The sequence below is a fragment of the Pleurodeles waltl genome, chromosome 11 (genome assembly GCF_031143425.1).
Source record: "Pleurodeles waltl isolate 20211129_DDA chromosome 11, aPleWal1.hap1.20221129, whole genome shotgun sequence".
Classification (NCBI taxonomy): Eukaryota; Metazoa; Chordata; class Amphibia; order Caudata; family Salamandridae; genus Pleurodeles; species Pleurodeles waltl.
Genome location: NC_090450.1, coordinates 342,064,544 through 342,207,926, shown reverse-complemented (window position 1 = coordinate 342,207,926; position 143,383 = coordinate 342,064,544).

Genomic DNA, 143,383 nt, shown 5'->3' with positions numbered 1-143,383 from the left:
ACTTACAGCACTGCCAGTTATCCAACCATCTAGTGTTTTGATTGAGTAGTCAACAAAATCAACCCAGGTCTGGCTCAAGGATTTGTGAGCCCCCCTCAACCTAATCCTGTACTCCTCAGTTGAGAATCCAAAGCCCTCAATCAGGGTAGCCTTCATGAGGTCATAGGATTCTGCATCCTTACCAGGGAGTGTGAGGAGTCTATCCCTACACTTTCCAGTGAACATTTCCCAGAAGAGAGCTCCCAAGTGAAATCTGCTTACTTTTCTGGTTGCACAAGCCCTCTCCAAAGCTGTGAACCATTTGGTGATGTCATCACCTTCTTCATATTTAGTTAAATCCCTTTGGGGATTTTTAGGATGTCAGCATTCTCCCTGACCCTATTTAAATTGCTGCCACCATTTATGGGAGTTAAACCCATTTCTTTCCTTTCCCTTCTATGGCTAGGAGCTGCTTCTTCAAAGCCAATCTCTTTGCCATCCTTGCTAAAAGGATGTCCTCTTCATTGAGGCTGCCCTCAAAGCTTACAGAGGTACTGTTCTCCCCTGTGGAAGAACCAGGTTATCTGACTATGATTTGAAGAGACAGGGTTCTAGGAGCCCTGTTCTCCCTAATTAGGGCAGGAGGGGTAAGTTAATCCTCCTGTTCACTAATTTGCCCATCTGAGGGAGGATCCTCCATATCATAAGGGTGGTCCCTTGTAAACTCTGCCAAGAGATCCTGGAGCTTTGCCTTCGTAGGGTTGGACCCAATTTTTATCTGTTTTATTTTACAGAGAGACCTCAACTCTGACATCCCTAGATGCAGGGAAGGGATGAGTTTGAGTTCCATCACCATCTCATCTGTTTGACTCGTTATGACTCTAAAAGTTGTGATTACTTTTTAAGAAACTAAAAACTACTTCTAGTACTTAATCCTAACTTTTACAAACTTTTAAACTCAAAAGGAAATGCTAACAGGGACTTACAATTGACCCAAGCAGGACCTTTAAAAATTTAGCAAAATAGTAAAAAATTCAAAAATCAGTTTCCAATGACAATTTATGGAATTATGTCGTGTGATCAGGTATTGGCTGAGTAGTCCAGCAAATGCAAAGTCTTAGACCCTACTGCTGATCCACCATTGCAGGAAGCTGGCTCCGTATATACTATCTCAAAGTGCGAGATAGTGTGCACAGAGTCCAAGGATTCCCCTTAGAGGTTGATAGTGGCAAAAATAGATAATACTAATGCTCTGTTTTGTGGTAGTGTGGTCAGGCAGTAGGCTTATCAGAGGGTAGTGTTAAACCTTTGTTGTATACACACAGGCAATAAATGAGAACACACACTGAAAGACTTAACTCCAGGCCAATAGGTTTTTATATAGAAAAATATTATTTTCTTAATTTATTTTAGAACCACAAGATTCAGAATTCAAGTAAGTACATAAATTGTAAGGTACTTGGCATAGGTAAATATGGAACTCTGAATTAAAATGGTAATGTACACAGTTTTGTCAAAAATCGCATTAAGCTATTTTAAAAGTGGACACTGCAAAAATCAACAGTTCCTGTGGGAGGTAAGTAATGGTTAGTTTTTCAGGTAAGTAAACCACTTACAAGTTCAGTCTCTGGGGCATAGGCAGACCGCCGTTGGGGGTTCAAGTTGACCTCAAACACCCAGCACCAGCAACACAGGGCCGGTCAGGTGCAGTGGTCAAATTAGGACCCAAATAACATACGCACCTATAGAGATTAGAGGTGCTCCGGTTCCAGTCTACTAGCAGGTACGTACCTGCGTCCTCAGGGAGCAGACCAGGAGAGTTTTGTAGAGCACTGGGGGATCACAAACAGGCACACAAAATACACCCTCAGTGGCACAGGAGCGGCCGGGTATAGTGTGTGAAATAGGTGTCGGATTTTAGGTAGAAATCAATGGAGAGACCAGGGGGTCACTCTGGCGATGCAGGCACGGCACATGGGGGGCTTCTCGGGCCAACCAGCGACTGGGCAAGGATGAGGACTACCTGTTGGTCACTCCAGCACCGGTAGTTGGTTTCTATCAGGCCTGGGGGCTGCGGGTGCAGTGCTTCTTCCAGGCGTCGGGATCTTTGTTACCGGGCAGTCGCGGTCAGGGGGTGCCTCTGGATTCTCTCTGCAAGCGTTGCTGTGGGGTGCAGGGAGGTCGTCTCAGGGTGTCCACATTGTGGGAGTCACCTGGGGGTCCCCTCTGCAGTGTTGATTCTTCTGGACTCGAGCCGGGAGCGTCGGGTGCAGAGTGTTAGGGAGTCACGCTTCTGGAGTGAGGCTGGTCCCTTTAAAGATTATTTATTTGTTGTTGTTAGGACAGAGCCGCTGTCCACGGGAGTTTCTTGGTCCTTTGGTTGCAGGGCAGTCTTCTGAGTCCTCAGAGGTCACAGGTTCTGCTGGAGGCGTCGCTGTGCAGGTTCTTTGAGTCTGGAGACAGGCCGGTAGGGCCGGGGCCAAGTCAGTTATCGGTTCTGTTGCCTCTGCGGGGCTTTGAGGTCATCAGTCCTTCTTTTTGTGGGTCATCCAGAATCTGATTTCCTTGGTTCAGGGTCACCCCTAAATACTCAATTTAGGGGGGTGTTTAGGTCTGGGGGGCAGTAGGCAATGGCTACTCTCCTTGAGGATGGTTACACCCTCTTTGTGCCTCCTCCCTGTGGGGAGGGGGAGCACATCCCTAATCCTATTGGGGGTAATCCTCCAAAGCAAAATGGGGGATTTCCTAAGGCATGTGTCACCTCAGCTCAGGACACCTTAGGGGCTGTCCTGGCTGGAGGGTGATTCCTAGTTGTTTTTCTCATTATCTCCTCCGGACTTGCTGTCAAAAGTGGGGGCTGTGTCCGGGCGGTGGGCATCTCTACTAGCTGGAGTACCCTAGGGCGCTGTAACACCAGGCTTGAGCCTTTGAGGCTCACCGCCAGGTGGTACAGTTTCAGCCTAGTACTAGTAGTTGGACTGGTATACAGGGGGCATCTCTAAGATGCCCTCTGTGTGCATTTCTCAATAAACCCCACACTGGCATCAGTGTGGATTTATTGTGCTGAGAAATTTGATACCAAACTTCTCAGTATTCAGTGTAGTCATTATGGAACTGTGGAGTTCGTGTTTATGAACCCTGCCTTAGGGCTGTAAGGCCAGCTAGAGGGGTGACTTACCTATGCCACAGGCAGTGGGTTGTGGGCATGGCACTCTGAGGGGAGTGCCATGTTGACTTAGTCTTTTTCTCCCCACCAGCACACACAAGCTGTGAGGCAGTGTGCATGTGCTGAGTGAGGGGTCCCCAGGGTGCATAATACATGCTGCAGCCCTTAGAGACCATCCTTGGCCATAGGGCCCTTGGTACCAGGGGTACCAATTACAAGGGACCTATCTGTGTGCTACGGCTGTGCCAATTGTGGAGACAAATGTACAGTTTAGGGAAAGAACACTGGTGCTGGGGCCTGGTTAGCAGGGTCCCAGAACACTTTCAATCATAACTAGAATCGACAAAAGGCAAAAAGTTAGGGGGTAACCGTGCCAACAGAGTCATTTTCCTACAGCAACCAACTATTAATTTATCCCAAAACCATTTATAAGTGTGTGAGTGTATTATACTTCCTATCATTCTTCCCCATTAGTCCAACATCCTGGCCCAAAAAATATAATAAAAAAACTGTATAATTAGATGCTATAAAATAAATATTACAGGTCAAAGTAGGTGTGATAAATGTGTACAGAATAAATAAACCAAAAAATATAGAAATACGCTGAGAACAGAAAAAAAGTATATATATAGCATTACCTAAGCAATAAATATTACTTACATCAATAAGTTCTTCTAAGTAAAGAAAAAATATGTTTTTACCTACTATACTAAGTTCAATAATATTCTTGAGATCATGATATTTCTTCCATGATATTATCAACCTATGATTTGAGTCATCATGAAGTTAGAATACCAGTTCAACTACTCTCCAGATATGTCTCTCCTCTGTTCTTTTCGTAGCTTTCCTCCAGTGTGAAATTAAGCTTTTGAGGGCAGTCTCATCCAGGTCTACATATTTGAGTCACTCAGAGCTGGCTTTGGTAATTTTTCTTCAAATTGTGTTTTTATGTGGTCTTGTTTGAGGATAGTTTCTAAAACAGTATCCATGGGTCACTACAGTCAATCACAATGCATTGTACTGCAAGTGCACGTCATTGTCACCATTTGTCTGCTCGTTTGGACATGATGATAATTCACTTTCTTTCATTACCATGCTGTACACCGACAATTGTCTTCAAATGTTGGAAGTGTTTGAGTCGTGGTAATATCTTTTGAGTACCATTGTAAGGAAGGTCTCAAAATCTTAAGTAGTACCGTACTCAACTCAATGCAAGCCCCCTATCTCCAGTACTACCCTCATTCTCCTTGCAGAAGTTTGTGAGTCCGAGGCAGGTCCAAGTGGTAGGCAGTAGATAATGCATTCCTTTATTCCACACCTGGCAATGATTCCATCCTAAAAACAGCCTATCACTTGTTCAAATATTCTTACTGGATCAGCCTTTATGGTGCTACTTCTTTAAGATATAGGCCCTCATTATGAGATCTGACCACCGGGCGGCCGCCAATGCGGCCGCACTCCCGCCGCAGTCATTATGAGATTCCCGCTGGGCCACAACACAGGAGCCGGCAACCACAGTTGCACCCGTCGCGCTTTTCACTGTCTGCTATGCAGACAGTAAAAAGCTGCATGGGGCCCTGTCTGGGGGCCCCGCGACTCCCCGTACCGCCAGCCTTTTCCTGGCGGTTCAAACCACCAGGAAAAGGCTGGCGGTCAGGGACTCGTAATCCCCTGGGCAGCGCTGCAAGCAGCGCTGCACAGGCGGATTATCACCACTGGGGCAAATGTGGCGGGAAACTTCTGCTGCGGTCATAGTTCCCTGGATTACACCGCCAGCCTGTTGGCGGTGCAATCGCCACAACAGCCATGGCGCCAGGGTTGTAGTGACCCCCATAATGCCACTTTCCTCCAAATCTGATGTACCAGATCAGATCCTTCTCACAGAACAAAGAGAGTGGTTTGAAATATCTTTAGTACTCTTCCATTGTGTTTCTATACTCTAACCAGAGATTAATGTTTCCTGATCTTTCATAGATTTTGCATGCTTTCTACTCATGCTGGGACTTCCACATCAAATCTTATGTAGAGCAGTATTAAATATTTCAGTACCGTTTTTACTTCTGTGCTTAGATTTGCATACGTGCAATTGAGGTGGATACTCTGTAATTGAACCCACACTCCAAAAGAGGCCACCATGTGTGACGTAATATCTCATGAGCGAGCTTCAGAATTTTGTGACTTTTCAAGCATTTTGGTATGTCAATAGCTGGTATTTTTTGTGTTGCAGAAGATATTTGTGTCTCCCTTGTAGAACTTCCCAAATTGTTGTGGACTGGAAGGCATGTCATAGGCTGAGTTGCAGTGGTAGCGATAGCCTTTGCAGGAAAAACTACCGTAAAAAGGAGGTCTCTGAGTCAATGTCTGGTAATGTCTGGTTTGGTGTGTACAAACACTATAGCATTAAGTGGGTCATTAGGAGTTTTTCTGATGGAAACATCCGTCCGTCAAACTCCAGACGAGGAGACCACCATGGTGCTGGCGGTCTCCCCATGGCCCCATTACAACTTTCCCACTAGGCTGATCGACAGAAATCAAGATATCCGCTGGTCAGCCCAGTGGGAAAGGTGTAGCAGCATTGTTCCTGGCTCATAATTGAGCTGGCGGCAATGCTGCCACACACAGCGTGCACCAGCACCCTGGAAATGCACATTGTCTGCACAGCATTTTAAGGGTGCTGGGCAGGGAGACCCATGCACTGCGAATGCCATTAGGATGGGCCCACCTGGGGCCCCGTGTACTTGTTCTCCACCAGCCTTTTCATGGTAGTCAGACTACCATGAAAAGACTGGCAGAAAACAAGGTTGTAATCAGCACAGCGGCGCTGACTTCAGCACCACCATGGCTGATTGCAACCACAACCGCTGTCATCCCGTCAGGATCACTGATCCTGGTGGAGACAGTGGTCTTTTGACGGTCCAACCGCCAAACTCTTAACTTGATGGTCAGACCGCTAACGCCGTGGCAGTCCGGACTGCCACCGTGAGTCTGGTGGTCTAGTGACTGCCAGACTCGTAATCAAGCCCTAAATGTATGTGTTAGGTAACTATATAACATTTTACTGGGTGGTCTGTTTGACTAAACTATGTGACTCTACAGAAGGTCAGTGCAGGGCAATTGTGAAAATCTGTATAGAGTTTAAATTATTGTTCGCTCCTGATCTTGTTCTACTAATGAAAACCCTCTATGTGAGTTGTTTGTCAGCATAGCCTCTAACCATAGTCTGTTTTTATTGATAGCCTATATCCCCAGCCCAATATCATGCAGGCATGATGTCACATAACATCCCTGCCAGAGAGACTTTTGGTAGAAGTTATTCACCTTGCCCATACAAACAAACATCATGTGTACAAGTTCCTACCAACATTTTTCAAACTGAAGAAGAGGTTCGTTGATTGGCTTAACAATGTATTCATGAATAATAAATGGGGTGTTTATTGTTTGTTATTTGTCATTTGAAGGATGCTGTCCCTTGTATATGTGTAGAGGTTTATTATCCAAACTCTGTAAGTAAGATCAGCTTGAACATGCCTGCTCCATCCACAGCCAAGTGTGTGTGTTCCTTGGTTTAGCATTCTTTCCAAAATTTATAGACCGTGACACCAATCCTCATCCATCTGAAATGTTACTTAGCTTTCTTTATTGGGCCAGTGTGTCTTTTCTTTTCACTTGGGGATTTCTGACCCAGTGACCACACAGGTACCAGTTCAGTAGGGTAATAAAACCTTTTCGGAGGCCCCCTACAAGAAATGGAGAGGGGGGGCCCATAAAGCCCACATTTTCTCAGTCCCAAACCACTCTGTAAAAGTACTTCATCTTTGCTGCCTGCCTCCGCATGACATCAGCAGTAGTTTCCATGATACATTTAGCGGCAAAGAGAAATAAGCATTGGCAAAGCCAATAGGTCTCGTCAATACGAGAGCTATTTGCTTTACGAACGTGTTTTAGCCATGTTGTAAACCAGCGTGGCATCTGTTCAACATGGCTAAAAGTTAGTGGCATAGAGGAGACTGGCATGGCATAGAGTGGCGTGTCATAGAGTGGCACAGTGTGTTGTAGTGTGGCGTAGAGTAGAGTGGAATGCTGTAGAGTGGAGTGGCATAGTGTGTCATGGAGGGAGTGAAGTGGAGTAGTATGGGAGGGTGTAGAATGTCAGAGTGGAGTAGTGTAGAGTAGAGAGGAGAAGTGTTTTGCAGAGTGGAGTAATGTGTTGTAGAGTGGTGTGGCAAAGAATGTTGAAGGTAGAGTGGAGTAGTGTAAAAGGAGTTGCGTACAATGGAAAATAGTGTTGTGACGTGGAGTTGAGTAGAGTGGATTGTCATGGAGTGGTATTGAGTGGCGTAGAGCAAAGTATCGTGGAGTGGAGTGGGATAGTGTTGTAGAGTGGAGTGGCATAGTGTTATTGAGTGGAGGGGCGTAGAGAGATGTGTCATGGAGGGAGTAGAGTGTCCTGGAGGGGCATGTTTTAGAGTGGAATGTTATAGAGTGTTGTAGACCTGAGTGGAGTGGCATAGACTGGAGTAAAGTGACATGGACTGGTGTAGAGGGATTTGCATAGATTGGAGTACAGTGTTGTGGAGTAGATTGGCAAAGACTGGAATAGATTGTCATTGAGTGAAGTGTTGTAGAGTGAAGTGTTGTTGAGTGGACTAGAGTAGATTGTTGTAGAGTGCAGTGGGGTAGAGTGTCATAGAGTGGAGTGGCATAGAGTGTCATGGAGTGGTAAAGAGTGTTGTGAAGTGCCGTGGAGTTGAGTAGAGTGAAGTGTCATGGAGTGGCATAGAGTGGCGTACAGCAAAGTGTCATGGAGTGGGATAGTGTTGGAGAGTGAAGTGACAGAGGAGGTCATTATGACCCCAGCAGTCGGTGATAATGTGGCGGTAGTACTGCCAACAGACTGGCTGTACATGCAGCCACATTATGACATAGGCGGGTTGGCTGCAGCCAACCCACCAATTTACCACTCTGACCACCATGGTGGTAGCAGCCGTCGGGCCGGAGATAACAATCTCCAGCCCGACGGCCGCTAGTGTTCTGCCTGTGGTATTTTGACCCTGCCTACCACCATGGTTTGGTAGGCCCTACAAGTGACATGGAATTCCCTCCCTGTCACTGGTAGGAGGCTCACCCCCCTAAACACTCCCCAGATGCCCCCAACCTCCCCTCCATCCACGCTCTCCCCTTCAAATCCCCCACCCCCATTCACACACACTCACAGACAAGCACCACACATACACACACTCACACAGGCATATATTCACTCATGCATCCATTCACTCTCGCACGCATCCGTACACACATTCACACTGACACGCAGACATGCATTCACATTTCCATTCATGCACACATACACCAATGCACACAACACTACACACACATTCGCATTCACGCACACACTCACACATTCATGCACACACCCTCACACACAAAACCCCCCACCCGCCACCTGTTTGAAACCCGACTTACCTGCATCCAGTGGGTTTTCGGCGGGAACGGGACAGGGCGCCGCTACCGCCAGTAGCACCTGCCAGCAGACACCGCAAGGGCCATATTATTTGTCATAATACAACTGGCGGCGGTCTACTGGCATGGCGCTGCTGGTGGTAGCAGCGCCACCTTAACACCATCCACCAGTATGGCCACAGCTGGATTTCCACCCTTCTTGTGGTGGAAATCCAGCTGTGGTCATAATTAGGCAGACAGATGTTAGCCTTTTGGCGGCCATCGCCGTGGCGCTAGGCGACATTTACCGCCATTCTTATAAAGAAGGCCATAGTGTTATAGAGTGGAGGGGCGTAGAGTGGAGTGTCATGGAGGGAGTAGAGTGGAGCGCAGTGGAACTGCATAGAGTGGAGTAGATTTTCGTGGAGGGGCATGGCATAGAGAGGAGTGGAGTGTCATAGAGTGTAGTAGAGCTGAGTGGAGTGGCATAGAGTGGGTAAAGTGGCATGGACTGGTGTAGAGGGAGTTGCATAGAGTGGAGTACAGTGTTGTGGAGTAGAGTGGCGAAGAGTGGAGTAGATTGTCATTAAGTGAAGTGTTGTATAGTGAAGTGTCATTGAGTGGAGTGTTGTAGAGTTGAGTAGATTGTTGTAGAGTGCAGTGGGGTTATAGAGTGGAGTGGCACAGAGTGTCGTAGATTGGAGTGGCGTAGGGTGGAGTGGTGTAGTGGAATAGAGTGGAGTAGTCTGTCTTAGAGTAGAGTGGAGTGGCATAGAGGGTGTTGCATAGAATGTCATATAGTGGAATGAGTGTCGTAGAGCAGAATAGAGTGTTGTGGTGTAGAGGGGAGGGGTAGAGTGTACATGGGAGTAGCGTGTGGTAGAGTGGAATGGCATATATTGGAGTAAAGTGTTGTAAAGTGGAGTAGAGTTGAGTGTCATAGTTTAGAATGGGGTAAAGTGTCATGGAGTGGAGTGGCATAGAGTGGGTGCTTAAGGGCTTAAACCTGAGGGGCCCAGGTCGAAGTAAATGGGTGATGGTTTCCTTGTCACCCAGGGGAGGGCCTTGAGGCACCTTTGGTGAGCTGAGGAGGTCACACCCATAGGAGCTGTGACCTCCTCAGCCCAGCAAAGTTGAGCTCAGGCAGCCAGGAGTATGCGCAAATCACGCATGTCTGCTCCTGGCTGCCTGACCTGAACATGAAGAGTGTCTGTCAGGCTGACCTTTGTTTAGCCTGACAGACACTCTTCATGAGGGGCAAAAGGAGGGGGGGGTTGGCCCCTCCGCCCTAAAGGACGGGCCGCGCCTGATATATATATATATATATATATATATATATATATATATATAGACATACAAAGCCACATTTAAACATTCTAAGCAAATATGTACGTGGGTATATCTAGAAAGATAGATAGACATGCACAGATACTTGTATTTTATTGTCCCAGCAAAACAAAAAATAGAAAGCCATATATTTTTCCCCTTATCAGAACATACTTTAATACAGTTAATGTAAGAATAAAACACTTTGAAATGTGCACAAGAGCTGCCTTAATGACTCAATTGATAATTTAATAAAAAAACAGAGGTCATATTAAAATAAATACAGACAATTTCAGATACTAACGCTCTTTGTATATTTTCCGTATTACTGCAAGGACTCTATATCTTTATGAAAACAGAGTTCGCAGCATGACTAACCCCACAATGCCTAGAGGTGATGCGGGAATGGCTAAATTCCTGAAGGTACTGAAGGCACTTTTAATCCTGGCATTCCTGTCTCCCTTGGCGTCTGCTTTGAGATGTACATTCTGGTTGGATGACACTGTATGTAGGACTCTGCCTTGGTGTCTACCGCTGCCCTGATGGAGTGAACCATACTCATGTGATCAGGCAGTCTATGGTGTGGACTCACATCCCTCTCACTGGGCTGATGCAGGGCCACGAAAGCAGAGTCTAGTAAGGGTGTGCCAAGACATAGACTTGGCATAGAGCAAGTGGACCTCTCCACCAACCCATATGCCCTGCCTCGCAGTACACCCCGGACAGAGACATCTGATTTAGTCCCACCTCAATGTTTGGACCTTAGAAAGAGACCCTGTTTGTGAGCCTGCAGATTCCTGTGGCAATGACAGACTCTGGCCTGCCCATACCTGACTTATTACTTGGGCCATTGCAAACACTGCAAGAATGCAGTCATCAGTCTTGGCTGATTAAATCCGAGGTGGGAGGGCTGCACTGACAGCATGGGGCAAAGACTGCCACAGATGACAACATGACACATTGGTGGGCACCTATGATGAACCCCACATACCCTCACTGCAGCAGCACAAGTGATCAAGTGGTGTGCTTCTGCTATCCTATATATCAGTGGTATTCAAACTTTTTAATGTCATGCCCCTCCCAGAGGAAAAAAAAAATTTTGCCCCTCCGAATTTTTCACTATTGTTCTATTAAATTGTGAATGTTTAAATATAGCTACACTTATTTTTAAACATTGCAGTTAAGTTCTGCTGCTGTTTTAAAAATGCAATGAAATACATAATGCCAAACACAATTCTGGTCAGGCACATGCCCCCAGCTTGGATGTAAATGACAAAATAGGTTAGTGATGGTGGTTTACTGCTGCTCAGTTTTTTTCTTTCACTTTAAAACAAAGTCCTTTTATTAGCATAATGCTGCTTTTGGCCAGAGCCTGCCTCCCCTACCCCGGATCACTTGAGGCCCCCCAGTTTGAAGACCCCTGCTATATATTCTCAACGGTTCTGATATCTTGCAGTTGCATGAAGAAAATAACGCAAGAACGTTTTAATGCTTCACTAAACATCAAATCTATTCACAGTGGCTGCGCCATTTGGAAAAACACTTGCTAAAGACATTTGAGTAGGAAGCTAGACACAAAAATCATACTTTTGATTCAAGTGCAACAGATCTTTCAGGTCTGGTGCCTAATTAGGCAGTTTAAAACATGTTTATTCTTTGCATTCAGGGAGTCCTAGTCCTAAATTTAGAATAAGATAACCAGAACCACATGTCCCAGAATGCAACTAAACTAGGTAATGGAATTAGAGACTCCCACATGGAACTAGGAAACCAGAGCTCAAATGTCACTCATAGGCAAACTAGAAAGCCATAAATATCACTCATATTTATTCTTTGACCTTGACAGCTATGTACACAGTTTTACTTAAATATTATGTTGGGGCCTTTTCAGAACATTAAAACGTGTACAGACAGCAGCTGTTCTTCTCTGGGAAAGGTGACAACCTTTATTACCTCTGCATTAGTCTGTTCTGTGCTGCCTCTTCCCCTCTCAGAGGAGCAGCGCCCTGTGGAGGACGCTCTCTGTGAGGAGGCCCAACCTCCCCTTGTAAAGTGCCTGCTATGCTGGGATTGAAAAGAAACAAATACATTGCTATTTTGTTTCCCTTCATGTCAGGGTCAGTGCGAGTCAGCTCTGAGCATGCTGCACACAACAGCTGCCTTAGAGAGACACACAGCACTGCATAAACAAGCTGAGTGGACCACCCTTCATTTACAGAAGACTGGGGGCTCCCCCGCATCATAGGGGCTACGGAGGTGTCCAGTACGGCCCTGCTGCCGACATCTCTTGCTACGCTACTTTTTTAAGTTGCATTTTTCAAATTTGTATTATTTAAATTATTTGCAACTGGTCTGCCGGAGCTGTGGAGTTAGGGAGCTCCCATGCACTGCAGAGGCCTCCATTATACTCCTGTTGTAGAGACCTGTTTACAAGCAAAATACACCAAAGAGACTGGAAGCGGAGTCTTTAAGCTTCTACTATGACTATTACATTGCTATACATGAAAGCTCAACTTGAGTCATTTATTCATATTAATGCACTCAACGCATACTTCAGAAAGATTTGGCATTAAACAGACACACGAAACTGGTGATAAGTAAATGTAATATGTAATAGATTACGTCCTATTTACAGCATGAATCACCTGAATTCTCCTGAATGCAATGGTTACTTCACTCATTTTTCCAGTCACACTGACAGTCGTTTGATCTTACCTTAGCAGTTTTCATTATGGCAGCTTGTCAAGTCACCAATTAATGTAAACCTAAATCTTACATTCTAATGGATAAGCATCAACTTTTCACTCAGCCTGCTTAATATTATGGAATGGGCTTCATTATTTATTTTTAATTTTTATTCCTCATATTGATGCCACCATTAAGCTCCAACTACTTGTGAGCTCATGAAAGACACGTACCTCTAGGTCATGGGATGGAATAGATTCCCAGCCTAGCTAGTCAGGGGCGACTAATCATCGGACCAGAAAGCACTTTGAACACATAAAAACTTCAGAAGGTCCCAGAATCCTTTATCATTCCGCTTTACTTCTCTTTTGTATACTTCTCTAAAGAAAAGGACAATATCTTTTCCATGCATGCGAACTAGGTGCATTGGCTTGAACCCAACTTCTACAAATTTCTCTCCTTGCAAGTAATATCAGGTAAAACACCCGGCCTCTATGGTGTGGATTGGGGGGGGGCAACCAATTTTCTGAGGCAAAATCCCAAACATAATTAAACGGGGGCTCACCTCAATTATACGGTCCAAGGAATCAGAGATTGTCTTACCCACCACAATCCAAAATCCCTCTAGTTTCAGACAAGAGGCGAACATATGAATGTGGTCCACCTCGCTGCTACCACACCTCTTACATTGGGAGATTGCACTTCCTCTTATCTTTGCCAATTTTAGAGGCCTCCAATACGCTCTACTGAGGGTTAAAAAATAATTTCTTCTTAAGGTGGCAGATTTAACCACTAAATATAATATAGCAAAGAATACTTGTCATAACTGCTCCAGCTCCTCATCAGGCAGGTATCCACTCCACCTGGAATAGAGTGGTTGCATTGAGTTCACCACTGCTGTTAAAAGATACTGGTTCCATGTGCGACTTCCTTCTTTATGGCCCAGAGTGTCTGTAGATCTAGCTTCATTTGAGTTTGTTCAGGGCCCAGAACCCCCTGGCTCCTAAGCCATCCATTGACCTGGAAAATCCTAAACGTAGATATAGGCGGTCATTATGAACATGGCGGGAAAGACCGCCAACAGGCGTGTCGGCGGAGACCAGAATCCCGCCGTTGGCGGCGACTGGAAACCCGCCATATAATGATTGAAAAACCCAACCCTGCCAAAAATTCCCAGACCACCACTGTAGGAAGTTGGCTCTGTATGTACTATTTCAAAGTAAGAAATAGCATGCACAGAGTCCAAGGGTTCCCCTTAGAGATAAGATAGTGGCAAAAAGAGAAATGTTAAGCATTTGTTGTACACTCACAGGCAATAAATGAGGAACACACACTCAGAGACAATTCCAGGCCCATAGGTTTTTGTATAGAAAAATATATTTTCTTAGTTTATTTTAAGAACCACAGGTTCAAGATTTACAAGTAATACTTCAAATGAAAGGTATTTCAGGTAGGTACTTTAGGAACTTTGAATTACCAAATAGCATATACAGTTTTCACATAAATGACATTTAGCTATTTTAAAACTAGACACAGTGCAATTTTCAACAGTTCCTGGGGGAGGTAAGTATTTGTTAGTTTTTGCAGGTAAGTAAACCACCTACGGGGTTAAAGTTTGGGTCCAAGGTAGTCCACCGTTGGGGGTTCAGAGCAATCCCAAAGTTACCACACCAGCCGCTCAGGGCCGGTCAGGTGCAGAGGTCAAAATGGTGCCCAAAACGCATAGGCTTCAATGGAGAAGGGGGTGCCCCGGTTCCAGTCTGCCAGCAGCTAAGTACCCGCCTCTTCAGAGGGCAGGTTTTGTAGGGCACCGGGGGGGACACAAGTCCACACAGAAAGTACACCCTCAGCGGCACGGGGTCTTTGAAGCAGGCCGTCGCGGTCAGGGGGAGCCTCAGGGGGGTCAACTCTGGCTACTCACGGTCTCGCAGTCGCCGGGGAGTCCTCCCTGAAGTGATTATTCTCCACAAGTCGAGCCGGGGGCGTCGGGTGCAGAGTGCCAAGTCTCACTCTTCCGGTGGGAAACGCGTCTTGTTTCAAAGTTGCTTCTTTGTTGCAAAGTTGCAGTCTTTGGTGAACAGAGCCGCTGTCCTCGGGAGTTCTTGGTCCTTCTAGATGCAGGGCAGTCCTCTGAGGCTTCAGAGGTCGCTGGTCCCTGTGGAAAGCGTCGCTGGAGCAGTGTCTTTAGAAGTGGGAAGACAGGCCGGTAGAGCTGGGGCCAAAGCAGTTGGTGTCTCCGTCTTCTCTGCAGGTTTTTTTCAGCTCAGCAGTCCTCTTCTCCTTAGGTTGCAGGATTCTGAGTTCCTATGTTCTGGGGAGGCCCTAAAAACTGAATTTAGGGGTGTGTTTAGGTCTGGGTGGTTAGTAGCCAATGGATACTAGCCCTGAGGGTGGCTACACCCTCTTTGTGCCTCCTCCCTGAGGGGAGGGGGCACATCCCTAATCCTATTGGGGGAATCCTCCATCTGCAAGATGGAGGATTTCTAAAAGTTAGAGTCACCTCAGCTCAGGACACCTTAGGGGCTGTCCTGACTGGCCAGTGACTCCTCCTTGTTTTTCTCATTATCTCCTCCGGCCTTGCTGCCAAAAATGGGGCTGTGGCTGGAGCGGGCGGGCAACTCCACTAGCTGGAGTGCCCTGGGGTGCTGTAACAAAGGGGGTGAGCCTTTGAGGCTCACCGCCAGGTGTTACCGTTCCTGCAGGGGGAGGTGTGAAGCACCTCCACCCAGTACAGGCTTTGTTACTAGCCACAGAGTGACAAAGGCACTCTCCCCATGTGGCCAGCAACATGTCCGGTGTGTGGCAGGCTGCTAAAACCAGTCAGCCTACATGGGTAGTCGGTTAAGGTTTCAGGGGCACCTCGAAGGTGCCCTCTGGGGTGTATGTTACAATAAAATGTACACTGTCATCAGTGTGCATTTATTGTGCTGAGAAGTTTGGTATCAAACTTCACAGTTTTCAGTGTAGCCATTATGGTGCTGTGGAGTTCGTGTATGACAGACTCCCAGACCATATACTCTTATGGCTACCCTGCACTTACAATGTCTAAGGTTTTGCTTAGACACTGTAGGGGCATAGTGCTCATGCACCTATGCCCTCACCTATGGTATAGTGCACCCTGCCTTAGGGCTGTAAGACCTGCTAGAGGGGTGACTTATCTATACTCTATAGGCAGTGTGAGGTTGGCATGGCACCCTGAGGGGAGTGCCATGTCGACTTAGTCATTTTATCCCCACTAGCACACACAAGCAGGCAAGCAGTGTGTCTGTGCTGAGTGAGAGGTCCCCAGGGTGGCATAAGATAAGCTGCAGCCCTAGAGACCTTCCCTGGCATCAGGGCCCTTGGTACCAGGGGTACCAGTTACAAGGGACTTACCTGGATGCCAGGGTGTGCCAATTGTGGAAACAAAAGTACAGGTTAGGGAAAGAACACTGGTGCTGGGGCCAGGTTAGCAGGCCTCAGCACACTTTCAAATCAAAACTTAGCATCAGCAAAGGCAAAAAGTCAGGGGGTTACCATGCCATGGAGGCATTTCCTTACAACCACTCCCTGCCAGGACTCTGTCGGCGGGAATCCCGGCCCACCCCACCCCGCCACCGCCAAGCACACCCACATCCTGCCCTCCAAATAATGATGCACAAATCACCTCGGTGGACAGTGGAGGCCAGACGAACATTGCCGGCTGCGACCGCCACGGGCGGCAAGTGGACACAACAGCAGAAAGTGCACACATTGGATAGGCGTATCACCCACACATTCAGAACCCCATAAAACACCCCCAGACACATCCCACAATCCCTTGCAATGAAACCAGGACCAGAAGATGGAGAGCACCAGAGCCAGACAGCGAACACCATTATACAGAAGACGCATATCGACCCACACAGGAGCACCCATACCCCGTCCCCAGTCCAGACGCCACCCACCACACTCACCATGTCCCCCCCCGAAAAAAAAATCCACGCTTCACCGAAAGGGAGCTAAGGACCATGGTGGACGAGATCCTGAAGGTTGAGCTACAAATATTCAGCTCCGAGATGCAGCACACACCCATCGCGAGGAAATTGGAGCTGTGGCAGACCATTGTCAACAGGGTGAATGCAGTGGGACACCATCCACGCACCAGGGACGACATCTGAAAGAGATGGAACGACCCGCGGGGGAAGGTCAGAGCCATGGCATCTAGGCACCATCTCGCAGTGCAGAAGACTGGGGGAGGACTGCCACCAAGACCACCCAACTACCCTGACTGGGAGGAGAAGGTACTCGCCATCCTGCACCCAGAGGGACTCACTGGACTCTCTGGAGGAATGGACTCGGGTAAGTCATCTACAATTACCCCATATACAACACATCTGCAATGCATGCACCACCACACCCCACCCACACCCACCTGGACCTACACCCCACCCAGCCATTACTCACCACATCCACCACCTGGCATCACCTACAACCCACTAACAGGCCCACATCACTTCCGGTGTGCACATCCACCCACCCCTGCACGTACCCACAATGGAATAATACCCCCCACCACAATGCAACCCCACCACTGCCACTAAATGCAATGTCTACCTCACAAAGGCACCCTGGGAGGCCACTGAAAGTAACACCAGCCCAAAATAGCCCAGTTCTGTACACCTCAAACCTTCAGGCATATGTAACAGACATGTCTATGTCCCCCAACAGGCATCACCACCCATGCAACCCTAATGGAGGGGACAAGGAGTGCCACAGCCCTCCAGGGAGACAGAGGCACATCACAAGACCTTGGCAAAGGATCCCTGGACACTGATGAGCAGGCAGGCCCCTCACACAGTCCTGGATTCTCACCATGCAGCAGCCCCACCCAGGAAACCACTGTCACCCCTAACACCCAGTCAAGACCAGCAGGCCAGGTGAGGCGTACCCACACCAGTGTACCCAGGGCACAGACTGGTGGAACACAGCTACAGGGGCCACAGTATCCCTCTCCCAACATGCAGGAAGGCGAGGGCCCCAGTAGAAGTGGCATGTCCAGACCTGTGCAGGGGACACAGGCACAGGGGGCTAGGGCAAGTTCAAGTGTCCCAGTGGGTCAGGGGGTAGGGCACCGGATGGATGCAGCAGCCCAGGACGTTATTGAAGAGGTATTGGGGGCCTACCAACATACCCAAGACAGGTTGGCACAGGTTGTGTCTACCCTGGAGCAAAGTCAGAGGATGTAGCTGGAACAACACCAACAGGCCATGGAGCAGTGGAAAGAGCACAATGCCACAATGGCCACCATTGCTGGGGCACTGCTGCAGTTGGTAAAAAAACAGTCTGACACCCACACTGGACAAGAGGCCCCCACAACAGCCCAGGACAACCAGCAACAGATGACCTAAGCAGCAGAAACAGCACAGGAAATTCCCTCCCAGGAAACACAAGAGCCAAACATGCCACCACAAGTAGCTCTACAGCAGGCACCCAAACGTAGTCTTAGGCCAAGATATGAGCCCCCTTCCAACAATTGACTTTGCTACTAATGCAAAGCAACCATCCCACCCATTCACCAACAACACTTAGCTGAGGGCAAATTGAAGTACTGTTCTAAAAAATTGACCCATCTAAGACATCCAACAGGGCTGCCACCAAGTAGGTTTTGAGCACACCCAACCCGTATGACTCCCATCATTGTATATAGCACAATTCACTCTATTCTACCAATAAAACACATTTCACACCTGTAACACTGTCCCCTGTCTTCAATGTTGAACAAAGTGGAGTATGGATGCAACTGGCAGAGAACAACTTTATTATCAATTTGTGCTTGATGGTGGTACTGTGTGTTTAAAATTAGGCAAGGAGGGAATGCATATATTTTAGTCAGTACCATGCAGAAGGGGTCCAAGTATCGACTATCATGACCAATCCCCCCTATGTGACAGAGCACACTGACAGTATTAGTCACTAACCCAATGACAGGCTTAAGTCCCACACAGTTATTGGAAGTAGAGTTGTATCAGTTGGTTCCTGGAATGGACATCTTCCCTTCCTCATCCTCACCATCACTCTCCTCACCTCTCTGAGGTAGCTGATCAGGACCTATAGCACCCTCCAACTCCAAAAGGGGAATAGAATGTCTCACTGCCACCTTGTGCAGAATGCAGCAAGCCACCACTATTCTACACACCTTATCAGGCCCATAGGCCAGGGAACCCCCAGAGATATGTAGACACCGGAATCTAGCCTTCAGGAGACCTATAGTACACTCTATGACCCTCCTAGTACGTCCATGGGCCTCATTGTATTTCCTCTCTGCATCCGTCCTGGGATTCCTATTGGGGTCAGGAGCCAACGCAAGTTTGGATAGCCAGAATCACCTAGAAAATGGTTCAATACAGAGTCGTCATTGTAATGTTCCTTAGTCAGACCGGCTGGTTTTCTGCAATTTGTCAGTTAGTGACAGGCAAACTTGCCTATGATCCACCCTCTGTCCTCTTGTAGTTGTTCCATCTTCTGTGGCACACTACTGTTCCTCAACACAAATGAATCATGGACTGAACCCGGAAACATGGCATTCACATGGGAAATGTACTGGTCTGCAGTACACACCAATTGGTTGTTCATGGAGTGAAAGTTCTTCCTGTTTCTGTACACCTGTTCACTCACTCTTAGGGGGATGATGGGTATGTGTGTACCATCGATGGCACCTATGACATGGGGAATGTTTGCAAAGGCTAGAAGTCAGACTTGATGGCAGGAAGGTCAGTACTTTGGGGAAGTCGCACATAGGATTGCAGATGTTGTACAAATGCATTCAGAAATCTTGTCAGTACCTGGCTGAACATTGGCTTTGGGAAACCAGCACCCATGCCCACTGTCACTTGAAAAGAGCCTGTGGCCAGGAAATGGAGTGCGGAGAACACCTGCACCTCAGTTGGAATGGCATGCTGATTATGAATTCCCGGAGTTAGTGAAGGATCCAGTAATGCACAAGTGGTCTGTACACCGATGGTGCCCTTCCTCGCCACAAGGGTCGGTACCTACAAGGGGTTACAAAAATGAGTGATGTGCACACATACATAGGCAAAATTTGCAAAATTCATGCACTGCATTGTTCATAGTAGTGTCTGTACAATAACTGCTACCTGACAGATGTACATGTACATCACTAGAAGGGAACAGAGTAATTCATGTGTTCTACTATACGGAATGGATAGAGGCCTAGGTGCTACATGTGGCTAGTAGGCATTGGATTGTGAGTAGTAGGAATTTCAAGATGCGTAGGGGATGGCAAAATGTCTGCCCACTGTAGATCTGCCCCTTCGTTCTGGAAGTGACCTCATACCGCTAGTGGCTGACGTCACAGCGTACAGCAGTGTTGACCGCTGTTCGCACCCTCAATGGCTAACATGGATGCCAATGGGTAATCCTGGCGTATCATGATCGCCGCCGGCAGTGATGGTGCATACTGCCACGGAACGTACACAAGTTCATCATCGTTTGATCACTTGACTCCCTGATCTCTTGCGGACAGGTACTCCACTCTGTGTACTGCTGTGGCCTGCCTCTGGCTATGGATGTTCCACGTGGTGCAGGGGAAGGGGCCCCGGCATTCACCCAGGAAGAACTGGAGAAGCTAGTGGAATGGGTCCTGCCCCTGTACGGCAGACTCTACAGACGGCCCGAGGTACAGGTGAGTATGGGTTTGGGGGCACTGTGTGAGCAATGGATGGTGTGGATTGCACATATGTGTGCTCCTCTGAGCCTGGATGGGCCATGGTGCATGGAATGCTGCGTGTCACTGTCCTGTATGTCTGAGAGTACTGTCAGTCCTATGTTGGAAAATGTGCCAGCTGTTCCTATCGTGCAAGTGCCTGACCTATGTGTTCCATTTCTGTGTCACCCTTCGAGGTAAGCACCCACCAGAAGAGGGCACATTGGCATGCAATCACTAAGGAGGTGTGGACCCTGGGGGTCTACAACCGGCAGAGCACCCACAGTCGAAAGAGTTGGGAGGACCTGCGGCGCTGGGCACAAAAGATCATTGAGGCCCAGCTGGGGAGGTCCTCCCAACGTGGAAGGGGTGCCCGTCGGGCACTGACCCCCTCATGCGACGGATCCTGGCGGTGGTGTTAATCTGTTTCTGTGATTTAAATTGTACTTAAAAACTGTCTCCCTGTTTTTTTTTGCCTTTAAAAAAGCCCGATTTCAGAGTGCATGCCCAGCAGTATTCCAGTGTTTGTTTCTTAAACAATCTCTCTCTTACTTGGAAAGTAGACTCTGCTAGCTTGGAAGTGTGGATTCAGCCTGTCTGTATCCAAAGAGATTCTGAATAGAGCAGCAGTTGCCTTTCCCCCTGACCACAGGGACTGGACTTAGCTCATTGGCTCCCTGAGTCCCTGTTGCACCTGAGGCCCGCCCTCCCACACGTGCTCTGGCCCCTTAAGTTTGTGGAGGGAAGCCCAAGAAAGCCACCTCCATTTTGTGAGCCTCTGCATCTCCCCTGTGTCCTGATACAGCCCTGTGTTCAAGGATTGCAAAAAGACCTAGGTAAGGAGCCCTGAGACTTTTCTGGGTAAATAGTATTATTTGTTCAAAAGTGTTTATTTCAGCTACCTGTGTCTGTTTCATTGTGGACGCTCTGTGTTTCAGGCATTATGGCCTCTTTGAAAGTGGTGTTTAAAAAAAAAAAATGTTTTTGCCGTGACTGTGTGAATTGCCTTGCTAGTTTGTGGCACATAACCCCTCCCTTTTTTTCTCCTCTAAGTAAAAATGCTACATACATCATGCAGAGTGTGTTTTTAGGTGAATATTTTAATCTGTTTCTGTGATTTAAATTGTGCTTAAAAACTGTCTGCCCCCCTGTTTTTTTGCCTTTAAAAATGCCAGATTTCAAAGTGCGCGTCCAGCACTATTCCAGTGTTTGTTTCTTAAACAATCTCTCCCTTACATGGAAAGTAGACTCTGCTATCTTGGAAGTGTGGATTCAGCCTGTCTGTATCCAAAGAGATTCTGAATAGAGCAGCAGTTGCCTTTCCCCCTGACCACAGGGACTGGACTTAGCTGGTTGGCTCATTGAGACCCTGTTGCAGCTGAGGCCCACCTCCCCACACCTGCTCTGGCCCCTTAAGTTTGTGGAGGGAAGCCCAAGACAGCTACCTCCATTTTGTGAGCCTCTACATCTCCCCTGTGTCCTGATACAGCCCAGTGTTCAAGGATTACAAAATGACCTAGGTAAGGAGCCCTGAGATTTTACTGGGTAAATAGTATTATTTGTTCAAAAGTGTTTATTTCAGCTACCTGTGTCTGTTTCACTGTGGACGCTCTATGTTTCAGGCAGCCTGGCCTCTTTTAAAGTGGTGTTTTTTTTTTTAATCGTTTTTGCCGTGACTGTGTGAATTGCCTTGCTTGTTTGTGGCACATAAGCCTCCCCTTTTTTTCTCCTCTAAGTAAAAAGGCTACATACATCTTGCAGAGCGTGTTTTTAGGAGACTGTTTTAATCTGTTTCAGTGATTTAAATTGTACTTAAAAACTGCCTCCCTGTTTTTTTGCCTTTAAAAAATCCCGATTTCAGAGTGCGAGCCCAGCAGTATTCCAGTGTTTGTTTCTTAAACAATCTCTCCCTTACCTGGAAAGTAGACTCTGCTAGCTTGGAAGTGTGGATTCAGCCTGTCTGTGTCCAAAGAGATTCTGAATAGAGGAGCAGTTGCCTTTCCCCCTGACCACAGGGACTGGACTTAGCTCATTGGCTCCCTGAGTCCCTGTTGCACCTGAGGCCCGACCTCCCACACGTGCTCTGACCCCTTAAGTTTGTGGAGGGAAGCCCAAGAAAGCCACCTCCATTTTGTGAGCCTCTGCATCTCCCCTGTGTCCTGATACAGCCCTGTGTTCAAGGATTGCAAAAAGACCTAGATAAGGAGCCCTGAGACTTTTCTAGGTAAATAGTATTATTTGTTCAAAAGTGTTTATTTCAGCTACCTGTGTCTGTTTCACTGTGGACGCTCTGTGTTTCAGGCAGCCTGGCCTCTTTTAAAGTGGTGTTTTAAAAAAAAAATCATTTTTGCAGTGACTGTGTGAACTGCCTTATTAGTTTGTGGCACATAAGCCCCCCACCTTTTTTTTCTCCTCTATGTAAAAAGGCTACATACATCTTGCAGAGTGTGTTTTTAGGAGACTGTTTTAATCTGTTTCTGTGAATTAAATTGTGCTTAAAAACTGTCTGCCCTCCTGTTTTTTTGCCTTTAAAAAATCCCGATTTCAGAGTGCGCGCCCAGCAGTATTCCAGTGTTTGTTTCTTAAACCATCTTTCCCTTACCTGGAAAGTAGACTCTGCTAGCTTGGAAGTGTGGATTCAGCCTGTCTGTATCCAAAGAGATTCTGAATAGAGCAACATTTGCCTTTCCCCCTGACCACAGGGACTGGACTTAGCTCATTGGCTCCCTGAGTCCCTGTTGCACCCGAGGCCCGCCCTCCCACACGTGCTCTGGCCCCTTAAGTTTGTGGAGGGAAGCCCAAGAAAACCGCCTCCATTTTGTGAGACTCTGCATCTCCCCTGTGTCCTGATACATCCCAGTGTTCAAGGATTGCAAAAAGACCTAGATAAGGAGCCCTGAGACTTTTCTGGGTAAATAGTATTATTTGTTCAAAAGTGTTTATTTCAGCTACCTGTGTCTGTTTCATTGTGGACGCTCTGTGTTTCAGGCATTATGGCCTCTTTGAAAGCGGTGTTTTTAAAAAAAAAACGTTTTTGCCGTGACTGTGTGAATTGCCTTGCTAGTTTGTGGCACATAAGCCCCCCTTTTTTTCTCCTCTAAGTAAAAATGCTACATACATCATGCAGAGTGTGTTTTTAGGAGAATATTTTAATCTGTTTCTGTGATTTAAATTGTGCTTAAAAACTGTCTGCCCCCCTGTTTTTTTGCCTTTAAAAATGCCAGATTTCAAAGTGCGCGTCCAGCACTATTCCAGTGTTTGTTTCTTAAACAATCTCTCCCTTACATGGAAAGTAGACTCTGCTAGCTTGGAAGTGTGGATTCAGCCTGTCTGTATCCAAAGAGATTCTGAATAGAGCAGCAGTTGCCTGTCCCCCTGACCACATGGACTGGACTTAGCTGGTTGGCTCACTGAGACCCTGTTGCACCTGAGGCCCACCTCCCCACACCTGCTCTGGCCCCTTAAGTTTGTGGAGGGAAGCCCAAGACAGCTACCTCCATTTTGTGAGCCTCTACATCTCCCCTGTGTCCTGATACAGCCCAGTGTTCAAGGATTACAAAATGACCTAGGTAAGGAGCCCTGAGATTTTACTGGGTAAATAGTATTATTTGTTCAAAAGTGTTTATTTCAGCTACCTGTGTCTGTTTCACTGTGGACGCTCTGTGTTTCAGGCAGCCTGGCCTCTTTTAAAGTGGTGTTTTAAAAGTATTTTTTTTTTTGCCATGACTGTGTGAATTGCCTTGCTAGTTTGTAGCACATAAGCCTCCCCTTTTTTTCTCCTCTAAGTAAAAAGGCTACATACATCTTGCAGAGCGTGTTTTTAGGAGACTGGTTTAATCTGTTTCTGTGATTTAAATTGTACTTAAAAACCGCCTCCCTGTTTGTTTGCCTTTAAAAAAGCCAGATTTCAGAGTGCGCGCCCAGCAGTATTCCAGTGTTTGTTTCTTAAACAATCTCTCCCTTAACTGGAAAGTAGACTCTGCTAGCTTGGAAGTGTGGATTCAGCCTATCTGTATCCGAGTAGATTCTGAATAGAGCAGCAGTTGCCTTTCCCCCTGACCACAGGGACTGGACTTAGCTGATTGGCTCCCTGAGTACGTGTTGCACCTGAGGCCCGCCCCCCCACACCTGTTGTGGCCCCTTATGTTTGTGGAGGGGTGTCCAAGACAGCTACCTCCATTTTGTGAGCCTCTACATCTCCCCTTTGTCCTGATACAGCCCCGTGTTCAAGCATTGCAAAAAGACACAGGTAAGGAGCCCTGAGATTTTTCTGGGTAGATAGTATTATTTGTTCAAAAGTGTTTATTTCAGCTACCTGTGTCTGTTTTACTGTGGACTCTCTGTGTTTCAGGCATTATGGCCTCTTTGAAAGTGGTGTTTTTAAAAAAAAACTTTTTTGACGTGACTGTGTGAATTGCCTTGCTAGTTTGTGGCACATAAGCCCCCCCTTTTTTCCTCCTCTAAGTAAAAATGCTACATACATCATGCAGAGTGTGTTTTTAGGAGAATATTTTAATCTGTTTCTGTGATTTAAATTGTGCTTAAAAACTGTCTGCCCCCCTGTTTGTTTTGCCTTTAAAAATGCCAGATTTCAGAGTGCGCGTCCAGCACTATTCCAGTGTTTGTTTCTTAAACAATCTCTCCCTTACATGGAAAGTAGACTCTGCTAGCTTGGAAGTGTGGATTCAGCCTGTCTGTATCCAAAGAGATTCTGAATAGAGCAGCAGTTGCCTTTCCCCCTGACCACAGGGACTGGACTTAGCTGGTTGGCTCACTGAGACCCTGTTGCACCTGAGGCCCACCTCCCCACACCTGCTCTGGCCCCTTAAGTTTGTGGAGGGAAGCCCAAGACAGCTACCTCCATTTTGTGAGCCTCTACATCTCCCCTGTGTCCTGATACAGCCCAGTGTTCAAGGATTACAAAATGACCTAGGTAAGGAGCCCTGAGATTTTACTGGGTAAATAGTATTATTTGTTCAAAAGTGTTTATTTCAGCTACCTGTGTCTGTTTCACTGTGGACGCTCTGTGTTTCAGGCAGCCTGGCCTCTTTTAAAGTGGTGTTTTAAAAGTTTTTTTTTGTTTTTTTGCCATGACTCTGTGAATTGCCTTGCTAGTTTGTAGCACATAAGCCTCCCCTTTTTTTCTCCTCTAAGTAAAAAGGCTACATACATCTTGCAGAGCGTGTTTTTAGGAGACTGGTTTAATCTGTTTCTGTGATTTAAATTGTACTTAAAAACCGCCTCCCTGTTTGTTTGCCTTTAAAAAAGCCAGATTTCAGAGTGCGCGCCCAGCAGTATTCCAGTGTTTGTTTCTTAAACAATCTCTCCCTTAACTGGAAAGTAGACTCTGCTAGCTTGGAAGTGTGGATTCAGCCTATCTGTATCCGAGTAGATTCTGAATAGAGCAACAGTTGCCTTTCCCCCTGACCACAGGGACTGGACTTAGCTGATTGGCTCCCTGAGTACGTGTTGCACCTGAGGCCCGCCCCCCCCACACCTGCTGTGGCCCCTTATGTTTGTGGAGGGGTGTCCAAGACAGCTACCTCCATTTTGTGAGCCTCTACATCTCCCCTGTGTCCTGATACAGCCCCGTGTTCAAGCATTGCAAAAAGACACAGGTAAGGAGCCCTGAGATTTTTCTGGGTAGATAGTATTATTTGTTCAAAAGTGTTTATTTCAGCTACCTGTGTCTGTTTTACTGTGGACTCTCTGTGTTTCAGGCATTATGGCCTCTTTGAAAGTGGTGTTTTTAAAAAAAAACGTTTTTGACGTGACTGTGTGAATTGCCTTGCTAGTTTGTGGCACATAAGCCCCCCCTTTTTTCCTCCTCTAAGTAAAAATGCTACATACATCATGCAGAGTGTGTTTTTAGGAGAATATTTTAATCTGTTTCTGTGATTTAAATTGTGCTTAAAAACTGTCTGCCCCCCTGTTTTTTTTTGCCTTTAAAAATGCCAGATTTCAGAGTGCGCGTCCAGCACTATTCCAGTGTTTGTTTCTTAAACAATCTCTCCCTTTCATGGAAAGTAGACTCTGCTAGCTTGGAAGTGTGGATTCAGCCTGTCTGTATCCAAAGAGATTCTGAATAGAGCAGCAGTTGCCTTTCCCCCTGACCACAGGGACTGGACTTAGCTGGTTGGCTCACTGAGACCCTGTTGCAACTGAGGCCCACCTCCCCACACCTGCTCTGGCCCCTTAAGTTTGTGGAGGGAAGCCCAAGACAGCTACCTCCATTTTGTGAGCCTCTACATCTCCCCTGTGTCCTGATACAGCCCAGTGTTCAAGGATTACAAAATGACCTAGGTAAGGAGCCCTGAGATTTTACTGGGTAAATAGTATTATTTGTTCAAAAGTGTTTATTTCAGCTACCTGTGTCTGTTTCACTGTGGACGCTCTGTGTTTCAGGCAGCCTGGCCTCTTTTAAAGTGGTGTTTTTTTTTTTTAAACGTTTTTGCCGTGACTGTGTGAATTGCCTTGCTTGTTTGTGGCACATAAGCCTCCCCTTTTTTTCTCCTCTAAGTAAAAAGGCTACATACATCTTGCAGAGCGTGTTTTTAGGAGACTGTTTTAATCTGTTTCAGTGATTTAAATTGTACTTAAAAACTGCCCTCCTGTTTTTTTGCCTTTAAAAAATCCCGATTTCAGAGTGCGCGCCCAGCAGTATTCCAGTGTTTGTTTCTTAAACAATCTCTCCCTTACCTGGAAAGTAGACTCTGCTAGCTTGGAAGTGTGGATTCAGCCTGTCTGTATCCAAAGAGATTCTGAATAGAGCAACAGTTGCCTTTCCCCCTGACCACAGGGACTGGACTTAGCTCATTGGCTCCCTGAGTCCCTGTTGCACCCGAGGCCCGCCCTCCCACACGTGCTCTGGCCCCTTAAGTTTGTGGAGGGAAGCCCAAGAAAGCCGCCTCCATTTTGTGAGCCTCTGCATCTCCCCTGTGTCCTGATACATCCCAGTGTTCAAGGATTGCAAAAAGACCTAGGTAAGGAGCCCTGAGATTTTTCTGGGTAAATAGTATTATTTGTTTAAAAGTATTTATTTCAGCTACTTGTGTCTGTTTTACTGTGGACTCTCTGTGGTTCAGGCAGCCTGGCCTCTTTTAAAGTGTTGTTTTTTTAAAATCTGTTTTTGCCATGACTGTGTGAATTGCCTTGCTAGTTTGTGGCACATAACCCCCCCCCCCTTTCTTCTTCTAAGTAAAAAGGCTACATACATCTTGCAGAGTGTGTTTTTGTTTTTAGGAGACTGTTTTAATCTGTTTCTGTGATTTGAATTGTGTTTAAAACTGTTTTTGACCCCCTGTTTTTTGCCTTTAAAAATGCCCGATTTCAGAGTGTGCGTCCAGCAGTATTCCAGTGTTTGTTTTTTAAACAATCTCTCTCTTACCTAGAAGGTAGACTCTGCTACCTTGGAAGTGATGATTCAGCCTGTCTGTATCCAAGGAGATTCTGAATAGTGCAGCAGATGCCTTTCTCCTGCCCACAGGGACTGGACTTAGCTGATTGGCTCTCTGAGTCCCTGTTACACCTGAGCCCCGCCTCCAACACCTGCTCTGGCCCCTTAAGTTTGTGGAGGGAAGCCCAAGACAGCCAGTTCCATTTTGTGAGCCTCAGCATCTTCCCTGTGTCCTGATACAGCTCAGTGTTCAAGGATTGCAAAAAGACCTAGGTAAGGAGCCCTGAGATTTTTCTGGGTAAATAGTATTATTTGTTCTAAAGTGTTTATTTCAGCTACCTGTGTCTGTTTTACTGTGGAGTCTCTGTGTTTCAGGCAGCCTGGCCTCTTTTAAGGTGGTGTTTTTTTTTTAATTTGTTTTTGCAGTGACTGTGTGAATTGCCTTGCTAGTTTGTGGCACATGACCCACCCCCCTTTACTTCTAAGTAAAAAGGCTACATACATCTTGCAGAGTGTGTTTTTAGGAGACTGTTTTAATCTGTTTCTGTGATTTATATTGTGTTTAAAAGCTGTCTGCCCCCCTGTTTTTTGCCTTTAAAAAAGCCGGATTTCAGAGTGCGCGCCCAGCAGTATTCCAGTGGTTTTTTTTTTATAAACAATTTTTATTGTTTTTCAGACATCTATGGAAAAGGAAGGAAAAAACACAGGTTCCAGTACAAGGCAAGGCCGCATGGAATTTGTACATCTTATCATTATTTTAGTATTGTTGTTAGCCATCAACAATAATGGGTTGTGTTGCTATCAGCAGATCTAGGCATCGTAGTGTCCCCGTGAAACATTAAGTATCTTATTACGTATCTGGTTTATGTCATCAATTCTAGCCATCGTCCCCATATCTTTTCGAATTTGTGTGGGCACCCTCTAGACTCAAATACCAGTTTCTCCTGATTGGCACACCAGTCCACCCCCTTCCTCCATTTCTGGATCAATGGGCCTTCTGGGGACGTCCACGCTGCAGCAATATCTCTATTAGCGACTAATAATGTCGTAGCTGTCAGTGTTCATTTAGCACGTGTTCCTACCATTTCTTCCTTTACCCCCAATAGGATTAGCTTGGCTGATTTTTGTATTTCTTGACCCAGTGCCCTTCCTATATCTCGGATCACCCCTTCCCAATACTTTTGTATTTTCTGACAGGTCCATACCATGTGAAAGAAGTCTGCTGGTTCATTCGGGCATCTTGGGCATTTGGCAGAAGGGTGGGCTTCCATTTTGTGTAGTTTGGATGGTGTCAGATAGGCCCCATATAAATAATAGAATTGTATCATGCAGAATCTTGCGATATTGCCAATACCTTGGGCGCCATCAAGGCTTCCCTCCATTCTGTTTCTTCTAGGGGTCCGAGCCATGATTCCCACTTAGTCCTAAAAATGACTAAGTTATCAGGAGTGTTGTTGATTAGTGTTTTGTAAAGTTGAGAAAAGCCTTTCCCCTCCATATTTCCCATAAGTATTTTGGCTTCCAGTGGGTTAAAGTCCGGTATAGGGCTTGTGGTGGGCAGATGGGTTCGAAGTGCATGTCTTAGTTGAAGGTATCCAAAGAACTGTGTCTGGTTTAATTGAAATTCTGCTTGTAGGTCTTGGAACAATTTCATGGCCCTCCCTTTCCATATGTCCCCAACCAGGGAAATGCCTATTAGGTCCCATGTTGCGAATCCCTCCAGCGTGGCCGAGGCATACATCCATTTCCTTCTCCGTAGCAGAGTCTGGAGGGTGATAACAGTATTCCAGTGAGTGCGGCGTAACGCGGCTCGCCATGCCAGGAAGACCACTTTGGTTGTTTCCTCCATGTCACGTGGAAGCGATGGTCCATACAGCATGTCAAGAACCTGTGGAAACCCCAGGAGTGTCAATTCTGTCTTATATGCCGGGTCTTCCCAGCCCCCATTAAACCAGTCATGGACTACTATCAATTGGGTAGCCAGGTAATACAGATAGGGATCTGACGCACCCAAACCTCCATCATACATTCCTTTCCGACAATGTTGTATCGCTACTCGATGTCTATTACGGCTCCATAGCAATCTTCCGGTGATGCTTTCGAGATTTTTGAACCAGGAGTGGGGGATGAGGATGGGCACATTTTGGATATGTATAGGAGTCTTGACAAGATCATCATTTTGTATAGGGCCACCCGCCCCATCACATTCAAGGGGAGGGTTTGCCATCTCTGCATGTCCGTTTTGATTCTTGTTAGCAGAGGAGATAGATTTTTGGCCCATGTTAATTCAGGCAGAAAGGTTACCCAGATCCCTAGGAATTTAAAACTTAATTTGTGTATGGGTCATCTGCATATAGAGCTATCCTGTCTTCATGAGATGGACCCCATTTCTGTCCTCTGTATACTGAGCCCGTTCTGATCATCTGGGCTAATGGCTCAATGGCCAGAGTAAACAAAAGAGGGGATAGGGGACATCCCTCTCGAGTACCTCTGCAGATGTCGAACCTGTGGGATATGGTCCCATTAACCTGTACACAGGCCGAAGGGTTAGTGTATAATGCTTTAATTAAGTGCTAAAATTGTTTTTCTATGCCTGCCCGTCGGAGCACCAGTAGAAGGAATCCCCAGTCAACCGAATCAAAAGCCTTTTCAAAATCTATGAGCAAGAGGGCTAGGCTTTGGGGCAACCGGCGTCTCTCCGCCAAGGCTACGTGTAGCCGGCGGATACAGTGTTGTGTACTGCGGGTTGCCATAAACCACACATTGGTCAGGATGGATTAGCTGCGGCAGGACCCTTTTGATGCGAGTGGCAAGGATAGAGGCGAAAATCTTAATATCTGTGTTAATCGAGGATATTGGCCTGTAATCCGCGCAGTGAGGCGAAGGGGGCTGGGTTTTGGGGAGCACCACAATCATGGCTGTATCTAGTTGAGGAGGAAAGGATCCACCTTTTCCTATTTCTGCGAAAAGGCGTAGGAGACGTGGGGTCAGGTCTTCTCTAAACACCTTATAATATTCTGGGGGGAACCCATCGGGACCAGGCGTCTTGCCAGCGTTTAATGTCGAGATTGCCGCCCCAATTTCTTCCTCTCTAATGGGTTCCTTCCTCTAAAAGCTGTGCTTCTATCATAGGTAACTGTGGGAGGAGGATCTCGTCAAGTAGTTGACGTGTTTGATGTGAATCTATTTGTGTAGATGCTTGGTACAGTGTATGATAATAGTTGTCAAAAGCATTCACAATTTCGGTATGACCCGTAACCAGGGCCCCATCCCCGTCATAAATTTCAGGGACGATCTTGGAGGCCTGATTCCGGGAGATCAAGCAATACAGCATCTTCCCGGTCTTGTGCCCCCAGCCATAAATCCTTCCAGTGCTGGCCCTCCATAAATGTTTTGCGGCCTCCAGGGATTGACCCCATATCTCCTCTCAGATTAGGAGGAGTTGTCCCGTCAGTTTCTCGCTTGGGTTTATTATGTTGTCTCTTTCGAGGTTTATTACTCAGAGCTCTAGCTGTGTGATATGTAGCGTTTTGGTACGTTCCTGATGATGTATCAGATTTCTAGCTATACCTCTTAATACCGCCTTCCCTGCCGCCCATAGAGTGCCCTCTGAGGTTACCGAGCCTTCGTTTAGGTGGAAGTATTCTGCTTGTGTCTGAAGTAATTGTTCCTTAAAGTGTTCATCTTGGAGATACCATGCATTTAGCCGCCACATGGGGCGACGCCAGGGGCGGGCCAGGCCTAGTATGAGCCGGAGAGGGCATGGTCAGAGATTCCTCTGGCTAGAATCTTGATGTGTGAGAGGGTTGTCCAATCTGTGCTCGGAAGAAGAATCAGGTCTATTCTGGATTGGGAGCCATGGGTTGCTGAGGTGTGGGTGAATTTTCTCTGCCTCGGATGCCATATCTGCCAGGCGTCACATAGTCCCGTGGCAGATAACCACCCCTTAATTTTGGTTGTTAGTGTACGTCTATATGTGGTGAGTGGGCCTTCTACATCTAAGGTCGGGTCTGAGGTTGTGTTGAAGTCGCCACCTAGTATAGTCTGCCCAGGGGGTAGGTCATAGGGAAGTTTTGTGAGTTCCTGGAGGGTTGAGCTGACCAGGGAGGGAGGGGCGTAGATACTTATTATATTAAATGTGATTCCTTCTACCTTACCGGTAATGGCTACAAACCGCCCCTGTTGGTCTCTCCGTACTTGGGTGTGTCATAGGGAAGGTACGATGCAATAATATGGTTACTCCTTGTGACCCACGTGTGTATCCCGCATGGTACACTCTATCAAATCCTCGACGAGTCAGGAATGGGTATTTATCCCCCAAAAGGTGGGTTTCCTGCAACATGAGTATTTCTGGATGGTATCTATGTATGAAGGTGAATACTGCAGGATGTTTAATTTTGTCTAGGAGCCCGTTGATGTTCCATGACATAATTTGTACTTGATTCATGGGGGGTGTGTGATTGTAGGTGGAATTTTACAGTTGTTGAGCCAACCTTTAGCTACTAGTTTGTGCGACTCTGAAGGACTTATCTTTCTATCTTCCTGCTGCTGATTCTCAGACTCTATTATATCTGTTGAGTCATTAAGCATCCTGCACTGTGCCTCAATTAAAAAAAAATATGAATTTTGCCTTCGCATACAAATTCTAACATTGGAATTTAGAACGAGGCCGTAACCCCCTTGCCCCCCAACTCCCTCCCCACCCCATACTTCCCCCCAGAAGCATCTGTCACCCATATACATAGCCCCTCACTTCTAAAACTGGTGAGATGGCTTTCGAGTGGTAAGGCTGTGGTATTGATGGCGGTGGACCCCTCCCTAGTATCGGATCATGCATAAATGTATAATACTCGATGTGTGATAAAGTTAGGCATAACGCTTCTATTTCTGTGTTCATTGTCTTAAGTCTTTCCCAGAATAAGTTCCACCCATGCAGTCACAGGATTGGACTACTGGACAAGTCAGAGTCTTCTTGTGTCTCTAGCTGGATCTTGGTTGTGTCCTGTGATTTCAGGCTTGTCAGGGTGGCTCTGGAATTTTCTTTTGATTGTGGGTGTCTTGGTTCCGATCGATGAGCCCTGGGAGGGGAGTCCGAGCTGGATCTATGTCTTCCTCTTCGTTTCCGAGAGCGTGTGCTCTGACTGCGCATCAGTTGTTTCCCCCTTGGGTGAGCTGGTGTTGTCTTAAGTGGTGGCCGTGATCCTGTTCTGTACATATCTAGTGGGGTTTCTTCCGTTAGCCAGGTCCATGCCGCGGTCGGCTGCTCAAAGAACTAGGTTTTATTATTATAGATCACCCAGAGGCTTGCTGGAAACAGGAGATTATACTGGATGTCCATTGATCTAAGCTTTTGTTTCACTTCCATGAACGAGCGGCGTTGTTGTTGTACCTCTAATGTGTAATCCGGGAAAAGGAGTACTTTCGTTCCATTGCAGAGGAGGTCTCCCCTGGAGCGAGCCTCCCGCAGGACCAGGTCTCTGTCTTTGAAGTTGAAGAGGCAGATTATTACTGGCCTGGGTGAGGAGCTGGGTGGAGGCCTTGCGCACAGCAACCTATGGGCTTGTTCGTTTGTGAACGGTGGCGTGAGGTGGTCTGCCGGCAACCAGGACCAGAACCACTCCTCTAGGAATGTATCCAATGATGATTCTGCAGTGGCCTCGGGAAGACCCACTAGGCGAAGATTGTTACATCGAGATCTGTTTTCGGCGTCTTCAGCCCTCCTGTGTAGATCTGAGGTGCGTTTGGTCAGCATTGAGATTTGGATTTTTAGAGTTATTTCATCTTCTGCCATGGAGATTCTCGACTCGGCCTCTGTGATTCGGGATACTGCATTGCGGAGATCTTGCCAGTTCAGGGCGACATCTACTCCGACTTCCCCTATTTTTGATTCGACTGCTTTCTGGGAGGCCTGAATCACCTGAAAGATTGCCGCCAGGTCGCTGGACGATGTTTGTGGTTTATTACCACCATTTGTGGTTGGGCCTACCGACCGTGGGCCCACTGTACCTGTGGTGAATTGGTCCATACGAGTTTGTGCCGTTGTTTGTTTGATCGATTTGTCTTTGCCCATGATGTTGGGTGCAGTTCTAACCTCTCTAGGGTTGCAGTGATCGGTCATTTTCGTTCTGCCCTACTGTAGGGCCTGATGGGAGATCCCTGGGGATCTCATCTTATTCCCCCTGTGGTATCTCCTAATTTATGAATCTATTAGATAGTTCCAGGGGTATTGGGGGAACACGGTGTTGCAGAGTTTATTTCATCTTACTGTTTCGTTTTGTTATTGTCCTATCCCCTTCTATGTCCTCTACCACGGCGGCGTTTTTATTCACTCGATATGGTCCCGGGACTCCTCCCTTGTCCAGCCGGTAAGGATGCCTGGCGTCCAAAGGAGGGGCGGTCAGAGAATAAGGAAAGGGTGAAAAGGGAGGCACTACTTGTAATCCCTAACGTGTCACCTTTAGACTGCACCCCACCGTGGTCCGAAGGACGGAGATCGGGCCCCTCTCTGCTCACGGGGCCCAAAGGTCCAGATTCACCTCTCGGTATCCCAGTGTTTGTCCCAGCTCACGTTTGTGGTTGATGCTTGTTACTGTTACTTAATTTCTTCTTTCCCCTCTCCCGGGGAGACCAGTGGGGAGCGCGTCACCGCAACACGGTCCGTAGTTGGCCGCCCTCGAGGCGATGTAATGTCTAGGCCCCGGACTGCAGCCAGCCCTGGGCTCCAAAACCCTCTACCGGGCTCCAGTTGGGGGGCCCCTCGCTGCCACGGAGTCTTTTATCTTGGGGGAAGGGAGGGCAACGAGCCCGCCGGTTCGGTCCTCCGGCTGATCACACCCCTGGTAGGCTCTCCATCCCGGCCCTGCGTCCCGGCCTATAGCAGCATCAGTAGGGGTCTACGTGCCCCGGCGAGCACCCGTCCGCTCAGGCGGCCCTCCCAGCGGTCTGCAGGTCTTCCTCCTAATATCGGGCTCTGGGCCTGGCAGGGCCCCACACAATTCGCAGTCGAGCACCCCAGCGTCCGGCCCACGGAACGCCCACCTTCCCAGCCCTCGATCACAACTGGAATGGGGGGAAAAATCAGGGGGACCAGGGAATCGCGTTGCTGCCGGCCTGGGGCCTACCTTGATTTCTCCCAGTCACAGCGGCCCGGGCAGCGACCCGCAACTTCTCTTGCTCAGGGTCCGCAGGCCTGCCTCCAGGCCATCCGGGCTGCCGCCTCCTTTCCGCCGCAGCGGGCCGCGCCTCAGGTCCGTCCCTCAGCCGCCATCTTGATCAGGGGAAACAGTGGTCGAATGCTGGGCAGCCAAAACCTCGGTCTCAAGGGGCGTGAGGGCCGGGAACCCGCCACACGAGACGGGCACAATAAAGGAACCCCGATGAAGCGTTCACGGTGTTGATGTGTACGGATAGTGATTTTATGAGAGGCGGATGACGGAGTGGTCCTGAGCACTACAAAAGTGCGAGCGCCATCTTGATGCCCTTAACACGCCCCCTTCTAGTGTTTGTTTTTTAAACAATCTCTCCCTTATGTGGAGTGTGGATTCGGCCTGTCTATATCCAAGGACATTCTGAATAGAGCACCAGCTGCCTTTCCCCGTGCCCACAGGGACTGGACTTAGCTGATTGGCTCTTTGAGTCCCTGTTGCACCTGAGCCCCGCCGTCCCACACCTGCTCTGGCCCCTTAAGTTTGTGGAGAGAAGCCCAAGATAGCCACCTCCATTTTGTGAGCCTCAGCATCTTCCCTGTGTCCTGATACAGCCCAGTGTTCAAGGATTGCTAGAAGACCTAGGTAAGGAGCCCTGAGATTTGTCTGGGTAAATAGTATTATTAGTTGAAAAGTGTTTATTTCAGCTACCTGTGTCTGGTTTACTGTGCACTCTCTGTGTTTCAGGCAGCCTGGTCTCTTTTAAAGTGGTGTTTTTTTTAAATTTGTTTTTGCAGTGACTATGTGAATTGCCTTGCTAGTTTGTGGCACATACCCCCCTCTTTTTTCTTCTAAGAAAAAGGCTACATACATCTTGCAGGGTGTGTTTGTAGGAGACTGTTTCAATCTGTTTCTGTGATTTAAATTGTGTTTAAAAACTGTCCGCCCCCCTGTTTTTTGCCTTTAAAAAAAGACCGATTTCAGAGTGCGCGCTCAGCAGTATTCCAGTGTTTGTTTTTTAAACAATCTCTCCCTTACCTGGAAAGTAGACTCTGCTAGCTTGGAAGTGTGGATTCCGCCTGTCTGTATCGAAGGAGATTCTGAATAGAGCAGCAGGTGCCTTTCCCCCTGCCCACAGGGACTGGACTTAGCTAATTGGCTCTCTGAGTCCCTGTTGCACCTGAGCCCCTCCCTTCACACCTGCTCTGGCCCCTTAAGTTTGTGGAGGGAAGTCCATGACAGCCACCTCCATTTTGTGAGCCTCAGCATCTTTCCTGTGTCCTTATACAGCCCAGTGTTCAAGGATTGCAGAAAGACCTAGGTAAGGAGCCCTGAGATTTTTCTGGGTGAATATTATTATTTGTTCAAAAGTGTTTATTTAATCTACCTGTGTCTGTTTAACTGTGGACTCTCTGTGTTTCAGGCATCCTGGTCTCTTTTAAAATGGTGTTTTTTTTTTTATTTGTTTTTGCCGTGACTGTGTGAATTGCCTTGCTACTTTTTGGCACCTAACCCCCCCATTTTTTCTTCTAAGTAAAAGTGTGTTTTTAGGAGACTGTTTAAATCTGTTTCTGTGATTTAAATTGTGTTTAAAAACTGTCTGCCCCCCTGTTTTCTACATTTAAAAAAGCTAGATTTCAGAGTGCGCGCCCAGCAGTATTCCATTGTTTGTTTTTTAAAGAATCTCTCCCTTACCTGGAAAGTAGACTCTGCTAGCTTGGAAGTGTGGATTCAGCCTGTCTGAATCCAAGGAGATTCTGAATAGAGCAGCAGATTCCTTTCCCCCTGCCCAGGACTGGACGTAGCTGATTGGCTCTCTGAGTCCCTATTGTGCCTGAGCCCCGCCCCCCACACCTGCTCTGGCCCCTTAAGTTTGTGGAGGGAAGCCCATGACAGCCACCTCCATTTTGTGAGCCTCAGCATCTTCCCTGTGTCCTGATACTGCCCAGTGTTCAAGGATTGCAAAAAGACCTAGGTAAGGAGCCCTGAGATTTTACTGGGTAAATAGTATTATTTGTTCAAAAGTGTTCATTTCAGCTACCTGTGTCTGTTTTACGGTGGAGTCTCTGTGTTTCAGGCAACTTGGGCTCTTTTAAAGTGGTGTTTGTTTTAATTTGTTTTTGTCGTGACTGTGTGAATTGCCTTGCTAGTTTGTGGCACATAACACCCCCCTTTTTTCTTGTAAGTAAAAAGGATACATGCATCTTGCAGAGTGTGTTTTTAGGAGACTGTTTTGATCTGATTTTGTGATTTAAATTGTGTTTAAAAACTGTCTGCCCCCCTGTTTTCTGCCATTAACAAAGCCCGATTTCAGAGTGCACGCCCAGCAGTATTCCAGGGTTTGTTTTTTAAACAATCTCTCCCTTACCTGGAAAGTAGACTCTGCTAGCTTGGAAGTGTGGATTCAGCTTGTCTGTATCCAAGGAGATTCTGAATAGAGCAGCAGCTGTCTTTCCCCCTGCCCACAGGGACTGGACTTAGCTGATTGGCTCTCTGAGTCCCTGCTGCACCTGGGCCCCGCCCGCACCCACACCTGCTCTGGCCCCTTAAGTTTGTGGAGGGATTCCAAAGACAGCCACCTCCATTTTGTGAGCCTCAGCATCTTCCCTGTGTCCTGATACAGCCCAGTGTTCAAGGATTGCAAAAAGACCTAGGTAAGGAGGCCTGAGATTTTTCTGAGTAAATAGTATTATATGTTCAAAAGTGTTTCTTTTAGTTACCTGTGTCTGTTTAACTGTGGACTCTCTGTGTTTCAGGCAGCCTGGCCTCTTTTAAAGTTGTGTTTGTTTTAATTTGTTTTTGTCGTGACTGTGTGAATTGCCTTGCTAGTTTGTGGCACATAACACCCCCCTTTTTTTCTTGTAAGTAAAAAGGATACATACACCTTGCAGAGTGTGTTTTTAGGAGACTGTTTTAATCTGTTTCTGTGATTTAAATTGTGTTTAAAAACTGTCTGCCCCCCTATTTTCTGCCTTTAACAAAGCCCGATTTCAGAGTGCACGCCCAGCAGTATTCCAGTGTTTGTTTTTTAAACAATCTCTCCCTTACCTGGAAGGTAGACTCTGCTATTTTGGAAGTGTGGATTCAGCCTGTCTGTATCCAATGAGATTCTGAATAGAGCAGCAGCTGCCTTTCCACCTGCCCACAGGGACTGGACTTAGCTGATTGGCTCTCTGAGTCCCTGTTGCACCTGAGCCCCGCCCCAACACCTCCTCTGGCCCCTTAAGTTTGTGGAGGGAAGCCCAAGACAGCTACCTCCATTTTGGGAGCCTCATCATTTTTCCTGTGTCCTGATAGAGCCCAGTGTTCAGGGATTGCAAAAAGACCTAGGTAAGGAGCCCTGAGATTTTTCTTGGTAAATAATATTATTTGTTCAAACGTGTTTATTTCAGCTACCTGTGTCTGTTTTACTGTGGACTCTCTGTGTTTCAGGCAGCCTGGCCTCTTTTGAAGTGGTGTTTTTTTTTTTATTTTTTTTTGCCGTGACTGTGTGAATTGCCTTGCTAGTTTGTGGCACATAACCCCCCCATTTTTTCTTCTAAGTAAAAAGGCTACATACACTTTGCAGAGTGTGTTTTTAGGAGACAGTTTTAATCTATTTCTGTGATTTAAATTGTGTTTAAAATCTGTCTGCCCCCCTGTTTTTTGCCTTTAAAAAAGCCCAATTTCAGAGTGCGCGCCCAGCAGTATTCCAGTGTTTTTTTTTATAAACAAATGTTTATTGTTTTTCAGACATATATGGAATAGGAAGGAAAAAACACAGGTTCAAGTACAAGGCAAGGATGTATGTAATTTGTACATCTTATCATTGTTTTAGTATTGTTGTTAGCCATCAAAAATAATGGGTTCTGTTGCTATCAGCAGATCTAGCCATCGTAGAGTCCCCTTGAAACATCAGGTATCTTATTACGTATCTGGTTTATGTCATCAATTCTAGCCATCGTCCCCATATCTTTTAGAATTTGTGTGGGCACTCTCTAGACTCAAATACCAGTGTCTCCTGATTGGCACGCCAATCCACCCCCTTCCTCCATTTTTGGATCAACGGGCCTTCTGGGGACGTCCATGCTGCAGTGATATCTCTATTAGCGACTAATAATGCCGGAGCTGTCAGTGTTCATTTAGCACGTGTTCCTACCATTTCTTCCTTTACCCCCAATAGGATTAGCTTGGCTGATTTTTGTATTTCTTCACCCAGTACCCTTCCTATATCTCGGATCACCCCTTCCCAGTACTTTTGTATTTTCTGACAGGTCCATACTATGTGAAAGAAGTCTGCTGGTCCATTCGGGCATCTTGGGCATTTGGCAGAAGGGCGGGCTCCCATTTTGTGTAGTTTGGATGGTGTCAGAAACGCCCCATATAAATAATAGAATTGTATCATGCGGAATCTTGCGATGTTGCCAATACCTTGGGCGCCATCAAGGCTTCCCTCCATTCAGTTTCTTCTAGGGGTCCGAGCCATGATTCCCACTTAGTCCTAAAAATGACTAAGTTATCAGGAGTGTTGTTGATTAGTGCTTTGTAAAGTTGAGAAATGCCTTTCCCCTCCATATTTCCCATGAGTATTTTGGCTTCCAGTGGGTTAAAGTCCGGTATAGGGCTTGTGGTGGGCAGATGCGTTCGCAGTGCGTGTCTTAGTTGAAGGTATCCAAAGAACTGTGTCTGGTTTAATTGAAATTCTGCTTGTAGGTCTTGGAACTATTTCATGGCCCTCCCTTTCCATGGGACCCAACCAGGGAAATGCCTATTGGGTCCCATGTTGCGAATCCCTCAAGCGTGGCCGAGGCATACATCCATTTCCTTCTCCATAGCGGAGTCTGGAGGGTAATAACAGTATTCCAGTGAGTGCGGCGTAACGCTGCTCGCCGTGCCAGGAAGACTACTTTGGTTGTTTCCTCCATGTCACGAGGAAGCGATGCTCCATACAGCATGTCAAGAACCTGTGGAAACCACAGGAGTGTCAATTCTGTCTTATACGCCGGGTCTTCCCAGCCCCCATTAAACCAGTCATGGACCACTATCAATTGGGTAGCCAGGTAATACAGATAGGGATCTGACGCACCCAAACCTCCATCATACATTCCTCTCCGGCAATGTTGTATCGCTACTCGATGTCTATTACCTCTCAATAGAAATCTTCCGGTGATGCTTTCGAGAATTTTGAACCAGGAGTGGGGGATGAGGATGGGAACATTTTGGAATATATATAGGAGTCTTAGGAAGATCATCATTTTGTATAGGGCCACCCGCCCCATTACATTCAAGGGCAGGGTTTGCTAACTCTGCATGTCCGTTTTGATTCTTGTTAGCAGAGGAGATAGATTTTTGGCCCATGTTATTTCGGGCAGAAAGGTTACCCAGATCCCTAGGTATTTAAAACTTAATTTGCGTATGGGTCATCTGCATATAGAGCTATCCTGTCTTCATGAGATGGACCAAATTTCCATCCTCTGTATACTGAGCCCGCTCTGATCATCTGGGCTAGAGGCTCAATGGCCAGGGTAAACAAAAGAGGGGTTAGGGGACATCCCTGTTGAGTACCTCTGCGGATGTCAAACCTGTGGGATATGGTCCCATCAACCTGTACACAGGCCTTAGGGTTAGTGTATAATGCTTTAATTAGGTGGCAAAGTTGTTTTTCTATGCCTGCCCGTCGGAGCACCAGTAGATGGAATCCCCAGTCAACCGAATCAAAAGCCTTTTCAAAATCTATGAGCAAGAGGGCCAGGATTTGGGGCAACTGGCGTCTCTCGGCCAAGGCAACGTGTAGCCGGCGGATATAGTGTTGTGTACTGCGGGTTGCCATAAACCCACATTGGTCAGGATGGATTAGCTGCGGCAGGACCATTTTGATGCGAGTGGCAAGGATAGAGGCGAACATTTTAATTTCTGTGTTAATCGATGATATTGGTCTGTAATCCGTGCAGTGAGGCGAAGGGGGCTGGGTTTTGGGGAGCACCACGATCATGGCTGTATCTAGTTCAGGAGGAAAGGATCCACCTTTTCCTATTCCTGCAAAAAGGTATAGGAGACGTGGGGTCAGGTCTTCTCTAAACACCTTAAAATTTTCTGGGGGGAACCCATCGGGACCAGGCGTCTTGCCAGCGTTTAATCTCAAGAGTGCCGCCCCAATTTCTTCCTCTCTAATGGGTTCCTTCCTCTGAAAGCTGTGCTTTTATCATAGGTAACTGTGGGAGGGGGATCTCATCAAGTAGTTGATGTGTTTGATGTGAATCTATTTGTGTAGATGCTTGGTACAGTGTATGATAATAGTTGTCAAAAGCATTTGTAATTTCGGTATGACCCGTAACCAGGGCCCCATCCCCGTCATAAATTTCAGGGACGATCTTGGAGGCGTGATCGCGGGAGATCAACCAGTACAGCATCTTCCCGGTCTTGTGCCCCCAGCCATATATCCTTCCAGTGCTGGCCCTCCATAAATGTTTCGCGGCCTCCAGGGATTGACCCCATATCTCCTCTCAGATTAGGAGGAGTTGTCGCGTCAGTTTCTCGCTTGGGTTTATTACGTTGTCTCTTTGGAGGTTTACTGCTCGGAGCTCTAGCTGTGTGATATGTAGCGTTTTGGCCCTTCCTGGTGATGTATCAGATTTTTTGCCATACCTCTTAATACCGCGTTCCCTGCCGCCCATAGAGTGCCCTCTGAGGTTACCGAGCCTTCGTTTAGGTGGAAGTATTCTGCTTAAGCCTGACGTAATTGTTCCTTAAAGTGTTCATCTTGGAGATACCATGCATTTAGCCGCCACATGGGGCGACGCCAGGGGCGGGCCAGGCCTAATATGAGCCGGAGAGGGGCATGGTCAGAGATTCCTCTGGCTAGAATCTTGATGTGTGAGAGGGTTGTCCAATCTGTGCTCGGAAGAAGCATCAGGTCTATTCTGGATTGGGAGCCATGGGTTGCTGAGGTGTGGGTGAATTTTCTCTGCCTCGGATGCCATATCCGCCAGGCGTCACATAGTCCCGTGGCAGATAACCACCCCTTAATTTTGGTTGCCAGTGTACGTCTATATGTGGTGAGTGGGCCGTCTACATCTAAGGTCGGGTCCAAGGTTGCGTTGAAGTCGCCACCTAGTATAGTCTGCCCAGGGGGTAGGTCAGAGAGAAGTTTTGTGAGTGCCTGGAGGGTTGAGCTGACCATGGATGGAGCGGTGTAGATACTTATTATATTAAATGTGATTCCTTCTACCTTACCGGTGATGGCTACAAACCGCCTCTGTTGGTCTCTCCGTACTTGGGTGTGTGTCATAGGAAAGGTACCATGCAATAATATGGCTACTCCTTGTGACCCACGTTTGTATCCCGCATGGTACACTCTATCAAATCCTCGATGAGTCAGGAATTGGTATTTATCCCCCAAAAGGTGGGTTTCCTGCAACATGAGTATTTCTGGATGGTATCTATGTATGAAGGTGAATACTGCAGTACGCTTAATTTTGTCTAGGAGCCCGTTGATGTTCCATGACATAATTTGTACTTGATTCATGGGGGGTGTGTGAATGTAGGTGGAATTTTGCAGTTGTTGAGCCAACCTTTAGCTACTAGTTTGTGCGACTCTGAAGGACTTACCTTTCTATCTTCCTGCTGCCGATTCTCAGACTCTATTATATCTGTTGAGTCATTAAGCATCCTACCCTGTGCCTCAATTAAAAAAAAATATGAATCTTGCCTTTGCATACAAATTCTAACATTGGCCTTTAGAACGAGGCCGGAACCCCCTTGCTCCCCAACTCCCTCCCCACCCCATACTTCCCCCCAGAAGCATCTGTCGCCCATATACATAGCCCCTCACTTCTAAAACTGGTGAGATGGCTTTCGAGTGGTAAGGCTGTGGTATTGGTGGCGGTGGACCCCTCCCTAGTATCGGATCATGCATAAATGTATAATACTCGATATGTGACAAAGTTAGGCATAACGCTTCTATTTCTGTGTTCATTGTCTTAAGTCTTTCCCAGAATAAGTTCCACCTATGCAGTCACAGTATTGGACTACTGGACAAGTCACAGTCTTCTTGTGTCTCTAGCTGGATCTTGGTTGTGTCCTGTGGTTTCAGGCTTGTCAGGGTGGCTTTGGAATTCTCTTTTGATTGTGGGTGTCTGGGTTCCTATCGATGAGCCCCAGGTGGGGAGTCCGAGCTGGATCTATGTCTTCCTCTTCGTTTCCGAGAGCGTGTGCGCTGACTGCGCATCGGTTGTTTCCCCCTTGGGTGAGCTGGTGTTGTCTTAAGCGGTGGCCGTGATCCTGTTCTGTGCATATCTAGTGGGGGTTTCTTCCGTTAGCCATGTCCATGCCACGGTCGGCTGCTCAAAGAAGTAGGTTTTATTATTATAGATCACCCGGAAGCTGGCTGGAAACAGGAGACTATACTGGATGTCCATTGATCTAAGCTTTTGTTTCACTTCCATGAACGTGCAGCGTTGTTGCTGTACCTCTAATGTGTAATCCGGGAAAAGGAGTACTTTCGTTCCATTGCAGAGGAGGTCTCCCCTGGAACGAGCCTCCCGCAGGACCAGGTCTCTGTCTTTGGAGTTGAAGAGGCAGATTATTACTGGCCTGGGTGGAGAGCCGGACGGAGTACTTGCACGCAGCGACCTATGGGCTTGTTCGATTGTGAACCATGGCGTGAGGTGGTCTGCCGGCAACCAGGACCAGAACCACTCCTCTAGGAATGTTTCCAATGATGATTCTGCAGTGGCCTCAGGAAGACCCACTAGGTGAAGATTGTTACGTCGAGATCTGTTTTCGGCGTCTTCAGCCCTCCTGTGTAGATCTGAGGTGCGTTTGGTCAGCATTGAGATTTGGGTTTTTAGAGTTGTTATTTCATCTTTTGCCGTGGAGATTCTCGACTCGGCCTCTGAGATTCGGGATACTGCATTGCAGAGATCTTGCCAGTTCAGGGCGACATCCACTCCGACCTCCAATATTTTTTATTCGACTGCTGTCTGGGAGGCCTGAATCGCCTGAAGGATTGCCGCCAGGTCGCTGGATGATGTTTGTGGTTATTAACACCATTTGTGGTTGGGCCTACCGACTGTGGGCCCACTGTAGCTGTGGTGAATTGGTCCATACGGGTTTGTGCCGTTGTTTATTTGATCGCTTTGTCTTTGCCCATGATGTTGGGTGTGGTTCTAACCTCTCTAAGGTTGCAGTGATCGGTCAATTTTGTTCTGCCCTACTGTAGGGCCCGATGGGAGATTCGTGGGGATCTAATCTGATTCCCCCTGTGGTATATCCTAATTTATGAATCTATTAGATAGTTCCAGGGGTATTGGGGGAACACAGTGTTGCAGAGTTTATTTCATTTTACTGTTTCGTTTTGTTATTGTCCTATCCCCTTCTATGTCCTTTACCCCGGCGGCGTTTTTATTCACTCAATATGGTCCCGGGACTCCTCCCTTGTCCAGCCGGTAACGATGCCTGGTGTCTGGAGGAGGGGCGGTCAGAGAATAAGGAAAGGGTGAAAAGGGAGGCACTACTTGTAATCCCTAATGTGTCACCTTCAGACTGCACCCCACCGTGGTCCTAAGGACAGAGATCGGGCCCCTCTCTGCTCACGGGGCCCGAAGGTCCAGATTCACCTCTCGGTATCCCAGTGTTTGTCCCAGCTCACGTTTGTGGTTGGTGCTTGTTACTGTTACTTAATTTCTTCTTTCCCCTCTCCCGGGGGGACCAGTAGGGAGCGCATCACCGCAACACGGTCTGTAGTTGGCCACCCTCGAGGCGATGTAATGTCTATGCCCCGGACTGCAGCCAGCCCTGGGCTCCAAAACCATCTCCCGGGCCTCTCGCTGCCACGGTTCGGTCCTCCGGCAGATCACACCCCTGGTAGGCCCTCCATCCCGGGTCGCGTCCCGGCCTATAGCAGCATCAGTGGGGGTACCCGTGCCCCGGCGAGCACCAGTCCACTCAGGCGGCCCTCCCAGCGGTCTGCAGGTCTTCCTCCTAATATCGGGCTCTGGGCCTAGCAGGGCCCCACACAATTTGCGGCCGAGCACTCCGGTCTCCGACCCACGGAACGCCGCCCTTCCCAGCCCTCGGTCACCACGGGAAGGGGGGGGAAAAATCAGGGGGACCAGAGAATCGCAGTGCTGCCGGCCCGGGGCCTACCTTGATTTCTCCTAGTCACAGCGGCCCCGGCCGCGACCCGCAACTTCTCTGGCTCAGGGTCTGCAGCCCTGCCTCCAGGCCGTCCGGGCTGCCGCCGCCTTTCCGCCGCAGCCTGCCGCGCCTCAGGTCCGTCCCTCATCCGCCATCTTGATCGGGGGAAACAGTGGTCGAACGCTGGACAGCCAAAACCTCGGTCTCACGGGGCCATAAGGGCCAGCAACCCGCCACACGAGGCAGGGCACAATAAAGGAACCCCGATGAAGCGTTCACGGTGTTGATGTTTACCGATAGTGATTTTATGAGAGGCGGATGACGGAGTGGTCCTGAGCACTACAAAAGTTCGACCGCCATCTTGACGCCCTGAACACGCCCCCTCTAGTGGTTGTTTTTTAAACGATCTCTCCCTTATGTGGAAAGCAGACTCTGCTAGCTTGGAAGTGTGGATTCAGCCTGTCTGTATCCAAGGAGATTCTGAATAGAGCAGCAGCTGCCTTTCCCCCTGCCCACAGGGACTGGATTTAGTTTATTTCAGCTACCTGTGTCTGTTTTACTGTGGGCTTTCTGTGTTTCAGGCAGCCTGGCCTCTTTTAAAGTGGTGTTTTTTTTAAATCTGTTTTTGCAGTGACTGTGTGAATTGCCTTGCCAGTTTTTGGCACATAACCCCCCCTTTCTTCTTCTAAGTAAAAAGGCTACATACATCTTCCAGAGTGTGTTTTTAGGACACTGTTTTAATCTGTTTCTGTGATTTGAATTGTGTTTAAAAACTGTTTGCCCCCCTGTTTTTTGCCTTTAAAAAAGCCCGATTTCAGAGTGCGCGTCCAGCAGTATTCCAGTGTTTGATGTTTAAACAATCTCTCCCTTACCTGGAAAGTAGACTCTGCTAGCTTGGAAGTGTGGATTCATCCTGTCTGTATCCAAAGAGATTCTGAATAGAGCAGCAGGCGCCTTTACCCCTGCCCACAGGGACTGGACTTAGCTAATTGGCTCTCTGAGTCCTCTTGCATCTGAGCCCCTCCCTCCACACATGCTCTGGCCCCGTAAGTTTGTGGAGGGAAGCCCAAGACAGCCACCTCCATTTTGTCAGCCTCAGCATCTTCCCTGTGTCCTGATACAGCCCAGCGTACAAGGATTGCAAAAAGACCTAGGTAAGGATCCCTGAGATTTTTCTGGGTAAATAGTATGATTTGTTTAAAAGTGTTTATTTCAGCTACCTGTGTCTGTTTTACTGTGGACTCTGTGTTTCAGGCAGCCTGGCTTCATTTAAAGTGGTGTTTTTTTTTTTTTAATTAGTTTTTGCTGTGACTGTGTGAATTGCTTTGCTAGTTTGTGGCACATAACTCCCCCCCTTTTTTCTTCTAAGTAAAAAGGCTACATACATCTTGCAGAGTTTGTTTTTAGGAGACTGTTTTAATCTGTTTCTGTGATTTAAATTGTGTTTAAAAACTGTCTGCCCCCCTGATTTTTACCTTTAAAAATGCCAGATTTCAGAGTGTGCGTCCAGCAGTATTCCATTGTTTGTTTCTGAAACAATCTCTCCCTTACCTGGAAAGTAGACTCTGCTAGCTTGGAAGGGTGGATTTAGCCTGTCTGTTTCCAAGGAGATTCTGAATAGAGCAGCTGCTGCCTTTCCCCCTGCCCACAGGGACCCGGACGTAGCTGAGTGGCTCTGTGAGTCCCTGTTGCACCTGAGCCCCGCCCCCCACACCTGCTCTGGACCCTTAAGTTTGTGGAGGGAAGCACAAGACAGCCACCTCCATTTTGTGAGCCTCAGCATCTTCCCTGTGTCCTGATACAGCCCAGTGTTCAAGGATTGCAAAAAGACCTAGATAAGGAGCCCTGAAATGTTTCTGGGTAAATAGTAATATTTGTTCAAAAGTGTTTATTTCAGCTACCTGTGTCTGTTTTACTGTGGTCTCCCTGTGTTTCAGGCAGTCTGGTCTCTTTTAAAATGGTGTTTTCTTTAAATGTGTTTTTACCGTGAATGTGTGAATTGCCCTGCTAATTTGTGGCACCTAACCCCACCCCCTTTTTTCTTCAAAGTAAAAAGGCTACATACATCTTGCAGTGTGTGTTTTCAGGAGACTGTTTTAATCTGTTTCTGTGATTTAAATTGTGTTTAAAAACAGTTTGCCCCCCTGTTTTTTGCCTTTAAAAAAGCCTGATTTCAGAGTACGCACCCAGCAGTATTCCAGTGTTTGTTTTTTAAATAATCTCTCCCTTACCTGAAAAGTAGACTCTGCTAACTTGGAAGTGTGGATTCAGCCTGTCTGTATCCAAGGATATTCTGAATAGAGCAGCAGCTGCCTTTCCCTCTGCCCACAGGGACTGGACTTAGCTGATTGGCTCTCTGAGTCCCTGTTGCACCTCAGCCCCGCCCTCTCAAACCTGCTTTGGCCCTTTAAGTTTGTGTTGGGAAGCCCAAGGCAGACACCTCCATTTTGTGAGCCTCAGCATCTTCACTGTGTCCTGATACAGCCCAGTGTTCAAGGATTGCAAAAAGACCTAGATAAGGAGCCCTGAGATTTTTCTGGGTGAATAGTATTATTTGTTCAAAAGTGTTTATTTCAGCAACCTGTTTCTGTTTTACTGTGGAGTCTCTGTGTTTCAGGCAGCCTGGCCTCTTTAAAGTGGTGTTTTTTTTTAATTTGTTTTTGCTGTGACTGTGTGAATTGCCTTGCTAGTTTGTGGCACATAACCTCCCTACCCCCCTTTCTTCTAAGTAAAAAGGCTACATTCATCTTGCACAGTGTGTTTTTAGGAGACTGTTTTAATTTGTTTCTGTGATTTATATTGTGTTTAAAAACTGTCTGCCCCCCTGTTTTTTGCCTTTAAAAAAAACCTGATTTCAGAATGCGCGCCCAGCAGTATTCCAGTGTTTGTTTTTTAAACAATCTCTCACTTACCTGGAAAGTAGACTCTGCTAGCTTGGAAGTGTGGATTCAGCCTGTCTGTATCCAATGAGATTCTGAATAGAGCAGCAGCTGCCTTTCCCCCTGCCCACAGGGACTGGACTAAGTTGATTGGCTCTCTGAGTCCCTGTTGCACCTGAGGCCCGCCCCAACACCTGCTCTGGCCCCTTAAGTTTGTGGAGTGAAGCCCAAGACAGTCACCTCTATTTTGTGAGCCTCAGCATCTTCCCTGTGTCATGATACAGCTCAGTGTTCAAGGATTGCAAAATGACCTAGGTAAGGAGCCCTGAGATTTTTCTGGGTAAATAGTAGTATTTGTTCAAAAGTGCTTATTTCAGCAACCTGTATCTGTTTTACTGTGGACTCTCTGTGTTTCAGGCAGCCTGGCCTCTTTTAAAGTGGTGTTTTTTTTTCAATTTGTTTTTGCTGTGACTCTGTGAATTGCCTTGCTAGTTTGTGGCACATAACTCCCCCTCCCTTTTTTCTTCTAAGTAAAAAGGCTACATACATCTTGCAGAGTTTGTTTTTAGGAGACAGGTTTAATCTATTTCTTCGATTTAAATTGTGTTTAAAATCTGTCTGCCCCCCTGTTTTTTGCCTTTAAAAAAGCCCAATTTCAGAGTGCGCGCCCAGCAGTATTCCAGTGGTTTTTTTTATAAACAAATGTTTATTGTTTTTCAGACATATATAGAAAAGGAAGGAAAAAACAGGTTCAAGTACGAGGCAAGGACGCATGGATTTTGTACATCTTATCATTGTTTTAGTATCGTTGTTAGCCATCAACAATAATGGGTTGTGGTGCTATCAGCAGATCTAGCCACCGTAGTGTCCCCTTGAAACATTAAGGGCCTCATTCTGACCCTGGCGGACGGCGGAGGCCGTCCGCCAGGGTACCGCCGCTGAATGACCGCACCGCGGTCAAAAGACCGCGGCGGCCATTCAGACATTTCCTCTGGGCCGGCGGGCGCTCTCCAGAAGAGCGCCCGCCGGCCCAGAGGAAATGCCCCTGCAACGAGGACGCCGGCTCAGAATTGAGCCGGCGTAGTTGCAGGGGTGCGACGGGTGCAGTTGCACCCGTCGCGTATTTCAGTGTCTGCTTAGCAGACACTGAAATACTTTGCGGGGCCCTCTTACGGGGGCCCCTCGGCACCCCCTACCGCCATCCTGTTCCTGGCGGGCGAACCGCCAGGAACAGGATGGGGGTAGGGGGTGTCAGAATCCCCCATGGCGGTGCAGCAAGCTGCGCCGCCATGGGGGATTCTAAGGGCAGCGGTAAACCGGCGGGAGACCGCCGGTTTGCCTCTTCTGACCGCGGCCGAACCGCCGCGGTCAGAATGCCCTGCGGGGCACCGCCGGCCTGTCGGCGGTGCTCCCGCCGACCCTGGCCCCGGCGGTCTTAGACCGCCGGGGTCAGAATGACCCCCTAAGTATCTTATTACGTATCTGGTTTATGTCATCATTCTAGCCATCGTCCCCATATCTTTTCGAATTTGTGTGGGCACCCTCTAGACTCAAATACCAGTTTCTCCTGATTGGCACACCAATGCACACCCTTCCTCCATTTCTGGATCAACTGGCATTCTGGGGACGTCCACGCTGCAGCGATATCTCTATTAGCGACTAATAATGCCTTAGCTGTCAGTGTTAGTTTAGCATGTGTTCCTCCCATTTCTTCCTTTACCTCCAATATGATTAGCTTAGCTGATTTTTGTATTTCTTGACCCAGTGCCCTTCCTATATCTCTGATCACCCCTTCCCAGTACTTTTGTATTTTTTGACAGGTCAATACCATATGAAAGAAGTCTGCTGGTTCATTCGGGCATCTTGGGCATTTGGCAGAAGGGCGGGCTCCCATTTTGTGTAGTTTGGATGGTGTCAGATAGGCCCCATATAAATATTAGAATTGTATCATGCGGAACCTTGCCGATATTGCCAATACCTTGGGCGCCATCAAGGCTTCCCTCCATTCCGTTTCTTCTAGGGGTCCGAGTCATGATTCCCACTTAGTCCTAAAAATGACTAAGTTATCAGGAGTGTTGTTGATTAGTGTTTTGTAAAATTGAGAAATGCCTCTCCCCTCCATATTTCCCATGAGTATTTTGGCTTCCAGTGGGTTAAAGTCCAGTATAGGGCTTGTGGTGGGCAGATGGGTTTGCAGTGCGTGTCTTAGTTGAAGGTATCTAAAGAACTGTGTCTGGTTTAATTGAAATTCTGCTTGTAGGTCTTGGAACAATTTCATGGCTCTCCCTTTCCATATTTCCCCAACCAGGGAAATGCCTACTAGGTCCCATGTTGTGAAGCCCTCCAGGGTGGCGGAGGCATACATCCATTTCCTTCTCCATAGTGGAGTCTGGAGGGTGATAACGGTATTCCAGTGAGTGTGGCATAACGCGGCTCGCCATTCCAGGAAGACCACTTTGGTTGTTTCCTCCATGTCACGAGGAAGCGATGCTCCATACAGCATGTCAAGAACCTGTGGAAACCCCAGGATTGTCAATTCTGTCTTATACGCCGGGTCTTCCCAGCCCCCATTAAACCAGTCATGGACCATTATCAATTGGGTAGCCAGGTAATGTAGATAGGGATCTGACGCACCCAAACCTCCATCGTACATTCCTCTCCGGCAATGTTGTATCGCTACTCAATGTCTATTACCTCTCCATAGAAATCTTCCGGTGATGGTTTCGAGATTTTTGAACCAGGAGTGGGGGATGAGGATGGGAACATTTTGGAATATGTATAGGAGTCTTGGCAAGATCATCATTTTGTATAGGGCCACCTGCCCCATCACATTCAAGGGGAGTGTTTGCCATCTCTGCATGGCCGTTTCGATTCTTGTTAGCAGAGGAGGTAGATTTTTGGCCCATGTTAATTCGGGAAAAAGAGTTACCCAGATCCCTAGGTATTTAAAACTTAATTTGCGTATGGGTATGGTATTTTGCCGGTCGAAGCAATCACGTGTGTTTGCTAGCGGGATCATGATTGATTTGGTGGAGTTCAACCTGAGATTAGTTTGTATTTCCTTAGAAGGCAAAGGCTCCTTGGACCCATTATACTGGGTTCCTCGAAATATAGCAGAACATCATCTGCATATAGAGCTATCCTGTCTTCCTGAGATGGACCCCATTTCCATCCTCGGTATACTGAGCCCGCTCTGATCATCTGGGCTAGAGGCTCAATGGCCAGGGTAAACAAAAGAGGGGATAGGGGACATCCCTGTCGAGTACCTCTGCGGATGTCGAACCTGTGGGATATGGTCCCATTAACCTGTACACAGGCCGTAGGGTTAGTGTATAATGCTTTAATTAGGTGGCAATTTTTTTTTCTATGCCTGCCTGTCGGAGCACCAGTAGAAGGAATCCACAGTCAACCGAATCAAAAGCCTTTTCAAAATCTATGAGCAAGAGGGCCAGGCTTTGGGGCAACCGGCGTCTCTCCGCCAAGGCTACGTGTAGCCGGCGGATACAGTGTCGTGTACTGCGGGTTGCCATAAACCCACATTGGTCAGTATGGATTAGCTGCGGCAGGACCCTTTTGATGCGAATAGCAAGGATAGAGGCGAACATTTTAATTTCTGTGTTAATTGATGATATTGGTCTGTAATCCGCGCAGTGAGGCGAAGGGGGCTGGGTTTTGGGAAGCACCACGATCATGGCTGTATCTAGTTCAGGAGGAAAGGATTCACCTTTTCCTATTTCTGCGAAATGGCGTAGGAGACGTGGAGTCAGGTCTCCTCTAAACACCATATAATATTCTGGGGGAACCCACTGGGACCAGGCGTCTTGCCAGCGTTTAATGTCGAGATTGCCGCACCAATTTCTTCCTCTCTAATGGGTTCCTCTAAAAGCTGTGCTTCTATCATAGGTAACTGTGGGAGGGGGATCTTGTCAAGTAGTTGACGTGTTTGATGTGAATCTATTTGTGTAGATGCTTGGTACAGTGTATGATAATAGTTGGCAAAAGCATTTACAATTTCGGTATGACGCGTAACCAGTGCCCCATCCCCGTCATAAATTTCAGGGACGATCTTGGAGGCCTGATTGCGGGAGATCAACCAATAGAGCATCTTCCCGGTCTTGTCCCCCCAGCCATATATCCTTCCAGTGCTGGCCCTCCATAAATGTTTCACGGCCTCCAGGGATTGACCCCGTGTCTCCTCTCAGATTAGGAGGAGTTGCACGTCAGTTTCTTGCTTGGGTTTATTACGTTGTCTCTTTCGAGGTTTATTGCTCGGAGCTCTAGCTGTGTGATATGTAGCGCTTTGGCACGTTCCTGATTACGTATCAAATTTTTAGCCATACCTCTTAATACCACCTACCCTGCCACCCATAGAGCGCCCTCCGAGGTTACTGAGCCTTCGTTTAGGTGGAAGTATTCTGCTTGTGCCTGACGTAATTGTTCCTTAAAGTGTTCATCTTGGAGATACCATGCGTTTAGCCGCCACATGGGGTGACGCCGGGGGCGGGCCGGGCCTAGTATGAGCCGGAGAGGGTCATGGTCAGAGATTCCTTTGGCTAGAATATTGACGTGTGAGAGGGTTGTACAATCTGTGCTCCGAAGAAGCATCAGGTCTATTCTGGATTGGGAGCCATGGGCTGCTGAGGTGTGGGTGAATTGTCTCTGCCTCGGATGCCATATCCGCCAGGCGTCACATAGTCCCGTGGCAGATAACCACCCCTTAATTTCGATTGCCAGTGTGCGCCTATATGTGGTGAGTGGGCCGTCTACATCTATGGTCTGGTCCGGGGTTGCGTTGAAGTCACCACCTTGTATAGTGTGCCCCGGGGGTAGGTCAGAGAGAAGTTTTGTGAGTGCCTGGAGGGTTGAGCTGACTAGGGAGGGAGAGGTGTAGATACTTATTATATTAAACATGAACCTTTCTACCTTACTGGTAATGGCTACAAACCGCCCCTGTTGGTCTCTCCGTACTTGGATGTGTGACATAGGGAAGGTACAATGCAATAATATGGCTACTCGTCGTGACCCACGTGTGTATCCCGCATGGTACACTCTATCAAATCCTCGACGAGCCAGGAATGGGTATTTATCCCCCAAAAGGTGGGTTTCCTGCAACATGAGTATTTCTGGATGGTATCTATGTATGAAGGTGAATACTGCAGTACGTTTAATTTTGTCTAGGAGCCCGTTGATGTTCCATGATATAATTTGTACTTGAGTCATGGGGGTGTGTGATTGTAGGTGGAATTTTACAGTTGTTGAGCCAACATTTTGCTCCTAGTTTGTGTGACTCTGAAGGACTTATCTTTCTATCTTTCTGCTGCCCATTCTCAGACTCTATTATATCTGTCGAGTCATTAAGCATCCTGCCCTGTGCCTCAATTAAAAAAGAATATGAATCTTGCCTTTGCATACAAATTCTAACATTGGCCTTTAGAACGAGGCCGGAACCCCCTTGCCCCCCAACTCCCTCCCCACCCCATACTTCCCCCCAGAAGCATCTGTCGCCCATATACATAGCCCCTCACTTCTAAAACTGGTGAGATGGCTTTCGAGTGGTAAGGCTGTGGTATTGGTGGCGGTGGACCCCTCCCGAGTATCGGATCATGCATAAATGTATAATACTCGATGTGTGATAAAGTTAGGCATAACGCTTCTATTTCTGTGTTCATTGTCTTAAGTCTTTCCCAGAATAAGTTCCACCTATGCAGTCACAGGATTGGACTACTGGACAAGTCAGAGTGTCCTTGTGTCTCTAGCTGGATCTTGGTTGTGTCCTGTGGTTTCAGGCTTCTCAGGGTGGCTCTGGAATTCTCTTTTGATTGTGGGTGTCTTGGTTCCGATCGATGAGCCCCGGGAGGGGAGTCTGAGCTGGATCTATGTCTTCCTCTTCGTTTCCGACAGCGTGTGCGCTGACTGCGCATCGGTTGTTGCCCCCTTGGGTGAGCTGGCATTGTCTGAAGCGGTGGCCGTGATCCTGTTCTGTGCATATCTAGTGGGGTGTCTTCCGCTAGCCAGGTCCATGCTGCGGTCGGCTGGTCAAAGAAGTAGGTTTTATTATTATAGATCATCCGGAGTCTGGCTGGAAACAGGAGATGATACTGGATGTCCATTTATCTAAGCTTTTGTTTCACTTCCATGAACGAGCGGCGTTGTTGCTGTACCTCTAATGTGTAATCCGGGAAAAGGAGTTCTTTCGTTCCATTGCAGAGGAGGTCTCCCCAGGAGCGAGCCTCCCGCAGGACCAGGTCTCTGTCTTTGAAGTTGAAGAGGCAGATTATTACTGGCATGGGTGGGGAGCCGGGCGGAGGCCTTGCGCACAGCGACCTATGGGCTCGTTCGATTGTGAACCATGTTGTGAGGTGGTCTACCAGCAACCAGGACTGGAACCATCCTCTAGTAACGTATCCAATGATGATTCTGCAGTGGCCTTGGGAAGACCCACCAAGCGAAGATTGTTACGTCGAGATCTGTTTTCGGCTTCTTCAGCCCCCCTGTGTAGATCTGAGGTGCGTTTGGTCAGCATTGAGATTTGGGTTTTTAGAGTTGTTATTTCATCTTCTGCCGGGGAGATTCTCGACTCGGCCTCTGTGTTTCGGGATACTGCATTGCGGCGATCTTGCCAGATCAGGGCGACATCCACTCCGACCTCCCCTATTTTTGATTCAACTGCTGTCTGGGAGGCCTGAATCGCCTGAAGGATCGCCGCCAGGTCGCTGGACGATGTTTGTGGGTTATTACCGCCATTTGTGGTTGTGCCTTCCGACCGTGGGCCCACTGTACCTGTGGTGAATTGGTCCATACGAGTTTGTGCCGTTGTTTGTTTGATCGATTTGTCTTTGCCCATGATGTTGGGTGCAGTTCTAACCTCTCTAGGGTTGCAGTGATCGATCATTTTCATTCTGCCCTACTGTAGGGCCTTATGGGAGATACCCGGGGATCTAATCTGATTCCCCCTGTGGTATATCCTAATTTATGAATCTATTAGATAGTTCCAGGGGTATTGGGGGAACACGGTGTTGCAGAGTTTATTTCATCTTACTGTTTTGTTTTGTTATTGTCCTATCCCCTTCTATGTCCTTTACCCCGGTGGCGTTTTTATTCACTCAATATGGTCCTGGGACTCCTCCCCTGTCCAGCCAGTAAGGATGCCTGGCATCCGGAGGAGGGGCGGCCAGCTAATAAGGAAAGGGTGAAAAGGGAGGCACTCCTTGTAATCCCTAACGTGTCACCTTCAGACTGCACCCCACCGTGGTCCGAAGGACGGAGATGGGGCCCCTCTCTGCACACGGGGTCTGAAGGTCCAGATTCACCTCTTGGTATCCCAGTGTTTGTCCCAGCTCACGTTTGTGGCTGCTGCTTGTTACTGCTACTTAATTTATTCTTTCCCCTCTCCCGGGGAGACCAGTGGGGTGTACGTCACCGCAACACGGTTCGTAGTTGGCCGCCCTCAAGGCAATGTAATGTCTAGGCCCCGGACTGCAGCCAGCCCGGGGCTCCAAAACCCTTTCCCTGGCTCCAGCCGGGGGGCCCCTCGCTGCCACGGAGTCTCTTATCTTGGGGGGAAGGGGGGCAACGAGCCCGCCGGTTTGGTCCTCCGGCTGATCGCACCCGTGGTAGGCCCTCCATCCAAACCCCGCCTCCCGGCCTATAGCAGCATCAGCAGGGGTCCCTGTACCCCGGCGAGCACCCGTCTGCTCAGACGGCCCTCCCAGCGGTCTGCAGGTCCTGCTCCTAATATCGTGCTCTGGGCCTGCCAGGCCCCGCAAAATTTGCGGCCGAGCACCCAGGCCTCCGGCCATCTGAGCGCCCCGACCATCTTCCCAGCCCTCGGTCACCACGGGAAGGGGGGGAAAAATCAGGGGGACCAGAGAATCGCGGTCCTGCCAGCCTGGGGCCTACCTTGATTTCTCCCAGTCACAGCGGCCCCGGCTGCGACCCGCACCTTCTGTGGCTTGGGGTCCACAGCCCTGCCTCCAGGCCGTCCGGGCCACTGCCTCCTTTCCGCCGCAGCGGGCCGCACCTCAGGTCTGTCCCTCAGCCACCATCTTGATCGGGGGAAGCAACGGTCGAACACTGGGCAGCCAAAACCTCTGTCTCATGGGGCCGGGAGGGCCGGGAACCCGCCACTCGAGACGGGGCAGGATAAAGGAACCCAGATGAAGCTTTCATGGTGTTGATGTGTACGGATAGTGATTTTATGAGAGGCGGTTGACGGAGGGGTCCTGAGCACTACGAAAGTGCGACCGCCATCTTGACGCCCTGGTCACGCCCCCTCCAGTGTTTTTTAAACAATCTCTCCCTTACCTGAAAAGTAGACTCTGCTAGCTTGGAAATGTGAATTCAGCCTGTCTGTATCCAAGGAGATTCTGAGTAGAAAAGCAGCTGCCTTTCCCTCTGCCCACAGGGACTGGACTTAGCTGATTGGCTCTCTGAGTCCCTTTTGCACCTGAGCCCCGCCCCCCCCACACCTGCTTTGGTCCCTTAAGTTTGTGGAGGGAAGCCCAAGACAGCCACCTCCAGTTTATGAGCCTCAGCATCTTCCCTGTGTTCTGATACAGCCCAGTGTTCAAGGATTGCAAAAAGACCTAGGTAAGGAGCCCTGAGATTTTTCTTGGTAAATAGTATTATTTGTTCCAAAGTGTTTATTTCAGCTACATGTGTCTGTTTTACTGTGGACTCTCTGTGTTTCAGGCAGACTGGCCTCTTTTAAAGTGGTGTATTTTTTAAATTCATTTTTGCAGTGAATGTGTGAATTGCCTTGATAGTTTGTGGCACAAAGCTCCCCCTTCCTTTTTTCTTCTAAGTAAAAAGGCTACATACATCTTGCAGAGTGTGATTTTAGGATACTGTTTTAATCTGTTTCTGTGATTTAACTTGTGGTTAAAAACTGTCTGCCCCCCTGATCTTTGCCTTTAAAAGTGCCCGATTTCAGAGTGCGCGCCCAGCAGTATTCCAGTGTTTGGTTTTGAAACAATCTCTCCCTTACACGGAAGGTAGACTCTGCTAGCTTGGAAGTGTGGATTCAGCCTGTCTGTATCTAAGGAGATTCTGAATAGAGCAGCAGTTGCCTTTCCCCCTGCCCACAGGGACTGGACTTAGCTGATTAGCTCTCTGAGTCCCTGTTGCACCTGAGCCCCGCACCCCCACACCTGCTCTGGCCCCTTATGTTTGTGGAGGAAAGCCCAAGTCAGCCACCTCCGTTTTCTGAGCCTCAGCATCTTCCCTGTGTCCTGATACAGCTCAGTGGTCAAGGATTGCAAAAAGACCTAGGTAAGGAGCCCTGAGATTTTCCTGAGTAAATAGTATTATTTGTTCAAAAGTGTTTATATCAGCTACCTGTTTCTGTTTTACTGTGGACTCTCTGTGTTTCAGGCAGCCTGGCCTCTTTTAAAGTGGTGTTTTTTTTTATTTGTTTTTGCTGTGACTGTGTGAATTCCCTTGCTAGTTTGTGGCACATAACTCCCCCCCCTTTTTTCTTTGAAGTAAAAAGGCTACATACATCTTGCAGAGTGTGTTTTAGGAGACTGTTTTAATCTGTTTCTGTGATTTAAATTGTGTTTTAAAAAAGCCTGCCCCCTTGATCTTTGCCTTTAAAAATCCCTGATTTCAGTGTGCACGCCCAGCAGTATTCCAGTGTTTGTTTTTGAAACAATCTCTCCCTTACTTGGAAAGTAGACTCTGCTAGCTTGGAAGTGTGGATTCAGCCTGTCCATATTCAAGGAGATTCTGAATAGAGCAGCAGCTTCTTTTCCTCCTGCCCACAGGGACTGGATTTAGCTGATTGGCTCTCTGAATCCCTGTTGCACATGAGCCCCTCCCCATACACCTGCTCTGTCCTCTTAAGTTTGTGGAGGGAAGCCCAAGACAGCCACCTCCATTTTGTGAGCCTCAGCATCTTCCCTGCATCCTGATACAGCCCACTGTTTAAGGATTACAAAAAGACCTAGGTAAGAAGGCCTGAGATATTTCTGGGAAATAGTACTATTTGTTCAAAAGTGTTTATTTCAGCTACATGTGTCTGTTTTACTGTGGACTCTCTGTGTTTCAGACAGCCTGGCCTCTTTTAAAGTGGTGTTTTTTTTTATTTGTTTTTGCTGTTACTGTGTGAATTACTTTGCTAGTTTGTGGCACATAACCCCCCCCCCCCTTTTTTCTTCTAAGTAAAAAGGCTACATACATCTTGCAGAGTGTGTTTTTAGGAGACTGTTTTAATCTGTTTCTGTGATTTAAATTGTGTTTAAAAACTGTCTGCCCCCCTGTTTTTTGCCTTTAAAAAACACAATTTAAGAGTGCGCGCACAGCAGTCTTCCAGTGTTTGTTTTCTAAACAATCTCTCCCTTACTTGGAAATACGACTCTGCTAGCTTGGAAGTGTGGATTCAGCCTGTCTGTATATAAGGAGATTCTGAATAGAGCAGCAGCTGCCTTTCCCCCTGCCTACAGGGACTGGACTTATCTGATTGGCTCTCTGAATCCCTGTTGCCCCTGAGCCCCGTCCCCCCACACCTGCTCTGGCCCCTTAAGTTTGTGGAAGGATGCCCAAGACAGCCACCTCCATTTTGTGAGCCTCAGCATCTTCCTTGTGTCCTGATACAATCCACTGTTCAAGGATTGCAAAAAGACCTAGGTAAGGAGCCCTGAGATTTTTCTGGGTGAATAGTATTATTTGTTCAAAAGTGTTTATTTCAGCTACCTGTTTCTGTTTTACTGTGGACTCTCTGTGTTTCAGGCAGCCTGGCCTCTTTTAAAGTGGTGTTTTTTTAATTTGTTTTTGCCGTGACTATATGAATTGCCTTGCTGGTTTGTGGCACATAACCACCCCCTTTTTTCTTGTATGTAAAAAGGCTACATACATCTTGCGGAGTGTGTTTTTAGGAGACTGTTTTAATCTGTTTCTTTGATTTAAATTGTGTTTAAAAGCTGTTTGCCCCCCTGTTTTTTGCCTTTAAAAAAGCCTGATTTCAGAGTGCGTGCCCAGCAGTATTCCAGTGTTTGTTTTTTAAACAATCTCTCCCTTACCTGAAAAGTAGGCTCTGTTAGCTTGGAAGTGTGATTTCAGCCTGTCTGTATCCAAGGAGATTCTGAATAGAGCAGCAGTTTTCTTTCCCCCTGCCCACACGGACTGGACTTAGCTGATTGGCTCTCTGAGTCCCTGTTGCACCTAAGCCCCGCCCCCCACATCTGCTTTGGCCCCTTAAGTTTGTGGAGGGAAGCCCAAGACAGCCATCTCCAGTTTGTGAGCCTTAGCATCTTCCCTGTGTCCTGATACAGCAGTGTGATCAAGGATTGCAAAAAGACCTAGGTAAGCAGCCCTGAGATTTGTCTGGGTAAATAGTATTGTTTGTTCAAAAGTGTTTATTTCAGCTACCTGTGTCTGTTTTACTGTGGACTCTGTGTTTCAAGTAGCCTGGTCTCTTTTAAAGTGGTGTTTTTTTTAAATCAATTTTTGCTGTGACTGTGTGAATTGCCTTGCTAGTTTGTGGCACATACCCCCCCCCCTTTCCTCTAAGTAAAAAGGCTACATACATCTTGCAGAGTGTGTTTTTAGGAGACTGTTTTAACCTGGTTCTATGATTTATATTGTGTTTAAAAACTGTCTGCCCCCTGTTTTTTTGCAATTAAAAAAGCCTGATTTCAGAGTGCACGCCCAGTAGTATTCCAGTGTGTGTTTTTTAAACAATCTCTCCCTTACTTCGAAGGTAGACTCTGCTAGCTTGGAAGTGTGGATTCTGCCTGTCTGTATCCAAGGAGATTCTGAATAGAGCAGCAGCTGCCTTTCCCCCTGCCCACAGGGACTGGACTTATCTGATTGGCTCTCTGAGTCCCTGTTGCACCTGAGCCCCGCCTCCAACACCTGCTCTGGCCCCTTAAGTTTGTGGAGGGAAGCCCAAGACAGCCACCTCAATTTTGTGAGCCTCATCATCTCCCCTGTGTCGTGATACAGCCTAGTGATCAAGGATTGCAAAAGACCTAGGTAAGGACCCCTTAGAATTTTGGGGGTAAATTGTATTATTAGTTCAAAAGTATTTATTTCAGCTACCTGTGTCCTAGCGTCTTTTAAAGTGGTGTTTTTTTTTTAATCTGTTTTTGCCGTGACTGTGTGAATTGCCTTGCTAGTTTGTGGCACATAACCCCCCCTTTCTTCTTCTAAGTAAAAAGGCCACGTACATCTTGCAGAGTGTGTTTTTAGGAGACTGTTTTAATCTGTTTCTGTGATTTGAATTGTGTTTAAAAACTGTTTGCCCCCCTGTTTTTTGCCTTTAAAAAAGCCAGATTTCGGAGTGCGCGCCCAGCAGTATTCCAGTGTTCGTTTTTTAAACAATCTCTCTCTTACCTGGAAGGTAGACTCTGCTAGCTTGGAAGTGTGGATTCAGCCTGTCTGTATCCAAAGAGATTCTGAATAGAGCAGCAGCTGCCTTTCCCCTGCCCACAGGGACGGGACTTGGCTGATTGGCTCTCTGAGTCCCTGTTGCACCTGAGCCCCACCCCCCCACACCTGCTCTGGCCCCTTAAGTTTGTGGAGGGAAGCCCAAGACAGCCACCTCCATTTTGTGAGCCTCAGCATCTTCCCTGTGTCCTGATACAGCCTAGTGTTCAAGGATTTCAAAAAGACCTAGGTAAGGAGCCCTGAGATTTTTCGGGGTAAATAGTATTATTTGTTCAAAAGTATTTATTTCAGCTACCTGTTTCTGTTTTATTGTGGGCTTTCTGTGTTTCAGGCAGCCTGGCCTCTTTTAAAGTGGTGTATTTTTTAAATTCATTTTTGCAGTGAATGTGTGAATTGCCTTGATAGTTTGTGTTACAAAGCTCCCTCCTCATTTTTTCTTCTAAGTAAAGAGGCTACATATATCTTGCAAAGTGTGTTTTTAGGAGACTGTTTTAATCTGGTTCTGTGATTTAAATTGTGGTTAAAAACTGTCTGCCCCCCTGATCTTTGCCTTTAAAAGTGCCCGATTTCAGAGTGCGCGCCCAGAAGTATTCCAGTGTTTGGTTTTTAAACAATCTCTCCCTTACATGGAAGGTAGACTCTGCTAGCTTGGAAGGGTGGATTCAGCCTGTCTGTATCTAAGGAGATTCTGAATAGAGCAGCAGTTGCCTTTCCCCCTGCCCACAGGGACTGGACTTAGATGATTAGCTCTCTGAGTCCCTGTTGCACCTGAGCCCCACCCCCCCACACCTGCTCTGGCCCCTTATGTTTGTGGAGGAAAGCCCAAGACAGCCACCTCCATTTTCTGAGCCTCAGCATCTTCCCTGTGTCCTGATACAGCTCAGTGTTCAAGGATTGCAAAAAGACCTAGGTAAGGAGCCCTGAGATTTTCCTCAGGAAATAGTATTATTTGTTCAAAAGTGTTTCTATCAGCTACCTGTTTCTGTTTTACTGTGGACTCTCTGTGTTTCAGGCAGACTGGCCTCTTTTAAAGTGGTGTATTTTTTAAATTCATTTTTGCAGTGAATGTGTGAATTGCCTTGATAGTTTGTGGCACAAAGCGCCCTCCTCATTTTTTCTTCTAAGTAAAGAGGCTACATATATCTTGCAAAGTGAGTTTTTAGGAGACTGTTTTAATCTGTTTCTGTGATTTAAATTGTGGTTAAAAACTGTCTGCCCCCCTGATCCTTGCCTTTAAAAGTGCCAGATTTCAGAGTGCGCGCCCAGAAGTATTCCAGTGTTTGGTTTTTAAACAATCTCTCCCTTACATGGAAGGTAGACTCTGCTAGCTTGGAAGTGTGGATTCAGCCTGTCTGTATCTGAGGAGATTCTGAATAGAGCAGCAGTTGCCTTTCCCCCTGCCCACAGGGACTGGACTTAGATGATTAGCTCTCTGAGTCCCTGTTGCACCTGAGCCCCACCCCCCCACACCTGCTCTGGCCCCTTATGTTTGTGGAGGAAAGCCCAAGACAGCCACCTCCATTTTCTGAGCCTCAGCATATTCCCTGTGTCCTGATACAGCTCAGTGTTCAAGGATTGCAAAAAGACCTAGGTAAGGAGCCCAGAGATTTTCCTGAGGAAATAGTATTATTTGTTCAAAAGTGTTTCTATCAGCTACCTGTTTCTGTTTTACTGTGGACTCTCTGTGTTTCAGGCAGCCTGGCCTCTTTAAAAGTGGTGTTTTTTTTTAATTTGTTTTTACCGTGACTGTGTGAATTGCCTTGCTAGTTTGTGGCACATAACCCCCCCCTTTTTTCTTCTAAGTAAAAAGGCTACATACATCTTGCAGAGTGTGTTTTTAGGAGACTGTTTTAATCTGTTTCTGTAATTTAAATTGTGTTTAAAAACTGTCTGCCCCCCTGTTTTTTGCCTTTAAAAATGCCCGATTTCAGAGTGCGTGCCCAGAAGTATTCCAGGGTTTGTTTTTGAAAAAATCTCTCCCTTACCTGGAAGGTAGACTCTGCTAGCTTGGAAGTGTGGATTCAGCCTGTCTGTATTCAAGAAGATTCTGAATAGAGCAGCAGCTTCTTTTCCTCCTGCCCACAGGGACTGGATATAGCTGATTGGCTCTCTGAATCCCTGTTGCACATGAGCCCCTCCCCACACACCTGCTCTGGCCTCTTAAGTTTGTGGAGGGAAGCCCAAGACAGCCACCTCCATTTTGTGAGCCTCGGCATCTTCCTTGTGTCCTGATACAGCCCAGTGTTCAAGGATTGGAAAAATACCTAGGTAAGGAGCCCTGAGATTTTTCTGGTTAAATAGTATTATTTGTTCAAAAGTGTTTATTTCAGCTACCTGTGTCTGTTTTACTGTGGACTCTCTGTGTTTCAGGCAGCCTGGCCTCTTTTAAAGTGTTTTTTTTTTTTTATTTGTTTTTGCCGTGACTGTGTGAATTGCCTTGCTAGTTAGTGGCACATAACCCCCCCTTTTTTCTTCTAAGTAAAAAGGCTACATACATCTTGCAGAGTGTGTTTTAGGAGACTGTTTTAATCTGTTTCTGTGATTTAAATTGTGTTTTAAAAAAGCCTGCCCCCTTGATCTTTGCCTTTAAAAATCCCTGATTTCAGTGTGCACGCCCAGCAGTATTCCAGTGTTTGTTTTTGAAACAATCTCTCCCTTACTTGGAAAGTAGACTCTGCTAGCTTGGAAGTGTGGATTCAGCCTGTCCATATTCAAGGAGATTCTGAATAGAGCAGCAGCTTCTTTTCCTCCTGCCCACAGGGACTGGATTTAGCTGATTGGCTCTCTGAATCCCTGTTGCACATGAGCCCCTCCCCATACACCTGCTCTGTCCTCTTAAGTTTGTGGAGGGAAGCCCAAGACAGCCACCTCCATTTTGTGAGCCTCAGCATCTTCCCTGCATCCTGATACAGCCCACTGTTTAAGGATTACAAAAAGACCTAGGTAAGAAGGCCTGAGATATTTCTGGGAAATAGTACTATTTGTTCAAAAGTGTTTATTTCAGCTACATGTGTCTGTTTTACTGTGGACTCTCTGTGTTTCAGACAGCCTGGCCTCTTTTAAAGTGGTGTTTTTTTTTATTTGTTTTTGCTGTTACTGTGTGAATTACTTTGCTAGTTTGTGGCACATAACCCCCCCCCTTTTTTCTTCTAAGTAAAAAGGCTACATACATCTTGCAGAGTGTGTTTTTAGGAGACTGTTTTAATCTGTTTCTGTGATTTAAATTGTGTTTAAAAACTGTCTGCCCCCCTGTTTTTTGCCTTTAAAAAACACAATTTAAGAGTGCGCGCACAGCAGTCTTCCAGTGTTTGTTTTCTAAACAATCTCTCCCTTACTTGGAAATACGACTCTGCTAGCTTGGAAGTGTGGATTCAGCCTGTCTGTATATAAGGAGATTCTGAATAGAGCAGCAGCTGCCTTTCCCCCTGCCTACAGGGACTGGACTTATCTGATTGGCTCTCTGAATCCCTGTTGCCCCTGAGCCCCGTCCCCCCACACCTGCTCTGGCCCCTTAAGTTTTTGGAAGGATGCCCAAGACAGCCACCTCCATTTTGTGAGCCTCAGCATCTTCCTTGTGTCCTGATACAATCCACTGTTCAAGGATTGCAAAAAGACCTAGGTAAGGAGCCCTGGGATTTTTCTGGGTGAATAGTATTATTTGTTCAAAAGTGTTTATTTCAGCTACCTGTTTCTGTTTTACTGTGGACTCTCTGTGTTTCAGGCAGCCTGGCCTCTTTTAAAGTGGTGTTTTTTTAATTTGTTTTTGCCGTGACTATATGAATTGCCTTGCTGGTTTGTGGCACATAACCACCCCCTTTTTTCTTGTATGTAAAAAGGCTACATACATCTTGCGGAGTGTGTTTTTAGGAGACTGTTTTAATCTGTTTCTTTGATTTAAATTGTGTTTAAAAGCTGTTTGCCCCCCTGTTTTTTGCCTTTAAAAAAGCCTGATTTCAGAGTGCGTGCCCAGCAGTATTCCAGTGTTTGTTTTTTAAACAATCTCTCCCTTACCTGAAAAGTAGGCTCTGTTAGCTTGGAAGTGTGATTTCAGCCTGTCTGTATCCAAGGAGATTCTGAATAGAGCAGCAGTTTTCTTTCCCCCTGCCCACACGGACTGGACTTAGCTGATTGGCTCTCTGAGTCCCTGTTGCACCTGAGCCCCGCCCCCCACATCTGCTTTGGCCCCTTAAGTTTGTGGAGGGAAGCCCAAGACAGCCATCTCCAGTTTGTGAGCCTTAGCATCTTCCCTGTGTCCTGATACAGCCGTGTGATCAAGGATTGCAAAAAGACCTAGGTAAGCAGCCCTGAGATTTGTCTGGGTAAATAGTATTGTTTGTTCAAAAGTGTTTATTTCAGCTACCTGTGTCTGTTTTACTGTGGACTCTGTGTTTCAAGTAGCCTGGTCTCTTTTAAAGTGGTGTTTTTTTTAAATCAATTTTTGCTGTGACTGTGTGAATTGCCTTGCTAGTTTGTGGCACATACCCCCCCCCTTTCCTCTAAGTAAAAAGGCTACATACATCTTGCAGAGTGTGTTTTTAGGAGACTGTTTTAACCTGGTTCTATGATTTATATTGTGTTTAAAAACTGTCTGCCCCCTGTTTTTTTGCAATTAAAAAAGCCTGATTTCAGAGTGCACGCCCAGTAGTATTCCAGTGTGTGTTTTTTAAACAATCTCTCCCTTACTTCGAAGGTAGACTCTGCTAGCTTGGAAGTGTGGATTCTGCCTGTCTGTATCCAAGGAGATTCTGAATAGAGCAGCAGTTGCCTTTCCCCCTGCCCACAGGGACTGGACTTATCTGATTGGCTCTCTGAGTCCCTGTTGCACCTGAGCCCCGCCTCCAACACCTGCTCTGGCCCCTTAAGTTTGTGGAGGGAAGCCCAAGACAGCCACCTCAATTTTGTGAGCCTCATCATCTCCCCTGTGTCGTGATACAGCCTAGTGATCAAGGATTGCAAAAGACCAAGGTAAGGACCCCTTAGAATTTTGGGGGTAAATTGTATTATTAGTTCAAAAGTATTTATTTCAGCTACCTGTGTCCTAGCGTCTTTTAAAGTGGTGTTTTTTTTTTAATCTGTTTTTGCCGTGACTGTGTGAATTGCCTTGCTAGTTTGTGGCACATAACCCCCCCTTTCTTCTTCTAAGTAAAAAGGCCACGTACATCTTGCAGAGTGTGTTTTTAGGAGACTGTTTTAATCTGTTTCTGTGATTTGAATTGTGTTTAAAAACTGTTTGCCCCCCTGTTTTTTGCCTTTAAAAAAGCCAGATTTCGGAGTGCACGCCCAGCAGTATTCCAGTGTTCGTTTTTTAAACAATCTCTCTCTTACCTGGAAGGTAGACTCTGCTAGCTTGGAAGTGTGGATTCAGCCTGTCTGTATCCAAGGAGATTCTGAATAGAGCAGCAGCTGCCTTTCCCCTGCCCACAGGGACGGGACTTGGCTGATTGGCTCTCTGAGTCCCTGTTGCACCTGAGCCCCACCCCCCCACACCTGCTCTGGCCCCTTAAGTTTGTGGAGGGAAGCCCAAGACAGCCACCTCCATTTTGTGAGCCTCAGCATCTTCCCTGTGTCCTGATACAGCCTAGTGTTCAAGGATTTCAAAAAGACCTAGGTAAGGAGCCCTGAGATTTTTCGGGGTAAATAGTATTATTTGTTCAAAAGTATTTATTTCAGCTACCTGTTTCTGTTTTATTGTGGGCTTTCTGTGTTTCAGGCAGCCTGGCCTCTTTTAAAGTGGTGTTTTTTTTAAATCTGTTTTTTTGCAGTGACTGTGTGAATTGCCTTGCTAGTTTGTGGCACATAACCCCCCCCCCCCTTTCTTCTTCTAAGTAAAAAGGCTTCATACATGTTGCAGAGTGTGTTGTTAGGAGACTGTTTTAATATGTTTCTGTGATTTATATTGTGTTTAAAAGCTGTCTGCCCCCCTGTTTTTTGCATTTAAAAAAGCACCATTTCAGAGTGCGCGCCCAGCAGTATTCCAGTGTTTTTTTTTTTTTATAAATAAATGTTTATTGTTTTTCAGACATATATGGAAAAGGAAGGAAAAAACACAGGTTCCAGTACAAGGCAAGGACGCATGGAATTTGTACATCTTATCATTGTTTTAGTATTGTTGTTAGCCATCAACAATAATGGGTTGTGTTGCTATCAGCAGATCTAGCCATCGTAGTGTCCCCTTGAAACATTAAGTATCTTATTACGTATCTGGTTTATGTCATGAATTCTAGCCATTGTCCCCCTATCTTTTCAAATTTGTGTGGGCACCCTCTAGACTCAAATAACAGTTTCTCCCTATTGGCACACCAATCGACCCCCTTCCTCCATTTCTGGATCAACGGGCCTTCTGGGGACGTCCACGCTGCAGCGATATCTCTATTAGCGACTAATAATGCCGTAGCTGTCAGTGTTCATTTAGCACGTGTTCCTACCATTTCTTCCTTTACCCCTAATAGGATTAGCTTGGCTGATTTTTGTATTTCTTGACCCAGTGCCCTTCCTATATCTCGGATCACCCCTTCCCAGTACTTTTGTATTTTCTGACAGGTCCATACCATGTGAAAGAAGTCTGCTGGTTCATTCGGGCATCTTGGGCATTTGGCAGAATGGCGGGCTCCTATTTTGTGTAGTTTGGATGGTGTCAGATAAGCCCCATATAAATAATAGAATTGTATCATGCGGAATCTTGCGATATTGCCAATACCTTGGGCGCCATCAAGGCTTCCCTCCATTCCGTGTCTTCTAGGGGTCCAAGCCATGATTCCCACTTAGTCCTAAAAATGACTAAGTTATCAGGAGTGTTGTTGATTAGTGTTTTGTAAAGTTGAAAAATGCCTTTCCCCTCCATATTTCCCATGAGTATTTTGGCTTCCAGTGGGTTAAAGTCCGGTACAGGGCTTGTGGTGGGCAGATGGGTTCGCAGTGTGTGTCTTAGTTGAATGTATCCAAAGAACTGTGTCTGGTTTAATTGAAATTCTGCTTGTAGGTCTTGGAACAATTTCATGGCTCTCCCTTTCCATATGTCCCCAACCAGGGAAATGCCTATTAGGTCCCATGTTGCAAATCCCTCCAGCGTGGCCGAGGCATACATCCATTTCCTTCTCCATAGCAGAGTTAGGAGGGTGATAACAGTATTCCAGTGAGTGCGGCGTAGCTCGGCTCGCCATGCAAGGAAGACCACTTTGGTTGTTTCCTCCATGTCACGTGGAAGCAATGCTCCATACAGCATGTCAAGAACCTGTGGAAACCTCAGGAGTGTCAATTCTGTCTTATACGCCGGGGACTTCCCAGCCCCCTTTAAACCAGTCATGGACCACTATCAATTGGGTAGCCAGGTAATACAGATAGGGATCTGACGCACCCAAACCTCCATCATACATTCCTCTCCGGCAATGTTGTATTGCTACTCGATGTCTATTACCTCTCCATAGAAATCTTCCGGTGATGATTTCGAGATTTTTGAACCAGGAGTGAGGGATGAGGATGGGAACATTTTGGAATGTGTATAGGAGTCTTGGCAAGATAATCATTTTGGATAGGGCCACCCACCCCATCACATTCAAGGGGAGGGGTTGCCATCTCTGCATGTCCGTTTTGATTCTTGTTAGCAGAGGAGATAGATTTTTGGCCCATGTTAATTCGGGCAGAAATGTTACCCAGATCCCTAGGTATTTAAAACATAATTTGCATATGGGTCATCTGCATATAGAGCTATCCCGTCTTCATGAGATGGACCCCATTTCCATCCTCTGTATACTGAGCCCGCTCTGATCATCTGGGCTAGAGGCTCAATGGCCAGGGTAAACAAAAGAGGGGATAGAGGACATCCCTCTCTAGTACCTCTGCGGATGTCGAACCTGTGGGATATGGTCCCATTAACCTGTACACAGGCTGAAGGGTTAGTGTATAATGCTTTAATTAAGTGGTAAAATTGTTTTTCTATGCGTGCCCGTCGGAGCACCAGTAAAAGGAATTCCCAGTCAACCGAATCAAAAGCCTTTTCAAAATCTATAAGCAAGAGGGCCAGGCTTTGGGGCAACCGGCGTCTCTCCGCCAAGTCTACGTGTAGCCGGCGGATACAGTGTTGTGTACTGCGGTTTGCCATAAACCACACATTGGTCAGGATGGATTAGGTGCGGCAGGACCCTTTTGATGCAAGTGGCAAGGATAGAGACGAATATTGTAATATCTGTATTAATCGATGATATTGGTCTGTAATCCGTGCAGTGAGGCGAAGGGGCTGGGTTTTGGGGAGCACCACGATCATGGCTGTATCTAGTTCAGGAGGAAAGGATCCACCTTTTCCTATTTCTGTGAAAAGGCGTAGGAGACGTGGGGTCAGGTCTTCTCTAAACACCTTATAATATTCTGGGGGGAACCCATCGGGACCAGGCGTCTTGCCAGCGTTTAATGTCGAGATTGCCGCCCCAATTTCCTCCACTCTAATGGGTTCCTTCCTCTAAAAGCTGTGCTTCTATCATAGGTAACTGTGGGAGGGGGATCTCGTCAAGTAGTTGACGTGTTTGATGTGAATCTATTTGTGTAGATGCTTGGTACAGTGTATGATAATAGTTGTCAAAAGCATTTGCAATTTCGGTATGACCTGTAACCAGGGACCCACCCCCGTCATAAATTTCAGGGTCAATCTTGGAGGCGTGATCGCGGGAGATCAACCAGTACAGCATCTTCCCGGTCTTATGCCCCCAGCCTAATATCCTTCCAGTGCTGGCCCTCCATAAATGTTTCGCAGCCTCCAGGGATTGACCCCATATCTCCTCTCAGATTAAGAGGAGTTGTCGCGTCAGTTTCTCTCTTGGGTTTATTACATTGTCTCTTTTGAGGTTTATTGCTCGGAGCTCTAGCTGTGTGATATGTAGCGTTTTGGCACGTTCCTGATGATGTATCAGATTTTTAGCCATACCTCTTAATACCGCCTTCCCTGCTGCCCATAGAGTGCCCTCTGAGGTTACAGAGCCTTCGTTTAGGTGGAAGTATTCTGCTTGTGCCTGACGTAATTGTTCCTTAAAGTGTTCATCTTGGAGATACCATGCGTTTAGCCGCCACATGGGGCGACGCCGGGGGCGGGCCGAGCCTAGTATGAGCCGGAGAGGGGCATGGTCAGAGATTCCTCTGGCTAGAATCTTGATGTGTCAGAGGGTTGTACAATCTGTGCTCGGAAGAAGCATCAGGTCTTTTCTGGATTGGGAGCCATGGGTTTGCTGAGGTGTGGGTGAATTATCTCTGCCTCGGATGCCATATTTGCCAGGTGTCACATAGTCAGTGGCAGATAACCACCCCTTAATTTTGGTTGCCAGTGTACTTCTATATGTGGTGAGTGGGCCGTCTACATCTAAGGTCGGGTCCAAGGGTGCGTTGAAGTCACCACCTAGTATAGTCTGCCCAGGGGGTAGGTCAGAGAGAAGTTTTGTGAGTGCCTGGAGGGTTGAGCTGACCATGGAGGGAGGGGCGTAGGTACTTATTATATTAAATGTGATTCCTTCAACCTTACCGGTAATGGCTACAAACCGCCCCTTTTGGTCTCTCCGTACTTCGGTGTGTGTCATAGGGAAGGTACTGTTGGAAAATGGGTTATTGGTAAGGGCAGGTAGGTACCTACACCTAGCAACAAGCCACTAACCTCCACCTAGGTACAGTTAGGTCTCAGTAAATTAATCCCAGCTCAACCCTTGGTAGCTTGGCAACGAGCGTCAAGGCTTAACTTAGGAGACAGTGTGTAAAGCATTCAAATATCACAAAACAGTAATTAAATAAAACACAGGAAACAGTTTAAAAATCCAAAACCAATTTATAAAAATAGTTTATATTTTTGGGGGTCATTCAGACCTTGGCGGACGGCGGCGGCCGTCCGCCAAGGTACCGCCGACAAATGACCGCACTGCAGTCAAAAGACCGCGGCGGCCATTCAAACATTTCCGCTGGGCCGGCGGGCGCTCTCCAAAAGAGCACCCGCCGGCCCAGCGGAAATGCCCCTGCAACGAGGACGCCGGCTCAGAATTGAGCCGGCGTAGTTGCAGGGGTGCGACGGGTGCAGTTGCACCCGTCGCGTATTTCAGTGTCTGCAAAGCAGACACTGAAATACTTTGTGGGGCCCTCTTACGGGGGCCCCTGCAGTGCCCATGCCATTGGCATGGGCACTGCAGGGGCCCCCAGAGGCCCCGCGGCACCCCCTACCGCCATCCTGTTCATGGCGGGTTTCCCGCCATGAACAGGATGGCGGTAGGGGGTGTCTGAATCCCCATGGCGGCGGAGCGCGCTCCGCCGCCATGGAGGATTCAATGGGGCAGCGGTAAACCGGCGGGAGACCGCCGGTTTACCCTTTCTGACCGCGGCTGAACCGCCGCAGTCAGAATGCCCTTGGGAGCACCGCCAGCCTGTTGGCGGTGCTCCCGTGGTCGGTGACCCTGGCGGTCACCGGCCGCCAGGGTCAGAATGAGCCCCTTTATCTTTAAAATGACACAAAAACGAATAAAATTGGTTCAGGGGAACCGGAGATATGAATTTTTAAAGAATTATTATTTTTCTAGCACTTAGAAACAAAAAGCGCCAATCGGGTCATCTGGTTGCACCTCGACCGGGGCAAAGTCAAAGTTTCAGGCCGACCGCGATGGAGCCCTGCTCGGCTACAAGTCGCGGGAGGCCTCGGTTAAAAAGTTACCTTCTGACTTAGTCTTTATTTTTAAGATTTTCTTCACCGGGATGAACCTGCCAGTTGAATCCGACCTCCTGGAGCCCTTGTCCGGATACGCGATGTGGGTTTCCTCGGTGGAGATTTTTACCTTCGGACTTAGTCGTTTTTTCGAGATGAAAATCCTTCGACCGGGGTAAACCTGGATCTTGATCCGACGTCCGTGGAGCCCTTCTCGGATACGATGGCTGGGAGGTCCCGGTCAACTTTTTACCTTCGGACTTAGTCTCTTTTTCGGATGTTTTTCTTTACCGGGACGAACCACGAAGTCAGGCCGGGTCGCGGTTGAGGCAAGCCGGCTAGAATTTCCGCGGCGGGTCGGTCCCTCTCTGGAGCTTTTTTACAAAAAATTTCAAATCTTCTCCAAACTTCTGGGGCTTCACCCAGATGGTCTTTTAAGGTTCTTTTGGGGTCCACAGCTCACCCCAAGGGTCCAGAGGTTCTGTGATGGTCCTTGGGGGGTGCGGACTTCAACTCCCAGAATGCACCTGGCGCAAACTCCTTTTTGGCCACTGGGCAGTGGTCAACTGGTCTCTTTTTTCAGGAGTTGGTGCAGGGGACTCTGGACAGCAATTTTTCACCTGTAGCAAACAGGGAGTCCCTCCTTGAACCAGTTGAAGCCAGGCAAAGTCCTTATTGTGGTGAAGCCCAAGTGTGCAGCTGGTGCAGTCCTTCTGAGTGCAGGTTCCAGGTGCAGGCCAGGGGTCCAGCAGGGCAGTCCTTCTTCTCCTTTAGTTCTTTCTTCTTGAAATTTGGTGGGGATCTGAGGTGTGGGTGCAGGTCTGCCAGTTTTATCCTTGCTCCTGGGTGAAAAGCAGGGGGGCCCTGGTTCTCCAATCAGGTACAGGGTCGTTCCCCTGTGATGACCACTTCCTGGGAAGTGTGGCAAAAATCCATCCCAGAAGGCAACAGTCTCCAAAAATCCAACATGGCTGAATCTGATTTTTGGAGGTTACATCTGGCTGAGCCCACCCACTGGTGTGGCTAAAAATCATAAACACAACCCTCTCCTGCCCTCTCCTAATCTAATCAAAGGGGCACCTAGTTGTCTGGGGTTGCAGGATGTGGGGGTGTTGCTGGGTGCTCCAAATGTCCTTCTCTGCCTTTGAAGACCAGTTTGGCAGCCCTCCCCCTTCCTGCCTCACCATCTGCTGAGGGGAGATTCTCTCCCCCAAGCACATTCCTTTGTGTGAAGCCAGGCCACTTCACACCTCATCAAGGCAGCTTGGCAAAGCTGCTGCAGACTGGCCAATCAGAGCACAGCAGCAAAAACAATGCAGAGCTGAAATTGGCAACTTTTTAGGTAAAGTCTAAACGTTTTACCTGAACAAGTTATATTAAATCCAACAACTGGAAGTTGTGGGATTTATTACAACAATTAATTTGATACCAAATTCTTGGTATGCAACATTTAAGGAGACTTTAAAATTTAAAATAAAGTCTCCCCATTCTAGCCTATGAAGGCCATTTACTTCCATGAGGGAAAAACGAATTTGGCTGTTTTTACCTCACCAGGGTTAATAAATCTATTTTTATAAAGTCCCTGCTTATAGTTACATGGCACCCAGCCCTAGGGGCACATAGGGCACACCTTAGGGGTGACTTATATGTAAAAATAAGGTAGTTTAAGACTTTGGAAGTACTTTTAATTCCAAAGTCGAATTTGCATATAACTTTAATTTAAAAGCAGCCAGCAAGGCAGGCTTGCTTTTAAAATGACACTGGGCACCTCAGCAGTGCACCTAGGTGTGCACCACCTATGCTGTGGTCCCTAAACCTACATGCCCTACCATATACTAGGGACTTATAGGTAGGTTAACTTAGCCAATTATAATTAGCCTAATTTGCATATCCATTTTACACAGAGCACTGGCCCTGGGACTGGTAAGCAGTACCCAGGGCACAGCCAAGAGTCAGTAACCACCAGTACCTATCCAAAACGTGTGGGGGTGATCAGGGCAAAAAAGGAGGACTTTCCTACAGGTACGATGCAATAATATGGCTACTCCTTGTGACCCACATGTGTATCCAGCCTGGTACACTCTGTCAAATCCTCAATGAGTCAGGAATTTGTCTTTGCCCATGATGTTGGGTGTGGTTCTTACCTCTCTAGGGTTGCAGTGATTGGTCAATTTTGTTCTGCCCTACTGTAGGGCCTGATGGGAGATCCCTGGGGATCTAATCTGATTCCCCCTGTGGTATACCCTAATTTATAAATCTATTAGATAGTTCCAGGGGTATTGGGGGAACACGTTGTTGCAGAGTTTATTTCATCTTACTGTTTCGTTTTGTTATTGTCCTATCCCCTTCTATGTCCTTTACCCCGGCCGCGTTTTTATTCACTCGATATGGTCCCGGGACTCCTCCCTTGTCCAGTCGGTAAGGATGCCTGGTGTCCAGAGGAGGGGCGGTCAGAGAATAAGGAAAGGGTGAAAAGGGAGGCACTACTTGTAATCCCTAACATGTCACCTTCAGACTGCACCCCACCGTGGTCCAAAGGACGGAGATCGGGCCCCTCTCTGCTCACGGGGCCCGAAGGTCTAGATTCACCGCTCGGTATCCCAGTGTTTGTCCCAGCTCACGTTTGTGGTTGCTGCTTGTTACTGTTACTTAATTTCTTCTTTCCCCTCTCCAGGGGAGACCAGTGGGGAGAACGTCACCGCAACACGGTCCGTAGTTGGCTGCCCTCGATGTGATGTAATGTCTAGGCCCTGGACTGCAGCCAGCCCTGGGCTCCAAAACCCTCTCCCAGGCTCCAGCCGGGGGGCCCCTCGCTGCCACGGAGTCTCTTATCTTGGGGGGCGGAGAGGGGGCAACGAGCCCGCCGGTTCGGTCCTCCGGCTAATCACAACCCTGGTAGGCCCTCCATCCCGGCCTGCGTCCCGGCCTATAGCAGCATAAGTAAGGGGTGCTCGTGCCCCGGCGAGCACCCGTCCGCTCAGGCGGCCCTCCCAGCGGTCTGCAGGTCTTCCTCCTAATGTCGGGTTCTGAGCCTGCCAGGGCCCTACACAATTCGCGGCCGAGCACCCCGACCTCTGGCCCACGGAACGCCCCCCTTCCCAGCCCTCGCTCACCACGGGAAGGGGGGGAAAAATCAGGGGGACCAGAGAATTGCGGTGCTGCCGCCCCAGCGCCTACCTTGATTTCTCCCAGTCACAGCGGCCCCGGCCGTGACCCGCAACTTCTCTGGCTCGGGGTCCGCAGCCCTGCCTCCAGGCCGTCTGGGCTGCCGCAACCTTTCCGCCAGCCTTTCCGCCGCAGCGGGCCGCGCCTCAGGTCCGTCCCTCAGCCACCATCTTGATCAGGAGAAACAGTGGTCGAACGCTGGGCAGCCAAAGCCTCGGTCTCACGGGCCGTGAGGGCCAGGAAGCCGCCACACAAGACAGGGCACGATAAAGGAACCCCGATGAAGCGTTCACAGTATTGATGTTTACCGATGGTGATTTTATGAGAGGCGGATGACGGAGTGGTCCTGAGCACTACAAAAGTGCGACCCCCATCTTGACGCCCAGAACACGCCCCCTCCAGTGTTTGTTTTTTAAACAATCTCTCCCTTACCTGGAAAGTAGACTCTGCTAGCTTGGAAGGGTGGATTTGGCCTGTCTGTATCCAAGGAGATTCTGAATAGAGAAGCAGCTGCGTTTCCCCGTGCCCACAGGAGCTGGACTTAGCTGATTGGCTCTCTGAGTCCCTGTTGCACCTGAGCCCCACCCCCTACACCTGCTTTGGCCCCTTAAGTTTGTGGGGGGAAGCCCAAGACAGCCACCTCCATTTTGTGAGCCTCAGCATCTTCACTGTGTCCTGATACAGTGTTCAAGGACTGCAAAAAGACCTAGGTAAGGAGCTCTGAGATTTGTCTGTGTAAAGAGTATGATTTGTTCAAAAGTGTTTATTTCAGCTAACTGTGTCTGTTTTATTGTGGGCTTTCTGTGTTTCAGGCTGCCTGGCCTCTTTTAAAGTGTTTTTTTTTTTATTCGTTTTTGCTGTGACTGTGTGAATTGCCTTGCTAGTTTGTGGCACATAACCCCTCTCCCCCTTTTATCTTCTAAGTAAAAAGGCTCATACATCTTGCAGAGTGTGTTTTTAGGAGACTGTTTTAATCTGTTTCTGTGATTTAAATTGTGTTTAGAAACTGTCAGCCCCCCTGTTTTCTGCCTTTAAAAAAGCCAGATTTTAGAGTGCACGCCAAGCAGTATTCCATTGTTTGTTTTTTAAACAATCTCTCCCTTACCTGGAAAGTAGACTCTGCTAGCTTGGAAGTGTGGATTCAGCCTGTCTATCTGTTCTGCCTTCCTACTTATCTCGTATCAGAGCTTACAGAACCTCTCTGGAATGCATTTCTGAGTTCAAAGAAGACCTTTATTGTTGTTAATTCTTCCCACCCACAAGTTCTTGAGAGACGAATTAATAGACTTCAAGCAGATGTTCAAAAGAGTAAAAGTAGTCGCAGCAATGAAAACAAAATATATCACAGTACTTCTCAGTTGCAATGTACACAGCATATAGATAAGATATTCAATGCAAAGCATAAAAATCAAATTCATCACCGTTTGAGCAAGGCGGCAGGGCCTACATCCTCAGCTTCATCTTTCTGGGGTCTGCAAGTTGATGACTCCGGTCAACTGCGAGAAAGAGATTATCTACCCAAATGGGAGACTGGCAACTGGTGCCTAGTTCCAGCCTGAAGTCAAGCAGATTCGAATCTAACTCACTGCAGCCCCAGTCATCCTTATAAAAGCGTGCCCCCTCCTCTCAGACTTGGGAAATCTACGCAAGCCTTTGGAGACTGGCCAGATCTCCTAGACTTCTCCTCTTCCTAAGCCTGAGCAGAAAGGAAAACACCAAATGTACTCTCTCTTATCAGGTCTAGTCTGGTGTGAAGAAAACAGCTTGGTTCATCTTGTGGAAAAACATAGCTTGGAAAAATACAGCTTGGATTCTCAACTGCAATGTCTAACTCCATGTTAAAGGCAATAGGCAGCTAACTTAAATATCAAATGTAATGTCTAATGTCATGTCAAAGCCAATAGGCAGCTGAACTGATTACAGAATGTAATGTCTAATATCATGTCAAAGCCAATAGGCAGCTGAACTGAATACAGCATGTCAAAGCCAATAGGCAGAATACAGAATGTAATGGCTAATGCAATGTCAAAGCCAATAGGCAGCTAAACTGAATACAGCATGTCAAAGCCAATAGGCAGAATACAGAATGTAATGGCTAATGCCATGTCAAAGCCAATATGCGGCTAGGCTGAACAAAACATACAGGGGGTCATTCCCGCCCGCCAAAGTCCCGCGGTCAAAAGACTGCTGCGGTAATTCTGAGTTTCCCGCTGGGCGGGCGGGCGACCGCCAGAAGGCCGCCCGCCCGCCCAGTGGGAAACCCCCTTCCACGAGGATGCCGGCTCCGAATGGAGCCGGCGGAGTGGAAAGGGTGCGACGGGTGCAGTTGCACCCGTCGCGATTTTCAGTGTCTACTATGCAGACACTGAAAATCTTCGTGGGGCCCTGTTAGGGGGCCCCACGACGCCCGTTACCGCCAGCCAGGTTCTGGCGGTCAAAACCGCCAGAACCAGGCTGGCGGTAAGGGGGTCGGAATCCCCATGACGGCGCTGCCTGCAGCGCCGCCATGGAGGATTCCCCAGGGCAGCGGGAAACCGGCGGGACACCGCCAGTTTCCCGTTTCTGACCGCGGCTGTACCGCCGCGGTCAGAAAGCTCATGGATGCACCGCCAGCCTGTTGGCGGTGCATCCGCGGTCCCCGGCCCTGGCGGTCCATGACCGCCAGGGTCGGAATGACCCCCACAATGTGCTACTGGTGAACATTGAGCAACTAATATGCGCAGTGGTGAAACACAAAGTCATTGGTCAAACACAATTAATAGCATCACAGTATCCAAGGAGATTCTGAATAGAGCAGCAGCTGCCTTTCCTCCTGCCCACAGGGACTGGACTTAGTTGATTGGCTCTCTGAGTCGCTGTTGCACATGAGCCCCTCCCCCCACACCTGCTCTGGCCCCTTAAGTTTGTGGAGGGAAGCCCAAGACAGCCACCTCCATTTTGTGAGCCTCAGAATCTTCCCTGTGTCCTGATACAGCCCAGTGTTCAAGGATTTGAAAAAGACCTAGGTAAGGAGCCCTGAGATTTTTCTGGGTAAATAATATTATTTGTTCTAAAGTGTTTATTTCAGCTACCTGTGTCTGTTTAACTGTGGGCTCTCTGTGTTTCAGGCAGCCTGGTCTCTTTTAAAGTGGTGTATTTTCAAATTTGTTTTTGCCGTGACTGTGTGAATTGCCCTGCTAGTTTTTGCACCTAACCCCCCCTTTTTCTTCTAAGTAAAAAGGCTATATACATCTTGCAGAGTGTGTTTTTATGAGACTGTTTAAATCTGTTTCTGTGATTTAAATTGTGTTTAAAAACTGTCTGCCCCCCTGTCTTCTACCTTCAAAAGAGCCAGATTTCAGAGTGCGCGCCCAGCAGTATTCCAGTGTTTGTTTTTTAAACAATCTCTCTCTTACCTGGAAAGTAGACTCTGCTAGCTTGGACGTGTGGATTCAGCCTGTCTGTATCCTAGGAGATTCTGAATAGAGCAGCAGCTGCCTTTCCCCCTGCCCACAGCGACTGGACTTAGCTGATTGGCTCTCTGAGTCCCTGTTGCACCTGAGCCCCGCCGCCCCAACCCGGCTCTGGCCCCTTAAGTTTGTGCAGGGAAGCCCAAGACAGCCACCTCCATTTTGTGAGCCTCAGCATCTTCCCTGCGTTCTGACACAGCCCAGGGTTCAAGGATTGCAAAAAGACCTAGGCAAGTAGCCCTGAGATTTTTCTGGGAAAGTAGTGTTATTTGTTCAAAAGTGTTTATTTCAGCTACCTGTGTCTGTTTAACTGTGGACTCTCTGTGTTTCAGGCAGCCTGGCCTTTTTTAAAGTGGTGTTTTTTTTAATTCATTTTTGCTGTGACTGTGTGAATTGCCTTGATAGTTTGTGGCACATAACTCCCCTCCACTTTTTTCTTCTAAGTAAAAAGGCTACATACATCTTGCAGAGGGTGTTTTTAGGAGACTTTTTTAATCTGTTTCTGTGATTTAAATTGTGCTTAAAAACTGTCTGCCCCCCTGTTTTCTACCTTTAAAAACCCCTATTTCAGAGTGCGCTCCCAGCAGTATTCCAGTGTTTGTTTTTTAAACAATCTCTCCCTTACCTGAAAAGTAGACTCTGCTAGCTTGGAAGTGTGGATTCCGCCTGTCTGTATCCAAGGAGATTCTGAATAGAGCAGCAGCTGCCTTTCACTCTGCCCACAGGGACTGGACTTAGCTAATTGGCTCTCTGAGTCCCTGTTGCACCTCAGCCCCACCCCCCCCACACCTGCTTTGGCCCCTTAAGTTTGTGGAGGGAAGGCCAAGACAGCCACCTCCAGTTTGTGAGACTCAGCATCTTCCCTGTTTCCTGATAAAGCCCAGTGTTCAAGGATTGCAAAAAGACCTAGGGAAGGATCCCCAAGATTTTTCTGGGTAAATAGTATTATTTGTTCAAAAGTGTTTATTTCAGCTACCTGTTTCTATTTTACTGTGGACTCTCTGTGTTTCAGGCAGACTGGCCTCTTTTAAAGTGGTGTTTTTTGTAATTCATTTTTAATGTGACTGTGTGAATTCCCTTGCTAGTTTGTGGCACATAACCCCCCTCCCCCTTTTATCTTCTAAGTAAAAAGGCTACATACATCTTGCAGAGTGTGTTTTTAGGAGACTGTTTAAATCTGTTTCTGTGATTTAAATTGTGTTTAAAAACTGTCTGCCCCCCTGTCTTCTACCTTCAAAAAAGCCAGATTTCAGAGTGCGCGCCCAGCAGTATTCCTGTGTTTGTTTTTTAAACAATCTCTCTCTTACCTGGAAAGTAGACTCTGCTCGCTTGGAAGTGTGGATAAAGCCTGTCTGTATCCAAGGAGATTCTGAATAGAGCAGAAGTTGCCTTTCCCCCTGCCCAAAGGGACTGGACGTAGCTTATTAACTCTCTGAGTCCCTGTTGCACCTGAGCCCCACCGTCCCACACCTGCTCTGGCCCCTTAAGTTTGTGTAGGGAAGCCAAAGACAACAACCTCCATTTTGTGAGCCTCAGCATCTTCCCTGTGTCCTTATACAGGCCAGTGTTCAAAGATTGCAAAGAGACCTAGGTAAGGAGCCCTGAGATTTTTCTGGGTAAATAGTATTATTTGTTCAAAAGTGTTTATTTCAGCTACCTGTTTATATTTTACTGTGGACTCTCTGTGTTTCAGGCAGCCTGGCCTCTTTTAAAGTGGTGATTTTTTATAAAACTGTTTTTTCTGTGACAGTGTGAATTGACTTGCTAGTTTGTGGCACATACCCCCCCTTTTCTTCTAAGTAAAAAGGCTACATACATCTTGCAGAGTGTGTTTTTAGGAGACTGTTTCAATCGGTTTCGGTGATTTAAATTGTGTTTAAAAACTGTCTGCCCCCCTGTTTTTTGCCCTTAAAAAAGCCCAATTTCAGAGTGGCGCCCAGCAGTATTCCAGTGTTTGTTTTTTAAACAATCTCTCCCTTACCTGGAAAGTAGACCCTGCTAGCTTGGAAGTGAGGATTCAGCCTGTCTGTATCCTAGGAGATTCTGAATAGAGCAGCAGCTGCCTTTCCCCCTGCCCACAGAGACTGGACTTAGCTGATTGGCTCTCTGATTCCCTGTTGCACCTGAGCCCCCCCCCCACACCTGCTCTGGTCCCTTAAGTTTGTGGAGGGAAGCCCAAAACGGCCACCTCCATTTTGTGAGCCTTAGCACAGCCCAGTGTTCAAGGATTAAAAAAAGACCTAGGTAAGGAGGTCTGAGATATTTCTGGGAAATAGTACTATTTGTTCAAAAGTGTTTATTTCAGCTACATGTATCTGTTTTACTGTGGACTCTCTGTGTTTCAGACAAACTGACCACATTTAAAGTGGTGTTTTTTTTTTTAATTTGTTTTTGCCGTTACTGTGTGAATTGCTTTGCTAATTTATGGCACATAACCCCCCGTTTTTTCTTCTAAGTAAAAAGGCTACATACATCTTGCAGAGTGTATTTTTATGAGACTGTTTTAATCCGTTTCAGTGATTTAAATTATGTTTAAAAACTGTCTGCCCCCCCCTGTTTTTTGCCTTTAAAAGCACACGATTTAAGAGTGCGTGCCCAGCAGTCTTCCAGTGTTTGTTTTCTAAACAATCTCTCCCTTACTTGGAAAGCAGACTCTGCTAGCTTGGAAGTGTGGATTCAGCCTGTCTGTATTAAAGGAGATTCTGAATAGAGCAGCAGCTGCCTTTCCCCCTGCCCACAGGGACTGGACTTAGCTGATTGGCTCTTTGAGTCCCTATTGCACCTGAGCCCCGCCCCCCCACACCTGCTCTGGCCCCTTAAGTTTGTGGAGGGAAGCCCAAGACAGCCACCTATATTTTATATCTTTATTTCAACTACCTGTTTCTGTTTTACTGTGGACTCTCTGTGTTTCAGGCAGCCTGGCCTCTTTTAAAGTGGTGGTTTTTTTTTATTCATTTTTGCTGTGACTGTGTGAATTGCCTTGCTAGTTTGTGGCACATAACCCCCCCACCCCCCTTTTATCTTCTAAGTAAAAAGGCTACATACATCTGGCAGAGTGTGTTTTTAGGAGACTGTTTTAATCTGTTTCTGTGATTTAAATTGTGTTTAAAAACTGTCTGCCCCCCTGTTTTCTACCTTTAAAAAAGCCAGATTTCAGAGTGCACGCCCAGCAATATTCCAGTGTTTGTTTTTTAAACAATCTCTCCCTTACCTGGAAAGTAGACTCTGCTAGCTTGCAAGGGTGGATTCAGCCTGTCTGTATCCAAGGAGATTCTGAATAGAGCAGCAGATGCCTTTCCCCGTGCCCACAGGGACTTGGACGTAGCTGATTAACTCTCTGAGTCCCTGTTGCACCTCAGCCCCGCCCCCACAACTGCTCTGGCCCTTTAAGTTTGTGGAGGGAAGCCCAAGACAGCCACCTCCATTTTGTGAGCCTCAGCATCTTCCCTGTGTCCTGATACAGCCAAGTGTTCAAGGATTGCAAAAAGACCTTGGTAAGGAGCCCTGAGATTTTTCTGGGTAAATAGTATTATTTCTTCAAAAGTGTTTATTTCAACTACCTGTGTCTGTTTTACTGTAGACTCTCTGTGTTTCAAGCAGACTGGCCTCTTTTAAAGTGGTGTTTTTTGTTTTTGTAATTCATTTTTGCTGTGACTGTGTGAATTGCATTGCTAGTTTGTGGCACATAACTCCCCCCCTCCCTTTTTTCTTATAAGTAAAAAGGCTATATATATCTTGCAGTGTGTGTTTTTAGGAGACTGTTTTAATCTGTTTCTGTGATTTAAATTGTGTTTAAAAAACTGTCTGCCCCCCTGATCTTTGCCTTTAAAATTCTCCGATTTCAGAGTGCGCGCCCAGCAGTATTCCAGTGTTTGTTTTTTAAACAATCTCTCCCTTACCTGGAATGTAGACCCTGCTAGCTTGGAAGTGTGGATTCAGCCTTTCTGTATCCTAGGAGATTCTGAATAGAGCAGCAGCTGCCTTTCCCCCTGCCCACAGGGACTGGACTTACCTGATTGTATCTCTGAGTCCCTGTTGCATCTGAGCCCCGACATCCCACACCTGCTCTGGCCCCTTAAGTTTGTGGAGGGAAGACCAAGACAGCCACCTCCATTTTGTGAGCCTCAGCATCTTCCCTGTGTCCTGATACAGTCCAGTGTTCAAGGATTGCAAATAGACCTAGGTAAGGAGCCCTGAGAATTTTGTGGGTAAATAGTATTATTTGTTCAAAAGTGTTTATTTCAGCTACCTGTGTCTGTTTAACTGTGGACTCTCTGTGTTTCAGGCAGCCTGGACTCTTTTAAAGTGGTGTTTTTTTTTTATTTGTTTTTGCCGTGACTGTGTGAATTTTCTTGCTACTTTGTGGCACCTAACCCCCCCCCCTTTTGTCTTCTAAGTAAAAAGGCTACATACATCATGCATAGTGTGTTTTTAGGAGACTGTTTAAATCTGTTTCTGTGATTTAAATTGTGTTTAAAAACTGTCTGCCCCCCTGTTTTCTACCTTTAAAAAAGCCAGATTTCAGAGTGCGCGCCCAGTAGTATTCCAGTGGTTGTTTTTTAAACAATCTCTCCCATACCTGGAAAGTAGACTCTGCTAGCTTGGAAGTGTGGATTCAGCCTGTCTGAATCCAAGGAGTTTCTGAATAGAGCAGCAGTTTCCTTTCCTCCTGCCCACAGGGACTGGACGTTGTTGATTGGCTCCCTGAGTCCTGGTTGCACCTGAGTCCCGCCCCCGCACATCTACTCTGGCCCCTTAAGTTTGTGGAGGATAGCCCAAGACCGCCACCCACATTTTGTGAGCCTCAGCATCTTCCCTGTGTCCTGATACAGCCCAGTGTTCAAGGATTGCAAAAAGACCTAGGTAAGGAGCCCTGAGATTTTTCTGGGTAAATAGTATAATTTGTTCAAAAGTGTTTATTTCAGCTACCTGTGTCTGTTTAACTGTGGACTCTCTGTTTCAGGCAGCCTGGTCTCTTTTAAAGTGGTGTTTTTTATAAATGTGTTTTTGCCGTGACTGTGTGAATTGCCTTGCTAGTTTCTGCACCTAACCCCCCTCCTTTTTTTCCTATAAGCAAAAAGGCTACACCAGCTTGCAGAGTATGTTTTTAGGAGACTGTTTAAATCTGTTTCTGTGATTTAAATTGTGTTTAAAAACTGTCTGGCCCCCTGTTTTCTACCTTTAAAAAAGCCAGATTTCAGAGTGCACGCCCAGCAGTATTCCAGTGTTTGTTTTTTAAACAATCTCTCCCTTACCTGGAAAGTAGACTCTGCTAGCTTGGAAGTGTGGATTCAGCCTGTCTGTATCCAAGGATATTCTGAATAGAGCATCAGATGCCTTTCCCCGTGCCCACAGGGACTGGACGTAGCTGATTAACTCTCTGAGTCACTGTTGCACCTGACCCCCGCCCCCCTCAGCTGCTCTGGCCCCTTAAGTTTGTGGAGGGAAGCCCAAGACAGCCACCTCCATTTTGTGAGCCTCAACATCTTCCCTGTGTCCTGATACAGCCCAGTGTTCAAGGATTGCAAAAAGACCTAGGTAAAGAGCCCTGGGATTTTTCTGGGTGAATCGTATTATTTGTTCAAAAGTGTTTATTTCAGCTACCTATTTCTGTTTTACTGTGGACTCTCTGTGTTTCAGGCAGCCTGGCCTTTTTTAGAGTGGTGTTTTTTAAAATGTGTTTTTGCTGTGACTGTGTGAATTGCCTTGCTACTTTGTGGCACATAACCCCCCCTTTTCTTCTAAGTGAAAAGGCTACATACATCTTGCAGAGTGTGTTTTTAGGAAACTGTTTTAATCTGTTCCTGTGATTTAAATTGTGTTTAAAAACTGTTGCCCCCCTGTTTTTTGTCTTTCAAAAATACCAAATTCAGAGTGCGTGCCCAGCAGTATTCCTGTGTTTGTTTTTTAAACAATCTCTCCCTTACTTGGAATGTAGACCCTGCTAGCTTGGAAGTGTGGATTCAGCCTTTCTGTATAATAGGAGATTCTGAATAGAGCAGCAGCTGCCTTTCCCCCTGCCCACAGAGACTGGACTTACCTGATTGGATCTCTGAGTCCCTGTTGCACCTGAGCTTCACCCCCCCACTCCTGCTCTGGCCCCTTAAGTTTGTGGAGGGAAGCCAAAGACAGCAACCTCCATTTTGCGAGCCTCAGCATCTTCCCTGTGTCCTGATACAGCCCAGTGTTCAAGGATTGCAAAAAGACCTAGGTAAGGAGCCCTGAGATTTTTCTGGGTAACTAGTATTATTTGTTCAGTAGTGTTTCTTTCAGCTACCTGTGTCTGTTTAACTGTGGACTCTCCGTGTTTCAGGCAGCCTGTTCTCTTTTAAAGTGTTTTTTTTTTTTAATTCGTTTTTGCCGTGACTGTGTGAATTGCCTTGCTAGTTTGTTGCACATACCCCCCCTTTTTTCTTCTAAGTAAAAAGGCTACATACATCTTGCAGATTGTGTTTTTAGGAGACTGTTTAATCTGTTTCTGTGATTTAAATTGTGTTTAAAAACTGTCTGCCCCCCGTTTTCTGCCTTTCACAAAGCCCGATTTCAGAGTGCGCGCCCAGCAGTATTCCTATGTTTGTTTTTTTAAACAATCTCTCCCTTACCTGGAAAGTAGACTCTGCTAGCTTGGAAGTGTGGATTCAGCCTGTCTGTAGCCGAGGAGATTCTGAATAGAGCAGCAGCTGCCTTTCCTCCGCCCACAGGGAGTGGACGTAGCTGATTGGCTCTCTTAGGGGGTCATTCCAACCCTGGCTGTCGGTGATAAAGCGGCGGCCAACCCGCCAATAGGCAGGCGGTCAAAAAAATGGAATTCTGACCCTGGCGGGAACCGCCAACCCAGCCCGCCACTTTAACACTCCGACCGCCACGGCGGGAGAGACAAACAGCGAGGCAGTCACCGCCAACAGGCAGGCGGCAGACAATGTACCGCCCACCCTATCACAACTCACCAATCCGCCACCTTTTCCGGGGCGGGAGCCCGAACGATAAAAACGTGGCGGAAACAGACTACGAACGGGAAAATGCTCACCGATACACACTCCACGAGGAAGGAGCACAGCATGGAACCCGAATTAAACATCCTACCAGCTATTGTCTACCTGCTCATCTACCAGGAGTACGAACGCCGGCGCAGACGACAACGGTGAGTACTGCACCTACAACACAGGGGAGGGGGGAGGAGGAAAGCTTACGGGCACACACATACGCCATACACCCACCCCCCCACCCCAAATACCTACACCCCAATGCAGAGCAACAAGTCAGAGTGACACCCCCAAACCCCCCGGAAGAATGCAAAGACATAATTAAAATGATCTTTTAAATTTATGTATAATATAGCTCTATTGAAGTTATGGGAAATATGCAATATGAAAGATACAAAATAAAGAATGAACATAGTGAAAAATATATACATAGGCAATAAGTCCTGCACATTTTGTCAAAGTTCCATAGTCCGTGGGCCAATGTGCACAAACACATGGGCAAAGCCCACACAGGAGACCAGATACCATTGGAGAGAACACTGCTGGGGCATCAAATGATAAAACTACTGGCACCTCATGGGGAAGGGAAGGGGGGGCACCTCAGCCACATGAGTCCACAACGCCAGATCCACGAGGGGCCTCCATGGCCACTGTACCATCCTGGGGAGTGCAAAGCCACAGTCTCACAAGTCTCTACAGTGGGAGGGTTGCCCACTGTGCCATCCTGGGGAGTGCAAAGCCACAGTCTCAAAAGTCTCTACTGGGGAGTGCAAAGCCACAGTCTCACAAGTCTCTACAGTGGGAGGGTTGCCCACTGTGCCATCCTGGGGAGTGCAAAGCCACAGTCCATCAGTTGGATAACCGACTCTACTGATAATGGAGGAGGCATGGTGCCCAGAGTGCTTCGTGAAGACCTGCTCGACACAGAACCGGCACTGTCAATGGGCCAGCGGTGCTTGAGACGGCGGGGCCCAGCGGAGCGGTGCTTGACAGGAAGGGCCCAGCGGAGCGGTGCTTGACAGAAAGGGCCCAGCGGAGCGGTGCTTGAGACGGCGGGGCCCAGCGGAGTGGTGCTTGACTGGAAGGGCCCAGTGAGCGGTGCTTGAGACGGCGGGGCCCCGCGGAGCAGTGCTTGACAGGAAGGGCCCAGCGGAGCGGTGCTTGACAGGAAGGGCCCAGCGGAGCGGTGCTTGACAGGAAGGGCCCAGCGGAGCGGTGCTTGACTGGAAGGGCCCAGCGGAGCGATGCTTGAGACGGCGGGGCCCAGCGGAGCGGTGCTTGACTGGAAGGGCCCAGCGGAGCGGTGCTTCTCATGGCGGGGCCCTGTTCAGCGGTGCTTGCTACGGCGGGGCCCTGTTCAGCGGTTCTTGCCACGGCGGGGCCCTGTTCAGCGGTTCTTGCCACGGCGGGGCCCTGTTCAGCGGTTCTTGCCACGGCGGGGCCCTGTTCAGCGGTGCTTCTCTCGGCGGGGCCCTGTTCAGCAGTGCTTCTCTCGGCGGGGCCCTGTTCAGCGGTTCTTGCCACGGCGGGGCCCTGTTCAGCGGTTCTTGTCCTGTGTTTCTAGGGAGCCAGACATGGCCAAGACTTCCCGCTCAGTCGCCATCCGACCTTGCGGTCGCGGGGCCCTCCTGTGATGGAGTCCTGGGCCCGTGTGTGTCATCCGTCACACCCGGAATGGGGCTGGTGGGGCCCTCCTGGTCAGCTCGCCTGCTGCCTGACTTCTCCGCCATGCTGCCCTTGCCCTCCTTCGCTGAAGCTCTGTGGCCCTTGCCTCCCTTTGATGATGTGGCAGGTGACGGGGCAAGGCTACTGTCCTTGGTGGCAGCCGTCTCAGGCTTCTCGCGCCGGCCCTTAGTTTTTTTTGTCCTCTTCCCAGGGGGTGGGCTGGCTGTCCCCTTGCTGCTGGCCGATGTTCCTGCCCTAGGAGCTGGTGGACTCCAATAGCCCTGCACTATGGTCATAGTAGATGCAGGGCTGGTGGTGGCTGAAGTGCTCTTTGGACTCTTACCAGATGGAGGGGGTGGGTCAGGTGATGCAAAGAGGTTAATTTTGGAGAGGAAAAGTTTTTTAGGAGCAATGGGAAGGGTAGGTGCAGTGGGTATGGGAGTGGAGGAAGAGGATGTGGTTGTAGGAGAGTCAAGTGTGCTGTCTTTGGGTGCAGGTGCTGGTGCTGGAGGCTGTCGTGAGGTGGATGGCTGTTGGGTGGGTGACTGCCTGCGTTTGTGTGGTTTGGAAGAGGGGGTGACAGACACACTGGGAGAGGACACAGGGGACGTGTAAATGGCAGTGGGGTTGGTGACTGCACGTGTGCGGACTGTACTGGAGGGTGTGCTGGTGATGGAAGTACTGGCTGATGGTGGTGTGCATGCAGGTGTGAGTGGAGACGTCACAAGGAGGGAGGAGGGAGACGAGGAGGTGGGGGACACAGAGGTGGTAGTGACTGTTGGCATGTCTGCATCTGGATATTGCTTGGGTGAATGCTTGTGGGATCTGTGGTGCTTATGTCTGGATGAGCTGCCCTTGGGTGTTGAGCTGTGTGCAGGCTGGTCTCATGGTGTGGATGGGATAGGCAGAGGAACAGGAGACTGGGACTGGGTGGAGGGAGTTAGAAGAGGGAGGCTTAAGACAGGGACAATGGCTGCCGTCAGTGCTGAGGCCAGAGCGTTGAACGATCGCTAATGGGCAGCCTGACCCGAATGAATGCCCTCCAGGTATGCATTGCTCCAATGCACCTCCCTTTCTACCCCCTGGTTGGCATTCAAAAGGGTAGACTGCCCAACAATGATGGTCCTCAGGAGGTCAATGACCTCCTCACTGAGGGCAGCAGGGGTAACTGGGGCAGGGCCTGAGGTGCCTGGGGCGAAGGAGATGGCCGGCTTCCTGGCCGAGCGGGCACGGGCCGAACGCGGAGGGGCTGCTGGGAGGGCGGGGCTGGTGCGCTGGGTGGCGGCTGTACCTGTTGTGGCGGTGGGCACGGATGTTGCCGCCACTGCATGGGAGCTCCCTTCTGAGGACGTGTCGGTGTCGCTGATGTCTCCACGGATCCCCGTTGTGGAGCTCCCCTCGCCCTCCGTCTCACTGGTGTACTCGGAGTCTGTTGCATGGCCCTCCGGGGCCATGTGAGATGCAGCTCCCTCGTGCGCCGATGCCACTTCTCCTCTGCCTGATGATGCTAATGCACACATGAACAGGAAGACAAAGAACATGGGGGGTGGAAAACATAAAGACAAGTTGAGTGCATGCATTGGCAACACCGTTGGCGGAGAGGACAGACACGGAAGCCCCCAGCACTAGGCCGCGCAATCGGGGTACACTACTCAGTTATTGTGACAAGGCCTACATGTCTATGGACGACAAATGCACACATGGGTGAGGCCGGACCATGGATAGCTGTACTTGGCACCCTACAGAGGTGGGGGGCGGGGGCACAGGGCCATGCCTAACGGAGGGGCCTAGCCTACAGAATGCGCCCTGGCCTAGAGATACCCACAGCCCTCCTCCCCCACCCAGACACCTCCACTGCGCGCAAAGATAGCCGAATGTGCTGATACTCACCCCCTTGTGTCTGCTGTGATATCCTCACGCGCCCATCCAAATCGGGGTAGGCCACTGCCAGGATCCGGGACATCAGGGGGGTCAATTGGCGGCTGTCACCCCTCCTACGTTGGGAGGCCATCCCCAGCAGAGATTCAGCGGTCTTTCTGGTCCCGCGGCGGATGTCCTCCCACCTCTTTCGGCAGTGGGTGGCCCCGTCTGTTGTGGACCCCCAGGGCCCGGACGTCCTTGGCGATGGCACGCCAAATTTCGATCTTCTGATGGGTGCTGACCTATGTGACATGTACAGGGTGGGAAAGGAAATATCATCACTTTTCTGCCTGGTCAATGTGAGTGGCCCCCCCTCCCCAACCTTGCCATGTGGCACATGCTCTCATCTGTCGTGCGTTGCACTCCTCATTCGCTCACCTCCCCACCATCTTACATCCACCCCACTCAACACAGGCATAGCCCATTCAACGTGCACCCTGTGTACTAACCTGTTGGTCTGGAGGACCGTAGAGTAGCGCATACTGGTGGAGGACCCCATCAACAAGTTTCTCCAATTCTTCTGAAGTGAAGGCAGGGGCCCTTTCCCCAGTCGCAGCAGCCATTGTATCTCCCAGACCGAGGTCACAGCAGCACTTGCAGTATAGGTCCTCTCCTGTGGATGATCAGGTCTCGAGTGATTAATCAGATAGAAAATGGCGGTCAGGCCCGCAGCGGTGCGTACTGCTGCGGTGCGTACCGCGACCGCCGACGCACATCGTCATTGGCTCCTGAAACCCATAGGGTGCAATGTTAACCAATGCGGCTTAGCACGGCGGTCTTCGACCGCCTACCGCCACGGTGTGCCACGCCAGCGCATTGACCTCACATCCCACTGTCACACTTCACAGGTCAGGCAGCCGCCATTTCAAGGGCCCACATGGCATAATTTCTACTGCGTCACACAGGCCTACGCCTTGCATTGCCACTCATACAAGCCTTTCAATGCATAGCGATTCGTGTACTGTGCAAGCTGTGTGAACGAACCTGTGGGTTGCTTGACTTTGTGCTCCATGTTGTCCTTCCTAGGCACCGTCCGCTGGGACTTGCGAGGAGAAGGATGAATCCTCCCGTGTACCGACCGCTGGTGGACCTGTCGACAATGGAAGAACGACATATCATACTTACATACAGGCTTGACAGAGCCACTATACATGAACTGTGTGCCCAGCTGGAGCCAGACCTGATGTCCCCCATCCGCCAAGCCAAAGGGATTCCCCCTCTGGTGCAGGTTCTGTCAGTACTCCATTTTTTGGCAAGGGGGTCTTTTCAGACAACAGTGGCCATGTCATCAGGGATGTCTCAGCCTATGTTTTCTAAGGTTTTGTCCAGAGTGTTGTCTGCCCTGATGAAATACATGCGGAGCTACATTGTTTTCCCTGAGGTGGGCGATTTGGCTACAGTGAAGGGTGATTTCTATGCCCTTGGACATATCCCCAACATCATTGGTGCCATTGATGGGACCCATGTGGCTTTGGTTCCCCCCAAAGAAAGTGAGCAGGTGTACAGAAACAGAAAAAGTTATCATTCTATGAATGTCCAGGTGGTCTGTTTGGCTGACCAGTACATCTCCCATGTAAATGCCAAGATCCCTGGGTCAGTGCATGACGCGTATGTTATGCGAAATAGCAGCATCCCGTATGTGATGGGTCAACTACAGAGGCACCGGGTGTGGCTATTAGGGGACTCTGGTTACCCCAACCTGTCGTGGCTACTGACCCCAGTGAGGAATCCCCGGACCAGGGCAGAGGAACGGTACAATGAGGCCCATGGACGAACTAGGAGGATCATAGAAAGGACCTTCGGGCTCCTGAAGGCCAGGTTTAGGTGCCTGCATATGACAGGTGGATCCCTAATGTACTCACCAAGGAAGGTGTGCCATATCATCGTGGCCTGCTGTATGCTTCACAATCTTGCTTTGCGACACCAGGTGCCTTTTCTGCAGGAGGATGGTCCAGATGGTGATGTTGTAGCAGCTGTGGAGCCTGTGGAGAGTGAAGAGGAGGAAGACGACGGGGACGACACGAACAACAGGGATACAGTCATACAACAATATTTTCAGTAGCACACAGGTAAGAATCACCCACGCCATTTTGCATTTACTTAAGGCCTCATGCGTCTCTCCTGTCTGTGTTTCACCCCAGTTCCTGTTAACTGATTTGTGACTTTCCCTTCCCTTTTCAGAGCTGTATGACCCACTGCGTGACTTCTGCTTTGTTTGCCCATGGACTAAAGCTTATTGACATTGGTATGTTGTCATCACAATGTAACTGAACATTATTGCACCGTTATGTGTAATACATTTGTTAAGAATACAAGCAGACTCCTGTTATTTTAAGTGCAATAAGTGATTTATATTAAGTGCTACATATAGGTACATGATTGTAAAACGGGGATGGGTGGGGGTGGAGTAATGTCCATGGCAGAGTCCAGTTCTCAGTCTCACAGGTGCATTGTCCATATGCCTGTGGAAGGATGGAGCAGGGGCAGTTAAAGGTTGGACAGGGTGACAATGTGGGACAGTGGGATGACACCAGGGGGTATCTTATGCTGGCGGGGGTCTTGGCATCCTATTATGTCTTCTTGTGAGATCTCAGGTTCTGCTTGCGGGGTGGTTCTTCTTCAGCAGGAGGTGGGGTTCTGGTGGCCTGTTGTTGTGTGGGGGCCTCCTGTCCACTAGCGCCGGCGGAGGTGGTAGGCTGTTCCTGGTCTAGGCTAGTGACAGGGGCCCTTTGGGGTGCCACATGGTCCCGCAATGTGGTGACTATCTGGTTAAGGGCCACGACGATGGTCCCCATTGCGGAACCAATGTTCCTCAGTTCCTCTCTGAACCCCATGTACCGTTCCTCCTGCTGTGCCTGGATCTCCTGGAACCTGGCCAGTACCGTCGCCATCATCTCCTGGGAGTGGTGGTATGCTCCCATGATGGAGGAGAGGGCCTCTTGGAGAGTGGGTTCCCTGGGCCTGTCCCCCCCCTGTCGCACAGCAGCCCTCCCAGTTCCCCTGTGTTCCTGGGCCTCTGTCCCCTGGACGGTGTGCCCACTACCACTGCCCCCAGGTCCCTGTTGTTGTTGGGGTGGTGGGTCAACCTGGGTGCCCTGTAGTGGCGGACACACAGCTGATTGACGTGTCCTGGAGACAGAGGCATGGGCCCGCTGGGTGGGAGCTGTGCTGGTGTTCCCAGAGGGGGTTAGGTCTGCTGTAGCCTGTGGCTGTCTGTGGGGAACCGACTGTCCAGAGGTCCCCGATGGGCCGGGGTGGTCATCTGGGTCCAGGGAGACAGAGCTGCTGTCATCGCTGGGGGCCTCTTCTAGGGGTGGGATGGACATCTCTGTACCCTCCGTGGCGGTGTGGTGGCGTTCGGGTCCTGCAGGGGTATAAGGGTATGGTTATTGCTTCTGTGTGTGGCATTTCGTGTGATGGGTGGGTGGCCGTGTACCCAAGTGCAGGCATTCCCTTGTGGGGGCTTTTGTGAGGGTGGCTTGTGGGGGTGATGTGTGTGTGCAGTGGGCATGCTTTGGTGATGGCTGTCCATGCTTTGTGGTCGCATGCAGGGCTTGGTGTTGGGATGGGTGGGTTGTGATGGTGAGCCATTTGCAAGGAGTTGGTGTGATGGGGGTGGGGGTGAGGGTGGGGGTATGTGCTGGCATGCAGGTGGGGTGGGGGTGGGAAGAAGAAGTTAAGATTTGACTTACCAGAGTCCATTCCTCCGCCTACTCCTGCGAGGCCCTCAGGATGCAGGATGTGCAAGACTTCCTCCTCCCATGCTGTAAATTCTGGGGGAGTAGGTGGGGGTCCGCCGCCAGTCTTCTGCACCTCAATGTTGGGTCTTGATACCATGGAACGCACCTTCCCCCGTAGGTCGTTCCATCGCTTCCTGATGTCATCCCGATTGCGTGGATGCTGTCCCACCGCGTTGACCCTGTCCACTATCCTTTGCCATAGCTCCATCTTTCTAGCAAATGTGGTGTGCTGCACCTGTGCCCCGAAGAGCTGGGGCTCTACACGAACTATTTCCTCCACCATGACCCTGAGTTCTGCGTCAGAGAACCTGGGGTGTCTTTGGGGTGCCATGGGGTGGTGTGGATGAGGTGAGGGATGTTGTATGTGTTGTAGAGTGTGATGTGTGTGGTGATGTATGGTGTTTTGTGCGTGGTAATTGTGTGGGTGATGTTGTGATTTGCCTCTGTGTGATGGTCTACTCTAAGCAGTGCTGTCTCTCTCTGTCCTTAATTCGCAATTGTGGTCGTAGGGGTTTGTGGGTGATGTGGGTGTGTGTTTTATATTGTATTGGGTGTGTGGGAGTGGTGTGTGTATGTGTATCAGGTGTGTGTATTTCAAATTGTCCAATGTGGTTGTGTTTTGTAAGGGTGTGTGTATTTTGAGCGCGGCGGTGTGTACCGCCAATAGAATACCGCGGTTGAAAGACCGCTGCGTGGATTCGTGGGTCGGAATGGCATGGGCGTATTTCTGTTGGCGTGACGGTGGAGGTTTGGTCATCACCATTTTTGCGCTGACCTTTGGTGTGGCGGACTTTTGTGGATGTCGGGTTTTTGGCGGTTTTCCAGTAGCGGGTCAGAATGACTGTGGCGGTTTACCGTGACCGCGGCGGTGTTATGGCAGTCTTCTGACCGGCGGTAAGCGCCTTTTACCGCCGAGGTCAGAATGACCCCCTTAGTCCCTGTTGCACCTGAGCTCCTCCCCCCACACCTGCTCTGTCCCCTTACGTTTGTGAAGGGAAGCCCAAGACAGCCACCTCCATTTTGTGAGCCTCAGCATCTTCCCTGTGTCCTGATACAGCCCAGTGTTCAAGGATTGCAAAAAGACCTCGGTAAGGAGCCCTGAGATTTGTCTGGGTAAATAGTATGATTTGTTCAAAAGTGTTTATTTCAGCTACCTGTGTCTGTTTTGCTGTGGACTCTCTGTGTTTCAGGCAGCCTGGCCTCTTTTAAAGTGGTGTTTTTTTCAAATTAGTTTTTGCAGTGAGTGTGTGAATTGCCTTGCTAGTTTGTGGCACAGAACCCCCCCCATTTTCTTCTATGTAAAAAGGCTACACAAATCTTGCAGGGTGTGTTTTTAGGAGACTGTTTTAATCTGTTTCTGTGATTTAAATTGTGTTTAAAAACTGTCTGCCCCCCTGTTTTCTACCTTTAAAAACCCCTATTTCAGAGTGCGCGCCCAGCAGTATTCCAGTGTTTGTTTTTTAAACAATCACTCCCTTACCTGAAAAGTAGACTCTGCCAACTTGGAAGTGTGGATTCCGCCCGTCTGTATCCAAGGAGATTCTGAATAGAGCAGCAGCTGCCTTTCCCTCTGCCCACAGGGACTGGGCTTAGCTGATCGGCTCTCTGAGTCCCTGTTGCACCTCAGCCCCACCCCCCCTATACCGGGTTTGGCCCCTTAAGTTGGTGGAGGGAAGGCCAAGACAGCCACCTTCAGTTTGTGAGCCTCAGCATCTTCCCTGTTTCCTGATACAGCCCAGTGTTCAAGGATTGCAAAAAGACCTAGGTAAGGAGCCCTGAGATTTTTTTGGGTAAATAATATTATTTGTTCAAAAGTGTTTATTTCAGCTACCTGTGTCTGTTTTACTGTGGACTCTGTGTTTCAGGCAGCCTGGCCTCTTGTAAAGTGGTGTTTTTTTTTAAATGTGTTTTTGCTGTGACTGTGTGAATTGCCTTGATAGTTTGTGGCACATAACTCCCGCCCTTTTTTCTTCTAAGTAAAAAGGCTACATACACCTTGCAGAGTATGTTTTTAGGAGACTGTTGTAATCTGTTTCTGTGATTTAAATTGTGTTTAAAAACTGTCTGCCCCCCTGATCTTTGCCTTTAAAAATGCACGATTTCAGAGTGCGCGCCCAGCAGTATTCCAGTGTTTGTTTTTGAAACAATCTCTCCCTTACTTGGAAAGTAGACTTTGCTAGCTTGGAAGTGTGGATTCAGCCTGTCTGTATCCAAGGAGATTCTGAATAGAGGAGCAGCTGCCTTTCCCCCTGCCCACAGGGACTGGTCTTAGCTGATTGGCTCTCTGAGTCCCTGTTGCACCTGAGCCCCGTCCCCCTACACCTACTCTGACCCCTTAAGTTTGTGGAGGAAAGCCCAAGCCAGCCACCTCCATTTTGTGGGCCTCAGCATCTTCCCTGTGTCCTGATACAGCCCAGTGTTCAAGGATTGCAAAAAGACCTAGGTAAGGAGCCCTAAGAGTTTTCTGAGTGAATAGTCTTATTTGTTCAAAAGTGTTTATTTCAGCTACCTGTTTCTATTTTACTGTGGACTCTCTGTGTTTCAGTCAGACTGGCCTCTTTTAAAGTGGTGTTTTTTTTAATTCATTTTTGCTGTGACTGTGTGAATTCCCTTGCTAGTTTGTGGCACATAACCCCCCTCCCCCTTTTATCTTCTAAGTAAAAAGGCTACATACATCTTGCAGAGTGTGTTTTTAGGAGACTGTTTTAATCTGTTTCTGTGATTTAAATTGTGTTTAGAAACTGTCAGGCACCCTGTTTTTTGGCTTTAAAAAAGCCCAATTTCAGAGTGCGTGCCCAGCAGTATTCCAGTGTTTGTTTTTTAAACAATCTCTCCCTTACCTGGAAAGTAGACACTGCTAGCTTGGAAGTGTGGATTCAGCCTGTCTGTATCCAAGGATATTCTGAATAGAGCAGCAGCTGCCTTTCCCCCTGCCACAGGGACTGGACTTGGCTGATTGGCTATCTGAGTCCCTATTGCACCTGAGCCCCGCCGTACCACACCTGCTCTGGCCCCTTAAGTTTGTGGAGGGAAGCCCAAGACAGCCACCTCCATTTTGTGAGCCTCAGCATCTTCCTTGTGTCCTGATACAGCCCAGTGTTCAAGGATTGCAAAAAGACCTAGGTAAGGAGCCCTGAGATTTTTCTGGGTAAATAGTATTATTTGTTCAAAAGTGTTTATTTCAGCTACCTGTGTCTGTTTAACTGTGGAGTCTCTGTGTTTCAGGCAGCCTGGTCTCTTGTAAAGTGGTGTTTTTTTAAAATGTGTTTTTACTGTGACTGTGTGAATTGTCTTGATAGTTTGTGGCACATACCCCCAACTTTTTTCTTCTAAGTGAAAAGGCTATATACATCTTGCAGAGTGTGTTTTTAGGAGACTGTTTTAATCTGTTTCTGTGATTTAAATTGTCTTTAAAAACTGTCTGCCCCCCTGTTTTTTGCCTTTAAAAAAGCCTGATTTTAGAGTACGTGCCCAGCAGTTTTCCAGTGTTTGTTTTTTAAACAATATCTCCCTTACCTGGAAAGTAGACTCTGCTAGCTTGGAAGGGTGGATTCAGCCTGTCTGTGTCCAAAGAGATTCGGAATAGAGTAGCAGTTGCCTTTCCCCCTGACCACAGGGACTGGACTTAGCTCATTGGCTCCCTGAGTCCCTGTTGCACCTGAGGCCCGCCCTCCCACACCGGCTCTGGCCCCTTAAGTTTGTGGAGGGAAGCCAAAGACAGCAACCTCCATTTTGTGAGTCTCAGCATCTTCCTTGTGTCCTGATACAGCCCAGTGTTCAAGGATTGCAAAAAGACCTAGGTAAGGAGCCCTGAGAATTTTCTGGGTAAATAGTATTATTTGTTCAAAAGTGTTTATTTCAGCTACCTGTGTCTGTTTAACTGTGGACTCTCTGTGTTTCAGGCAGCCTGGACTCTTTTAAAGTGGTGTGTTTTTTTAATTTGTTTTTGCCGTGACTGTGTGAATTGCCTTGCTACTTTGTGGCACCTAACCCCTCCCCTTTTGTCTTCTAAGTAAAAAGGCTACATACATCATGCATAGTGTGTTTTTAGGAGACTGTTTAAATCTGTTTCTGTGATTTAAATTGTGTTTAAAAACTGTCTGCTCCCCTGTTTTCTACCTTTAAAAAAGCCAGATTTCAGAGTGCGCGCCCAGTAGTATTCCAGTGTTTGTTTTTTAAACAATCTGTCCCATACCTGGAAAGAAGACTCTCCTAGCTTGGAAGTGTGGATTCAGCCTGTCTGAATCCAAGGAGATTCTGAATAGAGCAGCAGTTTCCTTTCCCCCTGCCCACAGGGACTGGACGTTGTTGATTGGCTCCCTGAGTCCTGGTTGCACCTGAGTCCCGCCCCCCCACATCTACTCTGGCCCCTTAAGTTTGTGGAGGGAAGCCCAAGACCGCCACCCCCATTTTGTGAGCCTCAGCATCTTCCCTGTGTCCTGATACAGCCCAGTGTTCAAGGATTTCAAAAAGACCTAGGTATGGAGCCCTGAAATTTTTCTGGGTAAATAGTATTATTTGTTCAAAAGTGTTTCTTTCAGCTACCTGTGTCTGTTTAATTATGGAGTCTCTGTGTTTCAGGCAGCCTGGTCTCTTTTAAAGTGGTGTTTTTTTTAAATTCGATTGTTGCAGTGACTGTGTGAATTGCCTTGCTAGTTTGTGGCACATACCCCCAACTTTTTTCTTCTAAGTAAAAAGGCTATATACATCTTGCAGAGTGTGTTTTTAGGAGACTGTTTTAATCTGTTTCTGTGCTTGAAATTGTCTTTAAAAACTGTCTGCCCCCCTGATCTTTGCCTTTAAAATTCTCCGATTTCGGAGTGCGCGCCCAGCAGTATTCCATTGTTTGTTTTTGAAACAATCTCTCCCTTACCTGGAAAGTAGACCCTGCTAGCTTGGAAGCGTGGATTCAGCCTGTCTGTATCCTAGGAGATTTTGAATAGAGCAGCAGCTGCCTTTCCCCCTACCCACAGGGACTGAATTTAGCTGATTGGCTCTGAGTCCCTGAGCAACTGAGCCCCGTCCCCCCACAACTGCTCTGGCCCCTTAAGTTTGTGGAGGGAAGCCCAAGACAGCCACCTCCATTTTGTGTGCCTTAACATCTTCCCTGTGTCCTGATACAGCCCAGTGTTCAAGGATTGCAAAAAGACCTAGGAAAGGAGCCCTGAGATTTTTCTGGGTGAATAGTATTATTTGTTCAAAAGTGTTTATTTCAGCTACCTGTTTCTATTTTACTGTGGACTCTCTGTGTTTCAGGCAGCCTGGCCTCTTTTAAAGTGGTATTTTTTTTAATTCATTTTTGCCGTGACTGTGTGAATTCCCTTGCTAGTTTGTGGCACATAACCCCCACTCCCCCTTTTATCTTCTAAGTAAAAAGGCTACATACATCTTGCAGGGTGTTTTTAGGAGACTGTTTTAATCCATTTCTGTGATTTAAATTGTGATTAGAAACTGTCAGGCACCCTGTTATTTGCCTTTAAAAAAGTGCGATTTAAGAGTGCACGCCCAGCAGTATTCCACTATTTGTTTATTAAACAATCTCTCCCTTAGCTGGAAAGTAGACTCTGCTAGCTTGGAAGTGCGGATTCAGCCTGTCTGTATCCAAGGAGATTCTGAATCTGCCTTTCCCCCTGCCCATAGTGACTGGACTTAGCTGATTGGCTTTCTGAGTCCCTGTTGCACCTGAGCCCCGTCCCCCCACACCTGCTCTGGCCCCTTAAGTTTGTGGAGGGAAGCCCAAGAAAGCCACCTCCATTTTGTGAGCCTCATCATCTTCCATATGTCCTGATACAGCCCAGTGTTCAAGGACTGCAGAAAGACCTAGGTAAGGAGCCCTGAGATTTGTCTGGGTAAATAGAATTATTTGTTCGAAAGTGTTTTTTTAAGCTACCTGTGTCTGGAAACCCCAGGAGTGTCAATTCTGTCTTATTCGCCGGGTCTTCCCAGCCCCCATTAAACCAGTCATGGACCACTATCAATTGGGTAGCCAGGTAATGTAGATAAGGATCTGACGCACCCACACCTCCATCATACATTCCTCTCTGGCAATGTTGTATCGCTACTCAATTTCTATTACCTCTCCATAGAAATCTTCCGGTGATGGTTTTGAGATTTTTGAACCAGGAGTGGGGGATGAGGATGGGAACATTTTGGAATATGTATAGGAGTCTTGGCAAGATCATCATTTTGTATAGGGCCACCCGCCTCATCACATTCAAGGGGAGGGTTTGCCATCTCTGCATGTCCGCTTTGATTCTTGTTAGCAGAGGAGATAGATTTTTGGCCCATGTTAATTCTGGCAAAAGGGTTACCCAGATCCCTAGGTATTTAAAACTTAATTTGCGTATGGGTATGGTATTTTGCCATTCAAAGCAATCACGTGTGTTTGCTAGCGGGATCATGATTGATTTGGTGGAGTTCAACCTGACATTAGTTTGTATTTCCTTAGAAGGCAAAGGCCCCTTGGACCCGTTATACTGGGTTCCTCCAAATATAGCAGAACATCATCTGTATATAGAGCTATCGTGTCTTCATGAGATGGACCCCATTTCCATCCTCGGTATACTGAGCTCGCTCTGATCATCTGGGCTAGGGGCTCAATGGCCAGGGTAAACAAAAGAGGGGATAAGGGAACATCCCTATCGAGTACCTCTGAGGATGTCGAACCTGTGGGATATGGTCCCATTAACGTGTACACAGACCTTACGGTTAGTTTTTAATGCTTTAATTAGGTGGCAAAATTGATTTTCTATGCCTGCCCGTCGGAGCACCAGTAGAAGGAATCCCCAGTCAACCGAATCAAAAGCCTTTTCAAAATCTATGAGCAAGAGGGCCAGGCTTTGGGGCAACCAGCGTCTCTCCGCCAAGGCTTCGTGTAGCCTCCGGATACAGTGTTGTGTACTGCGGGTTGCCATAAACCCACATTGGTCAGGATGGATTAGCTGCGGCAGGACCCTTTTGATGCGAGTGGCAAGGATAGAGGTGAACATTTTAATTTCTGTGTTAATCGATGATATTGGTCTGTAATCCGCGCAGTGAGACGAAGGGGGCTGGGTTTTGGGGAGCACCACAATCATTGCTGTATCTAGTTCAGGAGGAAAGGATCCACCTTTTCTTATTTCTGCAAAATGGCGTAGGAGACGTGGGGTCAGGTCTTCTCTAAACACCTTATAATATTCTGAGGGGAACCCACCGGGACAAGGCGTCTTGCCAGCGTTTAATGTCGAGATTGCTGCACCAATTTCTTCCTCTCTAATGGGTTCCTCTAAAAGCTGTGCTTCTATCATGGGTAACTGTGGGAGGGGGATCTCGTCAAGTAGTTGACGTGTTTAGTGTGAATCTATTTGTGTAGATGTTTGGTACAGTGTATGATAATACTTGGCAAAAGCATTCACAATTTCAGTATTACCCGTAACCAGGGCCCCATCCCCGTCACAAATTTCAGGGACGATCTTGAAGGCCTGATTGCTGGAGATCAACCAATACAGCATCTTCCTGGTCTTGTCCCCCCAGCCATATATCCTTCCAGTGCTGGCCCTCCATAAATTTTTCACTGCCTCCAGGGATTGACCCCGTATCTCCTCTCAGATTAGGAGGAGTTGTTCCATCAGTATCTCGCTTGGGTTTATTACGCTGTCTCTTTCGAGGTTTATTGCTCGGAGCTTTAGCTGTGTGATATGTAGCGCTTTGGCACGTTCCTGATTACGTATCAGATTTTTAGCCATACCTCTTAATACCGCCTTCCCTGCCACCCATAGAGCACCCTCCAAGGTTACCGAGCCTTCGTTTAGGTGGAAGTATTCTGCTTGTGCCTGACGTAATTGTTCCTTAAAGTGTTCATCTTGGAGATACCATGCGTTTAGCCGCCACATGGGGCGACGCCGGGGGCGGGCCGGGCCTAGTATGAGCCGGAGAGGGTCATGGTCAGAGATTCCTCTGGCTAGAATATTGACATGTGAGAGGGTTGTACAATCTGTGCTCGGAAGAAGCATCAGGTCTATTCTGGATTGGGAGCCATGGGCTGCTGAGGTGTGGGTGAATTGTCTCTGCCTCGGATGCCATATCCGCCAGGCATCACATAGTCCCGTGGCAGATAACCACCCCTTAATTTTGGTTGCCAGTGTACGTCTATATGTGGTGAGTGGGCCGTCCACATCTAAGGCCGGGTCCGGGGTTGCGTTTAAGTCGCCACCTAGTATAGTGTGCCCAGGGGCTAGGTCAGAGAGAAGTTTTGTGAGTGCCTGGAGGGTTGAGCTGACCAGGGAGGGAGGGACGTAGATACTTATTATATTAAACGTAAACCTTTCTACTTTACCGGTAATGGCTACAAACCGCCCCTGTTGGTCTCTCCGTACTAGGATGTGTGTCATAGGGAAGGTCCAATGCAATAATATGGCTACTCCTCGTGACCCACGTGTGTATCCCGCATGGTACACTCTATCAAATCCTCGACGAGTCAGGAATTGGTATTTATCCCCCAAAAGGTGGGTTTCCTGCAACATGAGTATTTCTGGATGGTATCTATGTATGAAGGTGAATACTGCAGTACGTTTAATTTTGTCTAGGAGCCCGTTGATGTTCCATGACATAATTTGTACTTGATTCATGGGGGGTGTGTGATTGTAGGTGGAATTTTACAGTTGTTGAGCCAACATTTTGCTCCTTGTTTGTGCGACTCTGAAGGACTTATCTTTCTATCTTCCTGCTGCCGATTCTCAGACTCTATTATATCTGTCGAGTCATTAAGCATCCTGCCCTGTGCCTCAATTAAAAAAAAATATGAATCTTGCCTGCGCATACAAATTCTAACATTGGCCTTTAGAACGAGGCTGGAACCCCCTTGCCCCCCAACTCCCTCCCCACCCCATACTTCCCCCAGAAGCATCGGTCGCCCATATACATATCCCCTCACTTCTAAAACTGGTGAGATGGCTTTTGAGTTGTAAGGCTGTGGTATTGGTGGCGGTGGACCCCTCCCTAGTATTGGATCATGCATAAATGTATAATACTCAATGTGTGATCAAGTTAGGCATAACGGTTCTATTTCTGTGTTCATTGTCTTAAGTCTTTCCCAGAATAAGTTCCACCTATGCAGTCACAGGATTGGACTACGGGACAAGTCAGAGTCTACTTGTGTCTCTAGCTGGATCTCAGTTGTGTACTGTGGTTTCAGGCTTGTCAGGGTGGCTCTGGAATTCTCTTTCGATTGTGGGTGTCTGGGTTCCGATCAATAAGCCCCGGGAGGGGAGTCTGACCTGCATCTATGTCTTCCTCTTAGTTTCCGAGAGCGTGTGCGCTGACTGCGCATTGGTTGTTGCCCCCTTGGGTGAGCTGGTGTTGTCTTAAGCGGTGGGTGTGATCCTGTTCTGTGCATATCTAGTGGGGTTTCTCCCATTAGCCAGGTCCATGCCGCGGTCGGCTGCTCAAAGAAGTAGGTTTTATTATTATAGATCAAGCGGAGTCTTGCTGGAAACAGGAGATGATACTGGATGTCCACTGATCTAAGCTTTTGTTTCACTTCCATGAACGTGCAGCGTTGTTGCTGTACCTCTAATGTGTAATCTGGGAAAAGGAGTACTTTCGTTCCATTGCAGAGGAGGTCTCCCCTGGAGCGAGCCTCCCGCAGGACCAGGTCTCTGTCTTTGAAGTTGAAGAGGCAGATTATTACTGCCATGGGTGGGGAGCCGGGTAGAGGCCTTGCACGCAGGGACCTATGGGCTTGTTCGATTGTGAACCATGGCGTGAAGTGGTCTGCCGGCAACCAGGACCGGAACCACTCCTCTAGGAACGTATCCAATGATGATTCTGCACTGACCTTAGGAAGACCCACTAGGCGAAGATTGTTACGTCGAGATCTGTTTTTGGCGTCTTCAGCCCTCCTGTGTAGATCTGAGGTGCGTTTGGTCAGCATTGAGATTTGGGTTTTTAGAGTTGTTATTTCATCTTCTGCCGTGGAGATTCTCTACTCGGCCTCTGTGATTTGGGATACTGCATTGCAGAGATCTTACCGGATCAGGGCGACATCCACTCCGACCTCCCCTATTTTTGATACAACTGCTGTCTGGTAGGCCTGAATCGCCTGAAGAATCGCCGCCAGGTCGCTGGACAATGTTTGTGGGTTGGGCCTACCGACCGTGGGCCCACTGTACCTGTGGTGAATTGGTCCATACGAGTTTGTGCCGTTGTTTGTTTGATCGCTTTGTCTTTGCCCATGATGTTGGGTGCAGTTCTAACCTCTCTAGGGTTGCAGTGATCGGTCATTTTCGTTCTGCCCTACTGTAGGGCCTGATGGGAGATCCCTGGGGATTTAATCTGATTCCCCCTGTGGTATATCCTAATTTATGAATCTATTAGATAGTTCCAGGGGTATTGGGGGAACACAGTGTTGCAGAGTTTATTTCATCTTGTTGTTTTGTTATTGTCCTATCACCTTGTATGTCCTTTACCCCGGCGGCGTTTTTATTCACTCTATATGGTCCCAGGACTCCTCCTTTGTCCAGCCGGTAAGGATGCCTGGCGTCCGGAGGAGGGGCGGTCAGACAATAAGGAAAGGGTGAAAAGGGACGCACTCCTTGTAATTCCTAACGTGTCACCTTCAGACTGCACCCCACCGTGGTCCGAAGGATGGAGATGGGGCCCCTCTCTGCACACGGGGCCCGAAGGTCCAGATTCACCTCTCGGTATCCCAGTGTTTGTCGCAGCTCACGTTTGTGGTTGCTGCTTGTTACTGCTACTTAATTTCTTGTTTCCCCTCTCCCGGGGAGACCAGTGGGGAGCGCGTCACTGCAACACGGTCCGTAGTTGGCCGCTCTTGAGGCGATGTAATGTCTAGGCCCCGGACTATAGCCAGCCCCGGGCTCCAAAACCCTTTCCCTGGCTCCTGCCGGGGGGGCCCTCGCTGCCACGGAGTCTCTTATCTCGGGGGGCAACAAGCCCGCCGGTTCGGTCCTCCGGCTGATCACACCCGTGGTAGGCCCTCCATCGAAACCCCACCTCCCGGCCTATAGCAGCATCAGCAGGGGGCCCCGTGCCCCGGCGAGCACCCGTCCGCTCATGCGGCCCTCCCGGCGGTCTGCAGGTCTTCCTCCTAATATCGGGCTCTGGGCCTGGCAGGGCCCCACACAATTTGCGGCCGAGCACCCCGGCCTCCGGCCCATGGAAAGCCCCACTTCCCAGCCCTGTGTCACCACGGGAAGGGGGGGGAAAGTCAGGGGGACCAGAGAATCGCAGTGCTGCCAGCCTGGGGCCAATTTTATTTCTCCCAGTCACAGCGGCCCCGGCCGCGACCCGCACTTTCTGTAGCTCGGGGTCCGCAGCCCTGCCTCCAGGCCATCCGGGTGGCTGCTGCCTTTCTTCCGCAGCGGGCCGCACCTCAGGTCTGTCCCTCAGCCACCATCTTGATCGGGGGAAGCAGCGGTCGAACTCTGGGCAGCCAAAACCTCTGTCTCACGGGGCCGGGAGGGCCGGGAACCCGCCACTCGAGACGGGGCAGGAGAAAGGAACCCCGATGAAGCTTTCATGGTGTTGATGTGTACGGATAGTGATTTTATAAGAGGCGGATGACGGAGGGGTCCTGAGCACTACAAAAGTGCGACCGCCATATTGATGCCCTGGTCACGCCCCCTCCAGTGTTTGTTTTTTAAACAATCTCTCCATTACGTGGAAAGTAGACTCTGCTAGTTCGGAAGTGTGGATTCAGCCTGTCTGTATCCAAGGAGATTCTGAATAGAGCAGCAGCTGCCTTTCCCCCTGCCCACAGGGACTGGACTTAGCTGATTGGTTCTCTGAGTCCTTGTTGCACCTGAGTCCGGTCCCCCCACACCAGCTCTGGCCCCTTAAGTTTGTGGAGGGAAGCCCAAGACAGCCCCCAGTGTTCAAGGACTGCAAAAATACCTAGGTAAGGAGCTCTGAGATTTTTCTGGGTAAATAGTATTATTTGTTCAAAAGTGTTTCTTTCAGCTACCTGTGTCTGTTTAACTGTGGACTCTCCATGTTTCAGGCAGCCTGGTCTCTTTTAAAGTGGTGTTTTTTTAATTTGTTTTTGCCGTGACTGTGTGAATTGCCTTGCTAGTTTGTTCCACATACCCCCCTGTGGTAGGCTCCTGGTGGTACAGAAGGGTCAGAGACTTAGATAGGGTGAATGATTTTTTTATTTAGTTTGTGATCTAGTATAATTCAAGTGCTGTACAGGTATTGTGTAGTTCGTACGTCTTGTGGATTCCTCTGTTCGCTGTTAATCGTCTTGTCTTTACTCTGCTTTTAGGCTCGGCGGACGTCGGGTCCTCTTGTCTCCCGCGGTTACCGGAAAACAAACAGAGGAGACACCAAAGGTAAGTTTGTTGTGGGGTATTTATCTGGGTTTCTTTAGGGGTGCTCCCTTTCCCTGGCCCACCTCCCTGGTTTCCCTCCCCTGTGCCCCTGTTGTTTTTCTGTGGGTTTTCTGTCCTAGGAAGGACCGTACCTTGTAAAGCCACGACCCTCCGGGGTCGTGGCGGGATTCGTAGACCGTTGTGTCTCGAGTTCCAGTGGAAGCTGCCTCGCGGATCTGTGCAGGACCAGGAAGCTCCCTTTCGGCATCCGGTGGTTGTTTCTCCTCCGTCTTCCTCGGCTCCATACAACACGAGCCTTCTGTGCAGTCCGTCGTTGCTTTTCTTTCCCCTATCCGGAAATCCGTCCCTGAGGCGTCCGACGGCGTTCCCATGGTAACATGGGGATGCGGAAGTGGATTGAGCGAGGCGTGCGAACGGCACCAGCTCTGAGAGTCACAGGACGCGGTCGAGGAGACCCGTCTACACTCCCAATCCCATGATCGGGACTGGTAGAGGACCGAAGAGGTGGGGAACCGGGACAGATAATCGGCAGGGCCCTACTGAGAACCCGGTACGTGGCGGACCTGGAAAGTAAAAGGTTGGAGTTCAAGAATCCATTGTAACACTCTAGAATTGGAATCCTTATGGGAGGCCAACCAAGTGAGGGGGGCATGGTCGGTGTAAAGCACGAAAGGTCTGCTGAAGAGGTAATATTGCAAGTTCTCCACAGCCAATTTAATGGCCAGACACTCCTTTTCAATAGTGGGGTAATGGCATTCTCTGGGAAGGAGTTTTCTACTGATAAATACAATGGGATGATCAAGACCCTCCTTGTCAGGTTGGGTGAGGACTGCACCTAGACCGATGTTAGAAGCGTCAGTATACAAGTGAAATGGCCTGGAAAAATCTGGACACTTCAGGACGGGGTCGGTTGTAAGGGATCGTTTTAATTGTTCAAAACTAGCAATTTGTGAATCAGTCAACGGGCCAAAGTGGAGGGGCGTTGTTTTGTTAGGAGATCAGTGAGAGGGGTGGCAATCGTGGAGTACTGGGGTATGAACCTGCGGTAATAGCCTACTAAACCTAAAAAGGAACGTAGGTCTTTCTTGGTCTTCGGCATTGGCACTTGTATTATGGCCTCAATTTTATTTTTCTGGGGTTGGAGAGTCCTGTTACCTATCAGATAACCTAGATAGGATATTTCAGTGTTTCCCAGGGTACATTTTTTTGGATTGGCCGTCAGCCCGGCTTCCGCCAAGGCAGTGAACACTTCATTGAGATGGTGTAAAGGATCGAGCCCAGTGTCGCTAAAAATTACAATGTCATCCAAGTACGCTGCAGCAAAGTCATGAAATGGTTTCAAGAGCCTGTCCATCAAACGTTGAAAGGTAGCTGGGGCCCCGTGGAGACCAAAGGGCAAGACCGTAAAGTGATAAAGGCCTGATTGAGTCACAAAAGCTGTTTTCTCTGTCCTCTGGTGCGAGGGGAATTTGCCAGTACCCTTTTGTTAGATCGAGCGTGGACAGGTATTTGGCTCTTCCTAGCTTCTCTAGGACATCATCGACACGAGGAATAGGGTATGTGTCAAAGAGTGATATGTCATTTAGCCTACGGAAGTCGATGCAAAATCGAACAGACCCATAGGGTTTTGGAACGAGAACCACCGGGGAACACCATGGGCTCACAGAGGGTTCAATCACCCTCAGGGCTAGCATTTTATCTATTTCGTCTTCAATGATATGCTTCCGGGCTTCGGGTATGCGGTAGGGGCGGAGACGAATAGTCTGACCCTCAGGTGTTTTGATTTTGTGGTGGATTAATGAGGTTCTCCCTGGTGTCTCAGAAAATAAATGTGAGTGATGTTGTAAGAGGGCAGACAGTTGCGACTTTTCAGTTTCAGTAAGAGAATTACTTATGCATGGAGTTTCCTCCGGTTCCTTGCTCCCCATGGGGTAGAGCTCTAACCCTAGACCTGTGGATGGTGTGATCAAAAAAAACCTGTCAGCTGCTCTGCTAGTGACATCCTTTGGTTGTTCCCATTTTTTTAGTAAGTTTACATGGTATATTTGGGTTCTTTTTGGATGTGAACTCAGTTCGATGAGGTAGGTGACGGGAGAAACTGCTCTTATTGCTCTATTGGGTCCTTGCCATTTAGCTATAAGTTTATGCTCAGATGTTGGTTGCATTATGAGAACTTGGTCATTAGGGTGGAAAGATCGTAATTCAGTTCCCTGGTCGTAATATGTCTTTTGATTTGTTTGTGCCTTCTCGAGATGTTTTCGCACAGCCTCCCATATAGTTTGTAACTGTGTTTTCAGGTTATGGACATATTCTAGTAAGGGTTTCCCTTCCTCTCCCTCCTCTTCCCATGTTTCTGCGGCCATATCTAGGAGACTACGTGGTTGTCTTCCAAAGACTAATTCAAAAGTACTATGTCCTGTGGAGGATTGTTCATGAGTCCGGATGGCATACAGGACCAGGGGTAACTTCTGGTCCCAGTCTTTTCCGGAGTCATCTACTACTTTCCTTAATAGGGTTTTTATGGTACGGTTGTAGCGTTCCACTAAACCGTCCGTTTGGGGGTGGTATACAGATGTTTTTATCTGAGTGATCCCTAATAGTTTTCAAATCTGTTTCATAAGGTTTGACATAAAAGGAGTACCTTGATCAGTGAGGATCTCTTGGGGAAATCCTATCCTTGAAAAAAAAATTATCATGGCTTGAGCTACCGTTTTCGTAGTCATGCTGGATAAGGGAATTGCTTCTGGATATCTCGTACCGTAGTCAACCAATACCAGAATGTAGGTATGACCTCTGAATGATGGGAGGAGGGGTCCGACTAAATCCATACCTACTCGGCTAATAGGCACCTCAATAATGGGAAGGGGTTGTAACGGAACTTTCTTGGGCATTCTTGGTTCCGTCAATTGACACCTGGGACATTGTAAACAGTATCTCCTGATGTGAACATAGACCCCTGGCCAATAGAGGCTCCATAGGAGATACTCCTCAGTCTTTTCTCTACCGTAGTGGCCACCCCCTGGTTGGTTATGAGCTAAGAAGAGGACCTGATTTCGATAAGGTTCAGGTACAACCAGTTGTTGTTGTTTTTTCTCCCTTTGCAGATGTGGTAGTTCTATACAGAAGATTCTTCTGTATTAAAAAATAAGGACCCACCTTGTTCGTGAATTCTGTTTTGGCCATGTTCCAGGCATGACAGAGAGTAGGGTCTTGCCTCTGACTGGTTCTAAAGGAGACGGTTGTCTCACTGGCTCTTGCTACAAGTTTGTCGTGATTTGACTCTTCTCTGGACTCCTGATATTTTAGTTTCCCTTGTCTTTTCTCCCTCCGGGTTAGTTTTATGCGACTCGGAGGACTCTCAATAACACTGTTAGAAAAGGGTGCTTCTGTCCACCAGTCCGGGGATTTCTGGGGATCTCTGGTTTGATCTAGGAGGTCATAGAACCGGATATAATCTGTCCCGATAATACAGTCTTCAATCAGCCTGTCCATAATCCCCACTGGGAGGAAATCGTGATACTCGCCCCATTCTATCTTGACCAACGCAAGTGGATATTGTTCCTTGTCCCTGTGAATACAGCAAATAGTGACCCTCTGGTTTGGGGTTGGATCTGTAGGGTCCAATAAGTCTCTTCGTATTATGGATTGACTACAACCCGAATCAATTAAGGCGTCTATAGGGTTTCCATTTATTTTGATGACCTGTTTGAACTTAGAATGTCCCTTGCCTGTACATAATACCCTACGTCGGGTGACCCCGATTTCCATGGGTTCGGCCCCATCGTTTTTTCTGGGACATACCCTTGCAATGTGTCCCCACTCCCCACAACTAAAACACTGGGGTTGTTGCACTCTCTGCATGTTTGTGGGGTCCGGTTTCTTCCAGTGGATGTCGTGGGGAATACTTAAGGGGGGTCGGGGTTGGTCTTATGGTGGTTCTGGGGTTTATGCGTTTAACATCCGTAGATCGGTGATAGGCACAAGCCAGGTCTATGGCGAGCTCCGTGTCGACCTTAGGATGTTGTCTTATCCAATTCCGGGTGCTATTCGGAAGGGAGTCTAGATACTGTTCCAGAATAATTGTTTTTATTACGTCTTCTCAGGTTGTTCCTAGGGGTCCCAACCATTTTAGTCCCAAATCTTTAACCCTAAAGTAAAAAGTGCGGGGATCTTCACTCTGTCCCCATTTCACTTTTCTGAACGTCATTCTGTAGTATTCAGTGTCATGACCAACCCTTTCTAGGATACTTCTCTTGATATCCTTGTATGGTGTGGTGCCTCCCGGATTAGCAGCCTGGTAGGCCGCCTGTAAAATTCCCGTGAGGAGTGGTGCAATATACTGTCCCCACCGTTCTTCAGGCCATTGGGCTGAAGAGGCTACACGTTCGAAGTTTGTGAAGAAGGAGTCTGGATCTTCTCCTTCCTGGAACTTTTGTAAGACAGAGATCGGGACATTAGGGTGTACCTTGCTGGCTGCTATGGTGTCGGTTAGTTTCTGCAGCGCAGTCTCATGTACGAGCTGGTTGTTAGCCATGATTGTAGCTTGGCTTTTTAGGGCTGTTTGTAGGGCTTCTCTGTCTTCATTTGCCTCACACTGGTGTGCCTCCCAGACTAGTTGTAGATGGCGTTGGCCCTCCGCCAGTTGTTTAATCATGTCTTCTACCGTAGGTTTTCCCCCCATTGTGGGTACCGCCCAGCAGCCTCTCAGGGTAAGGATCCCACTTACGACACCACTGTGGTAGGCTCCTAGTGATACAGAGGGGTCAGAGACTTAGATAGGGTGAATGATTTTTTTATTTAATTTGTGATCTAGTATAATTCAAGTGCGGTACAGGTATTGTGTAGTTCGTACGTCTTGTGGATTCCTCTGTTCGCTGTTAATCGTCTTGTCTTTACTCTTCTTTTAGGCTCTGCGGACGTCGGGTCCTTTTGTCTCCCGCGGTTACCGGAAAACAAACAGAGGAGACACCAACGGTAAGTTTGTTGTGGGGTATTTATCTGGGTTTCTTTAGGGGTGCATGCAGGTAAAGAGGGTTCTCAGGGTTTTGGCGGTGAAGGGTGCTCAGCTGTGAGGATGTGGGACGCGGGTACTTTTGACACGCTCTGTCCTTTTCTCATTAAGAGCTGTGCCCCAAAGTGCTCTCCAGTGTTTCCCTGGTGCTCCCTTTCCCCTGGCCCACCTCCCCGGTTTCCCTCCCCTGTGCCCCTGTTGTTTTTCTGTGGGTTTTCTGTCCTAGGAAGGACCGTACCTTGTAAAGCCACGACCCTCCGGGGTCGTGGCGGGATTCGTAGACCGTTGTGTCTCGAGTTCCAGTGGAAGCTGCCTCGCGGATCTCCGGTGTCTGGGCAGGACCAGGAAGCTCCCTTTCGGCATCCGGTGGTTGTTTCTCCTCCGTCTTCCTCGGCTCCGTACAACGCGAGCCTTCTGTGCAGTCCGTCGTTGCTTTTCTTTCCCCTACCCGGAAATCCTTCTCTGAGGCGTCCGACGGCGTTCCCATGGTAACATGGGGATGCGGAAGTGGATTGAGCGAGGCGTGCGAACGGCGCCAGCTCTGAGAGTCACAGGACGCGGTCGAGGAGACCCGTCTACACTCCCAATCCCATGATCGGGACTGGTAGAGGACCGAAGAGGTGAGGAACCGGGACAGATAATCGGCAGGGCCCTACTGAGAACCCGGTACATGGCGGACCTGGAAAGTAAAAGGTTGGAGCTCAAGAAACCATTGTAACACTCTAGAATTGGAATCCTTATGGGAGGCCAACCAAGTGAGGGGGGCATGGTCGGTGTAAAGCACGAAAGGTCTGCTGAAGAGGTAATATTGCAAGTTCTCCACAGCCAATTTAATAGCCAGACACTCCTTTTCAATAGTGGGGTAATGGCATTCTCTGGGAAGGAGTTTTCTACTGATAAATACAATGGGATGATCAAGACCCTCCTTGTCAGGTTGGGTGAGGACTGCACCTAGACCGATGTTAGAAGCGTCAGTATACAAGTGAAATGGCCTGGAAAAATCTAGACACTTCAGGACGGGGTCGGTTGTAAGGGATGGTTTTAATTGTTCAAAACTAGCAATTTGTGAATCAGTCAACGGGGCCAAAGTGGAGGGGCGTTGTTTTGTTAGGAGATCAGTGAGAGGGGCGGCAATCGTGGAGTACTGGGGTATGAACCTGCGGTAATAGCCTACTAAACATAAAAAGGAACGTAGGTCTTTCTTGGTCTTCGGCATTGGCACTTGTATTATGGCCTCAATTTTATTTTTCTGGGGTTGGAGAGTCCCGTTACCTATCAGATAACCTAGATAGGATATTTCAGTGTTTCCCAGGGTAAATTTTATTGGATTGGCCGTCAGCCCGGCTTCCGCCAAGGCAGTGAACACTTCATTGAGATGGTGTAAAGGATCGAGCCAAGTGTCGCTAAAAATTACAATGTCATCCAAGTACGCTGCAGCAAAGTCATGAAATGGTTTCAAGAGCCTGTCCATCAAACGTTGAAAGGTACCTGGGCCCCATGGAGACCAAAGGGCAAGACCGTAAAGTGATAAAGGCCTGATTGAGTCACAAAAGCTGTTTTCTCTTTGTCCTCTGGTGCGAGGGGAATTTGCCAGTACCCTTTTGTTAGATCGAGCGTGGACAGGTATTTGGCTCTTCCTAGCTTCTCTAGGACGTCATCGACACGAGGAATAGGGTATGTGTCAAAGAGTGATATGTCATTTAGCCTACGGAAGTCGATGCAAAATCGAACAGACCCATCGGGTTTTGGAACGAGAACCACCGGGGAACACCATGGGCTCACAGAGGGCTCAATCACCCTGAGGGCTAGCATTTTATCTATTTCGTCTTCAATGATATGCTTCCGGGCTTCGGGTATGCGGTAGGGGCGGAGACGAATAGTCTGACCCTCAGGTGTTTTGATTTTGTGGTGGATTAATGAGGTTCTCCCTAGTGTCTCAGAAAATAAATGTGAGTGATGTTGTAAGAGGGCAGACAGTTGCGACTTTTCAGTTTCAGTAAGAGAATTACTTATGCATGGAGTTTCCTCCGGTTCCTTGCTCCCCATGGGGTAGAGCTCTAACCCTAGACCTGTGGATGGTGTGATAAAAAAACCTGTCAGCTGCTCTGCTAGTGACATCCTTTGGTTGTTCCCATTTTTTTAGTAAGTTTACATGGTATATTTGGGTTCTTTTTGGATGTGAACTCAGTTCGATGAGGTAGGTGACGGGAGAAACTGCTCTTATTACTCTATAGGGTCCTTGCCATTTAGCTATAAGTTTATGCTCAGATGTTGGTTGCATTATGAGAACTTGGTCATTAGGGTGGAAAGATCGTAATTCAGTTCCCTGGTCGTAATATGTCTTTTGATTTGTTTGTGCCTTCTCGAGATGTTTTCGCACAGCCTCCCATATAGTTTGTAACTGTGTTTTCAGGTTATGGACATATTCTAGTAAGGGTTTCCCTTCCTCTCCCTCCTCTTCCCATGTTTCTGCGGCCATATCTAGGAGACTACGTGGTTGTCTTCCAAAGACTAATTCAAAAGTACTATGTCCTGTGGAGGATTGTTCATGAGTCCGGATGGCATACAGGACCAGGGATAACTTCTGGTCCCAGTCTTTTCCGGAGTCATCTACTACTTTCCTTAATAGGGTTTTTATGGTACGGTTGTAGCGTTCCACTAAACCGTCCGTTTGGGGGTGGTATACAGATGTTTTTATCTGAGTGATCCCTAATAGTTTTCAAATCTGTTTCATAAGGTTTGACATAAAAGGAGTACCTTGATCAGTGAGGATCTCTTGGGGAAATCCTATCCTTGAAAAAAAAATGATCATGGCTTGAGCTACCATTTTCGTAGTCATGCTGGATAAGGGAATTGCTTCTGGATATCTCGTAGCGTAGTCAACCAATACCAGAATGTAGGTATGACCTCTGGATGATGGGAGGAGAGGTCCGACTAAATCCATACCTACTCGGCTAATAGGCACCTCAATAATGGGAAGGGGTTGTAACGGAACTTTCTTGGGCATTTTTGGTTCCGTCAATTGACACCTGAGACATTGTAAACAGTATCTCCTGATGTGAGCATAGACCCCTGGCCAATAGAGGCTCCACAGGAGATACTCCTCAGTCTTTTCTCTACCGTAGTGGCCACCCCCTGGTTGGTTATGAGCTAAGAAGAGGACCTGATTTCGATAAGGTTCAGGTACAACCAGTTGTTGTTTTTTTTTCTCCCTTTGCAGATGTGGTAGTTCTATACAGAAGATTCTTCTGTATTAAAAAATAAGGACCCACCTTGTTCGTGAATTCTGTTTTGGCCATGTTCCAGTCATGACAGAGAGTAGGGTCTTGCCTCTGACTGGTTCTAAAGGAGACGGTTGTCTCACTGGCTCTTGCTACCAGTTTGTTGTGATTTGACTCCTCTCTGGATTCCTGATATTTTAGTTTCCCTTTTCTTTTCTCCCTCCGGGTTAGTTATATGTGACTCGGAGGACTCTCAATAACACTGTTAGAAAAGGGTGCTTCTGTCCACCAGTCCGGGGATAGCTGGGGTTCTCAGGTTTGATCTAGGAGGTCATAGAACCGGATATAATCTGTCCCGATAATACAGTCTTCAATCAGCCTGTCCATAATCCCCACTGGGAGGAAATCGTGATACTCGCCCCATTCTATCTTGACCAACGCTAGTGGATATTGTTCCTTGTCCCTGTGAATACAGCAAATAGTGACCCACTGGTTTGGGGTTGGATCTGTAGGGTCCAATAAGTCTCTTCGTATTATGGATTGACTACAACCCGAATCAATTAAGGCGTCTATAGGGTTTCCATTTATTTTGATGACCTGTTGAACTTAGAATGTCCCTTGCCTGTACATAATACCCTACGTCGGGTGACCCCGATTTCCATGGGTTCGGCCCCATCGTTTTTTCTGGGACATACCCTTGCAATGTGTCCCCACTCCCCACAACTAAAACACTGGGGTTGTTGCACTCTCTCCATGTTTGTGGGGTCCGGTTTCTTCCAGTGGATGTCGTGGAGAATACTTAAGGGGGGTCGGGGTTGGTCTTAATGTGGTTCTGGGGTTTATGCGTTTAACATCCGTAGATCGGTGATAGGCACAGGCCAGGTCTATGGCGAGCTCCGTGTCGACCTTAGGATGTTGTCTTATCCAATTCCGGGTGCTATTCGGAAGGGAGTCTAGATACTGTTCAGAATAATTATTTTTATTACGTCTTCTCGGGGTGTTCCTAGGGGTCCCAACCATTTTAGTCCCAAATCTTTAACCCTAAAGTAAAAAGTGCGGGGATCTTCACTCTGTCCCCATTTCACTTTTCTGAACGTCATTCTGTAGTATTCAGTGTCATGACCAACCCTTTCTAGGATACTTCTCTTGATATCCTTGTATGGTGTGGTGCCTCCCGGATTAGCAGCCTGGTAGGCCGCCTGTAAAATTCCCGTGAGGAGTGGTGCAATATACTGTCCCCACCGTTCTTCAGGCCATTGGGCTGAAGAGGCTACACGTTCGAAGTTTGTGAAGAAGGAGTCTGGATCTTCTCCTTCCTGGAACTTTTGTAAGACAGAGATCGGGACATTAGGGTGTACCTTGCTGGCTGCTATGGTGTCGGTTAGTTTCTGCAGCGCAGTCTCATGTACGAGCTGGTTATTAGCCATGATTGTAGCTTGGCTTTTTAGGGCTGTTTGTAGGGTTTCTCTGTCTTCATTTGCCTCACGCTGGTGTGCCTCCCAGACTAGTTGTAGATGGCGTTGGCCCTCTGCCAGTTGTTTAATCATGTCTTCTAGCGTAGGTTTTCCCCCCATTGTGGGTACCGCCCAGCAGCCTCTCAGGGTAAGGATCCCACTCACGACACCACTGTGGTAGGCTCCTGGTGATACAGAGGGGTCAGAGACTTAGATAGGGTGAATGATTTTTTTATTTAGTTTGTGATCTAGTATAATTCAAGTGCGGTACAGGTATTGTGTAGTTCGTACGTCTTGTGGATTCCTCTGTTCGCTGTTAATCGTCTTGTCTTTACTCTTCTTTTAGGCTCGGCGGACGTCGGGTCCTCTTGTCTCCCGCAGTTACCGGAAAACAAACAGAGGAGATACCAAAGATAAGTTTGTTGTGGGGCATTTATCTGGGTTTCTTTAGGGGTGCATGCAGGGAAAGAGGGTTCTCAGGGTTTTGGCGGTGAAGGGTGCTCAGCTGTGAGGATGTGGGACTCCGGTACTTTAGACACGCTCTGTCCTTTTCTCATTAAGAGCTGTGCCCCAAAGTGCTCTCCAGTGTTTCCCAGGTGCTCCCTTTCCCCTGGCCCACCTTCCCGGTTCCCCTCCCCTGTGCCCCTGTTGTTTTCCTGTGGGTTTTCTGTCCTAGGAAGGACTGTACCTTGAAGAGCCACGACCCTTCGGGGTCGTGGCGGGATTCGTAGACCGTTGTGTCTCGAGTTCCAGTGGAAGCTGCCTCGTGGGTCTCCGGCGTCTGGGCAGGACCAGGAACCTCCCTCTCGGCGTCCGGTGGTTGTTTCTCCTCCGTCTTCCTCGGCTCCGTACAACGTGCGCCTTCTGTGCAGTCCGTCGTTGCTTTTCTTTCCCCTATCCGGAAATCCGTCCCTGAGGCGTCCGACGGCGTTCCCATGGTAACATGGGGACGCGGAAGTGGATTGAGCGAGGCGTGCGAACGGCGCCAGCTCTGAGACTCACAGTAGGCGGTCAAGAAGACCCGTCTACAGCCCCCCTTTTTTCTTCTAAGTAAAAAGGCTACATACATCTTGCTGATTGTGTTTTTAGGAGACTGTTTAATCTGTTTCTGTGATTTCAATTGTGTTTTAAAACTGTCTGCCCCCCTGTTTTCTACCTTTAAAAAAGCCAGATTTCAGAGTGCGCCCAGCAGTGTTCCTGTGTTTGTTTTTTAAACAATCTCTCCCTTACCTGGAAAGTAGACTCTGCTAGCTTGGAAGTGTGGATTCAGCCTGTCTGTATCCAAGGAGATTCTGAATAGAGCAGCAGTTGCCTTTCCCCCTGCCCACAGGGACTGGATGTAGCTGATTGGCTCTCTGAGTCCCTGTTGCACCTGAGCCCCGCCCCCCCACACCTGCTCTGGCCCCTTAAGTTTGTGGAGGGAAGCCCAAAACAGCCACCTCCATTTTGTGACCCTCAGCATCTTCCCTGTGTCCTGATACAGCCCAGTGTTCAAGGATTGCAAAAAGACCTAGGTAAGGAGCCCTGAGATTTTTCTGGGTAAATAGTATTATTTGTTCAAAAGTGTTTATTTCAGCTACCTGTGTCAGTTTTACTGTGGACTCTCTGTGTTTCAGGCAGCCTGGCCTCTTTTAAAGTGGTGGTTTTTTTTTATTTGTTTTTGCCGTGACTGTGTGAATTGCCTTGCTAATTTGTGACACATAACCCCCCCCTTTTTCTTCTAAGTAAAAAGGCTACATACATCTTGCAGAGTGTGTTTTTACGAGACTGTTTTAATCTGTTTCTGTGATTTGAATTGTGTTTAAAAACTGTTTGCCCCCCTGTTTTTTGCTTTAAAAAAAGCCCGATTTCAGAGTGCGCGCCCAGCAGTATTCCACTGTTTGTTTTTTAAACAATCTCTCTTTTACCTGGAAGGTAGACTCTGCTAGCTTGGAAGTGTGGATTCAGCCTGTCTGTATCCAAGGAGATTCTGAATAGAGCAGCAGCTGCCTTTCCCCTGCCGACAGGGACTGGACTTAGCTGATTGGCTCTCTGAGTCCCTGTTGCACCTGAGCCCCGCACCCCAACACCTGCTCTGGCCCCTTAAGTTTGTGGAGGGAAGCCGAAGACAGCCACCTCCATTTTGTGAGCATCAGCATCTTGGCTGTGTCGTGATACAGCCCAGTGTTCAATGATTGCAAAAAGACCTAGGTGAGGAGCCCTGAGATTTTTCTGCGAAATAGTACTATTTGTTTAAAAGTGTTAATTTCAGCTACCTGTGTCTGTTTTACTGTGGACTCTGTGTTTCAGGCAGCCTGGCCTCTTTTAAAATTGATTTTTTTTTTATTCATTTTTGCAGTGTCTGTGTGAATTGCTTTGCTAGTTTGTGGCACATAACCCCCCTTTACTTCTAAGTAAAAAGGCTACTTACATCTTGCAGAGTGTGTTTTTACGAGACTGTTTTAATCTGTTTCTGTGATTTATATTGTGTTTAAAAACTGTCAGCCCCCCTGTTTTTTGGACTTAAGAAACCTGATTTCACAGTGCTCGCCCAGCAGTATTCCAGTGTTTGTTATTTAAACAATCTCTCCCTTACCTGGAAAGTAGACTCTGCTAATTTGGAAGTGTGGATTCAGCCTGTCTGTATCCAATGAGATTCTGAATAGAGCAGCAGCTGCCTTTCCCCCTGCCCACAGGGACTGGACTTAGCTGATTGGCTCTCTGAGTCCCTGTTGCACCTGAGCCCCGCCCCCACCTGCTGTGGCCCCTTAAGTTTGTGGAGGTAAGCCCACGACAACCACCTCCATTTTGTGAGCCGTAGCATCTTCCCTGTGTCCTGATACAGCCCAGTGTACAAGGATTGCAAAAAGACCTAGGTAAGGAGCCCTGAGATTATTCTGGGTGAATAGTATTATTTGTTCAAAAGTGTTTATTTCAGCTACCTGTGTCTGTTTTATTGTGGATTCTCTGTGTTTCAGGCAGCCTGGCCTCTTTTAAAGTGGTGTTTTTTTTTAATTTGTTTTTGCCATTACTGTGTGAATTGCCTTTCTAGTTTGGGGCTCATAACCCCCACCCATTTTTTCTTCTAATTAAAAGGCTACATACATATTGCAGAGTGTGTTTTAGGAGACAGTTTTAATCTATTTCTGTGATTTATATTGTGTTTAAAAACTGTGTGCCCCCCTGTTTTTTGCCTTTAAAGAAGCCCAATTTCAGAGTACGCGCCCAGCAGTATTCCAGTGTTTTTGTTTATTTGATAAACACATTTTTATGGCTTTTCAGACATATACAGAAAAGGAAGGAAAAAACAGGTTCTAGTACAAGGCAAGGACGAATGGAATTTGTACATCTTCTCATTGTTTTAGTATCTTTGTTAGCCATCACCAATAATGGGTTGTGGTGCTATCAGCAGATCTAGCCACCGTAGTGTCCCCGTGAAACATTAAGGGGGTCATTCTGACCCTGGCGGCCGGTGGCCGCCAGGGCCACCGACCACGGGAGCACCGCCAACAGGCTGGCGGTGCTCCAACGAGCATTCTGACCGCGGCGGTTCAGCCGCGGTCAGAAGCGGAAAGTCAGCGGTCTCCCGCCGACTTTCCGCTGCTCGTTTGAATCCTCCATGGCTGCGGAGCACGCTCCGCAGCCATGAGGATTCTGACCCCCCCTACCGCCATCCTGTTCATGGCGGGAAAGCCGCCATGAACAGGATGGCGGTAGGGGGGGTCGCGGGGGCCCCTGGGGGCCCCTGCCGTGCCCATGCCAATGGCATGGGCACGGCAGGGGCCCCCGTAAGAGGGCCCCGCAAGGTATTTCAGTGTCTGCCTTGCAGACACTGAAATACGCGACGGGTGCTACTGCACCCGTCGCACCTTCCCACTCCGCCGGCTCGATTACGAGCCGGCATCCTCGTGGGAAGTGAGTTTTTCCCTGGGCTGGCGGGCGGTCTTTTGGAGACCGCCCACCAGCCCAGGGAAAAACTCATCATACCCTCCGCGGTCTTCTGACCACGGAGCGGTATTATGGGGGCGGAATTCTGGCGGGCGGCCTCCGCCGCCCGCCAGAATTAGAATCAGCCCCTAAGTATCTTATTACGTATAAGGTTTATGTCATCAATTCTAGCCATCGTTCCCATATCTTTTCGAATTTGTGTGGGCACCCTCTAGACTCAAATACCAGTTTCTCCTGATTGGCACACCAATCCACCCCCTTCCTCCATTTCTGGATCAACGGGCCTTCTGGGGACGTCCACGCTGCAGCAATATCTCTATTAGTGACTAATAATGCCGTAGCTGTCAGTGTTCATTTAGCACGTGTTCCTACCATTTCTTCCTTTACCCCCAATAGGATTAACTTGGCTGATTTTTGTATTTCTTGACCCAGTGCCCTTCCTATATCTCGGATCACCCCTTCCCAGTACTTTTGTATTTTCTGACAGGTCCATGCCATGTGAAAGAAGTCTCCTGGTTCATTCGGGCATCTTGGGCATTAGGCAGAAGGGCGGGCTCCCATTTTGTGTAGTTTGGATGGTGTCAGATAGGCCCCATATATATAATAGAATTGTATCAAGCGGAATCTTGCGATATTGCCAATACCTTGGGCGCCGTCAAGGCTTTCCTCCATTCCGTTTCTTCTAGGGGTCCGAGTCATGATTCCCACTTAGTCCTAAAAATGACCAAGTTATCAGGAGTGTTGTTGATTAGTGTTTTGTAAAGTTGAGAAATGCCTCTCCCCTCCATATTTCCCATGAGTATTTTGGCTTCCAGTGGGTTAAAGTCCGGTATAGGGCTTGTGGTGGGCAGATGGGTTTGCAGTGCGTGTCTTAGTTGAAGGTATCCAAAGAACTGTGTCTGGTTTAATTGAAATTCTGCTTGTAGGTCTTGGAACAATTCCATGGCCCTCCCTTTCCATATGTCCCCAACCAGGGAAATGCCTATTAGGTCCCATGTTGCGAATCCCTCCAGCGTGGCGGAGGCATACATCCATTTCATTCTCCATAGTGGAGTCTGGAGGGTGATAACGGTATTCCAGTGAGGGTGGCGTAACACGGCTCGCCATGCCAGGAAGACCACTTTGGTTGTTTCCTCCATGTCACAAGGAAGCGATGCTCCATACAGCATGTCAAGAACCTGTGGAAACCCCAGGAGTTTCAATTCTGTCTTATACGCCGGGTCCTCCCAGCCCCCATTAAACCAGTCATGGACCTCTATCAATTGGGTAGCCAGGTAATGTAGATAGGGATCTGACGCACCCAAACCTCTATCATACAATCCTCTCCGGCAATGTTGTATCGCTACTCAATGTCTATTACCTCTCCATAGAAATCTTCCAGTGATGGTTTCGAGATTTTTGAACTAGGAGTGGGAAAGAGGATGGGAACATTTTGGAATATGTATAGGAGTCTTGGCAAGATCATCATTTTGTATACGGCGACCCGCCCCATCAAATTCAAGGGGAGGGTTTGCCATCTCTGCATTTCCGTTTTGATTCTTGTTAGCAGAGGAGATAGATTTTTGGCCCATGTTAATTCGGGCAAAAGGGTTATCTAGATCCCTAGGTATTTAAAACTTAATTTGCGTATGGGTATGGTATTTTACCAGTCGAAGCAATCACGTGTGTTTGCTAGCGGGATCATGATTGATTTGGTGGAGTTCAACCTGAGATTAGTTCGTATTTCCTTAGAGGGCAAAGGCTCCTTGGACCCGTTATACTGGGTTCTTCCAAATATAGCAGAACATCATCTGCATATAGAGCTATCCTGTCTTCATGAGATGGACCCCATTTCCATCCTCGGTATACTGAGCCCGCTCTGATCATCTGGGCTAGAGGCTCAATGGCCAGGGTAAACAAAAGAGGGGATAGGGGACATCCCTGTCGAGTACCTCTGCGGATGTCAAACCTGTGGGATATGGTCCCATTAACCTGTACACAGGCCTTAGGGTTAGTGTATAATGCTTTAATTAGGTGGCAAAGTTGTTTTTCTATGCCTGCTCGTCGGAGCACCAGTAGAAGGAATCCCCAGTCAACCGAATCAAAAGCCTTTTCAAAATCTATGAGCAAAAGGGCCAGGATTTGGGGCAACTGGCGTCTCTCGGCCAAGGCAACGTGTAGCCGGCGGATATAGTGTCGTGTACTGCGGGTTGCCATAAACCCACATTGGTCAGGATGGATTAGCTGCGGCAGGACCATTTTGATGCGAGTGGCAAGGATAGAGGCGAACATTTTAATTTCTGTGTTAATCGATGATATTGGTCTGTAATCTGCCCAGTGAGGTGAAGGGGGCTGGGTTTTGGGGAGCACCACAATCATGGCTGTATCTAGTTCAGGAGGAAAGGATCCACCTTTTCCTATTTCTACTAAATGGCGTAGGAGACGTGGGGTCAGGTCTTCTCTAAACACCTTATAATATTCTGGAGGGAACCCACCGGGACCAGGCGTCTTGCCAGCATTTAATGTCGAGATTGCCGCCCCAATTTCTTCCTCTCTAATGGGTTCCTCTAAAAGCTGTGCTTCTATCATAGGTAACAATGGGGGGGGATCTCCTTAAGTAGTTGATGTGTTTGATGTGAATCTATTTGTGTAGACGCTTGGTACAGTGTATGATAATAATTGGCAAAAGCATTCACAATTTCGGTATGACCCGTAACCAGGGCCCCATCCCCGTCATAAATTTCAGGGACGATCTTGGAGGCCTGATTCCGGGAGATCAAGCAATACAGCATCTTCCCGGTCTTGTCCCCCCAGCCATATATCCTTCCAGTGCTGGCCCTCCATAAATGTTTTGCGGCCTCCAGGGATTGACCCCGTATCTCCTCTCAGATTAGGCGGAGTTGTTCCATCAGTTTCTCGCTTGGGTTTATTACGTTGTCTCTTTCGAGGTTTATTGCTCGGAGCTCTAGCTGTGTGATATGTAGCGCTTTGGCACGTTCCTGATTACGTATCAGATTTTTAGCCATACCTCTTAATACTGCCTTCCCTGCCACCCATAGAGCGCCCTCTGAGGTTACCGAGCCTTCGTTTAAGTGGAAGTATTCTGCTTGTGCGTGACGTAATTGTTCCTTAAAGTGTTCATCTTGGAGATACCATGCGTTTAGCCGCCACATGGGGCGACGCCGGGGGCGGGCCGGGCCTAGTATGACCTGGAGAGGGTCATGGTCAGAGATTCCTCTGGCTAGAATATTGACGTGTGAGAGGGTTGTACAATCTGTGCTCGGAAGAAGCATCAGGTCTATTCTGGATTGGGAGCCATGGGCTGCTGAGGTGTGGGTGAATTGTCTCTGCCTCAGATGCCATATCCACCAGGCGTCACATAGTCCTGTGGCATATAACCATCCCTTCATTTTGGTTGCCAGTGTAAGTCTATATGTGGTGAGTGGGCCGTCTACATCTAAGGTCGGGTCCGAGGTTGCGTTGAAGTCGCCACCCAGTATAGTCTGCCCAGGGGGTAGGTCAGAGAGAAGTTTTGTGAGTGCCTGGAGGGTTGAGCTGACCAGGGAGGGAGAGGCGTAGATACTTATTATATTAAATGTGATTCCTTCTACCTTACCGGTAATGGCTACAAACCGCCCCTGTTGGTCTCTCCGTACTTGGGTGTGTGACATAGGGAAGGTACGATGCAATAATATGGCTACTCCTTGCGACCCACGTGTGTATCCCGCATGGTACACTCTATCAAATCCTCGACGAGTCAGGAAAGGCCCCCAAAGGTGGGTTTCCTGCAACATGAGTATTTCTGGATGGTATCTATGTATGAAGGTGAATACTGCAGTACGTTTAATTTTGTCTAGGAGCCCATTGATGTTCCATGACATAATTTGATTCATGGGGGGTGTGTGATTGTAGGTGGAATTTTACAGTTGTTGAGCCAACATTTTGCTCCTATTTTGTGCGACTCTGAAGGACTTATCTTTCTATCTTCCTGCTGCCGATTCTCAGACTCTATTAGATCTGTTGAGTCATTAAGCATCCTGCCCTGTGCCTCAATTAAAAAAAATATGAATCTTGCCTTCGCATACAAATTCTAACATTGGCCTTTAGAACGAGGCCGGAACCTCCTTGCCCCCCAACTCCCTCCCCACCCCATACTTCCCCCCAGAAGCATCTGTCGCCCATATACATAGCCCCCCACTTCTAAAACTGGTGAGATGGCTTTTGAGTGGTAAGGCTGTGGTATTGGTGGCGGTGGACCCCTCCCTAGTATCGGATCATGCATAAATGTATAATACTCGATGTGTGATCAAGTTAGGCATAACGGTTCTATTTCTGTGTTCATTGTCTTAAGTCTTTCCCAGAATAAGTTCCACCTATGCAGTCACAGGATTGGACTACGGGACAAGTCAGAGTCTTCTTGTGTCTCTAGCTGGATCTTGGTTGTGTCCTGTGGTTTCAGGTTTGTCAGGGTGGCTCTGGAATTCTCTTTCTATTGTGGGTGTCTGGGTTCCGATCGATGAGCCCCGGGAGGGGAGTCCGAGCTGGATCTATGTCTTCCTCTTCGTTTCCGAGAGCGCGTGCGCTGACTGTGCATCGGTTATTGCCCCCTTGGGTGAGCTGGTGTTGTTTTAAGCGGTGGCCGTGATCCTGTTCTGTGCATATCTAGTGGGGTTTCTCCCATTAGCCAGGTCCATGCCGCGGTCAGCTGCTCAAAGAAGTAGGTTTTATTATTATAGATCCCCCGGAGTCTGGCTGGAAACAGGAGATGATACTGGATGTCCATTGATCTAAGCTTTTGTTTCACTTCCATGAACGTGCAGCGTTGTTGCTGTACCTCTAATGTGTAATCTGCGAAAAGGAGTACTTTTGTTCCATTGCAGAGGAGGTCTCCCCTGGAGCGAGCCTCCCGCAGGACCAGGTCTCTGTCTTTGAAGTTGAAGAGGCAGATTATTACTGCCATGGGTGGGGAGCCGGGTGGAGGCTTTGCGTGCAGCGACCTATGGGCTTGTTTGATTGTGAACCATGGCGTGAAGTGGTCTGCCGGCAACCAGAACCGGAACCACTCCTCTAGGAACGTATCCAATGATGATTCTGCAGTGACCTTGGGAAGACCCACTAGGTGAAGATTGTTACGTCGACATCTGTTTTTGGCGTCTTCAGCCCTCCTGTGTAGATCTGAGGTAAGTTTGGTCAGCATTGAGATTTGGGTTTTTAGAGTTGTTATTTCATCTTCTGCCGTGAAGATTCTCGAATCAGCCTCTGTGATTCGGGATACTGCATTGCGGAGATCTTGACGGATCAGGGCGACATCCACTCCGACCTCCCCTATTTTTGATTCGACTGCTGTCTGGGAGGCCTGAATCACCTGAAGGATCGCCGCCAGGTCGCTGGCCGATGTTTGTGTGTTGGGCCTTCCGACCGTGGGCCCACTGTACCTGTGGTGAATTGGTCCATACGACTTTGTGCCGTTGTTTGTTTGATCGCTTTGTCTTTGCCCATAATGTTGGGTGCGGTTCTAACCTGTCTAGGGTTGCAGTGATCGGTCAATTTCGTTCTGCCCTATTGTAGGGCCTGATGGGAGATCTCTGGGGATCTAATCTGATTCCCCCTGTGGTATATCCTAATTTATTAATCTATTAGATAGTTCCAGGGGTATTGGGGGAATACGGTGTTGCAGGGTTTATTTAATCCTACTGTTTTGTTTTGTTATTGTCCTATCCCCTTCTATGTCCTTTACCCTGGTGGCATTATTATTCACTCGATATGGTCCCGGGAATCCTCCCCTGTCCAGCCGGTAAGGATGCCTGACGTCCGGAAGAGGGGCGGTCAGCGAATAAGGAAAGGGTGAAAAGGGAGGCACTCCTTGTAATCCCTAATGTGTCACCTTCAGACTGCACCCCACTCTTGTCCGAAGGACGGAGATAGGGCCCCTCTCTGCTCACCGGGCCCGAAGGTCCAGATTCACATCTCGGTATCCCAGTGTTTGTCCCAGCTCACGTTTGTGGTTGCTGCTTGTTACTGCTACTTAATTTCTTCTTTCCTCTCTCCCGGGGAGACCAGTGGGGAGCGCGTCACTGCAACACGGTCCATAGTTGGCCGCCCTCGAGGCGATGTAATGTCTAGGACCCGGACTGCAGCCAGCCCCAGGCTCCAAAACCCTCTCCCGGGCTCCAGCCGGGGGACCTCTCGCTGCCATGGAATCTCTTATCTCGGGGGGGAAGGTGGGCAATGAGCCCTCTGGTTCGGTCCTCCGGCTGATCACACCTGTGGTAGGCCCTCCATCCTGGCCCCGCATCCCAGCCTATAGCAGCATCAGCAGGGGTCCCCGTGCCCCGGCGAGCACCCGTCCGCTCAGGCGTCCCTCCTAGCGTTCTGCAGGTCTTCCTCCTAATATCGGGCTCCGGGCCTGCCAGGCCCCGCACAATTCGCGGCTGAGCACCCAGGCCTCCGGCCCACGGAGCGCCCCGACCCCCTTTCCAGCCATCGGTCACCACGGGAAGGGGGGGGAAATCAGGGGGACCAGAGAATCACAGCGCTGCCGTCCCAGGCCTACCTTGATTTCTCCCAGTCACAGCGGCCCCGGCCGCGACCCGCACCTTCTCTGGCTCGGGGTCTGCAGCCCTGCCTCCAGGCCGTCCGGGCCACCGCCGCCTTTCCGAAGCAGCGGGCCGCGCCTCAGGTCTGTCCCTCAGCCACCATCTTGATCAGGGGAAGCAGCAGTCGAACGCTGGGCAGCCAAAACCTCTGTCTCACGGGGCCGGGAGGGCCGGGAGGGCCGGGAACCCGCCACTCGAGACGGGGCAGGAGAAAGGAAACCCGATGAAGCTTTCACGGTGTTGATGTGAACGGATAATGATTTTATGAGAGGCGGATGACGGAGGGGTCCTGAGCACTACAAAAGTGCGACCACCATCTTGACGCCCTGGCCACGCCCCCTCCAGTGTTTGTTTTTTAAACAATCTCTCCCTTACGTGGAAAGTAGACTCTCCTAGCTTGGAAGTGTGGATTCAGCCTGTCTGTATCCAAGGAGATTCTGAATAGAGCAGCAGCTGCCTTTACCTGTGCCCAAAGGGACTGGGGGTAGCTGATTGGCTCTCTGAGTCCCTGTTGCACCTGAGCCCCATCCCCCCACACCTGCTCTGGCCCCTTAAGTTTGTGGAGGGAAGCCCAAGGCAGCCACCTCCATTTTGTGAGCCTCAGCATCTTCCCTGTGTCCTGATACAGCCCAGTGTTCAAGGATTGCAAAAAGACTTTGGTAAGGAGCCCTGAGATATTTCTGGGTAAATAGTATTATTTGTTCAAAAGTGTTTATTTCAGCTACCTGTGTCTGTTTTACTGTAGAGTCTCTGTGTTTCAGGCAGACTGACCTCTTTTAAACTGGTGTTTTTTTTTTTATTTGTTTTTGCCGTGACTTTGTGAATTGCCTTGCTAGTTTGTGGCACATAACCGCCCCTCCCCTTTTTTCTTCTAAGTAAAAAGGCTACATACATCTTGCAGAGTGTGTTTTTAGGAGACTGTTTTAAACTGTTTCTGTGATTTAAATTGTGTTTAAAAACTGTCTGCCTCCCTGTTTTTTCCCTTTAAAGAAGCACGATTTCATAGTGCGCTCCCAGCTGTATTCCAGTGTTTGTTTTTTAAACAATCCCTCCCTTACCTGAAAAGTAGACTCTGCTACCTTGGAAATGTGGATTCCGCCTGTCTGTATCCAAGGAGATTCTGAATAGAGCAGCGGATGCCTTTCCCCCCTGCCCACAGGGACTGGACTTAGCTGATTGGCTCTCTGAGTCCCTGTTGCACCTGAGCCCCGCCCGCCCCCACACCTGCTCTGGCCCCTTAAGTTTGTGGAAGGAAGCCCAAGACAGCCACCTCCATTTTGTGAGCCTCAGCATCCTCCCTGTGTCCTGATACAACCCAGTGTTCAAGAATTGCAAAAGACCTAGGTAAGGAGCCCTGAGATTTGTCTGGGTAAATAGTACTATTTGTTCAAAAGTGTTTATTTCAGCTACCTGTGTCTGTTTTACTATGGATTCCCTGTGTTTCAGGCAGCCTGGCCTCTTTTAAAGTGGTGTTTTTTTCAAATTCGTTTTTGCTGTGACTATGCGAATTGCCTTGCTAGTTTGTGGCACATAACCCCCCCCTTATTCTTCTATGTAAAAAGGCTACATAAATCTTGCAGAGTGTGTTTTTAGGAGACTGTTTTAATCTGTTTCTGTAATTTAAATTGTGTTTTAAAACTGTCTGCCCCCCTGTTTTTCCCTTTAAAAAAGCACGATCTAAGAGTGCGTGCCCAGCAGTATTCCAGTGTTTGTTTTTTAAACAATCTCTCCCTTACCTGGAAGGTAGACTCTGCTAGCTTGAAAGTGTGGATTCAGCCTGTCTGTATCCAAGGAGATTCTGAATGGAGCAGCAGCTGCCTTTCCCCCTGCCCACAGCTGATTGGCTCTCTGAGCCCCTGTTTCTCCTGAGCCCCGCCTCCAACACCTCCTCTGGCCCCTTCAGTTTCTGGAGGGAAGCCTAAGACAGCCACCTCCATTTTGTGAGCCTCAGCATCTTCCCTGTGTCCTGATACAGCCTAGTGTTCAAGGATTGCAAAAAGACCTGGGTAAGGAGCCCTGAGATTTTTCTGGGTAAATGGTATTATTTGTTCAAAAGTGTTTATTTCTGCTACCTGTGTCTGCTGTTTAACTGTGTACTCTCTCTTTCAGGCAGCCTGGCCTCTTTTAAAATTGTGTTTTTTTTAATTCATTTTTGCTGTGATTGTGTGAATTGCCTTGCTAGTTTGTGGCACATATCTCCCCTCCCCCTTTTATCTTCTAAGTAAAAAGGCTACATACATCTTGCAGAGTGTGTTTTTAGGAGACTGTTTTAATCTGTTTCTGTGATTTATATTGTGTTTAAAAACTGTCTGCCCCCCTGTTTTTTGCAATTAAAAAAGCCCGATTTCAGATTGCACGCCCAGCTGTACTCCAGTGTTTGGTTTTTAAACAATCTCTCCCTTACCTGGAAGGTAGGCTCTGCTAGCTTGGAAGTGTGGATTCAGCCTGTCTGTATCCAAGGAGATTCTGAATAGAGCAGCAGCTGCCTTTCCCCCTGCCCACAGGGACTGGACGAAGCTGATTGGCTCTCTGAGCCCCTGTTGGACCTGAGACCCACCCCCCACACCTGCTCTGGCCCCTTAAGTTTGTGGAGGGAAGCCCAAGACAGCCACAACCATTTTGTGAGCTTCAGCATCTTCCCTGTGTCCTGATACAGCCCAGTGTTTAGGGATTGCAAAAAGACCTAGGTAAGGAGCCCTGAGATATTTCTGGGTAAATAGTATTATTTGTTCAAAAGTGTTTATTTCAGCTACCTGGGTCTGTTTTACTGTAGAGTCTCTGTGTTTCAGGCAGACTGATCTCTTTTAAACTGGTGTTTTTTATTTTATTTGTTTTTGTCGTGACTGTGTGAATTGCCTTGCTAGTTTGTGGCACATAACCCCCCCCATTTTTTCTTCTAAGTAAAAAGGTTACGTACATCTTGCAGGGTTTGTTTTTAGGAGACAGTTTTAATCTAGTTCTGTGATTTAAATTGTGTTTAAAATCTGTCTGCCCCCCTGTTTTTTGCATTTAAAATAGCCAAATTTCAGAGTGCATGCACAGCAGTATTCCAGTGTTTTTTTTTTTATAAACAAATTTTTATTGTTTTTCAGACATATATAGAAAAGGAAGGAAAAAACAGGTTCAAGTGCAAGGCAAGGACGTATGGAATTTGAACATCTTATCATTGTTTTAGTATCGTTGCTAGCCATCAACAATAATAGGTTGTGGTGCTATCAGCAGATCTAGCCATCGTAGTGTCCCCTTGAAACATTAAGTATCTTATTACGTATCTGGTTTATGTCATCAATTCTAGCCATCGTCCCCATATCTTTTCAAATTTGTGTTGGCACCCTTTAGACTCAAGTACCAGTTTCTCCTGATTGGCACACCAATCCACCCCCTTCCTACATTTCTGGATCAACGGGCCTTCTGGGGACGTCCACGCTGCAGGGATATCTCTATTAGCCACTAATAATGCCGTAGCTGTCAGTGTTCGTTTAGCACGTGTTCCTCCCATTTCTTCCTTTACCCCCAATAGGATTAGCTTGGCTGATTTTTGTATTTCTTGACCCAGTGCCCTTCCTATATCTCGGATCACCCCTTCCCAGTACTTTTGTATTTTTTGACAGGTCCATACCATATGAAAGAAGTCTGCTGGTTCATTCAGGCATCTTGGGCATTTGGGAGAAGGGCGGGCTCCCATTTTGTGTAGTTTGGATGGTGTCAAATAGGCCCCATATAACTAATAGAATTATATCATGCGGAACCTTGCGATATTGCCAATACCTTGGGCGCCATCAAGGCTTCCCTCCATTCCGTTTCTTCTAGGGGTCCGAGCCATGATTCCCACTTAGTCCTAAAAATGACTAAGTTATCAGGAGTGTTGTTGATTAGTGTTTTGTAAAGTTGAGAAATGCCTTTCCCCTCCATATTTACCATGAGTATTTTGGCTTCCAGTGGGTTAAAGTCCGGTATAGGGCTTGTGGTGGGCAGATGGGTTCGCAGTGCGTGTCTTAGTTGAAGGTATCCAAAGAACTGTGTCTGGTTTAATAGAAATTCTGCTTGTAGGTCTTGGAACAATTTCATGGCCCTCCCTTTCCATATGTCCCCAACCAGGGAAATGCCTATTGGGTCCCATGTTGCGAATCCCTCCAGCGTGGCCGAGGCATACATCCATTGCCTTCTCCATAGCGGAGTCTGGAGGGTGATAACGGTATTCCAGTGAGTGTGGCGTAACGCGGCTCGCCATGCCAGGAAGACCACTTTGGTTGTTTCCTCCATGTCACGAGGAAGCGATGCTCCATACAGCATGTCAAGAACCTGTGGAAACCCCAGGAGTATCAATTCTATCTGATACGCTGGGTCTTCCCAGCCCCCATTAAACCAGTCATGGACCACTATCAATTGGGTAGCCAGGTAATACAGATAGGGATCTGACGCACCCAAACCTCCATCATACATTCCTCTCCGGCAATGTTGTATCGCTACTCGATGTCTATTACCTATCCGTAGAAATCTTCCGGTGATGCTTTCGAGATTTTTGAACCAGGAGTAGGGTATGAGGATGGGAACTTTTGGGAACATGTATAGGAGTCTTGGCAAGATCATCATTTTGTATAGGGCCACCCGCCCCATCACATTCAAGGGGAGGGTTTGCCATCTCTGCATGTCCGTTTTGATTCTTGTTAGCAGAGGAGATAGATTTTTGGCCCATGTTAATTCGGGCAAAAGGGTTACCCAGATCCCTAGGTATTTAAAACTTAATTTGCATATGGGTATGGTATTTTGCCAATCGAAGCAATCATGTGTGTTTGCTAGCAGGATCAGGATTGATTTGTTGGAGTTCATCCTGAGACCTGAGATTAGTTCGTATTTCCTTAGAAGGCAAAGGCTCGTTGGACCCGTTATACTGGGTTCCTCCAAATATAGCAGAACATCATCTGCATATAGAGCTATCCTGTCTTCATGAGATGGACCCCATTTCCATCCTCGGTAAACTGAGCCTGCTATGATCATCTGGGCTAGAGGCTCAATGGCCAGGGTAAACAAAAGAGGGGATAGGGGACATCCCTGTAGAGTACCTCTGTGGATGTCGAACCTGTGGGATATGGTCCCATTAACCTGTACACAGGCCGTAGGGTTAGTGTATAATGCTTTAATTAGGTGGCAACATTGTTTTTCTATGCCTGCCCGTCGGAGCACCAGTAAAAGGAATCCCCAGTCAACCGAATCAAAAGCCTTTTCAAAATCTATAAGCAAGAGGGCCAGGCTTTGGGGCAACCGGCGTCTCTCCGCCAAGCCTACGTGTAGCCGGCGGATACAGTGTTGTGTACTGCGGGTTGCCATAAACCACACATTGGTCAGGATGGATTAGCTGCGGCAGGACCCTTTTGATGCGAGTGGCAAGGATAGAGGCGAAAATTTTAATATCTGTATTAATCGATGATATTGGTCTGTAATCCGTGCAGTGAGGCGAAGGGGGCTGGGTTTGGGAGAGCACCACGATCATGGCTGTATCTACTTCAGGAGGAAAGGATCCACCTTTTCCTATTCCTGCAAAAAGGCGTAGGAGACGTGGGGTCAGGTCTTCTCTAAACACCTTATAATATTCTGGGGGGAACCCATCGGGACCAGGCGTCTTGCCTGCGTTTAATGTCGAGATTGCCGTCCCAATTTCTTCCTCTCTAATGGGTTCCTTCCTCTAAAAGCTGTGCTTCTATCATAGGTAACTGTGGGAGGGGGATCTCGTCAAGTAGTTGACGTGTTTGATGTGAATCTATTTGTGTAGATGCTTGGTACAGTGTATGATAATAGTTTTCAAAAGCATTTGCAATTTCGGTATGACCCGTAACCAAGGCCCCATCCCCGTCATAAATTTCAGGGACGATCTTGGAGGCATGATCGCGGGAGATCAACCAGTGCACCATCTTCCCGGTCTTGTGCCCCCAGCCATATATCCTTCCAGTGCTGGCCCTCCATAAATGTTTCGCGGCCTCCAGGGGTTGATCCCATATCTCCTCTCAGATTAGGAGGAGTTGTCGCGTCAGTTTCTCGCTTGGGTTTATTACGTTGTCTCTTTCGAGGTTTATTGCTCGGAGCTCTAGCTGTGTGATATGTAGCGTTTTGGCACGTTCCTGATGATGTATCAGATTTTTAGCCATACCTCTTAATACCGCCTTCCCTGCCGCCCATAGAGTGCCCTCTGAGGTTACTGAGCCTTTGTTTAGGTGGAAGTATTCTGCTTGTGCCTGACATAATTATTCCTTAAAGTGTTCATCTTGGAGATACCATGCGTTTAGCCGCCACATGGGGCGACGCCGGGGGCGGGCCGGGCCTAGTATGAGCCGGAGAGGGGCATGGTCAGATCTTCCTCTGGCTAGAATCTTGATATGTGAGAGGGTTGTACAATCTGTGCTCGGAAGAAGCATCAGGTCTATTCTGGATTGGGAGCCATGGGTTGCTGATGTGTGGGTGAATTGTCTCTGCCTCGGATGCCATATCCGCCAGGCGTCACATAGTTTGTGGCAGATAACCACCCCTTAATTTTGGTTGCCAGTGTACGTCTATATGTGGTGAGTGGGCCGGCTACATCTAAGGTCGGGTCCAAAGTTGCGTTGAAGTCACCACCTAGTATAGTCTGCCCAGGGGGTAGGTCAGAGAGAAGTTTTGTGAGTGCCTGGAGGGTTGAACTGACCATGGAGGGAGGGGCGTAGATACTTATTATATTAAATGTGATTCCTTCTACCTTACTGGTAATGGCTACAAACCGCCCCTGTTGGTCTCTCCGTACTTGGGTGTGTGTCATAGGGAAGGTACGATGCAATAATATGGCTACTCCTTGTGACCCACGTCTGTATCCCGCATGGTACACTCTATCAAATCCTCGACGAGTCAGGAATTGGTATTTATCCCCCAAAAGGTGGGTTTCCTGCAACATGAGTATTTCTGAATGGTATCTATGTATGAAGGTGAATACTGCAGTACGTTTAATTTTGTCTAGGAGCCCGTTGATGTTCCATGACATAATTTGTACTTGATTCATGGGGGGTGTGTGATTGAAGGTGGAATTTTACAGTTGTTGAGCCAACATTTTGCTCCTTGTTTGTGCGACTCTGAAGGACTTATCTTTCTATCTTCCTGCTGCCGATTCTCAGACTCTATTATATCTGTCGAGTCATTAAGCATCCTGCCCTGTGCCTCAATTAAAAAAAAATATGAATCTTGCCTGCGCATACACATTCTAACATTGGCCTTTAGAACGAGGCTGGAACCCCCTTGCCCCCCAACTCCCTCCCCACCCCATACTTCCCCCAGAAGCATCTGTCGCCCATATACATATCCCCTCACTTCTAAAACTGGTGAGATGGCTTTTGAGTTGTAAGGCTGTGGTATTGGTGGCGGTGGACCCCTCCCTAGTATTGGATCATGCATAAATGTATAATACTCAATGTGTGATCAAGTTAGGCATAACGGTTCTATTTCTGTGTTCGTTGTCTTAAGTCTTTCCCAGAATAAGTTCCACCTATGCAGTCACAGGATTGGACTACGGGACAAGTCAGAGTCTTCTTGTGTCTCTAGCTGGATCTCGGTTGTGTACTGTGGTTTCAGGCTTCTCAGGGTGGCTCTGGAATTCTCTTTCGATTGTGGGTGTCTGGGTTCTGATCAATAAGCCCCGGGAGGGGAGTCTGACCTGCATCTATGTCTTCCTCTTCGTTTCCGAGAGCGTGTGCGCTGACTGCGCATTGGTTGTTGCCCCCTTGGGTGAGCTGGTGTTGTCTTAAGCGGTGGGTGTGATCCTGTTCTGTGCATATCTAGTGGGGTTTCTCCCATTAGCCAGGTCCATGCCGCGGTCGGCTGGTCAAAGAAGTAGGTTTTATTATTATAGAGCACCCGGAGTCTGGCTGGAAACAGGAGATGATACTGGATGTCCACTGATCTAAGCTTTTGTTTCACTTCCATGAACGTGCAGCGTTGTTGCTGTACCTCTAATGTGTAATCTGGGAAAAGGAGTACTTTCGTTCCATTGCAGAGGAGGTCTCCCCTGGAGCGAGCCTCCCGCAGGACCAGGTCTCTGTCTTTGAAGTTGAAGAGGCAGATTATTACTGCCATGGGTGGGGAGCCGGGTGGAGGCCTTGCGCGCAGGGACCTATGGGCTTGTTCGATTTTGAACCATGGCGTGAAGTGGTCTGCCGGCAACCAGGACCGGAACCACTCCTCTAGGAACGTATCCAATGATGATTCTGCACTGACCTTGGGAAGACCCACTAGGCGAAGATTGTTACGTCGAGATCTGTTTTTGGCGTCTTCAGCCCTCCTGTGTAGATCTGAGGTGCGTTTGGTCAGCATTGAGATTTGGGTTTTTAGAGTTGTTATTTCATCTTCTGCCGTGGAGATTCTCGACTCGGCCTCTGTGATTTGGGATACTGCATTGCAGAGATCTTGCCGGATCAGGGCGACATCCACTCCGACCTCCCCTATTTTTGATACATCTGCTGTCTGGTAGGCCTGAATCGCCTGAAGAATCGCCGCCAGGTCACTGGACAATGTTTGTGGGTTGGGCCTTCCGACCGTGGGCCCACTGTACCTGTGGTGAATTGGTCCATACGAGTTTGTGCCGTTGTTTGTTTGATCGCTTTGTCTTTGCCCATGATGTTGGGTGCAGTTCTAACCTCTCTAGGGTTGCAGTGATCGGTCATTTTCGTTCTGCCCTACTGTAGGGCCTGATGGGAGATCCCTGGGGATTTAATCTGATTCCCCCTGTGGTATATCCTAATTTATGAATCTATTAGATAGTTCCAGGGGTATTGGGGGAACACAGTGTTGCAGAGTTTATTTCATCTTTTTGTTTTGTTATTGTCCTATCACCTTGTATGTCCTTTACCCCGGCGGCGTTTTTATTAACTCAATATGGTCCCAGGACTCCTCCTTTGTCCAGCCGGTAAGGATGCCTGGCGTCCGGAGGAGGGGCGGTCAGAGAATAAGGAAAGGGTGAAAAGGGACGCACTCCTTGTAATTCCTAACGTGTCACCTTCAGACTGCACCCCACCGTGGTCCGAAGGATGGAGATGGGGCCCCTCTCTGCACACGGGGCCCGAAGGTCCAGATTCACCTCTCGGTATCCCAGTGTTTGTCGCAGCTCACGTTTGTGGTTGCTGCTTGTTACTGCTACTTAATTTCTTGTTTCCCCTCTCCCGGGGAGACCAGTGGGGAGCGCGTCACTGCAACACGGTCCGTAGTTGGCCGCTCTTGAGGCGATGTAATGTCTAGGCCCCGGACTATAGCCAGCCCGGGGCTCCAAAACCCTTTCCCTGGCTCCTGCCGGGGGGGCCCTCGCTGCCACGGAGTCTCTTATCTCGGGGGGAAGGGGGGCAACAAGCCCGCCGGTTCGGTCCTCCGGCTGATCACACCCGTGGTAGGCCCTCCATCCAAACCCCACCTCCCGGCCTATAGCAGCATCAGCAGGGGGCCCCGTGCCCCGGCGAGCACCCGTCCGCTCATGCGGCCCTCCCGGCGGTCTGCAGGTCTTCCTCCTAATATCGGGCTCTGGGCCTGGCAGGGCCCCACACAATTTGCGGCCGAGCACCCTGGCCTCCGGCCCATGGAAAGCCCCACTTCCCAGCCCTCGGTCACCACGGGAAGGGGGGTAAAAGTCAGGGGGACCAGAGAATCGCAGTGCTGCCAGCCTGGGGCCAACTTTATTTCTCCCCGCACTTTCTGTAGCTCGGGGTCCGCAGCCCTGCCTCCAGGCCATCCGGGTGGCTGCTGCCTTTCTTCCGCAGCGGGCCGCACCTCAGGTCTGTCCCTCAGCCACCATCTTGATCGGGGGAAGCAGCGGTCGAACGCTGGGCAGCCAAAACCTCTATCTCACGGGGCCGGGAGGGCCGGGAACCCGCCACTCGAGACGGGCAGGATAAAGGAACCCCGATGAAGCTTTCATGGTGTTGATGTGTACGGATAGTGATTTATTAAGAGGCGGATGACGGAGGGGTCCTGAGCACTACAAAAGTGCGACCGCCATATTGATGCCCTGGTCACGCCCCCCCCAGTGTTTGTTTTTTAAACAATCTCTCCATTACGTGGAAAGTAGACTCTGCTAGTTCGGAAGTGTGGATTCAGCCTGTCTGTATCCAAGGAGATTCTGAATAGAGCAGCAGCTGCCTTTCCCCCTGCCCACAGGGACTGGACTTAGCTGATTGGTTCTCTGATTCCTTGTTGCACCTGAGTCCGGTCTCCCCACACCAGCTCTGGCCCCTTAAGTTTGTGGAGGGAAGCCCAAGACAGCCCCCAGTGTTCAAGGACTGCAAAAATACCTAGGTAAAGAGCTCTGAGATTTTTCTGGGTAAATAGTATTATTTGTTCAAAAGTGTTTCTTTCAGCTACCTGTGTCTGTTTAACTGTGGACTCTCCATGTTTCAGGCAGCCTGGTCTCTTTTAAAGTGGTGTTTTTTTAATTCGTTTTTGCCGTGACTGTGTGAATTGCCTTGCTAGTTTGTTCCACATACCCCCCTGTGGTAGGCTCCTAGTGGTACAGAAGGGTCAGAGACTTAGATAGGGTGAATGATTTTTTTATTTAGTTTGTGATCTAGTATAATTCAAGTGCTGTACAGGTATTGTGTAGTTCGTACGTCTTGTGGATTCCTCTGTTCGCTGTTAATCGTCTTGTCTTTACTCTGCTTTTAGGCTCAGCGGACGTCGGGTCCTCTTGTCTCCCGCGGTTACCGGAAAACAAACAGAGGAGACACCAAAGGTAAGTTTGTTGTGGGGTATTTATCTGGGTTTCTTTAGGGGTGCATGCAGGTAAAGAGGGTTCTCAGGGTTTTGGCGGTGAAGGGTGCTCAGCTGTGAGGATGTGGGATGCGGGTACTTTTGACACGCTCTGTCCTTTTCTCATTAAGAGCTGTGCCCCAAAGTGCTCTCCAGTGTTTCCCTGGTGCTCCCTTTCCCTGGCCCACCTCCCCGATTTCCCTCCCCTGTGCCCCTGTTGTTTTTCTGTGGGTTTTCTGTCCTAGGAAGGACCGTACCTTGTAAAGCCACGACCCTCCGGGGTCGTGGCGGGATTCGTAGACCGTTGTGTCTCGAGTTCCAGTGGAAGCTGCCTCGCGGATCTCCGGCATCTGGGCAGGACCAGGAAGCTCCCTTTCGGCATCCGGTGGTTGTTTCTCCTCCGTCTTCCTCGGCTCCATACAACGCGCGCCTTCTGTGCAGTCCGTCGTTGCTTTTCTTTCCCCTATCCGGAAATCCGTCCCTGAGGCGTCCGACGGCGTTCCCATGGTAACATGGGGATGCGGAAGTGGATTGAGCGAGGTGTGCGAAGGCGCCAGCTCTGAGAGTCACAGGAGGCGGTCGAGGAGACCCGTCTACACTCCCAATCCCATGATCGGGACTGGTAGAGGACCGAAGAGGTGAGGAACCGGGACAGATAATCGGCAGGGCCCTGCTGAGAACCCGGTATGTGGCGGACCTGGAAAGTAAAAGGTTGGAGCTCAAGAAACCATTGTAACACTCTAGAATTGGAATCCTTATGGGAGGCCAACCAAGTGAGGGGGGCATGGTCGGTGTAAAGCACGAAAGGTCTGCTGAAGAGGTAATATTGCAAGTTCTCCACAGCCAATTTAATAGCCAGACACTCCTTTTCAATAGTGGGGTAATGGCATTCTCTGGGAAGGAGTTTTCTACTGATAAATACAATGGGATGATCAAGACCCTCCTTGTCAGGTTGGGTGAGGACTGCACCTAGACCGATGTTAGAAGCGTCAGTATACAAGTGAAATGGCCTGGAAAAATCTGGACACTTCAGGACGGGGTCGGTTGTATGGGATGGTTTTAATTGTTCAAAACTAGCAATTTGTGAATCAGTCAACGGGGCCAAAGTGGAGGGGTGTTGTTTTGTTAGGAGATCAGTGAGAGGGGCGGCAATCGTGGAGTACTGGGGTATGAACCTGCAGTAATAGCCTACTAAACCTAAAAAGGAACGTAGGTCTTTCTTGGTCTTCGGCATTGGCACTTGTATTATGGCCTCAATTTTATTTTTCTGGGGTTGGAGAGTCCCGTTACCTATCAGATAGCCTAGATAGGATATTTCAGTGTTTCCCAGGGTACATTTTTTTGGATTGGCCGTCAGCCCGGCTTCCGCCAAGGCAGTGAACACTTCATTGAGATGGTGTAAAGGATCGAGCCAAGTGTCGCTAAAAATTACAATGTCATCCAAGTACGCTGCAGCAAAGTCATGAAATGGTTTCAAGAGCCTGTCCATCAAACGTTGAAAGGTACCTGGGCCCCGTGGAGACCAAAGGGCAAGACCGTAAAGTGATAAAGGCCTGATTGAGTCACAAAAGCTGTTTTCTCTTTGTCCTCTGGTGCGAGGGGAATTTGCCAGTACCCTTTTGTTAGATCGAGCGTGGACAGGTATTTGGCTCTTCCTAGCTTCTCTAGGACGTCATCGACACGAGGAATAGGGTATGTGTCAAAGAGTGATATGTCATTTAGCCTACGGAAGTCGATGCAAAATCGAACAGACCCATCGGGTTTTGGAACGAGAACCACCGCGGAACACCATGGGCTCACAGAGGGTTCAATCACCCTGAGGGCTAGCATTTTATCTATTTCGTCTTCAATGATATGTTTCGGGCTTCGGGTATGCGGTAGGGGTGGAGACGAATAGCCTGACCCTCAGGTGTTTTGATTTTGTGGTGGATTAATGAGGTTCTCCCTGGTGTCTCAGAAAATAAATATGAGTGATGTTGTAAGAGGGCAGACAGTTGCGACTTTTCAGTTTCAGTAAGAGAATTACTTATGCATGGAGTTTCCTCCGGTTCCTTGCTCCCCATGGGGTAGAGCTCTAACCCTAGACCTGTGGATGGTGTGATAAAAAAACCTGTCAGCTGCTCTGCTAGTGACATCCTTTGGTTGTTCCCATTTTTGTTAGTAAGTTTACATGGTATATTTGGGTTCTTTTTGGATGTGAACTCAGTTCGATGAGGTAGGTGACGGGAGAAACTGCTCTTATTACTCTATAGGGTCCTTGCCATTTAGCTATAAGTTTATGCTCAGATGTTGGTTGCATTATGAGAACTTGGTCATTAGGGTGGAAAGATCGTAATTCAGTTCCCTGGTCGTAATATGTCTTTTGATTTGTTTGTGCCTTCTCGGGATGTTTTCGCACAGCCTCCCATATAGTTTGTAACTGTGTTTTCAGGTTATGGACATATTCTAGTAAGGGTTTCCCTTCCTCTCCCTCCTCTTCCCATGTTTCTGCGGCCATATCTAGGAGACTACGTGGTTGTCTTCCAAAGACTAATTCAAAAGTACTATGTCCTGTGGAGGATTGTTCATGAGTCCGGATGGCATACAGGACCAGGGGTAACTTCTGGTCCCAGTCTTTTCCGGAGTCATCTACTACTTTCCTTAATAGGGTTTTTATGGTACGGTTGTAGCGTTCCACTAAACCGTCCGTTTGGGGGTGGTATACAGATGTTTTTATCTGAGTGATCCCTAATAGTTTTCAAATCTGTTTCATAAGGTTTGACATAAAAGGAGTACCTTGATCAGTGAGGATCTCTTGGGGAAATCCTATCCTTGAAAAAAAAATGATCATGGCTTGAGCTACCATTTTCGTAGTCATGCTGGATAAGGGAATTGCTTCTGGATATCTCATAGCGTAGTCAACCAATACCAGAATGTAGGTATGACCTCTGGATGATGGGAGGAAGGGTCCGACTAAATCCATACATACTCGGCTAATAGGCACCTCAATAATGGGAAGGGGTTGTAACGGAACTTTCTTGGGCATTCTTGATTCCGTCAATTGACACCTGGGACATTGTAAACAGTATCTCCTGATGTGAGCATAGACCCCTGGCCAATAGAGGCTCCATAGGAGATACTCTTCAGTCTTTTCTCTACCGTATTGGCCAACCCCTGGTTGGTTATGAGCTAAGAAGAGGACCTGATTTCGATAAGGTTCAGGTACAACCAGTTGTTGTTTTTTTTTCTCCCTTTGCAGATGTGGTAGTTCTATACAGAAGATTCTTCTGTATTAAAAAATAAGGACCCACCTTGTTCGTGAATTCTGTTTTGGCCATGTTCCAGTCACGACAGAGAGTAGGGTCTTGCCTCTGACTGGTTCTAAAGGAGACGGTTGTCTCACTGGCTCTTGCTACCAGTTTGTCGTGATTTGACTCCTCTCTGGATTCCTGATATTTTAGTTTCCCTTGTCTTTTCTCCCTCCGGGTTAGTTTTATGTGACTCGGAGGACTCTCAATAACACTGTTAGAAAAGGGTGCTTCTGTCCACCAGTCCGGGGATAGCTGGGGTTCTCAGGTTTGATCTAGGAGGTCAAAGAACCGGATATAATCTGTCCCGATAATACAGTCTTCAATCAGCCTGTCCATAATCCCCACTGGGAGGAAATCGTGATACTCGCCCCATTCTATCTTGACCAACGCTAGTGGATATTGTTCCTTGTCCCTGTGAATACAGCAAATAGTGACCCACTGGTTTGGGGTTGGATCTGTAGGGTCCAATAAGTCTCTTCGTATTATGGATTGACTACAACCCGAATCAATTAAGGCGTCTATAGGGTTTCAATTTATTTTGATGACCTGTTTGAACTTAGAATGTCCCTTGCCTGTACATAATACCCTACGTCGGGTGACCCCGATTTCCATGGGTTCGGCCCCATCGTTTTTTCTGGGACATACCCTTGCAATGTGTCCTCACTCCCCACAACTAAAACACTGGGGTTGTTGCACTCTCTCCATGTTTGTGGGGTCCGGTTTCTTCCAGTGGATGTCGTGGAGAATACTTAAGGGGGGTCGGGTTGGTCTTAATGTGGTTCTGGGGTTTATGCGTTTAACATCCGTAGATCGGTGATAGGCACAGGCCAGGTCTATGGCGAGCTCCGTGTCGACCTTAGGATGTTGTCTTATCCAATTCCGGGTGCTATTCGGAAGGGAGTCTAGATACTGTTCCAGAATAATTGTTTTTATTACGTCTTCTCGGGGTGTTCCTAGGGGTCCCAACCATTTTAGTCCCAAATCTTTAACCCTAAAGTAAAAAGTGCGGGTATCTTCACTCTGTCCCCATTTCACTTTTCTGAACGTCATTCTGTAGTATTCAGTGTCATGACCAACCCTTTCTAGGATACTTCTCTTGATATCCTTGTATGGTGTGGTGCCTCCCGGATTAGCAGCCTGGTAGGCCGCCTGTAAAATTCCCGTGAGGAGTGGTGCAATATACTGTCCCCACCGTTCTTCAGGCCATTGGGCTGAAGAGGCTACATGTTCGAAGTTTGTGAAGAAGGAGTCTGGATCTTCTCCTTCCTGGAACTTTTGTAAGACAGAGATCGGGACATTAGGGTGTACCTTGCTGGCTGCTATGGTGTCGGTTAGTTTCTGCAGCGCAGTCTCATGTACGAGCTGGTTGTTAGCCATGATTGTAGCTTGGCTTTTTAGGGCTGTTTGTAGGGCTTCTCTGTCTTCATTTGCCTCACGCTGGTGTGCCTCCCAGACTAGTTGTAGATGGCATTGGCCCTCCGCCAGTTGTTTAATCATGTCTTCTAGCGTAGGTTTTCCCCCCATTGTGGGTACCGCCCAGCAGCCTCTCAGGGTAAGGATCCCACTCACGACACCACTGTGGTAGGCTCCTGGTGATACAGAGGGGTCAGAGACTTAGATAGGGTGAATGATTTTTTTTATTTAGTTTGTGATCTAGTATAATTCAAGTGCGGTACAGGTATTGTGTAGTTCGTACGTCTTGTGGATTCCTCTGTTCGCTGTTAATCGTCTTGTCTTTACTCTTCTTTTAGGCTCGGCGGACGTCGGGTCCTCTTGTCTCCCGCAGTTACCGGAAAACAAACAGAGGAGATACCAAAGGTAAGTTTGTTGTGGGGCATTTATCTGGGTTTCTTTAGGGGTGCATGCAGGTAAAGAGGGTTCTCAGGGTTTTGGCGGTGAAGGGTGCTCAGCTGTGAGGATGTGGGACGCGTGTACTTTTGACACGCTCTGTCCTTTTCTCATTAAGAGCTGTGCCCCAAAGTGCTCTCCAGTGTTTCCCAGGTGCTCCCTTTCCCCTGGCCCACCTTCTCGGTTCCCCTCCCCTGTGCCCCTGTTGCTTTTCTGTGGGTTTTCTGTCCTAGGAAGGACTGTACCTTGTAGAGCCACGACCCTTCGGAGTCGTGGCGGGATTCGTAGACCGTTGTGTCTCGAGTTCCAGTGGAAGCTGCCTCGCGAGTCTCCGGCGTCTGGGCAGGACCAGGAACCTCCCTCTCAGCGTCCGGTGGTTGTTTCTCCTCCGTCTTCCTCGGCTCCGTACAACGTGCGCCTTCTGTGCAGTCCGTCGTTGCTTTTCTTTCCCCCATCCGGAAATCCATCCCTGAGGCGTCCGACGGCGTTCCCATGGTAACATGGGGACGCGGAAGTGGATTGAGCGAGGCGTGCGAACGGCGCCAGCTCTGAGAGTCACAGTAGGCGGTCAAGGAGACCCGTCTACAGCCCCCCTTTTTTCTTCTAAGTAAAAAGGCTACATACATCTTGCTGATTGTGTTTTTAGGAGACTGTTTAATCTGTTTCTGTGATTTCAATTGAGTTTTAAAACTGTCTGCCCCCCTGTTTTCTACCTTTAAAAAAGCCAGATTTCAGAGTGCGCGACAAGCAGTTTTCCTGTGTTTGTTTTTTAAACAATCTCTCCCTTACCTGGAAAGTAGACTCTGCTAGCTTGGAAGTGTGGATTCAGCCTGTCTGTATCCAAGGAGATTCTGAATAGAGCAGCAGTTGCCTTTCCCCCTGCCCACAGGGACTGGACGTAGCTGATTGGCTCTCTGAGTCCCTGTTGCACCTGAGCCCCGCCCCCCCACACCTGCTCTGGCCCCTTAAGTTTGTGGAGGGAAGCCCAAAACAGCCACCTCCATTTTGTGACCCTCAGCATCTTCCCTGTGTCCTGATACAGCCCAGTGTTCAAGGATTGCAAAAAGACCTAGGTAAGGAGCCCTGAGATTTTTCTGGGTAAATAGTATTATTTGTTCAAAAGTGTTTATTTCAGCTACCTGTGTCAGTTTTACTGTGGACTCTCTGTGTTTCAGGCAGCCTGGCCTCTTTTAAAGTGGTATTTTTTTTATTATTTGTTTTTGCCGTGACTGTGTGAATTGCCTTGCTAATTTGTGACACATAACCCCCCCCCCTTTTTTCTTCTAAGTAAAAAGGCTACATACATCTTGCAGAGTGTGTTTTTACGAAACTGTTTTAATCTGTTTCTGTGATTTGAATTGTGTTTAAAAACTGTTTGCCCCCCTGTTTTTTGCCTTTAAAAAAGCCCGATTTCAGAGTGCGCGCCCAGCAGTATTCCACTGTTTGTTTTTTAAACAATCTCTCTTTTACCTGGAAGGTAGACTCTGCTAGCTTGGAAGTGTGGATTCAGCCTGTCTGTATCCAAGGAGATTCTGAATAGAGCAGCAGCTGCCTTTCCCCCTGCCGACAGGGACTGGACTTAGCTGATTGGCTCTCTGAGTCCCTGTTGCACCTGAGCCCTGCACCCCAACACCTGCTCTGGCCCCTTAAGTTTGTGAAGGGAAGCCCAAGACAGCCACCTCCATTTTGTGAGCATCAGCATCTTGGCTGTGTCGTGATACAGCCCAGTGTTCAATGATTGCAAAAAGACCTAGGTAAGGAGCCCTGAGATTTTTCTGCGAAATAGTACTATTTGTTTAACCCCTTCGCTGCCAGGCCTTTTCCCCCTCCTGTGCCAGGCCTTTTTTTGCCTATTTGGGGCAGTTCGCGCTTAGGCCTCATAACTTTTTGTCCACATAAGCTAACCAAGCCAAATTTGCGTCCTTTTTTTCCAACATCCTAGGGATTCTAAAGGTACCCAGACTTTGTGGGTTCCCCTGAAGGAGGCCAAGAAATTGGCCAAAATACAGTGAAAATTTCGTTTTTTTCAAAGAAATTGGAAAAAGGGGCTGCAGAAGAAGGCTTGTGGTTTTTCCCCTGAAAATGGCATCAACAAAGGGTTTGCGGTGCTAAACTCAGCAGCTTCCCAGCTTTCAGGAACAGGCAGACTTGAATCCGAAAACCCAATTTTTCAACACAATTTTGGCATTTTACTGGGGCATACCCCATTTGTGCAATTTTTTGTGCTTTCAGCCTCCTTCCAGTCAGTGACCGGAATGGTCATGAAACCAATGCTGAATCCCAGAAACCTAAACATTTCTGAAAAGTAGACAAAATTCTGAATTCAGCAAGGGGTCATTTGTGTAGATCCTACAAGGGTTTCCTACAGAAAATAACAGCTGAAAAAGAAAAATATTGAAATTGAGGTGAAAAAAACATCAGTTTTTCTCTACTTTTTACTCTGTAACTTTTCCCTGCAATGTCAGATTATCAAAAGCAATATACCGTTACGTCTGCTGGACTCCTCTGGTTGCGGGGATATATAGGGTTTGTAGGTTCATCAAGAGCCCGAGGAACCCAGAGCCAATAAATGAGCTGCACCCTGCAGTGCGTTTTCATTCTATACCGGGTATACAGTAATTCATTTGCTGAAATATAAGGAGTAAAAAATAGCTATCAAGAAAACCTTTGCATTTGCAAAAAGGGCACAAGATAAGGTGTTGAGGAGCAGTGGTTATTTGCACATCTCTGAATTCCGGGGTGACCATAGTAGCACGTGAATTACATGGAATTTCTCAAATAGATGTCTTTTTTACACACACCCCTATATTTGGAAGGAATAAATGTAGAGAAAGACAAGGGGCAATAACACTTGTTTTGCTATTCTATGTTCCCCCAAGTCTCCCGATAAAAATGATACCTCACTTGTTTGGGTAGGCCTAGCGCCCGCGACAGGATATGCCCCAAAACACAACGTGGACACATCACAGAAAACAGAGCTGTTTTTAGCAAAGTGACTACCTGTAGATTTTGGCCTCTAGCTCAGCCGCCACCTAGGGAAACCTACCAAACCTGTGCATTTCTGAAAACTAGAGACCTAGGGGAATCCAAGGAGGGGTGACTTGTGTGGCTCGGACCAGGTTCTGTTACCCAGAATCCTTTGCAAACCTCAAAATTTGGCTAAAAAAACACATGTTCCTCACATTTCTGTGGCAGAAA